We start from the raw sequence: 118,597 nt of genomic DNA on the forward strand, positions 1-118,597 counted from the left end.
GTGAAATTTCTGTAAGAAGTCCTTTTGAGCACCCTGTTACTGTTACACACCAGTCTTATAGGGTTTGCAATCATCCTTTTTTAAAATTTTTATTGAAATATAGTTGATGTATAATATTGTGTTAATTTCTCCTGTACAGCAAAGTGATTAAGTTATACATACATACTTTTTAATATTTTTTCCATTACAGTTTATTACAGGATATTGAATAGTTCCCTATGCTATACAGGAGGCCTTTGTTTATCTGCAATCCTTCTTAATAGAATTTATTTCACCCCAGTATGTTACTAGAGCTGTGACCTTATGGGTCCCTGACAAGACGGCACTGAAAAAAACCATGATTTAACTTCGCAGATAAGAATGAGTAACAAATGAGTTTCATGACAAAAACTGTAACAAAATAAGAAAATGGCCTGAGGATAAAGTAGCTGACCTTCCATTCACAGGATAAAACTGACTCATACTGGGACTTCCTGGTGGTACAGTGGCTAAGACTCCACGCTCTCAATGCAAGAGGCCCAGGTTCGATTCCTGGTCAGGGAACTACGAGATATGGCAACTACTAGTTCGCATACTGCAACCAAAGATCCAGCATGCCGCAACGAAGATCAAAGATCCTGCGTGCCTCAACTAAGACCCAGCACAGCAAAATATATAAATAAATATTGGGTTGGCCAAAAAGTTCCTTTGGTTTTTAAGTAAAAATGAAAGACACATTTTTCATTTTCACCAAAAACTTTATTGAACAGCATATTCACCATTTTGTTCCACTACCTTCTGCCATTTTTCTGGCAACTTCATAATTCCATCTTTCCAAAACTTTTTATCTTTTTGAGTAAAGAACTGTTCAAGGTGCCTTTCATACAGCCTTCCAGGGAATTGAAATTTTTTCCATTAAGAGAATTTTGTAAAGACCAAAATAAATGGAAATCCGAAGGTGCAATGTCTGGTGAATACAGCAGATGAATCAGAACTTCCCAGCCAAGCTGTAACAGTTTTTGCCTGGTCATCAAAGAAATATGCGGTCTTGCGTTATCCTGATGGAAGATTATGCGTTTTCTGTTGACTAATTCCGGATGCTTTATGTTGAGTGCTGCAGTCAGTTGGTCTAACTGCGAGCAGTACTTGTTGGAATTGATCGTTTGGTTTTCCAGAAGGAGCTCATAACAGAGGACTCCCTTCCAATCCCACCATATACACAACATCACCTTTTTTGGATGAAGACCAGCCTTTGGTGTGGTTGGTGGTGGCTTGTTTCACCTGCCCCACGATCTTTTCCGTTCCACATTATTGTACAGTATCCATTTTTCATCACCCATCACAATTTGTTTTAAAAATGGAACGTTTTCATTACATCTCAGTAGAGAATCACACGCAGAAGTACGATCAAGGTTTTTTTCACTTAACTTATGTGGAACTCAAACATCAAAGCGATTAACATAACCAAGCTGGTGCAAATGATTTTCAACACTTGATTTGGATATTTTGAGTATGTAGGCTATCTCCCACGTGGTATAACGTCGATTGCTCTCAATTAATGTCTCCATTTGATCGCTATCAACTTCAACTGGTCTACCCCAATGTGGAGCATCGTCCAGAGAGAAATCTCTAGCATGAAACTTGGTAAACGAATTTTGACAGGTTTGATCAGTCACAGCACCTTCTCCATACACTGCACAGATTTTTTTTTGCGTTTCAGTTGCGTTTTTGCCTTTCTTGAAATAATAAAGCATAACATGCCGAATATGTTACTTTTTTTCTTACATCACCAATATTAAAATGGCTACACAAAAATTCACCAATTTTGATTTTTTAAAAATGCTTATTGATATGAGAACTGCCACAATACAATCTAACAAAATTGTTTTGAATGAAGTTAAAGACAACTTAGTGCTACTAGACCATCACTTTTTTTTAATTTTTAAAAAAATTTATTTATTTTTGGCTGTGTTAGATATTTGTTGCTGCATGCAGGCTTTCTCTAGTTGCGGCGAGCAGGGGCTACTCTTCGTTGTGGTGCGCAGCCTTCTCATTGCAGTGGCTTCTCTTGTTGCAGAGCACAAGCTCTAGGCATGTGGGCTCAGTAGTTGTGGCTTGCGGGCTCTAGAGCACAGGCTCAGTAGTTGTGGCACATGGGCTTAGTTGCTCCACGGCATGTGAGATCTTCCCAGACCAGGGATCGAACCCATGTCCCCTGCATTGGCAGGCAGATTCTTATCCACCGTGCCACCAGGGAAGCCCTACTAGACCATCTTACGGAAAAAAATGAACAAACCTTTTGGCCAACCTAATAAATAAATATTTTTTAAAAACTTACTCATATTGCATAATGATTAAATGAAGAAAGTGGCAAGGTTTTTCTAAATATTCATACATAAAATGGGTACTTTAACATATTCTCTGAGGAAATGAAAAGTAACATTTGTTAGCTAATGAAAGCTTCAAAAAGAGTTGGTAAAATATTTGAAAAGACTACAAAAACTACTGTTTCACAAAAAATTCAAACAGCTTCAATCATGTAAAATAAAATACAATAAAAAACATGTTAGGGGACTATATTCAGCAACAAGTAACAGGAAACACCCATAGCCATCTTGACAGAAGGAGGTGCTTATTCTCACATGGAAACAATGGGTCACCGATGCCCCTGCACAATGCAGCAGAGAAACAAACTCCCATGTCATTCTTTTTGGCAGCACCATTGTGAATGTCGTGGTGAGTCAGGAACACATACTTACTAGTATTATTAACAACATAAAGTGTTTCCTACACATATTAGACACTATAAAGATATAATCCAGAGAGGAGTGGAATCAGAGACTATTACCAACCATAAAATACTGAAATAACTTTCGAAGTGGACACAAGAGGGCTTACAGAAAAAAGTCAAACTCTGATGGATCTTTGATGTGGAAGCTGTGAAGATATCAGGGGAAACTACATGTTTATTGGAAATCAAACATTTGTTGGGGGTGTTGAGGACACTCTTGACTACAAGGACACAGAGTCTTGAAAATAAGCTGGGAGATGGTGTCCTTGAAGCTCCTACGTATCTGCCTCTCTCCCAGTGTGGGGACTCCACTATCTGAAGAATGTCTTCTCTGCATCTGCTTTAAAATCACACACAGGTGAGCTGTTGGTGAATGCTAACATGGAACCACAAAGGGGATAGATTCTGGAAAGTCTAGGTTCTAATATCATGCACAGGCAAGATATCTCCAACTCCAGATTTTTTGTATTATCACAAGTCTCACAGTCTATTCAACAAATACCACTCAGAAGGAAACACAAAAAGCAAATAGGAAAAATCATAATTTACATAACAGTATACTCTTTGACATCCTAGTCATACATAAAATTTATTCCAAGTGTTTAATAGAATGGAAAATGGGAAAAGGCTCCTATAGGCACCACCACCAAAAAGGATCTTTCTCAGTAAAAAGGGTACAATATATACAATAGATTATAGACCTAGGAACTGCCACACAAAACTACTAGGAAATCCCAACAAATACCAAACTGCCATTTTTCAATGGCCCATTAACAGAGAATGAATAGAACATTATAAAAATTTAAGCCTCCCTGCATACTAGAAATACACTTAAATGCATCCATGAATCCAACAGGCTTCAGAAGTAAATAGAACAAAATAACTATCCGATTAAAGGAAAAATCACTACCTTTAAACGTTATGTACTATTGTTGAAAGACGAATTACAGAATGAATTCACATTAATATTCGTTTGTGAAATTAGTAGAAATCCACCATTGAAGGATACACTTGAAGAAGGATCCTGAGTAAACACAACATATTTATACTTTTTTTTTTTTTTTTTTGGCTGCATTGGGTCTTCGCTGCTGTACACGGGCTTTCTCTAGTTGTGGTGAGCGGGGGCTACTTTTCGTTGCAGTGTGCAGGCTTCTCATTGTGGCAGCTTCCCTTGTTGCGGAGCATGGGCTCTAGGCGCGTAGGCTTCAGTAGTTGTGGCACGTGGGCTCAGTAGTTGTGGCTCACGGGCTCTAGAGCGCAGGCTCAGTAGTTGTGGCACACAGGCTTAGTTGCTCTGCGGCATGTGGGATCTTCCAGGACTAGGGCTTGAACCCATGTACCCTGTATTGGCAGGCGGATTCTTAACCACTGCACCACCAGGGAAGTCCCATAAACTTTTAAAACAACTCTTTCTGGACTTCACTGGCAGTCCAGTGGTTAAGACTCTGCATTTCCACTGTACGGGGCACAGGTTTGATCCCTGGTTGGGGAACTAAGATCCCCCACATGCTGCACAGCCTGGCAAAAAATAAATAATAATAAACAAAAATTTAAAAAACTCTTTCATACTGAAGGTTTTCTGGAACATTAGGCATAGATTACTTTCCATCAAGTTATCTCATGTTACTTACATTTATACTTCTTTTCTATGGGAGTTTTTTTGTGTAATGATATCGACCAATTGAAGTGTTTCCCAGGCTGTTTACAAACAAGGTTTTATCTAGTAAATCCTTTTATGGTTTCATAAACTACTAAGATCAGAAAAGCCATTCCCACATTCGTCACATTTTATATGATTTCTGTCCAGTGTGCAGTCTCAGGTCTTTGAACGACTGAGAGGCAAATGAAGATTTCCCACATTCCTGTCATTGATAGGGTTTCTGTCCAGTGTGAATTCTTTCATGCACTTGAAAATATACGGAAGTGAAGGTTTTCCCTTCATTTTTACATTCATAGGGTTTTTCTCAAGTATGGGTCCTTCGATGTATTTTCAAAACCGCTGGATACCTATAACTTTTACCACATTGTTCACATTGATATGGTTTCTCTCCAGTGTGACTCCTTTCATGTGTTTTAAGAGAACTGGGATTAATGAATATTCTCTCACATTCTTTACATTTATAAGGTCCATCTCCAGTGTGTGTTATCATGTGTTTCTGAAGGGTTATTTTCCATGTGAAGGCTTTCCCACATTCCTTACATTCATAGGGTTTTTCTCCAGTGTGGATCCTTTCATGATTTCGAAGAGACCGGGCAGTATTCAATACTTTAGAACATGTTTTACACACATACGGTGTCTCTCCTGTGTGATGTCTTTTGTGTAGCTGTAAGGAACTGAAATGATTGAAGGCTTTACCACACTGCTTACATTCATAGAGTTTCTCTCCTCTGTGAATTCTTTCATGTATTTGAATAGTTTCAGGACTTTTAAAGGCTTTTCCACATTGTTTACATTGATAGGGTTTCTCTCCATTGTGACTGCTTTCATGCATTCGAAGACAACTGGGATAAATGAATGCTTTCTCACATTTCTGACATTTATAAGGTAAATCTCCAGTGTGAGTTACCATGTGTTTTCGAAAAGTTGTTTCCCACATGAAGGCTTTCCCACATTCCTTACATTCATAGGGTTTCTCCCCTGTGTGAGTTCTTTTGTGTAGTCGGAAGGATTTTTGATATCGAAAGACTTTTCCACATTGTCCACATGCATAGGGCTTCACTCCAGTGTGACTCCTTTCATGTGTTCTAAGAGAACTAGGAGAAATGAATGCTTTCCCACATTCTTTACATTTATACGCCTTCTCATGGTACTTTTGATACTCTCTTGGTTTGTCTTCAATGTGACATTTCATATGTCTATTAAAGGATGAATGATGCATGAAGACCTTTGCACATGCACTGCATTCCCATGGTTTTAAACCAGGAATTTTCTTCTTCAGATTGAGAGTTGGAATAAGGGTGAAGTTTTCTCCACAGAAACTATTGCCTTTACTTCCAGAGAGTCTCTCTACCATAGGACTTCTGTAAACGATGAGAAGAAGATTATTAACGATTTCTTTATTAAGAAATCATTTATTTATTGTATTTATTATGATTTATAGGAACAGTGAGGTTTTCTATCTTGTGTGAATTGTTAGAAGTTGAATAAACTGAATGCTCTGCAACAGGACTTCACCTTTTCTATTAAAAAGTGATATTCAAATATAGGGTTTATTGACTGCACATGAACTATATTGGAAACACAGAACATTTATATCACATTTAAGAAAATATTTTTGGGAGATATTTTCTGAGAATAACTAAATTTGAAGACCGGGCTATTTGTTTTTGTTTGCTTCTTTAAAATTTTCAGAATATACCATGATTCTCACAAGACAATGCTTTGAATTGTGGGTGTGACTTACCTTAATTTTCTCCCCTGGTTTTTGTACTGATCTTCAATGTCATGATCTTCCTGTTTTGTTTCTGAAATACAGACCCAGATAAATGATCCCAAAGTATTAGAAATGATAGAAAAATTATTGGATTTTAGGCCCATGATGAGCTCTGACCATGTCTAGTTTCCTTTCTTTCTTCTTCTCTTTTTTTGGTGGGGGCGGGTGCTGTGCAGTACGGCTTGCAGGATCTTAGTTTCCCGACTAGGGACTGAACTGGGGCCACAGCAGTGGTGAAAGCGCTGAGTCCTAACCACTGCACCGCCAGGGATTTCCCTTTGATCCCCACACCCGCTAGTTTCTTTACCAAAGTTTTCCCTTTCCACATTCCACATCTTTGAACAATATTGACAGGTAAGAAACACTTGTTCTCTAATTGACAAAGGGAGGAAATTTTTCATTCTTACCTACTGAGACCAGGTTCTGGAAGTTTTCCCACATCACATCTCTGTAGAGTTTCCTCTGTGAGGAATCCAGTAAAACCCACTCCTCCAGGGTGAAGTTCACAGCCACATCCTCAAAGGCCAATGAGTCCTAAAACACCCAAAATAGGGGCACACTGAGATGCATGAGACTGACAGAACTAGACACCCACACTCAATTTATAGGAAGGTTATGTACAATTCTGTTGTTTACAAAGAGTTATTCTATGACTTGATCATGAGAAACTTATTCTCCACACTTCCTCAATAATTTAACAGCATCATGAACAAATGGAAATTATTTACACATAACTTCTGTAGTCACAGTATCGCTTATATCACAATAATGGCAGAGCCCAGAGAATGAGAAATGCTTTATAAATGAAAGAAACATCATTTTAAGAACAACGATTTCTGCTGAAAAAATTCTTTCATCTTCTTCTTATGATCCACAAGTTACAGTACCCCATGAGGTAGAGGATCAAGATTGCATGAGGTTTTAATAAATAGACACACAGTGAAGAACTGGAAGCTTTTTTCTAGTCCTACCACCTAACATCAGAGGCCAGGTGACCTGCAGAAATCAAACTTTTAACAAAGCCCAGCTGGCCACACTGTCCCAAAGTCCTCCAGGACTTTAGAATAAATCACAATCACACACAGTTGCCTGAATATAGATATTCTTCTGCAGATGCACTGCCTTTAAGTTGTATAATGATTAGCACAGACTCTGTTTTTCCTTCCTCTCTACATATAATTTGATGCAGGTAGAAAGTTACTTCAAACTTAGAGCTCAGACATGGGGAAGAAGCATTAATATGTTAGAACACAAAATCCCTATACTCAAGTGCCTCAAGGCGCTTCCAGCCAAATTTTAGAACACACAGTGCAATTATATGCCCAAAAAACTCTTTCTCTTCACACCGTAACAGTATACTCTGGGTCTTACTGACCTCAAGGAACAGGTTAAGAGCTACAGTTTACAAGGGAGCTCACCAAAGTCCATAACACTTTGATGGTGAATTTTCCCATGATTATAAAATATGTAAGGGTTTCATCATTGGCTTCCTCCAAAAGAACATAAAGTCTCCATCCTGGAACTTCAGGAACAGGAGTTTTCCAAGCAGCCACTATTGCTACTGCTAAGTGAAAATCTAGCCTGGGATTTATGAAATTAGAAGTTGTGATTCTCCATCTCACAAGAAGAGAATGAAAAAGCTTGAAATAAACAAGTCCTCCCAGAGCCATGAGAGTACTGACTTCAAAGGGTAAACTGGTGTCCTAAAACTGGGAAAGAGAAAAGAAAGACATTTTTTAAATATGCCCCAAATATTCTGTTCTTAAGGCCTGTACCCAAAAAAACTGTTTCAATGTAGTCTAACACAAAGACAAAAAGGATCAAAAAAGATAGAACACAGTATCCATGAACCCTGGCATAACCTTCTTTAACAGAAGATTTAAGATACATATAATGAAAATAACAGAAGGAAAAGAGAGACAAATAATTAACAACCACTGAGATGTTCCTAATATTAATGATAGACAACACCCATAGATCCATGAGGCTCAGTGAGCAATAAAAATGAAAACACCTAAAATGGAGACCAAAGTATATTATATTTAAAGTAGAGAGAAAAACAAAGGTAAAGAAAATATATTGTAAGAAGCCAGAGGTATACCTTAGGTATAAAGAAATAAAGATTAGAATCAAACTGGACTTCTTTTCAGGAAAAAAAAAATTATTATTATATATATATATGTATATATGAAAGAACTAAGTGGATTGAAATATTTAAAGTTTTGAAATTAAAAAAAAAAAACCAGTGTCCTAGAATTCTGTTAGGAAGCACAATTATCCTTGAAAAATAAGAAAAAATAAGGCCATTTTGAGACAAAAATTGATGGAACTTGTCATTAGTATGCCAACTTTGAAAGACATTAAAATTCATCAGAAAGAATGTAAATTATGTAGGGGAATTAAAAGAGGAATAAATAAAGGTAAACATCTTTTATATTTCTTTTATAATAGATGACACTTTGTCTAAAATCATATTAGCAAGAATGACATTGATAATGATAACCTTGTGGATAAGTGAAATAAACGACAGCCATATCAATAGGAACAGAGGAGGGGAAATGGGAATAGTATGGTATGAGGTACCTGAACAACCACTGAAGGGGTACTGTGTTAAGTTGCAGACTGATATGGGTTAGTTCTAAATGTATACTGAAAACTCAAGGGCAACCACTAAAAAAGTTCTTTACAAAGGTATAGGCTAAGAATGGAAAAAAGGAAGAATCAGACAAAATGCTCAATTAAATCCAGAGAAGGTAGAAAAAAGAGAAAAGACAAATGAAAAAATAAGGGCAACAAATAGAAAGAGTAAAAAGTGTTAGATAGGGGCTTCCCTGGTGGCGCAGTGGTTGAGAATCTGCCTGCTAATGCAGGGGACACGGGTTCGAGCCCTAGTCTGGGAAGATCCCACATGCCACAGAGCAGCTGGGCCCGTGAGCCATAATTACTGAGCCTGCGCATCTGGAGCCTGTGCTCCGCAACAAGAGAGGCCGCGATAGTGAGAGGCCCACGCACCGCAATGAAGAGTGGCCCCCGCTTGCCACAACTAGAGAAAGCCCTTGCATGGAAACGAAGACCCAACACAGCCATAAATAAATAAATTTTTTTAAAAAAGTGTTAGATATTAATCCAACTGTATTAGTCACCATCTCAATCAACAATGGTCTCAATACAAATGAAAGAAAATTACAGTAATATCAGATTTACTTATTCATTTTTATTGAAGTATAGATGATTTACAAAGTTGTGTTAGGTTCTGGTGTACAGAAAAGTGATTCAGATATATATATATATATATATATATATATATATATATATACACACACACACACACACACACACACACACACACACACACACACACACATTCATATATATTCTTTTTCATATTCTTTTCCATTAAGGTTTTCTACAGGATTTTACAGTACCCTGTGCTATACAATAGGACCTTGTTGTTTATCTATTTTATATATAATAGCTTGTTTCTGCTAATTCCAAACTCCTAATTTATCTCCCTCCCATCCCCTTTCCCCTTTGGTAACCATAACTTTCATTTTGATGTCTGTGAGTCTGTTTTTGTTTTGAAAATAAGTTCATTTGTGACATATTTTAGATAACACATATAAGTGATATATGGTATTTCTCTTTCTCCATCTGACTTACTTCACATAGTATGATAATCTGTATGTCTATCCATGTTGCTGCAAATGGCATTATTTCACCTTTAATGGCTGAGTAGTATTCCACTGAATATATATACCACATCTTTTTTATCCATTCATCTGTTGATGGACATGTAGGTTGTTTCCATGTCTTGGCTGCTGTAAATAGTGCTGCTATGAACACTTGGGTGTCTGTATCATTTTGAATTAGAGTTTTCTCTGGATATATACCCAGGACTGGGATTGCTGGATGATATGGCAACTCTAGTGTTTTGGGGAACCTCAATACTGTTTTCCAAAGTAGATGCACCAATCTACATTCCTTCCAACAGTATAAAAGGGTTCCATTTTCTCCACACTCTCTCCAGCATTTGTTATTTGCAGACTTTTAATGATGGCCATTCTGACCAATGTGAGGTGGGTACCTCACTGCAGTTTTGATTTGCATTTCTCTAATAATTAGCAATGTTGAACATCTTTTCATGTGCCTATTGGCCATATGTATGTCTTCTTTGGAGATATGTCTATTTAGGTCTTCTGCCCATTTTTTATTGGGTTGTCTGTTTTCTGTTATTGGATAGTATGCGCTGTTTGTATATTTTAGAAATTAAGCCCCTGTTGGTCGCATCATTGACAAATATTTTCTCCTAGTACGTAGGTTGTCTTTTCATTTTGTTTATGGTTTCCTTTGCTGTGCAAAAGCTTATATGTTGATTAGGACCTGTTTGTTTATTTTTACTTTTATTTCTATTGCCTTGCCTTGGGAGACTGACCTGAGAAAAAATTGGTATAATTTATATCAGAGAATATTTTGTCTATGTTCTCTTCTATGAGTTTTATGATGTCATGTCTTACATTTAAGTCTTTAAGCCATTTCGAGTATATTTTTGTATATGGTGTGAGGGTGTGTTCTAACTTCATTGATTTACATGAGGCAGTCCAACTTTCCCAACACCACTTGCTGAAGAGACTGTCTTTCCCCATTGTATATTCTTGTCTCCTCTGTCAAAGATTAATTGACCACTGGTGTGTGGGTCTATTTCTGGCCTCTCTATTCTGTTCCATTGATTCTATATTTCTGTTTTTGTGGCAGTATCACACTGTTTTGACAACTGTAACTTTGTATTATTGTCTGAAATCTGGGAGGGTTATGCCTTTAGCTTTTTTCTTTTTCCTCAGAATTGCTTTGGCAATTCTGGGTCTTTTATAGTTCCATATACCTTTTTGGATTATTTGTTCTAGTTCTGTGAAAAATGTCATGAGTAATTTGATAGGGATCACATTAAATCTGTAGATTGCTTTGGGTACTATGGCCATTTTAACAAAAATAATTCCTCCAACCCAAGAGTATGGGTTAGCTTTCCATTTTTTTTAAAAAATAAATTTATTTATTTATTTATTTATTTATTTATTTTTGGCTGCATTGGGTCTTCGTTGCTGCACATGGGCTTTCTTTAGTTGTGTCGAGTGGGGGCTACTCTTTGTTGCAGTGTGCAGGCTTCTCATTGTGGCTGCTTCTCTTGTTGCGGAGCACAGGCTCTAGGCGCGCGGGCTCTAGAGTGCAGGCTCAGTAGTCGTGGTGCACTGGATAAGTTGTTCCATGGCATGTGGGATCTTCCTGGACCAGGGCTCGAACCCATGTCCCCTGCATTGGCAGGTGGATTCTTAACCATTGCACCACCAGGGAAGCCCAGCTTTCCATTTTTTGATTCAGTTCAATTTCCTTTATTGTTTTATGGTGCTCAACATATCTCTTTCACCTCCTTGGTCAGGTTTATTCCAAAGTATTTTATTTTTTTCGGTGCATACTGTTTTTTACTTTCCCTTTCTGATATCATAATATGTGATTTTTAAAATTACAATTATATGTTGTCTGCCAAAAACTCATTTTAAATATGAAGACACTGGTAGATGAGAAATAAAGCAATGGAGATAAATACACCATGCCAAAACTAACCAAAAGAATGCTGGCACTCGTATATGAATTTTAGACAATGCAGATTTCAGACCAAGGAAAACTCAGGGGTGGAAAGGACTTTACATAATGACAAAAAGGTCCATTCTGCAAGAAGGCATAACAATCCTTCAGTGTACATACATAGCAACCAAGCAGCAAAATACATAAGGCAAGACATGAAGAATGCAGGGAGGAATACATAAATCCATTATTATAGTCATACATCAACACCCCCTTATCATAAGCTGTATAGAACAGCAGGCAGAAAATCAGGAAGGATAGACTTGCTTTGAAGAGTACTATGAAATAACTAAATGTAATTGTAATCTAAAGAACAATTCATGCAACAGGAGCAGAATACACATTCTTCTCAAATTCATATGAAACATTTAACCAGACAGAACACTTTCTGGGACATAAAGCATACCTTAACAAATCTGAAAGAAGAAAAATCATACAAACTATGCTCCTAGAACTCAAAGGAATTCATCTAGCAATCAATACAAGCAAGAGATTTGGAAAAACCCCTAACACACAGAGATTCAACAACATATTTCTAAATAATACATGGGATCAAAGAAGAAATCTCAAGAGAAATTAAGATTTATTTTGAGCTAAATTGTGGCATGCAGCAAAAGCAGTGCCTACAGAGAAATTTATGCCATCATCAACTGGGAAAAAACAAAGGTCTGTAAACAACAATGCAAGCATCTACCTTAAGAAACAATAAAGAGAAGACCATATAATCACAAAATAAGCAAAATAAAATTATAAAAATCAGAAAGGAAATTAATGTAATTGTGGGTAATTGAAGGAGAAAAAAACTTTTAAGCTAGTTCTTTGACAAAATTAATAACACTGATAAACATCTAGTCAATATGCCTACAAGGGAAGACAGAGGGTAAAAGGAAACATGAGAAAAGAACAAAGGGGGAAATGAAAATTTCAAAGGATTTGGTAAAATCCAGCATCCATTTTTAATCACAAACAAGTAATAGAGGGAACTTCTACTTCCTGAAAAAGAACATATTCATGTATCCTGTAGGTAAATTCAAATATTTGGTCCCTAGGACATAATTATCTCTGTGAAACATCTTAAAGATTCTCCAACAACAGATAACTCTTGGAATTAAGAAGACATATCCTGGGCTTCCCTGGTGGCACAGTGGTTAAGAAGCTACCTGCCAATGCAGGGGACACAGGTTTGAGCCCTGGTCTGGGAAGATCCCACATGTCGTGGAGCAGCTAAGCCCGTGTGCCACAACTACTGAGCCTGTGCTCTAGAGCCCACGAGCCACAACTACTGAGCCAGCGTGCCACAACTACTGAAACCTGTACATCTAGAGCCCGTGCTCCACAACAAGAGAAGTCACCGCAATGAGAAGACCACACACCGCAACGAAGAGTAGCCCCCGCTCACCACAACTAGGGAGAAGCCCACGCACAGCAACGAAAACCCAAAGCAGCCAAATAAATAAATAAAATAAATAAATTTATTTTTTTTTTAAAAAGAAGACACATCTCAAGATTGAAAGATAATCAATAGTTTTCCTGTAGACCCACACTGAACTTGGACAAAGAAGGAAAGGCAATTCAAATGAAAAGAAAATCTTTTAAACAAATAGTGCTGTAAATAATGGATATTCACAAACACACACACAAACAAAGCAAATGTAAACATAGGACTTAACACGTTTTACAAAGAAAACCTCAAAACACATCACAGATCTAAATGTAAAATGCAAAAGTAATAAACTCCTCGAAAATATCATAGAAGGAAATCTAGGTCACTTTGGGTTTGGTGATGAATTTTCAAATATAACAACAAACACAAGGTCTGTAAAAGAAAAAAAGGATAATTTCACTTCATTAAAATAAAAAACGTCTCATCTCAGAAAGACAGTGTTAAGGGAATGAAAAGTCAAGTCACAGGATATGAAAAAATATTAATATTTGCAAAACACTTATGTGATAAATAACTGGTATTCAAAATATCCAGGAACTATTAAAACTCAACAGTAAGAAGACAAATAATCCAACTGAAAATGGGCAAAAGATCTGAACAAACAGCTCCCCAAAAAAGGTACATAGAAGGGAAATAGGAAATATGAAAACATGCTCAATGTCAAAGGTCAGTGGGAAATTGCAAATAAAACGAGCTATCACTACACACTTATTTAATGACTAAAATGCAAAACACCAAGTGGATGTGAAGATAATCCTCATTCATTGCTGGGGGGAATGGAACTTGGTACCCCTACAAAGGAAGACAGGAGCTTTCTTTCAAAACAAAATATACTCTTAGTATGTATATTAAGACCCAGCAATCACACTCCTTGTTATTTGTCCAAATGAGATCAACTCTTACAGTCACACAAAACTCATACACAAATACCTGTAGGGGTTTTATTCATAACTGGCATGAGTCAACAGGTAAGCAAGATATCTTGCAAGAGTCAAATAATCAGTGGTCTATCCGTATGATGAAACAGTGTTCACTAATAAAAAGGAATAAAGTATTAAGCTATGAAAACACATGAAGGAAAGCTCAAAAGTATATTGCTACCGGAAAGAAGCCAATCTGGCAAAGCTATATACTGTATGATTCCAAGTATAGGAGGTCCTTCAAGTACTTCCCCTTGCAGGCTCAATGGGGGCCTTAGCCTGACCTCAGGCTCTGCTTCCAACTACAGGTGCTCTCCACCACCACTGATACTTTAAATACACAAACCCTGTTTGCACAATTCAGCAAAATCACTCAAATCCAGTGTTTAGGTGGAAATGAGAGATTATAAGCCACTTCTACTAGTTCACCAGGAAACCCCAAATATCTATTCCTTTTCAGAAAAAAATGTCAATTACTTCCAAGGCAATTTCATTTACTACATAATTAATCATGCTTGAATACTTCTCCTCTACAAGTCTAAATCTTGAAACTTCATTTGAAATCCACCAAAAGTAAAGGAGAGGCCACAAAAACTTAACCACACTCCCTCAGGGATTGAAAAAAAAGCAAAAAATTCTTAACAAATGGAATGTAATACTGGAATTTTTTTTCCCCTGAAATTCACCTCTCTTACCTCTTTGGAAATATTTTATATGGCCTTTGAAGCTCTATTTTACACTATTGAAGAAAGAAACTTAAATAAGTTAGTAAATCTTTTGAAGGGGACTAACCTAGGGATGGGCAGGGTAGATCGTCCATAAAAGTTCAAAAAAAACCTCCACGAAAGGACTTCCTATAGGATATCTGTTCCCAGTAAAACATCGGGAAAAGAAAGGACTTCAAACAACCTACTTCCAAGTGGTCATTGTCGGCTTCTGCTCATGTAAAATATCCACAGACCACCCCCCGCCCCCCCAAAAAAATACCATCCACGTCGCTACATAAATAGGATAAAGAATTAAAATATTTGTTTGAAATGCACTGCGGAGACGAATAGATGATAGATGATTTGAATTGGAGAGGCGAAATTGACTTTGGGAATGAGAGGAGCGATCTGGAAATTTAATGATTTATTGCCAGCCCTACAAAGAGCTCCTCTGGGGGGCTAAGGTCTTTGAGATTCTGCTTCCCAAACATTTGGAAAACTCAGAGAAAAAAATGAAACCGTGTAAGTCAGATGGGACTTGAACCCCGCGTAAACCCAGATTGGGACTTGAACCTATGGTCTTTTAATTAGAATCACTCACCTGGTGTCTGGACTTACTGAGGCTCGGGTTCTTTGTGTCACAGCACAGTAGGAATTCAGCATGAGGCAAAGAGATAGGCAAGTTGTAGATTTATTAATATAGGACGCTTGCAAGAGACGCAAGCAGGCAGGGGGGTTCTGCCCTGAGGATTAAGTGGGCTATATTTTTATAGTCAAAGGAAAGTGGGGAAGGGGAAAAAGACTGCCTTCTTCCTCATTCTTCGAGTAGACGTCAGGCTTAGGTCACTAGCTCCTCCTTCGTATGGCACAGGAGAGTGTCTGACCCTATGAGGTCAAACTAGGACTGTCATAGAGCTTGTTCAAATCAGGAGAAGGGTGGTAACATACACTAAAGTATGCTGAATCATCTCAGGTCTCCATATAATAAGGGTCTCCTACTTTGGACTGTCACCTTTCCCTTAAATTCCTGTCCTTGGTGTTAAGGATCATTATCTTGCTGAACTCGACCAGCAGAATGCAGGCCTCATTTTTTCTTTCACTTAACGACCTGGGTCATCTCTCATGCTTTTATTTATGGCTTTATACTTAAGGAAGCCTGCTTGGTTCCACGACATTGCGACAGCTTTCTTGAGCGATCAATAAGTTACAGTGGTCTCCCAAAGTTCCCTAGATTTCCCTTTCTATTTACAATCCCCTACTGGGACTTCTACAACTACCAGTGTAACTATCCTATTCTATCCCTATCAAAACGGGTGCCCCCCGGGGCAGAAAGGAAAGGCTGAGACCCCTCAGACCACAGCTAATCCCACGACCGAACCCTGGAGAACGAGTCCCGATTGTCACCTGAAGACCGTGCCTGAGGTCACCACACAATCTGGGGGGAGAAGAGGGGCTGCGGACGCAGAGCAGCCGGGTGAGGCTCCGGGGCCAAAGTTCCTGCAGCGAAGTGACCGGACAGGACACCCGGGGTCCGAGCTGCCGGGCCAACCCCGCCGCTGAGGCCCGGAGGGGACTGAGGTCCGAGCAGCGCCCCAGACCCCCGCGTATCCGCAGACTCCGGAGTTGACTGAGAGGTGACCGGGTCAAAAGATGGCCGGTTTCGGCCGGTTGCGACCAGTCCCTTCGCAGCGTCCACAGCCCGGCTCAGCACACTCACCATTTCGAGGTTTCCTGGGTCTGTCTGAGTCCCTCCTAACGACTCCAAGGACTAGTGCAGAACACAGGGCAACAGAAGGTACGTGAGAGTTAACAGGTTAGTGACCCGGGAAAGACACGCGACCCCCTCCGCTGTAGGAGAGGGTAAGGAAGTCCACGCCTGAGCGGGGCACCGCCCCGCCCACCTGCCTCAGCGGCCGCCTGGTTGGACAGATCTCAATACCCCGCCCCCTAGTGCCTGAGTGACAACCTGTGGGAGGTGGGATGGGACCTGTCCCCGCCTGGCACGTTTGCTTGGTAAAAGAACATTTCCTCGCCTGGGATTGTCTCAGATGTCTTCCGCAGCTCCTCCTGCACTGGGATTCATGATTCTGTCTCAAGATGCAGCAAGTACAGATAAGAGGATGGCCCAGGCCAGTCCTGCCTGGAACAAGAGGGTCTTGTGTCCTCCAGGGGTCAAGGGCTTGGTGTAAGGCTGTGTGGCCAGGCACGGAACTGTGTTTCTTGTTAAGAAACGCAGACACTTAAATGTGATTTCACCGTCTGTAATAAAGGGGCTGACTCCATTTTCATCTTTCGTCCTTGACAGCGCTGGGCCTTCCACCAATCCCTGCCCCATTCCCACTTATTAGGTACTTAAGCTAAAGAATCCCAGAGCACTTGGCTCTGGTAGGAAATTTGAATCAGTCAGCCTAGCTGGGTGCCAGGACAAATCTCAGTTAAACCACAGGCTATGATGTGTGTTCATTAACTTCTCAGGTGTACATTTTACACTGGTAGGAAATTTTATAAATAAATTAATTAATTACTAATTTTTATTGGACTCTAGCTGATCCACAATGCTGTAGTAGCCTCAGGTGCACAGCAAGGTGAATCAGCCACACATATACATACACCAACTTTTTTCTTAGATTCCCCTCCTATGTAGGCCATGACAGAGTATTGAGTACAGTTCCCTGTGCTACACAGCAGGTCCCCATCAGTTATCCATTCTACATATAGTAGTGTGTACACGTCAATCCCAACCTCCCAATTTATCCCTCCCTATTTATCTCCTGGTAACCATAAGTTTGCTTTCTACATCCTCGACTCTACCTCTGTCCTGCAAACAAGTTCATTTGCACCCCTTTTCTAGACTCCGTATATAAACAACATCACATGACATCCAACCTTCTCTGTCTGATCCACAGCACTCAGCACAACAATCTCCAAGTCCATCCATGTCGCTGCAAATGACATTATTTTGTTCTTTTGTATGGCAGAGTAATATTCCACTGTATTTATGTACCATATCTTCTTTATCCATTCCTCTGTTGATGGACATTTAGGTTTCTTCCAAGTTCTGGCTATTGTAAATGTAAATAATGTTGCAATGAACATTGGGGTGCATATATCTTTTCGAATTATGGTTTTCTCTGGATATATGCCTAGGAGTGGAATTGCTGGGTCATATGGTAGTTCTATTTTTAGATATTTAAGGAACTTCCATACTGTTCTCCATAGTGGCTGTATCAATTTACATTCTCACCAACAGTGTAGGGGGTGTTCCCTTTTCTCCACACCCTCTCCAGCATTTACTGTTTGTAGATTTTTTGATGATGGACATTCTGACCCATGTGAGGTGATACCTCCTCGTAGTTTTAATTTGCATTTCTCTAATAATTAGTGATGTTGAGCATCTTTTCATGTGCTTTTTGGCCAACTCTATGTCTTCTTTGGAGAAATGTCTATTTAGATCTTCCTCCCATTTTTTGATTGAGTTGTTTGTTTTTTTGATATTGAGCTGTATGTGCTGTTTGTATATTTGGGAGATTAATCCCTTGTCGGTTGCTTCATTTGCAAATCTTTTCTCCCATTCTGAGGGTTATATTTTGTGTTTGTTTATGGTTTCCTTTGCTGTGCAAAACTTTAAGTTTAACTAGATCCCATTTGTTTATTTTTGTTTTTATTTTCATTACTCTAGGAGGTGGATCAAAAGAGATCTTGCTGGGATTTATGTCAAAAAGTGTTCTGCCTATGAGTTTTATAGTATCCGGCCTTACCTTTAGGTTTTTAATCCATTTTGAGTTTATTTTTATGTATGGTGCTAGGGAGTGTTCTAATTTCATTCTTATAGATAATTTGGACAATTAATAATTTTGTGCTTCAAAGGAAACTATCAAGAAAGTGGAAATATCCTTTGGAATCCTTGTGTGATATTGCTTGGAATATAAAATTGTATTGATGGTATAAAAAAAAATGGCAATTCCTCAAAAAATTGCAAACTGAGTCACTATCTGATCTAGCAATCCTACTTCTGTCAATTGAAGCAGAATTGAAAGCAGTGACTCAAACAGGTATGCCAAAACAGATATATATGTTCATTTCACATTATTCATAGTAGCCATAGGTGGAAGCAACTCAAGTGTCCATCAACAGTTGAATAGACAAAAAAAATACGGTGCATACATACATCAGAGTATTATTTAGCTTTAAAAAGAAAGCAAATTTGACTCTTGCTACAACATAGATGAACCTTAGGACATTATGCTAGCTGAAATTAGTCTGACAAAAAAGGTCAAACACTGTATGATTCCATTGGTATGAGGTACCTACAGTAGCTAAATTCCTAGAGACAAAAAGTAGAATGGTTTTCTCCATTGTATATATGTACCACATCTTCTGTATCCATTCACCTGTCGATGGACTTTTAGGTTGCTTCCATGTCATGGCTATTGTAAACAGCACTGCAGTGACCATTGGGGTGCATGTATCCTTTCAAACCATGGTTTTCTCTGGATATATGCCCAGGAGTGCAATTGCTGGACCATATCGTAGCTATGTTTTTAGTTTTTTAAGGAACCTCCATACATACTGTTTTCCATAACGGGTACCGCAATTTACATTCCCACCAACAACCCCTTTTCTCCCCACCCTCTCCATCATTTATTGTTTTTTTGTTTTTGTTTGTTTTCTCTAATGATGGAATACTCTCAAAAGGGAGAGCTTAAAGCACCTTGTGAATTATTTATTTTATTTTATTTTTTTCAAATTCTTTCCCCATTTAGGTTGTTACATAATATTGAGCAGAGTTCCCTGTGCTATACAGTAGGTCCTTGTTGGTCATCCATTTTATTTATTTATTTTTCAAATATTTATTTATTTATTTATTTGTCTGTGCCTGGTCTTAGTTGCAGCATGCGGGATCTTCAGTTCTGGCATGCAGAATTTTTAGGTGCGGCGTGTGAACTCTTAGTTGCGGCATGTGGGATCTAGTTCCCTGACCAGGGATCGAACCCAGGCTTCTTGCACTGGGAGTGTGGAGTCTTAGCCACTGGACCACCAGGGAAGGCCCTGGTTATCCATTTAAAATATAGTAGTGTGTACATGTAAATCCCAAACTCCCTAGGTATCCCTCCCCCTCTCCCCTCTGGTAACCATAAGTTTGTTCTCTAAGTTTGTGATTCTGTTTCTGTTTTGTAAATAAGTTCATTTGTATCTTTTTTTTTTTTTTGATTCCACATATAAGTGATATCATACGATATTTGTCTTTCTCTGACTTCACTCAGTATGATATCTAGGCCCATCCATGTTGCTACAAATGGCATTATTTCATTCTTTTTAATGGCTGAGTAATATTCCATTGTATATATGTACCACTTCTTTTTATCCATTCATCTGTCATCCATCATTTATTGTTTGTAGACTTTCTGATGGTGGCCATTCTGACTGGTGTGAGGTGATATCTCACTGTAGTTTTGATTTGCATTTCTCTAATAATTAGCGATGTTAAGCATTTTTTCACGTGTCTCTTGGCCATCTGTATGTCTTCTTTGGAGAATTGTCTATTTAGGTCTTCTGCCCATTTTTTGATTGGGTTGTTTGTTTTTTTAATATTGAGCTGCATGAGCTGTTTGTAGATTTTGGAGATTAATTCCTTTTCGGTCACATTATTTGCAAATATTTTTCCCATTCTGTGGATTGTCTTTTTGTTTTGTTTATGGTTTCTTTGCTGTGCAAAACTCTTGGCTTACTATAGCCCTCCCAACTTCCTTTTCCCTTCTTTAAAAGAATGCTCCTCTCCTTGCTGCAGGGGAACTTGCCTGCCAAGGTTGCTGACCGCAAATTACAATTCTTTGCTAATCTTGGATAAACACATATTTTTCTGGAGAAATAATTGGCATCCTATTTGTTTATGTCAACATGGGTATAGAGTTTGGTTTTGAAAGGTGAAAATAGTTCTGCAGATTGGTTTCCCAATGTCAATGTATTTCATACTACTGAACTACACACTTAAAATGGTGAAAATGTAAATTTTATGGTATGTGTATATTATCAAAATTAAAAGTAAACTTTTAAGGCAAGACAGTGAACACAACCCTTAGAATGGAAGAAAATTTTGCAAATCATATATTTAAAAAAGAACATATTGAAAATATCTAGAGACTTCTTATAAGTTAGTTATAAAAATTCAATTAACTCAATATTAAATGTGACAAGCATCTGAAGTCACATTTTTCCAAGTAAAATATACAAATGATCAAGGGCATATGAAAAGATTCTGGCCATTATTAATCATCAAGGAGATGCAAATCAAAACCACAATGAGATTCCATGTCACAAAAACTAGGATGGCTAAAATCAAAAAGTGAGGTAATAATTTTATCCAGGATAGATGGAGAAATTTGAACTCTCATACAGGTTGGAATGAAGACAAAATAGCGAAGCCTCTCTGGAAGAAGTTCTGGGAGTTCCTCCAATATTAAACCTAGAGTTATCATATGACCCATCAATCCCACTCCTAGGTATATGCCCAAGAATATGAAAATACATATTTGGCCAAAATTTATACATGAATTTTAGAGTAATGTGATTCATAGTAGCCAAAAGGTAGAAACATCTAAAGTTCCATTAACAGATGAATAGGTAAACAATGTGTTTTACCCAATCAACAAAATGTTATTCTGATGTAAAATGAAGGAAATATTGATTTATAATTTTCCCTTGAAAAAATCATGCTGAGTCAATCAAAAGACCATATACTATAGAATTCTTTTCATATGAAAGACCAGGATGGAGAAAAAGAAAGCAGATTAGTGGTTTTCTAAGGCCGGGGATTGGAGGAGGAAGATGGGAAGATTAGCGGTGACAGCTATAGAGTAGAAGAGTTTCTTTTTGAAGAGAGAAAATCTTCAAAAATTGACTGTGGTGATGAATGCATGTATCTACAAATATACTAAAAGCATGAAAATGTATACTTAATGGGTGCCTTCCACAGTATGTGCCATACATTTCAATAAAGTTGTTCAAATAAATCAATGCATGAAGTGTTTTGCAATGGAAGAGTTTTGCAATGCAGCCTCCTGGGAGTATAAGAATTTCCAGGTTAATTAATATCCATCACTTCACTTAGTTATCTTCTTTTTTTTTTTTTAATTTATTTATTTCGCTGTGCTGGGTCTTAGTTGCAGCATGCGGGATCGTCCATCTTCCTTGCAGCATGCGGGCTCTTTTAGTTCCGGCACGCAAACTCTTAGTTGCAGCATGTGGTATCTAGTTCCCTGACCAGGGATGAAAGCCGGGCCCCTGCTTTGGGAGTGCGGAGTTTTACCATTGGACCACCAGGGAAGTCCCAATTATCTTTATTTTTGTTTGTGTGGTCGGTATGCTTAAGATCCACTCTCTTAGCAGGCATGGCCACTGGCAGGCCCGGCTGTGGCAACTAATGGCTTGGCTGCCGCCGCCTTCTCCGGCTCCGCCACAGGGTCGCAGTGGCCGCGGTGCTGGCCTCGAGTTTCCAGCGTGAGGAGGTGGCCGGTGGAGAGAGGCCTCATGTTTGAGGCAGAGACCCTGAGGCAGCCCCACACGTGGCCTCCTTCACTGCTCTGGACAGTGCCATCACCCTGTGGCAGTTCCTCCTTCAGCTCCTAAAGGAGCCTCAGAACGATCACATGATCTGCTGGACCTCTAATGATGGGGAGTTCAAGCATTTGCGGGCAGAAGAGGTGGCTCGTCTCTGAAGGATTCAAAAGAACAAGCCTAATATGAATTATGACAAACACAGCCGATCCCTCAGATACTATTATATGAAGAATATCATTGAAAACGTGAGGGATCAGAAGTTTGTCTACAAGTTTGTCTCGCACCCAGAGATTTTCAACACGGTTCCTATGCCAGCGGGCAGGCTTGAGGGAGACTGAAGCTTTACGCATCAGTGAAGTCAGCAGCGAGAGATCCACAGATGAGGAGAATGGAGGGAAAAAGAAGCCACCGCAGCCTGGTGCCAAGACCCCTAGCTGCAGTGACTACAGATGCTCTGGCTTATATTCTTCATTTACCCTCAGATCTTTGAATTCCTCCAATAGGAAGCTTTTCAAATCTATAAAGGTTGAGAATCCAGCTGAGAAATTGGCAGAGAAAAAAATCCCCTCAGGAGCCAACACCATCTGTTACCAAATTTGTAACATCTTCCAAAAAGCCACCAGTTGAACTTCTTGCTGCCACCAGTTCAACTGACTCAAGTATTTCTCCATCTTCCAAAGAAACTACCCAAGCGCTGGAGACTTTGCCTTCTCCCAAACTGCCTTCGCTAGAAGCATCAACTTCTGCATCCAGTGCAACTGCCGCTTTTACCACCACACCTCCTATTTCGTCCATTTGCCCTTTTCAGGAACCTCCTAGAACACCTTCACTCCCACTGAGTTCCAGCCCAGACATGGACCCAGACATGGACGCAGACATGGAGCCTAAAGACCAGGATTCAGCTTTGCCAGAAAACAACAACACAAATAATTCATCAAGGTCCAAGAAACCCAAAGGGTTAGAGCTAGCACCGACCATCATGATCACAGGCAGCGATCCAAGTCCACTGATTATTACGCTAGCACTATTTTCACATACACCCTTCTTGACTCTGTGTCCCTTGGTCTCCAGTATCCACTTTTGGAGTACTCTCAGCCTTGTTGCTCCCCTAAGTCCAGCCAGACTGCAAGGTACTAACACACTTTTCCAGTTTCCTTCTGTGCTGAACAGTCATGGGCTGTTCACTCTGTCTAGCCTGTATGGACCTTCCACCCCTGGCCCACTTTCCACAGATCTACAGAAAACAACCTATGCACTTGTGGAATGGGAGAAACAAGGAACAAACAGAGAGACATTGAACATGAATATATTTAAAGTGTGCAATTGATACTTCCACAATGATGATAATAGTCTATTGTGATTTCTGCCATTCCCCATTAAAATGCTTTTTTTAGGGTTCCCTTAAAAAAAAAAGATCCACTCTCTTCGTAAATTGCAATTATACAATACAGTATAAGTGTATCAGATCATCATGTTTTAATCTTTAAATGCAGTTTTATTAGTTAGTTATACTTCAATAAACCTGAGAGGAGGCCGGAAGACTTGTAAGGTATTTTCCAATTTTCAGTACAACTTATTGTTTTTCTTCTATCAGTGGAAATAGGAATACAATTGCCTTGAATGCTGACATTTCAAGGTTTTCTAGGCACACCGGGAACACTGATCTAAAATAAATTTCCTTCCAGTGTAAAATGTACAGCTCAAAAGTTAATGCACACACCTCACAGCTTGTGGTTTGACTGAGATTTGTTCTGGCACCCAGCTAGGGCTGAGTGATTCAGACCTCCTACCAGAGCCAAGTGCTCTGGGATTCTTTAGCTTAAGTACCTAATGAGTGGGGATGGGGAGGGATGGGTGGAAGGTTCAGCGCTGTCAAGGCGCAAAGATGAAACTGGAGCCAGCCTCTTTATTACAAACGGTGAGTTCCCATCTAAGTGTCTGCCTTTCTTAACAAGAAGCACAGTTCCATGCCAGGCAATCCCAGGCCAGGGAAAAGTTCTGTTACAAACCTTAAGTGCCAGGGGGGGACGGATTCAATCCCAGCGGCGCTAAGTGATTCTGCTGAGTCAGGCTTCCTCTCGCAGGTTGTCACTCAGGTACGAGGGGGCGGGGTATTGGGAATCTGTCCAACCGGGAGGCCGCTGAGGCAGGTGGGTGGGGCGATGCTCCGCACAGGCGTGGATGTCCTTTTTATCTCCAATTGCGCCTAGACAGAACTTTTCCCTGGCCTGGGATTGCCTGTGATAAGAGGATGGCCTAGGCCAGTCCTGCCTGGAAGAAGAGGGTCTTATGTCCTCCAGGGATCAAGGGCTTGGTGGAAGGCTGTGTGGCCAGGCATGGAACTGACCCGCAGAATAGCTCTTAGCAGGGCTGGCAAGAATTCATGAAATTTCCAGGGCGCTCCCCGCCTTCGCAAAGTCAGTTTCCCTTCTCCGATTCACATCATTTATCAACTATTCGTCTCCCGTGGTGTATTTTAAACACACCCGGTATTTTAATTGTTTATCCTGTTTGCGCAGAGTCGTGGATTGCATTGGGGAGGGGGGCGGTCTGTGGATGTTTTACACGAGCGGAAAGCCGAGAATAACCACTTGCAAGTAGGTGTATGAAGTCCCTTCTCCTCCCAATTTTTTTTCTTGAAAGAGACATCCTATGGGAAGTCCTTTTGTGGAGGGTTGTTTTTTTTTTTGAAACTTTTCTGGACGAGCTAACCTGTGACCACTGCCCATCTCTGGGTTAGTCCCCTTCAAAAGGTTTACTCACTTATTTAAATTTCTTTTTTCAATAGTGTAAAATGTACTTAATTAATAGAGCTTGAAAGACCGTATAAAATATTTCCAAAGAGGCAAGAAGGGTAAATTTCAGGGGAAAAAAAAATCCAGTGTTACATTACAGTTGTTAAGAATTTTTATTTCACAGGCTTCCCTGGTGGCGCAGTGGTTAAGAATCCATCTGCCAATGCAGGGGACATGGGTTCAAGCCCTGGTCCAGGAAAATCCCACATGCCGCGGGGCAACTAAGCCCGTGTGCCACAACTACTGAGCCTGTGCTCTAGAGCCCACGAGCACAACTACTGAGCCCACGTGCCACAACTACTGAAGCCTGCGCGCCCTAGAGCCCATGCTCCGCAGCAAGAGAAGCCACCGCAATAAGAAGCCTGCGCACTGCAACGAGGAGTAGCCCCCGCTCGCCGCAACTAGAGAAAGCCCGTGCCCAGCCACGAAGACCCAACGCAGCCTAAATAAATAAATAAATAAAATAATAAAATAAATAAATTTATTTAAAAAAAGAATTTTTATTTCACTTTTTTTCATTCCCTAGTGAGTATGGTAAGTTCTTTTGGACTCTCCTTTACTTTTGGTTGATTTCAAATGAAATGCCAGGATTTAGACTTGGAGACAAAAAGTATTCAAGTGTGATTACTTATGTACTAATTAAACTTGCCTTGGAATTAATTGACTGACTTATTTTTTTCTGAAAGGAATAGATACTTGGGGTATTCTGGGTGAACTAGTAAAAGTGGCTGAGAATTTTCTTCTTTCATTTCCACGTACACATGGGGTTTGAGTGATTTTTTGCTGAACTGTCCAAACAGGGTTTGTGTATTTAAATGATCACTGGCGCTTACCGTAAAGACTTGTTCTACTATCACCACACTAATTTTAAGACATTTCCATCACTCCCAAAATGAACCTCATGTCCATTAGCAGTAACTCTCCCTTCTCATCCCGAGGCCTAGGAAATCACTAATCAATTTTCTGATTTTATATATTTGCCTTTCTGGGTATCTCACATAAAATATCAGTGGTGGTCAAGAGCGCCTGTAGTGCTCTTGAGAGCAGAGCCTGAAGTTTGTATCCTCAAACTAAGGCCCCCTTTGAGCCTGCACAGGGAAGTGGATCTTCCTGGACATCCTCCCCCTGCCCAGTCCTACCTGCTCACACCCACCAATGGTAGTCCTTATACTGTGAGAAGCTGCAGAGCCCTGAAATCTGGGGATGCAAGTGCACCAGGGTGTGGGGATGATGCCCTTTCAGGGTGGTACTTGTGATTTCCTTTAGCCTAGACATTTTAAATGTTGTATTTGAGCGTTGCCCCATGATATAGGTGCACTCAGAGTGTAATTTGTGCCCATTGAGAAGTCTGTGAGGATGAGTGTTCTGTCCTGTGGACAAAGGGTTTATGAATATGGGAGTCCATTTGGATCAGAACCTTACCCTGAATCAGGCTTGGAGTTTCCTGACTTGTGATCATGGAAGCCTGGGGTAGGGAGAGCTTCCCTGCCCACAGGACTGGGGAGGGTTTGTGGAGCTCCCAGAGTTTATTTTTGTGGGTGCTCAGGTATCCCTGCCCTCACTGAGGGACTGACCCTCTACAGGACTTTTATCTCAACGGGACTTATCTAGACTCTCAAGTCTGGAAAGATAGTCAACTTTCTGAATGTGGGCTTTTCTTCCAAACTGTAGGGAACACAGGCTGCTTACCTGTTTTGATTCTAATACTTGTGTTTCTTTTCTTAGATTCCTTTATCCATTGAGGATTACAGCCCTTTGATTCTAATTTCCATTAACACTTGGGCTTTTAAAATTTATGTTGATTGACAGATACCATCTAAGGCAAGAAAAATGTGCAGTCAAGTAGAATTTTTGTTTCATTTAGACAAGGGGACCTCAAGACGTGAGATGGGTGTACTTAAGTCTCAGGTGCTTTCCCATTTTTAGGTCAGCGTTTGTAAGTGCCTGTTGCCTAGATAATTTTGACAATTAAAAGGCCCCTACTCTTCCTAAAGGAAATGAATTTCTATTTTAATGGATGTGGGGAAAAATACAATTTAATTCTATTTTAATTGATAGGAAATCACCTCCAAGTTTATGTAAATCTTTCAAATTCCTAGTCCATTTAAAGGTTAAATTGCAAACCTCTAATGTAGTGTAATATGCTCCTTATTTCTGAAAATATTTCCAATGTTTACTATAAAGGAGGGAGAGAAAAGCAATAATGTCCCTTGTCCTTTTAGTTAGGAAGGGAGTTTTTATTTTTTTGGTTTGCAGTTTTATATCCATAACTGTTTAAAGGATCAAATCTTGCAGTGGTTTTCTATGTAGAATATTTAAAATTAAATTCCTGAGGGAAGAAATTAACTTAAGAAGACTCCCTGCCCACAGTTGTTGCTGCACTCCTCTGCTCTGAACTCCATTTACCCCCACATAACCAGTTTTGATTAAGCCTTCATCATCCTTTTAGTGTTTCTTAATATACAAACAATCCAGTGCGAATGCCTGTTTCTCTTACAGTTTTTATTCTCGTAATGATTATTTGGGATCCACTTATTTGATGTTTGAGTACTGAGAGTTAAGCCTCACGATTACCTAGTGCTTGTTACCTGGACAGGTTGATTAGAAAGCCTGAAGGCTCCTGCTCTTTGAGCTGCTGTTTGCTGGGGAGATTTTGCTGTGCCCTGTTCTGCCCTGTGTTGCATTGCTGACCCCACCAAGCCTGGGTTGTATATAAGGAGGACTCCAAGTTGGCAGTTTCTGTTAGTTCCTTGTACTTTGGGAGCAGGAGTATGAGAATGGGGCCCTCCTTCCAGTGGTCCTGGGTTGATGTCTGAGCTGGAACCTATCTGTGTTTAGATTAAAGGTGTGACTGAGGCTGGGTTTGCCCAGACATTGTTGGGTGTGGGAGGACTGGGGGCTAGGAGGATGATATACCCTGTGACTAAGATGAGCCCAAAAGATAGTCACTACTATAAAAAGAGCAGTTACTTCAGAGAAAGTGAAAGAGAAGAGACAGGGAAAGGCAGCCAGTAGGTGGTGAGCTTCCAGAAGGCTCACCAAGGGCGGGGGAGGAGGGGGGTAAGCTGGAAAAAAAAAAAGTAGGCTCACCAAAACTTTTAAGTAACTCTGAGGCGCTTGCCCCTTCATCTATTGCAACAAGGATCCGTACCCTCTGGGTTATGCTGGACAACACCCGCTGTCTCAGTTTGGCACAGCAAAGGGGTTAGTTCAAACCCAACTTAAACTCGGGTTTCTTAAGTTGTGTAAAGCTATCAGGGCCGTGGAGGGGGCCTCTAACCTTCTGGGCAGTGATTGGAGGCTCTCTGAGGAGGGATTTAAGTTGGCCATAGGCTTCTGATGCAAGGCACTGCCCAAGGTCCTACATTAATATGCCAGTAAATCTGCAATTATCCCCCTGGTACTGGGATCTCTTAAAACTAGAGGCTGCCACTGAGATGCCTGTTATGGCTTTGGTACTGGAAAGAGCACCCCAGCATGTCAGCTCGGCTACTGACAACTATTTGTGATATGATGTAGCCAAACCTCGGCTGGATTATGCCTTCCGTTGGAGAGATGACATTTCTTTCTTCAGTCCTTTGAAAGATGCTGTGGTGCTGGAGAAGCCACCCTTCTCCAACACCTTGGTTGCCTGGATAGTTTCTTGGGATTAACTGAATGCACAGATCTGGGGATTGCATAGACTAAGAATGACAATACACCCTGGTACATAATGGAGCTCAGTGGAGAACTGGTGCCCTTCATCCCTTAATTGGGACATCCTTGATGGAGAACCAAACACAGTGGTCCCTACATCTAACCAAACATCAGGCAGTCATCAGGATGAGTTGTAATGCGTCAGTCCTCTTTTTTTTTTTAAATAAACTTCATCTCTTTTGGAGCAGTTTTGAGTTTTAAATCTTGTATGACTGGTCCATTTGTTACAGTTGCTGAACCCATACTGATGCATTAAGGAGCAAAGATTACATTAGCATGGAGTTTTTGTGTTACACGATGTGTGGATTTGGCAAATGTTTAATAACACGTATTCATTTCTGCACTTCCTCTCTGCCACACTTATTGATTCATCTCTACCTCTAATCCCTAAATCCTTCAGAAGCAAAGATCATTTTACTGTCTCGTGATTTTGTCTTTTCCAGAACGTCATATACTTGGAATCAAACAGTATATAGCTTTGTCAGATTGGCTTCTTTCACTTAGCAATATACTTTTACTCTTCCTCTATGTGTTTTCATAGCTTGATACCTCATTTCTTTTCATCAGTGAACAGTACTTCATCCTAAGGATATACCACTGATTATTTATTTGACTCTTGAAAGATATCTTGCTTACCTCTAACTCATGCCTGTTATGAATAAAGCCCCTACAGGTATTTGTGTATGGGTTTTGTGTGAACATAAGAGTCTAACTCATTTGGACAAATAACGAGGAGTGTGATTGCTGGATCTTACTATACATAGTAAGAGTATATTTTGTTTTGAAAGAAAGCTCCTGTCTTTCATTGTAGAAGTACCAAATTCCATTCCCCCCAGCAGTGAATGTGGATTATCTTCACATCTTCACTAATATTTGGTGTTCTGAGTGTTTTGTGTTTTATGCATTAAATAAGTGTGTAGTGATATCTTGTTGTTTTATTTGCAATTTCCCATAGATATTTGAGGTTGAGCATGTTTTCATATTTCTTATTTCCTTTCTGTATTTTATTTTTTTTGGAGAGCTGTTTGTTTAGATCTTTTCCCCATTTTTAATTGGGTTGTTTGTCTTCTTACTGTTTTTGTTTTTTGTTTTGGGGGGGTTTTTTTGGCCTCACAGCATGTGGGATCTTCGTTCCCCGACCAGGGATCTAACCAGTGCTCCCAGCAGTGGAAGTGTGGAGACTTAACCAGTGGAAATCCCTTCCTGGAAATCCCTCTTCTTACTGTTGAGTTTTAATAGTTCTTTAGATATTTTGAATACCAGTCATTTATTACGTAGGTGTTTTGCAAGGATTTTCTGCTGTTCTGTGACTTGTCTTTTCATTCTCTTAACACTGTCTTTCTCAGAAGAGATGTTTTTCATTTTAATGAAGTGAAATTATACTTTTTTTCTTTTACAAACCTTGTGTTTGTTGTTATATTTGAAAATTCATCACCCAGCCCAAGAGGACCTATATATCCTTCTATGATATTTTCCAGGAGTTTATTACTTTTGCATTTTACGCTTAGATCTGTGATGTGTTTTGAGGTTCTTATGGTGAAATGTGTAAGTCCTGTGTCTACATTTGTGTGTGTGTGTGTGTTTGTATATGAATATCCGTAATTTCCAGCACTATTTGTTTAAAAGATTTTCTTTTCATTTGAATTGCTTTTCCTTCTTTGTCCAAGTTCAGTTTTGGTCTATAGGAAAACAATTAATTATCTTTCAATCTTGGGATATGTCTTCTTAACTCCAAGGGTTATCTGTTGTTGGAGAATCTTTCAGATGTTTCACAGAGATAACTATGTCCTAGAGAACAAATGTTTGAATTTACCTACAGGATTCATGAATGTGTTCTTGCTCAGGAAGTAGAAGTTCCCTCTGTACTTGTTTGTGATCATAAACGGGTGTTGGATTTTATCAAATCCTTTTTTATTTTCATATCCCCCACTGTTCCTTTCTGATATTAGTAATTTCTGTATTTTCTCCTAGTAATCTTGACTAGATGTTAATCAATGTTAATAATCTTCTCAGGGCTTCCCTGGTGGCGCAGTGGTTAAGAATCTGCCTGCCAATGCAGGGGACACAGGTTCAAGCCCTGGTCCGGGAAGATCCCACGTGCCGCGGAGCAACTAAGCCCATGCACCACAACTACTGAAGCCCGCGCACCTAGAGCTGGTGCTCTGCAACAAGAGAAGCCACCACAGTGAGAAGCCCGTGCACCACAACGAAGAGTAGCCTCCGCTCGCTGTAACTAGAGAAAGCCCATGTGCAGCAACAAAGACCCAACGCAGCCAAAAAAAAAAAAAAAATCTCATAGAACTAGCTTAAAATTTTTTTTCTCCTTCAATTCTTCACAATTACATTAATTTTGTTTCTGATTTTTATAATTTTATTCTGCTTACTTTGTGGTTATATCCTCTTCTTCTTCTTTTTTCCTAAGGTAGATGCTTGCATTATTGTTTACCCATCTATTTTTTTACCAGTGTATTTGGTTGATGGCATAAATTTCACGGTAGGCACTGCTTTTGCTACATCTCATAATTTAGCTCAAAATAAATTTAATTTCTCGAGTCTTCTTCTTTAATTCTATGTATTATTTAGACATGTGTTGTGGAATCTCTACATAGTAGGGCGTTTTCCAACTCTCTTGCTGTTATTGATTGCTAGAGTAATGCTTTTGAGATCTAAGAGCATAGTTTGTATGATTTTTGTTCTTTCCAATTTGTTAAGGTATGTTTTATGTCTGAGAAAGTGTTCTGTCCTGTTGAATGTTCTATGTGAATTTGAGAAGAATGTGTATTCTGCTCTTGTTGTATTCCATAGATTACAATTAAATTGATTTGTTTCACAGTGCTTTTCAATTCAACTCTGTCTTTCCTGATTTTTGGCCTGCTGGAATTTACAGCTTTTGATAAGGGGGTGTTGATGTATTACTATAATAATGGATTCATGTATTTCTCCTGGCATTCTTCAGGTCTTGCCTTATGTATTTTGCCCCTTTATTGCCATGTATGTACAGATGAAGGATTATTATGCCTTCTTGGAGAATGGACCTTTTTGTTATTCTGTAAAGTCCCTTTTTATCTCTGTGTTTTCCTTGGTCTGAAATCTGCCTTGTCTGAAATTCATATACCAATGCCAGCTTTCTTTTGATTAGTTTTGGCATGGTGCATTTTTCTCCATCCCTTTACTTTTCATTGACATGCATGTTTATATTTAAAACCAGCTTTTAGAGAAAACATATAATTGCAATTTTAAAATCTGCTGTTACTGTATTTCCCTTTCATTTGTATGCAGACCATTGATGATTGAAGTGATTAATATAGTTGGATTAATATCTACCACACCTTTTACTGCTTCTAATTGTTGCCCTTATTCTTTCGTTTGTTTTCTCTCTATTTTCTACCTTCTCTGGATTTAATTGAGCATTTTACCTGATTCTTCCTTTTTTCCTCTCTTAACCTATACCTTTTTAAAAACCTTTTTTAGTCATTGCCCTTGAGTTTTCAGTATACATTTAGAACTAACCCATGTCTTCTGCAACTTAACACTATACCTCTTCAATGGTTGTGCAGGTACATCATACCACACTATTCTCAATTCCCCTCCTCTGTCCCTTTTGACATGGCTGTCATTTATTTCATTTATTCACAAGGTTATCATTACCAGTGTCATTGTTGCTAATATTATTTTACACAAAGTGTCATCTGTTTTATAAGAAATATAAAAGATGTTTGAAGAAGAAAGCAGATGTGGTAGATTGCAAAATTAATAACAAAAGGTACTTCGTTGATCATACTTTTCTTAAAAACAGCAATTGCTTGAAAAACTGTGGGACTTCCCTGGCAGTCCGGTGGTTAATACTCCACGCTTCCACCGCAGGGGGCGCGGGTTTGATCCCTGGTGGGGGAACTAAGATCCCGTATGCTGCCTGGCATGGCTAAAAAACAAAACAAACAAACAAAAAACTATGTACATGTTCTAAGGGAACAACAGTCTGTAGACAATGCTGTGATACTGCATGTTCAGATGAACTTGCATTCATGCGAGCAACAAATTATAGAATTCCTTGTGGGATTCTTAAACCACAAGTAAACTACAGGTGGTCCCTGATTTACTGTGGTTCGACTCAACGATATTTCTACTTAATGATGGTGCAAGAGCAATATACATTCAGCAGAAACCGTACTTTGAATTTTGATATTTTCCCTGGCTAATGATGTGCAGTACAATCCATGAGCCTGGGCACCAACCCAGTCAGCCAGGAGGTCACATGGTAAACAGTCGATACACTTGCAACCATTCTGTTTTTTGCTTTCAATACAGTAGTTAATAAATTTAAAAAAAAAAAAAGATGTTTGCCTTTATTCCTTTTTGATTCCCCCTTCATCATTTCCATTTTTTTCTGATGAATTTTTAAATGTTTCTTTTCAAAGTAGGCATACTAATGACAAATTCCCTCAATTTTTGCCTCAGAATATTTTCATTTCTTCTTAATTTTTAAAAATAATTGCTGTTCATAACAATTCTAGGAGAGTGGTTTTTTAATTTTAAAACTTTAGATATTTCAATCTACTCTGGGGTTTTTTGTTGTTGTTGTTTTGGGTTTTTTTCCTGAAAAGAAGTCCAATTTTTTTCTAATCTTTTTTTCTCTATACCTAAAGTATGTCTTACCCTCTGGCTTCTTCCAATATATTCTCTTTGCCTTTGGCTTTTTTCTCTAGCTTGAATATGATATCCTTTGGTCTCCATTTTAGGTGGTTTCACGTTTAGTGTTCACTGAGCTTCATGGACCTACACTTGTTCTCTATCATTAATTTGGGGGAAAACTCAGTGATTGTTACTTATATCTTCTATTTATTTTACTTTATTTTTTTGGCTGCATTGGGTCTTCAATGCTGCGCATGGGCTTTCTCTAGTTGCGGCGAGCAGGGCCTACTCTTCGTTGTGGTGCACGGGCTTCTCATTGTGGTGGCTTCTCTTGTTGCAGAGCAGGGCTCTAGGTGCGCAGGCTTCAGTAGTTGTGGCACACAGGCTCTAGAGCGCAGGCTCAGTAGTTGTGGAGCACGGGGGCTTAGCTGCTCCATGGCATGTGGGATCTTCCCAGACCAGGGATGGAACCCGTGTCCCCTGCATTGGCAGGTTGATTCTTAACCACTGCACTACCAGGGAAGTCCAATCATATGTATTTTAATCTTATGTTAAAGAGTGTCATGCTATGGTTCATGGATATTGAGTTGTATCATTTTTCTTCTTTTTTGTCTTTGCGTTAGATTCTGCTGAAACAAATTTTATTGAGTACAGATTTAAGAACAGGTAATTTGGGGCATATTTTAAAAACGTCTTTTTTTTCTTTTTCTTTCCCAATTTTGGAGACATTGGTTTGCCTCTTGAAGTCAGTGTTCTCATGGCTCTGGGAAGACTTGTTTATTTCAGGTTTTTTCATTCTCTTCTTGTGAGATTGAATGTCGCAGCTTCTAAATTCATGAATCCCAGACTAGATTTTGGCCTGGCAGCAGCTAGAGTAGCTGCTTGGGAAACACTTGTTTCTGAAATTGCAGAATGGAGACTTTCTGTTGTTTTGGAGGAAACCACTGATGAAACATTTACATATTTTATAATCATGGGAAAATTCACCATCAAACCATTATGGACTTTGGTGAACTCCCTTGTAAACTGTAGTTTTTATTAACCTGTTCCTTGAGGGTAGTAAGGCCCAGGGTGTACTGTTAGGGTTTGATGAGAAAGAGTTCTTCTGGCATGTTATTGTACTGTGTGTTCTAAAATTTGCCTGAAAGCATCCCTGAGACACATGACTATAGGGATTTTGTGGTCTAACATACTGTTGTTTCTTCCTCATGAGTGAGCTCTAAGTTTCAAATTTTCTAGCTACATCAAATTATATATAGAGAAAGGAAAAACAGAGTCTTTGATAATTATTACACAAGTAGAAGGCAATGGTTCCCCAGAAGAATATTTATATACTCAGGCAGCTGCATCTGATTTCTTTAAAGGCCTGGAAGCCTTTGGGACAATGTGGTCAGCTGGGCTTTGTTTTTTGTTTTGTTTTGTTTTTAACAGCTCTTCTTAGCATTTTATTTTATTTTGTTATTTTCTTGGCTATGCCACATGGCATGTGGGATCTTTGTACCCCGACCAGGGGTTGAACCCCTGCCCCTTGCATTGGAAGCACAGAGTCTTAACCACTGGACCACGAGGGAGGTCCTGACCTTTGTTAAAAGTTTGATTTCTACAGGTCACCTGGACTCTGACATTAGGTGATATGACTAGAAAAAAGCTTCCAGTTCTTCACTGTGTTTTCAGTCATTGAAACCTCATGCAGACTTGATCCTCTGCTTCATGGAGTGCTGTAAATTGTGGATCTTAAGGAGGAAGATGAAAGGATTTTTTTTTTCTTTATCAGTGAATCACTACACTTCTTTACTTTGCAAAACATTATTTTCTTCTTAAGCGGACAAGTACTCCAAGAAATACAGATTCTTCCGTACTGTGGTACTTTAGAGGAACAATAGTATCACCCACACCATGAGGCGCAGGGACTCTCATCCCATCAAGGGCTAGCTGTGGGCCTCACCGCCCCCCCTTCCAGCTGCTCTGGGATGACAAATCTGCAGACATTTGAGTTGACCCAAGGTCCTGCGTGGGATCCTGATTTGGACACCAGGCAGTGGGGAATAGGTTTTTTCCTCTACCTTCAAGCATCAAGTCTTCCTCCATCAGAAGCATCAGGCATGAAATTTATGAGCAAGTATTTGCAAGGATGCAAATACAAATTCTGACCTCTGATGACCTAATCTCCTCAACTGATGTGTGCTGAGAATGCTTTATGGTGGCTCTGCATCAATATGAGGATCAAGTGCCGTCTGCCAGAGAAGGGATTTAAATCAGTTGCCTTTTGATTTACCTTCAGTGGTGCATTTGGAGAGCAGGGGGAGAAGATGCTGTTAAGGCCTATATCATGCAAACACTCCCACTTGTCCCATATCAGTTACAGGCCTCCAGGCTCAAAGGGATTGCCGAAATCATCTAGCAACTACACACCCCCATCTGATGCATCAATTCTGTCTCCATCAGTCTCTGTTGTAATAACTCCAAGGACAGGGAGCTCACTACATCATGAAGCTCAGGTGCTCAAAAATGGGAAAGGTCTGCCCTAATGAGAGAAAGGATTTTTTTTTCTAATATTTATTTATTTTGGCTGTGCCAGGTCTTAGTTGTGGCACGTGGAATCTTTAGTTGAGGCAGTTGGATCTTTTAGTTGCAGCATGCAGGATCTTTAGGTGCAGCATGTGGGATCTAGTTCCCTGACTAAGGATCGAACCCGGGTCCCCTGCATTGGGAGCATGGAGTCTTAGCCACTGGACTACAAGGGAAGTCTCTGAAAGGATTTTTTCACAAGGAATTGATTTCTTAAAATGATATTTGTTTCACTTGTATAAAATTTCCGTCATTTCCAAACACTCTCTGGGCTTTGCCATTAAAGAGGTATAAACTATTATGTGATCACAGAAATAATGTGCAAATAATTTTCATTTCTTCATGATGCTGTTAAATTACTGAGGAAGTATGGAGAGTAAGTTTCTCATGATCAAGTCATAGAATAACTCTTTGGAAATAACAGAATCATAACTATCCTTCCTGTAAATGGAGTATAGATGTCTAACTCTGTCAGTCTCATGCATCTTACTGTGCACATATTTTGGGTCTTTTAGGACTCAGTGGCCATTGAGGATGTGGCTGTGAACTTCATTCTGGAGGAGTGGGCTTTACTGGATCCTTCACAGAGGAAACTCTACAGAGATGTGATGCAGGAAACCTTGAGGAACCTGGCCTCAGTAGGTAAGAATGAGGAAATTCCCTCACTTTGTCAACTGGAAAACAAGTGTTTCTCACCCATCAATATTGTTCCAAAATCTGGAATGTGGATTGGAAGACATTGGTAAAGAAACTAGGCATGGTCAGAGCTCATCATGGACCTAGAATATAATAATTTTTATATAATTTCTGATACTTTGGGATCATTTTTCTGGGTCTTCATTTCAGGAACAAAACAAAAAGATCATGACATTGAAGATCAGTACAAAAATCAGGGGAGAGAATTAAGGTAAGTCACAGTCATAATAGCAAGCACTGTCTCATATGAGAATCATGGGATATTATGAAAATTTTAAAAGAAGCAAACAAAACAAATAGCCCCATCTTCAAATTTAGTTAATCTTAGAAAATTTCTACCAAAAATACTTTTTTAAATGGGATATAAATGTTCAGTGTTTGAAAAGTAGTTCACTTGCAGTCAGTATTAATAAACCCTATATTTGACTATAACTTTTTTTTTCTTTTTCTTGGCTGTGTTGGGTCTTTGTTGGTGCATGGGCTTTCTCTAGTTGCGGGGAGCGGGGGCTATTCTTTGTTGAGGTGCTCTGGCTTCTCATTGTGGTGGCTTCTCTTGCTGCAGAGCACGGGCTCTAGGTGCACAGGCTTCAGTAGTTGTGGTTCGTGGGCTCTAGAGCGCAGGCTCAGTAGTTGTAGCTCGTGGGCTCTAGAGCACGGGCTCAGTAGTTGTGGCACACAGGCTTAGTTGCCCTGCGGCATGTGGGATCTTCCTGGACCAGGGCTCAAATCCGAGTCCCCTGCACTGGCAGGTGGATTCTTCACCATTGCGCCACCAAGGAAGTCCCTGACTATCACTTTTTAATAGAAAGGGTGAAGTCACATTCCAGAGCATTCAGTATATTCCATTTCTAACAGTTCACACAAAATAGAAAACCACACTATTCTTATAATTCATGGTAAATACAATAAATGTAAAATGATTAATAAAGAAATCATTAATAATGTTCTCATTATTTACAGAAATTTTATGGTAGAGAGATTCTCTAAAAGTAAAGACACTAGTTCCTGTGGAGAACCCTTCAACCTTATTCAAACTCTCAATCTGGAAAAGAAAACTACTGGATTAAAACCATGTGAATGCAGTGCATGTGGAACAGTCTTCATGGATCATTCATCCCTTAATAGACACATGAGATGTCACATTGAACACAAAACACGAGAGTATCAAAAATACAGTGAAAAGCCATATAAATGTAAAAAATGTGGGAAAGCATTCATTTATCCCAGTTCTCTTCCAACACATGAAAGGACTCACACTGGAGAGAAACCCTATGAATGTAAACAGCGTGGAAAAACCTTTCTATATCAAAAAACCTTCCAAACACACAAAAGAAGTCACACAGGAGAGAAACCCTATAAATGCAAAGAATGTGGTAAGAGATGTGGTTCTCAAATAGGTTTGCAAATACATGAAAGAAGTCACACTGGAGAAAAACCCTATGAATGTAAAGAATGTGGGAAAGCATTCATTTATCCCAATTCTCTTTGAATACATGGAAGGAGCCACAGTGGAGAGAAACCCTATCAATGTAAAGAAGGTGGAAAAGCCTTTAAATGTCCTGAAACTATTCAAATATATGAAAGAATTCTTAGAGGAGAGAAACCCTATGAATGTAAAATATGTTCTAAAGTATTGTGTACTCCCAGTTCTCTTCAAAATCATGAAAGAATCCACACTGGAGAAAAACCCTATGAGTGTAAGGAATGTGGGAAAGCCTTCACATGGCATAAAACCTTTCAAAAACACATGATAACACACACTAGAGATGGAATTTGTAAATGTAAAGAATGTGAGAAAGTATTCATTAATCCCAATTCTCTTAAAATACATGAAAGGACTCACACTGGAGAGAAACCATATCAATGTAAAAAATGTGGTAAAAGTTTTAGTTCTCAAAAAGGTTTCCAAATGCATGAAAGAACCCATACTGGAGAAAAACCCTATGAATGTAAAATATGTGGGAAAACCTTCACTTCCCCTTAGGTTCAAGTGCATAAAAGAATTCACACTGGGGACTTCCCTGGTGGTCCAGTAGTAAAGAATTGCCTTATAATGCAGGGGACACAGGTTCGATCCCTGGTCAGGGAACTGAGATCTCACATGCCGCAGGGCAACTAAGCCTGCGTGCCACAACTACTGAGCTCATGTGCCTCAAACTAGAGAGCCTGCGTGCCACAAACTACACAGCCCATGCGCTCTGGAACCCATGTGCCACAACTACATAGCCCACGCACCCTGGAGCCTGCGTGCCACAATGAGAGAAGAGAAAAATTCACATGCCACAACTAGAGAGAAGCCTGCGTGCCACAATGAAAGATCCTGCATGCCTCAACGAAGATCCCATGCAGCCAAAAATAAATAAAATAAATAAATAAATAAAATAATAAGTAACTCTTAAAAAAAAAAAGAATTCACATTGCATAGAAACCCTATCAATGTCAGGAATATGGGAGATCCTTCATTTGTCTCTCAAGTATTCAAAGACACATGAGACTGCACACTGCATAGAAACCATATAACAGGAAGAATGTGGGGAAGGCTTCTCTGATCTCTGGACTTTGGGAAAGGATGAAAGGATTCACTAGATAAAACATCTTGTTTGTAAACAGTCTCAGAAAGACTTCAATTGGCCCACATCCTTAGATGTGAAAACTCCCATGGAGAAAAAATATAAACGTAAGTAACATTAGATAACTTGATGGAAAGTAATCCAAGCCTAATGTTCCAGAAAACATTCAGTATGAAAAAGTTGTTTTAAAAGTTCATAAATATGTTGTGTTTACTAGGGATCTTTCTTAAAGTGTATTCTTGGACAGTGGATTTCTGCTAATTTGAGAAATAAATATTAATGTGAGTTAATTCTGGAAGTTATCTTTAAACAGTAGTACATACGTTATAAAGGTAGTGATTTTTCATTTAATCAAATAATGATTTTTTGCTTCCATTTTGAAGTCTGTTGGATCCATGTGTGAGTTAAAGTGTATTTGTAATATGCAGTTAGGCTTAAATTTTTATATTTTATTCATTCTCTGTTAAATGACCATTGAAAATAGCAGCTTGGTATTTGTTGGGATTTTCCTAGTGACCTTGGGTGGCAGTTCCTGGATGTCCCTAATATATTATATATATTGTACCTTTTTTACTGAGAAATGTCCTTTTGGGGGGCTTGTGGATACAGGAGCTTTTTTCAGTTTTCCATTCTATTAAACACTTGGAATAAATTTTAATGCATGGCAAGGTTGTCAAAGACTACACTTTTATCTAAATTATGATTTTTCCTGTTTGCTTTTTGTCTTTCCTTCTGACTGGTGTTTGTTGAATAGAATTTGAATTAAGAAGAGAGACTTGCGATAGGACAAAAAAAGTCTAGAGTTGGAGATACCTTGCCTGTGAGTAATGTTAGGGCCTAGATTTTCCAGGATTGATCTTTGTGGCTCCATGTTAGAATTTACCAACAGCTCATCTGTGTGCGATTTTAAAGCAGATGCAGGGAAGGCATTCTTCCGATTTTGGAGCCACCACACTGGGAGAGAGACAGATACATAGAAGCTTCAAGAACACCACCTTCCAGCTTATTTTCCAGATTCAGTGCCCTTGTAGTCAAGAGCATCCCCCAAACCGCCATCAACTTTTTGATTTTCATTTTCATAGAAGTGATTTTCCTTTGATGTCCCACATGAAGATCCATGAGAGTCTGAATTTTTTCTGAAAGGCTTCGTGTCTCCACCAAGAAAGTATTTCAGAGTTTTACGATTGGGAGTATTTTCTGATTCCACTCTTCTCTAGATTACACCTTTATAATGTCTAATTTGTGTGGGAAACACTTGATGCTGTTCACAGTGCTGGTGAATATGTTTTCCTGATTCACCATGATATTCCCAATGGTGCAGCCAAAAAGAATTACATGGGAGTTTGATATTTGACTTTTAATTGGCTTTACATACCTAGTCACCCTTCCTGGCCCACAATGGATAAACAAGTTAGGAAGGTTTACTCATGTTCCTTTTTCTGTGCCAGTGTGTAAGAGTGTCAAACCTTTAAAACCTGTAGTCTCTACCCCTATACACCTTAAAGGGGCAGCACATTAACTTTTGACAAGCCAGCTTAACCCACTTAACCTTGCCCTACTCTCCTTCAAAAGTATTTTTGTGGAATAATACTACTTCTATTAACTTAATGCATGTGTCAACAACAGTCTTGACATCTGATCATATTTATTTTAGGTTGGGTGTTAATCCTGTCTTCAAAGGGCAGTGATGAAATGGAAGATAACCCATGGAAAATGCCTTTTGGGTATCGGACAGGTATTCAACATAGGAAATTTTTAGGCGATGAGGATAAGAAATTCAAAAGTAGAAATCCCAGTATGATGTATTTAAGCACATTGGTACAAAAGAAAAACTCTGAAACCAACTCCATGGGCACTAGCAGTAGAATCAATCATTGAAAGTGGTATAGTCTTAGAAAGGAAAAATAGCAACAAAAACGAATGGATGGTTTCTCTTCCAGTAAGTAAAGGGCTCTGAGTGATTATTCTCATCCTCACAATTGGAAAAAAACTGAACAACCAGAAGAGCAATATCTTTTCTTAGATCCATGAGAGATTGGAGATTACATGTGTTAACTGAAAGAAAAACACATGATGTGAGATCTGTGACTTTTTTTTATTTATGGACTTACTGAGGACTGTAGCCCAGGAGAGAGCCTCTCAGGTAGCTTTGAGGAACTGCTCCAAACAGTAAGTTTGAAGTTCCGTATACCAGTGATTTAGAGAAGGGGTATGTGCACTCAAGCACACATTTTTGTAATAGAAGATTACTTTTAGTCTTGAGGAAGGGATATCTTCATTGATGATTTTAGTGCTTTTCTAAGTATAGGAAAATGCAAAATTGGGGTTCATAAAGTTTTTACTGACAATGTCTAACTATCTAAAGTCCTGTTTTTCTACTTTTCCCAGAGCACAGGGTGCCTCCTTCCTGATCTCATCCCTGAATTCCTTTCATAGTGTGTTGGAAGTCAGCAACTGTATCAACTAATGGCTTACTTTTTGTAGAACTGGGTGGTGTTTGACATTATTTTTATTTATTTACTTGAAGTTTATTTTACTGAAGTATAGTTGATATATAGTATTATGTAAGTTACAGGTGTACAACATAGTGATTCACAATTTTACAGTCATAAAATACTGAATATATTCCCTATGTTGGACAATATATGCTTGTCGCTTATTTATTTTATACATAATAGTTTGTACCTCTTAATTCCCTACCCCTGTCTTGCCTCTCCCCCTTACCCTGTCCCTACAAGTATGCACTAGTTTGTTTTCTGTATCTATGAGTCTTTGTCTTTTTTGTTATATCCTCTTGTTTTTTTTATTTTTTAGATTCCACATATAAGTGATATCATACAGTATTTGTCTTTCTCTGTGTGACTTATTTCACTTAGCTTAATGCCCTCTAAGTCCATCTATGTTGTTTCAAACCGCAAAATACATTCTTTTTTATGGCTGAGTAGTATTTCATTGCATATATATACCCCATCTTCTTTGTCCATTCTCCTGTTAATGGACACTTAGGTTGCTTCCATATCTTGGCAGTTGTAAATAATGCTGCTGTGAACATTGGGGTGCATGTATGTTTTTGAATTAGTGTTTCCAGTTTTTTCTGGATATACATACCCAGGAGTGGAATTGCTGGGTCATATGGCAGTTCTATTCTTAGTTTTCTGAGAACTCTCCATACTGTTTTTCAGAGTGCCTGCAACACTTTACATTTCCACCAACAGTGTAGGAGGGTTCACTTTTCTCCACTTCCTCACCAACACTTGTTATTTGTTTTCTTTTTGGTGATAACCATCCTGACAGGTGTGAGGTGACATCTAATTGTGGTTTTAATTTGCATTTCTCTGATGATTAATGACATTGAGCAACTTCTCATGTGCCTGTTGGCCATCTGAATGCCCTCTTTGGAAAAATGTCTATTGGGGTCTTCTGTCTAGTTCTAAATCGATTGTCCAGTCGTGTGAACTTTTTACGTTTTTTGGACATTATTAACCCCTTATCAGTCACATGATTTGGAAATATTTTCTCCCATTCAGCAGGTGTTCTTTGTGTTTTGTCCATGGTTTCCTTTGCTGTGTAACAGCTTTTAAGTTTAATTTGGTTCAATTTGTTTATTTTTGCTTTTATTTCCTTTGCTTTCAAAGACATATCCAAAAAAATATTGCTATGATATAGGTGCAAGTGTGTTCTGCCTGTCTTTTCCTCTAGAAGATTTCTGGTCTTATATTTATTTATTTTTTAAATTAGTTAATTAATTAATTTTATTTTTGGCTGCTTTTGGGTCTTTGTTGCTGTGTGCCAGCTTTCTCTAGTTGCGGTAAGCGGGGGCTACTCTTCATTGCAGAGCACAGGCTTTTCATTGCGGTGGCTTCTCTTGTGGAGCATGGGCTCTAGGCATGCAGGCTTCAGTAGTTGTGGCACGTGGGCTCAGTAGTTGTGACTGGCGGGCTCTAGAGTGCAGGCTCAGTAGTTGTGGCGCATGGGCTTAGTTGCTCCGTGGCATGTGGGATCTTCCCAGACTAGGGCTTGATCCCGTGTCCCCTGCATTGGCGGGCAGATTCTTAACCACTGTGCCACCAGGGAAGTCCCTTGTCTTATATTTAGATTTTTTTAAAAATTTATGTTTGGCTGAGTTGGGTCTTTATTGCTGCGCAGGGGCTTTCTCTACCTGCGGCGAGCAGAGGCTACTCTTCATTGCGGTGCGCAGGCTTCTCATTGCAGTGGCTTCTCTTGTTGTGGAGCATGGGCTCTAGGCGTGCAGGCTTCAGTAGTTGTGGCTCACGGGCTCTAGAACTCAGGCTCAGTAGTTGTGGTGCACGGGCTTAGTTGCTCCACGGCATGTGGGATCTTCCCGGACCAGGGCTCAAACCCATGTCCCCTGCATTGGCAGGCAGATTCTTAACAACTGAACCACCAGGGAAGCACTATATTTAGATCTTTAATCCAGTTTGAGTTTATTTTTGTATATGGTGTTAGAGAATGTTCTAATTTCATTGTTTTACATGTAGCTGTCCAGTTTTCCCAGCACCACTTATTGAAGTGAGTTTCCTTTCTCCATAGTATATTCTTGTTCCTTTTTGTAGATTAACTGACCATAAGTGGGTGGATTTTTTTCTGGACTCTTATTCTCTTCTATTGATCTTTGTGGATGTTTTGGTGCCAGTGCTATAATGTTTCATTACAGTACATTTGTAGTTTGGTCTGAAGTCATGGAGCATGATTCCTCCAGCTCTGTTCTTCTTTCTCAAGATTGTTTTGGCTATTCAGGGTTTCCAAACAAATTTTAGAATTATTTGTTCCTGTTCTGTGATAAATGTCATTGATATTTTGAAAGGAATGGCATTGAATCTGTAGATTGCCTTGTGTGTTATGGTCATTTTAACAGTATTAATTCTTCCAGTCCATGAACACAATATATCTGAATATCTGTTTGTGTTGTCTTCAGTTTCTTTCATCAGTGTCTTACAGTTTTCCAAGTACAGGTCTTTTTACCTACAACATAGGTTTATTTCTAGGTATTTTATTCTTTTTCATGGGATGGTAAATTGGATTGTTTCCTACATTTCTCTTTCTCATAGTTTGTTTTTACTGTATAGAAACGCAACAGATTTCTGTATATTAATTTTATATACTGCAACTTTACTGAATTCATTGTTGAGCTCTGGTAGTGTTTAGGTGGCATCTTTAGATTTGGTATGTGTAGTATCATGTCATCTGAAAGAAGCAACATTTTTACTTCTCCCTTTTCTGTTTGGATTCTTTTTATTTCTTTTTTTGTGTCTGATTGCTGTGGCTATGACTCCCAATGCTATTTTGAATAAACGTGATGAGAGTGGGCATTCTTGTATTTTTCCTGGTCTTAGAGGATATGCTTTCAGCTTTTCACCATTGAGTATATTAGCTGTGAGTTTGTCATGTATGGTCTCTATTATGTTGATGTACGTTCCCTGTGCACACTCATTTTGAAAACTTTTTATCATAGATGGATGTTGAATGTTTTCAAAATCTTTTCCTACATCTATTGAGATGATCATGTGGTTTTTATTCTTCAATCTGTTAATCAGGGGAGCTCTAACCCAGATCCTCTCCACGTCAGTTACAGGAGGAATTGTCAGTTTAATTACACACCCCAGCAATAGAATCTGCATCACAAAAGAATGACCCATTATAGGCCACATAGAAAAAGAAAGTACATTATATCTCCTACAATAGATCGACCCCTTCAACTACTCACCCAGTGAGAAACTGTCATCACTCTGAACTCTTGTTTTTCTCCAATGGAGTTTCCATTAAAATAACCCTTCCCAACTTCCTTCTTTTTCTCAATGAAATAATGTTCCTCTGCTTTGTTTGTTGGTCTTGACTATGGCTTCTGTTGTAGCTTGCTTGCAACTCAGGAGCTGCAGTCCTTTGCTATTTCCCCATAAACCCATTTTTACTGGTAAAATAAATGACCATTTTATTTTTAAGGTCAATAACGGGGTGTGCCGCCTTATTCAGCAGGTCGTAATCTGCATATCCTTAATTCAGTATTGGAATCTGTCCAACCAGGAGGCCACTCGGGCAGGTGGGTGGGGCGACCCTCCAGACCAGCTTAGAAGTCCTTTCTCCCACCGCACGTAAGGTAGCAAGCTGTGTAACCTTCCCAGGCCCTGGAGACCCTCACGTATATGCACTAGTCGTTGGAGTCGTTAGGAGGGACTCTGACTCAGGAAACCTCGAAATGGTGAGTGTGGTGCCCTGGGGTGCCGAGACGCATAGAGGGGCTGGTCGGAACCGGACATCTTTTGAACTGGCCTCTTCTCGGTCACCGTTGGAATCAGCGGATACTCGTGGGTTTGAGATACCGCTCGGACCTCAGTCCCCTCCGGCTGGGGGAGGGGGGTTGGCCCCCGCAGCCCGGACCCCGGGCGTCCTGTCCTGTTGCTTCACACAGGAATTTCCGCCCCGGAGCCCCTCTTCTGCCCCACATTGTGCCAGGCAAGTGCAGGTTCAATCCCAGCGCCTAAGCGTGGTTTTGATGAGTCGGGCTTCCTCTCGCAGGTTGTCACTCAGGACGAGGGGGCGGGGTATTGCCATCTGTCCAACCTGGAGGCTCCTGAGGCAGGTGTGTGGGGCGTTGCTCTGCACCCGCGTGAATGTCCTTTTTTTCTCCCAAGGCCTGGCAGAGGTCGCACGCTGTGTATGGTTCACTTGCTCTGGAGACTGTCACATATCATCTGTCGCCCTGTGATCTGCGTTGGTCATGGAGTCGTTAGTAGGGACTCAGACCCAGGAAACCTTAACGATAAGAATCCAGGATAATCTGACTGAACTTCAAAATTGGGACAAATGTCACTTTACAGCTCTTTACCATATCATTGTAATAATAATATCACCCTCCCCCTGCACCATAGACCGTCAGAATAGAGGCGTGAATTGCATTCTGGGAAATCTCCATCCATTTCCATGAATCAGGAAGGCAAAAGACTCCTGCCTCATATAAGCACCTTCACCCATTTCCTTTTTTTTTTTTTTTTTTTTTGATGTGGACCATTTTTTACAGTCTTTATTGAATTTGTTACAGTATTGCTTCTGTTTTATGTTTTGGTTTTTTGGCTGTGAGGCATGTGGGATCTCAGCTCCTGGACCAGGGACTGAACCCACATCCCCTACCTTGGAAGGTGAAGTCTTAACCACTAGGCTGCCAGGGAAGTCACCACCCACTTCTATAAAAAGCTTGTCCTCACTTGTAGTCAGAGGGAAGGTGTCTTTAGAGCATTAGCTCCCCTTCTCTTTCTCTGGCCATTGAATAAAAGCCTGTCTTGCTTGCAACAAACTCAGTTTCCTTATTGGCAGCTCAAACCTGAGTGGGAAAGAACTCCCTTACCCAGTGAGGGTTCGGGGGCAGGGGGGTGTTGGTTCAGCTAGGGGCCCAGGAGGGGAGTCTCCAGTCCAATGCAGTAACAAATCTTCTTTAAAATTTTTGGAGAACTTAGTGTAGAAGCCATTTACACAAAGGTAGAGTCTAGATTTATTTTATGGGTGTTTTTTGTTTACCAACTCAACCACTTCACTTTATAGTTCTATTCTGATTTTGCTTTTTGTCTTGAGTTAGTCTCAGTTGCTTGTTTCTCCTGAGGAATTTATGCATTTCTTCTAAGTTATCTTATATTTTGGCATACAATTGCTCATTGAATTCCTGTATAATCCTTTTTATTTCTGTAATGTCCATAGTCATATCCCTCATTCTTTGTGATTCTATGAATGTTAATATACCCTCTTTCTCTCTAGATCTATCTAGCTAAAGATTTGTCAATTTGTAAGAACTTGTAAGAAGACAGGGTAAGGGGTCCCTAGAGAAAGAGAACCAGGCATGGCTTTCTTGACAGACAAGAAGCCATTTCTGGCCTAAGCCATTTTGTGATCTAAGCTTGGCCGGAATGCTTGCCCTTGAATAGATCTCAGTAATTAACCAAAATAAGGGAATGTAAGAACAAAAGAAAAGGATCAAGTAACCATAGGTCAGGGATAAAACAGAGTCCTAGTTCCTCCTCAAGGGTACACATAAAAATCTGATACATGTCTTTGAGTTCTGCAGGACCTAAGGCCCCCAAGTGGAGGATGGAATGATGATGTTGACCCTCCTGACTTCAGTCAACTAAAGCTTGGACTCTGTGAACCTTTGCCCAAATTCCTGGCTGAATTCTCTTCTCAAGCCCCTTCAGAATATGCATGTACCCTTAGCTTAAAAGTTCCCCAGTTTTGCTGTTCTGAGTGACACTGCTTTGGGAAAGATCCCTGTGTTCTCCTTACTTGCTGCAAATAAATCCTTTCCTCTCCACACCTTTGGCTTGGATGTGTCTTTTGCTGAACACCCACCAAGAGGCAAACCCAGCTTTTGGGTAACAAACTCACTTTTGGTTTCATTGGTTTTCTCTACAGTTTTACTATTCCCTGTTTCACTCATTTCTACTTTAATTTGTATTCATTCCTTTTCTCCTTGTGTTTAGGACCTCATCTTTACAGTCTCTTGAAGTACATACAGGGTACTGATTTGAGGTCTTCCTTCTTTGCTAGTAGAGGTATTAATGGCTATAATAATTTTTTCAAGGTTCTTTTAGATACAAGCCATAAAGTTCGACCCTGTTGGAATGATGTAATGTCCCTCAATATGTCTACTGATATCTCTTATATTCAAGTCAATTTTGCCTAATATTTGTATAATCTCTCCAGTCTTCATGTTGGTGTTGTTCACAGATATATCTATCACAGGCTTTTATTTTCAGTCTGTTGGTGTCTTTGAATCTAAAGTGTGCTTCTTCTACATAGCACATATTTAGATCATGGCTTCTTTGTTTAATCTGGGATGACAATCTCTTCCTCCTGTTTAGGCTATGTAAACCACTCACATTTAGTATTAATACATAGTGGCAATTATACCTGCCATTTTACTTTTTGTATTCTACAATTCTCATGTTGTTTTTAGTTCTTAAGGCCTCCTTTATAACTTTCTTTTACATTAAGTGAATATTTTCAAGTTTTCACTTTCATTTTTAAATGACATCTCCATTATACATTTAAAATTTTTTAGTTTGCTCATTTAACATATATGTATTAATTTAAAAAATGAGACTCAGATTTATGCTAGCATAATTCCAGTGATATATGGAAACATTACTCATATAAAGCTCTATTCCCTTTTGCCATTTTTGTTATTATTGTTATGCAGATTATATCAACTTATGATATAACCCGGAAATATTTTCTCACACTAATGTACAATCTGTGGTCATCTCCTTAGCCCAGTACAGTTACTCCCACCTCTGTGCTTTTTAATGGCAAACATACTACACAGATATTACACTGCTATATATAATGGCCTAGTAACACCTTACATACATAGGATTATACACAGTACCTTTGACATCCGCTAAAAGAGAAAATATGTATTGATTCTGCCTTTTCTAGTTACAGAATTACCTGTACAGGTGTTTTTGTTTCTTTATGTTGATATGAATTATATTCTGGAGTGCCTTGCTATCAGCCTGAAGAACTCCAGTAATTCCTGTGAGACAATTGGCTATCAATATATTCTTTCACTTTTTGTTGATCTGAGAGAGTCCTTATTTTGCCATCTTTTTTCAGAAGGTAGTTTTGAATATTGGATTGTTGGTTGACAGCCTTTTTTCCTAGTGCACTTTGAATGTTTCCCTCTGCCTTCTGGCTTCTGTTTTCTGCTGAGACATCACCTGGCAATTTTACTGTGGTTTCCTTGTAAGAGTTGGGTCACTTTTCAACTGCTCTTTATTCTCACTGTATGGTTCCTACCTTCCTGTTTGTTTGCATGTCTCATATTTTTGATATAAACTAGACAGTTTAGGAAATATAATGTAGCAACTCTGGGAACTGGACCCATTCCTTCTGGGGATTTTTATTGTTATGTGCTTATTCATTTGTTCAGTGAGTGCCTGCATTATTTTATTAGTTTTTTTTAATATTTATTTATTGGTTGTGCTGGCTCTTAGTTGCGGCAGGTGGGCTCCTTAGTTGCAGCTCACGGGCTCCTTAGTCGTGGCATGCGAACTCTTAGTTGCGGCATGCACGTGGGACCTAGTTCCCTGACCAGGGATTGGACTCAGGCCCCTTGCACTGGGAGAGCAGAGTCCCAATCATTGCACCACCAGGGAAATCTCAAGTGCTTGCATCAGTTTAATAAAACCTGTTCCCCCCTATATTGAGAAGCCAGAGCTGGTGTATTGAATTAAGAATATGTAGATGAGGGACTTCCCTGGTGGTGCAGTGGATAAAGACTCCATGCTCCCAATGCAGCAGGCCCAGGTTCGATCCCTGGTCAGGGAACTATATCCCACATGCATGCCACAACTAAGGAGTCTGTGAGCCACAACTAAGGAGCATGCCTGCCGCAACTAAGACCTGGCACAACCAAATAAATAAATAAATAAATAAATAAATATTTTTTTAAAAAAGAACATGCAGATTATATGATCCTGCAATCCCACTCCTAGGCTAGTATCTGGAGAAAACTACAATTCTAAAAGATACATCTGGGACTTCCCTCGTGGCACAGTGGTTAAGAATCCGCCTGCCAATGCAGGGGACATGGGTTCAAGCCCTGGTCTGGGAAGATCCCACATGCTGCGGAGCAACTAAGCTCATGAGCCACAACTACTGAGCCCACGTGCCACAACTACTGAAGCCTGCGCACCTAGAGCCTGTGCTCCGCAACAAGAGAAGCCACTGTGATGAGAAGCCTGTGCATCGCCACGAAGAGTAGCCCCCACTTGCCACAACTAGAGAAAGCCCGCACGCAGCAATGAAGACCCAATGCAGCCAAAAATAAATAGATAAATAAATAAATTTAAAAGATATGTCCATCCCTATGCTCACAGCAGCACTATTCACAATAGCCAAGAGATGGAAACAGCTTAAATGTCCATCGACAGGTGAATGGATAAAGAAGATGTGGTACATATATACAATGGAATACTACTCGGCCATAAAAAAGAATAATGCCATTTGCACAACATGGATGAACCTAGAGATTATCACACTAAGTGAAGTCAGGGAGAGAAAGACAAATACCAAATGCTATCACTTACATGTGGAATCTAAAATATGACACAAATGAACTTATCTATGGAACAGAAACAGACTCACAGACACAGAGAATAGAGTTATGGTTGCCAAGGGGGAGAAGAAATGGGGGAGGGATGAATTGGGAGTTTGGAATTAGCAGATGCAAAGTATTATACATAGAACAGATAAACAACAAGATCCTACTTTATAGCACAGGGTACTGTATTCAACATCCTATTATAAACTGTAATAAACTGAAAAAAATATAAAAAAGAATGTATATATAACTGAATCACTTTGCTGTACAGCAGAAGTTAATACAACATTGTAAATCAACTGTAGTTCAATAAAATTAATTTTAAAAAAAAAGAGTATAGTCCTTCAGGAAGGGTTCATCGGCATAGTCCTATCTTTCTCTCTTGCTAGCTTTTTATTGTCTCACAATTTGCCTAAGTTTATAGGCCTTGGTTATGTCACAAAGGAGATTATAAAAATATTACCTAGCATACTAAGAAGTGAATCTATGTATTTTATAACCTGTCTCTAATAGTGATAAAAGATAAAATAAAAAATCATAAAAATGACCAACAGCCCCCTCTTCTTACTAACATAATTGAATAAAGCTTCTTAGCAATTAAGTTGAACTCCACGAGAATGTTCTTGCTTTCAAGAAAATGATTTATGATCACCAATGATAAAATAAAGTTAACCACCTAAAATCATTCAATACTTCTTGCTACCTTGAACAGCAATCAAATCCTCTAACACAAGTAAAATTCCTATAAGAAGTCCTTTTGAACACCCTGTTACTGTTACACACCACAGTCTTATAGGATTTGTAATCATTCATTTTTATAATTTTTATTGTATAGTTGATTTACAATATTGTGTTAATTTCTGCTGTACAGCAAAGTGATTCAGTTGTACATGTACATATTCTTTTTTTTTTTTTTTAATTTATTTTTGGCTGCGTTGGGTCTTCCTTGCTGCGTGCAGGCTTTCTCTAGTTGCGGCAAGCGGGGCTACTCTGCGTTGCGGTGTGTGGGCTTCTCTTGTTGTGGAGCAGGGCTCTAGGTGCGCAGGCTCAGTAGTTGTGGCTCATGGGCTCTAGAGCACAGGCCCAGTAGTTGTGGTGCACAGGCTTAGTTGCTCCACAGGATGTGGGATCTTCCCAGACCAGGGCTCGAACCCATGTCCCCTGAATTGGCAGGCGGATTCTTAACCACTGCCCCACCAGGGAAGCCCGCCTGTAATAATTCTTAATTGAATTCATTTTGCCCCAGTATTTGACTAGAGGTATGATCTTGTGGTCACTGGCAAGACGGCACTGAAAAAAACCCAAGATTAAACTTTTGCAGATAAGTAAGAAATTAGATCCATGACAAAACTGTAACTAAAAATAAGAAAATGGCCTGAGGATAAAGTAGTTGACTTTCTAGTCACAGGATAAAACAGACTCATATTGTATAATGATTAAATGAACAAAACTGCAAGTTTTTCTGAATATTTATAAAATGGGTACTTCAATATATTCTTTGAGGAAATGAAAAACAACATGTGTTAGCTAACGAAAGCATCAAAGAGTTGGTAAAATATTTGAAACGACTACAAAAACTACCGTTTTACAAAAAAATTCAGTTTAAATTATATAAAATAAAATAAAATAAAAAACATATTGAGGGGTTATATTCAGCTACAATTAACAGGAAAAACCCACCGTCTTCCTGATGGAAGGTGCTTATTCTCACATGTAAACAATGGGTCAAGGAAGCCACTGTACAATGCAGCAGAGAAACAAACTCCCATGTCATTCTTTTTGGTGGCACCGTCGTGAATGCCGTAGTGAGTCAGGAACACATACTCACTAGCACTATTAACAGCATAAAGTGTTTCCTACACAAGTTAGAAATTATGAAGATATAATCCAGAGAAGAGTAGAATCAGAGAATATTCCCAAACATAAAACACTGGAATACTTTGACAGTGGACACAAGAGGCCTTACAGAAAAAAATTCAAACTCTGATGCATCTTTGATTTGGAAGGTATGAAGACAGCAGGGGAAACTACACATCCATAAAAATGGAAATCAAACATTTGTTGGTGGTGTTAATGATACTCTTGACTATAAGGACAGAGTCTGGAAAATAAGCTGGAAGATGGTGTCATTGAAGCTCCTATGTATCTGCCTCTCTCCCAGTGTGGGTATTCCAGTATGTGAAGAATATCTTCTTTGTACCTGCTTTTAAATCACACACAGGTGAGCTACTGGTGAATGCTGATATGGAACCAAAAAGAGGATGGATTATGGAAAGTCTAGGTCTTAATATTACTCACAGGCAAGATATCTCCAACTCTAGATTTTTTGTATTATCACAAGTCTCATAGTTTATTCACCAAATACCAGTCAGAAGGAAATACAAAGCATAATTTACATGAAACTATACTTTTTGACATCCTTCCCATACATAAAATTTATTCCAAGTGTTTAATAGAATGGAAAATGGAAAAAGGCTCCTATACTCACCACCACCAAAAAGTATCTTTCTCAGTGGAAAGGGTACTATATATAGTAGATTATGAATATACAGGAACTGCCACACAAAGCTACTAGGCATATCCCAACAAATAGCAAACTGCCATTTTGCAATGGCTCATTAACTGAGAATGAATAGAACATTATAAAAATTTAAGACCAACTGCATATTAGAAATGTACTTGGGGACTTCCCTGGCAGTCCAGTGGTTAAGGCTCTGTGCTCCCACTGCAGGGGGTGCGGGTTTGATCACTGGTGAGGGGACTAAGATCCCACATGCCGCATGGCACAGCCAAAAAAAAGAAAAGGAAAAAAAAAGAAATACACTTAAATTCACCCATGGATCCAACAGGGTTAAAATGGAAAGAAAAATAATCACTATCTGATTAAAGGAAAAATCACTACCTTTAAATCTTATGTACTATTGTTGAAAGACAACATACACAATTACCTCACATTAATATTCATTTCTAAAATTAGGAGAAATCCACTGTTCAAGGATACACTTGAAGAAAGATCCTTACTAAACACAACATATTTATAAAACTTTTAAAACAACTCTTTCATATTGAAGGTTTTCTGGAACATTAGGCACGGAGTACTTTCCATTAAGTTATCTCATGTTATTTACATTTATACTTCTTCTTCATGGGAATTTTCATACATGATGTTGGCCAACTGAAGTTGTTGCCCAGGCTGTTTACAAATGCGGTTTTATCTAGGGAATCCTTTCATCCTTTTAAACTACTGAGATCAGAGAACCCTTTCCCATTCTCCATATTTTATGTTTTCTATGCAGTGTGCAGTCTCATGTGTCTTCAAATGATTGAGAGATAAAGGCTTTCCCACATTCCCGACACTGATAGGGTTTCTATCCAGTGTGAATTCTTTCATGCAGTTGAACGTAAATGGAACGGAAGGTTTTCCCACATATTTTACATTCATAGAGTTTTTCTCCAGTATGGGTTCCTTCATGAACTTTGAATCCTTTTTGAGAACTAAAACATTTACCACATTGTTTACATTGATAAGGTTTCTCTCCAGTGTGACTCCTTTCATGGGTTCGAAGAGAACTGTGGTATCTGTAGGCTTTCTCACAGTGTTTACATTGATACGGTTTCTCTCCTGTGTGAATTCTTTCATGTGTTTGAAGGCTTTCATGACAACTAAAGGCTTTTCCACATTGTTTACATACATAGGGTTTCTCTCCAGTGTGAGTTCTTCTGTGTACTCGTAAGGAACAGTAGTAACTAAAGGCTTTGCCACATTGTTTACATTGATACGGTTTCTCTCCAGTGTGAATCCTTTCATGTATTTTAAGAGAACTGGGATTAATGAATACTCTCTCACATTTTTTACATTTATAAGGTCCATCTCTAGTGTGTGTTATCATATGTTTTCGAAAGGTTTTTTGCCATGTGAAGGCTTTCCCACATTCTTTACACTTATAGGGCTTTTCTCCAGTGTGGATTCTTTCATGATTTCGAAGAGAACTGGCAGTACTCAGTACTTTAGAACATGTTTTACATACATACAGTGTGTCTCCTGTGTGATTTCTTTTGTGTATTTGGAAGGAACTGAAATAATTAAAGGCTTTACCACACTGCTTACATTCATAGGGTTTCTCTCCTCTGTGAATTCTTTCATGTATTTGAATAGTTTCAGGACTTTTAAAGGCTTTTCCACATTGTTTACATTGATAGGGTTTCTCTCCGTTGTGACTCCTTTCATGCATTCGAAGACAACTGGGATAAATGAATGCTTTCTCACATTTCTTACATTTATAAAATCCATCTCCAGTGTGTGTTACCATGTGTTGTCGAAAGCTTGTTTCCCACGTGAAGGCCTTCCCACATTCCTTACATTCATAGGGTTTTTTCCCAGTGTGATTACTTTCATGTATTTGGAAACGTTTTTGAGCACTGAATCTTTTACCACATTGCTTACATTCATAGGGTTTCTCTCCACTGTGAATTCTTTTATGTGTTCGGAAGGATTTCTGATATGGAAATGCTTTTCCACATTGTTTACATTCATAGGGTTTCTCTCCAGTGTGACTCCTTTCATGTGTTCGAAGAGAACCAGGATAAATGAATGCTTTCCCACATTCTTTACATTTATATGGCTTTACACCATATTTTTGATACTCTCGTGTTTTGTGTTCAATGTGACATCTCATGTGTCTATTAAGGGATGAATGATCCGTGAAGACTGTTCCACATGCACTGTATTCACATGGTTTTAATCCAGGAGTTTTCTTGTTCAGATTGAGAGTTGGAATAAGGTTGAAATTTTCTCCACATAAACTAATGCCTTTACTTTTACAGAATCTCTCTACCATAAAAGTTCTGTAATAAATGAGAATATTATTAATGACTTCTTTATTAATCATTTTACATTTATTATATTTATTATGAATTATAGGAACTGGTTTTCTATCATGTGTGAACTGTTAGAAATTGAGTATACTGAATGTTCTCAATGGGACTTCACACTTTCTATTAAAAAGTGATATTCAGGGCTTCCCTGGTGGCGCAGTGGTTGAGAATCTGCCTGCTAATGCAGGGGACACGGGTTCGAGCCCTGGTCTGGGAAGATCCCACATGCCGCGGAGCAACTAGGCCCGTGAGCCACAACTGCTGAGGCTGCGCGTCTGGAGCCTGTGCTCCGCAACAAGAGAGGCCACGATAGTGAGAGGCCCGCGCACCGCGATGAAAAGTGGCCCCTGTTTGCCGCAACTAGAGAAAGCCCTAGCACAGAAATGAAGACCCAACATAGTAATCAATCAATCAATCAATCAATCTTTAAAAAAAAAAAAGTGATATTCAAGTATAAGTTTTATTACTAATGACTGCAAGTGAACTATTTTGCAAACACTAAATATTTATATCCCATTTAAGAAAATATTTTTGGGAAACATTTTCTAAGAATAACTCAACTTGGGGCTTCCCTGGTGGCGCAGTGGTTAACAATCCACCTCCCAATGCAGGGGACACAGGTTCAAGCCCTGGCCTGGGAAGATCCCACACGCCGTGGAGCAACTAAGCTCATGTGCCACAACTACTGAAGCCCGCGCACCTAGAGCCCGTGCTCTGCAACAAGAGAAGCCACCACAGTGAGAAGCCTGCACAGCGCAACCAAGAGCAGCCCTCGCTCGCTGCAACTAGAGAAAGACTGCACATAGCAATGAAGATCCAACACAGCCAAAAATAAATTAAAAAAAAAAAAAAGAATAACTCAATTTGAAGGCGGGGTTATTTATTATGTTGCTTCTTTTAAATTTTTCATAATATTACCACAATTCTCACGAGACAATGTTTTGTATTTTAAGTGTGACTCACCTTAATTTTCTCCCCTGGTTTTTGTGCTGATCTTCAATGTCATGATATTCCCGTTTTGCTCCTGAAATGCAGACCCAGAAAAATGATCCCAAAGTACTATAAATTATAGAAAAATTATTAGATTCTAGGTCCAGAATGAGCTCTGACCATTTCTAGTTTCTTTACCAATGTCTTCCCTTTCCACGTTCCACATCTTGGAACAATATTGACAGGTAAGAAATACTTCTCTAATTGACAAAGTTAGGGAATTTCTTCATTCTTACCGACTGCAGCCAGATTCCTTAAGGTTTCCTGCATCACATCTCTGTAGAGTTTCCTCTGTGAAGGATCCAATAAAGCCCACTCCTCCAGTGTGAAGTCCACAGCCACATCCTCAATGGTCACTGAATCCTAAAATACCGAAAATATGTGTACACCGAGATGCATGAGATTGACAGAACTAGACATCCACACTTCATTTATAGGAAGTTTACGTATGATTCTGTTATTTACAAAGTTATTCTATGACTTGATCATAAGAAACTTACTCTCCACACTTCCTCAATAATTTAGCAGCATCATGAAGAAATGAAAATTATTTACACATCATCACTTATATCACAATGGCAGAGCCCAGAGAATGCAGGGAAATGACAGAAATACTGTACAAATAAAACAAATATCATTTTAAGAACATCAATTTCTTGTGAAAAAAATTCTTTCATCTTCTTCCTATGATGCTCCATTTACAGCACTTCATAAGGTAGAGGATCAAGACTCATGAGGTTTCAATGAATAGAAACACTGTCAAGAACTGGAAGCTTTTTCCTAGTCCCATCATCTAACATCAGAGTCCAGGTGGCCTGGAGAAATCAAACTTTTAACAAATCCCAGCTGGCCACATTCTCCCAAAGTCCTCCAGGCCTTTAAAGAAATCAGATGCAGATGCCTGAATATATTCTTCTGAGGAACCACTGCCTTCTACTTGTGTAACAATTATCAAAGACTCTATTTTTCCTTTCTCTCTATATATAATTTGATGCAGCTAGAAAATTTGAAACTTAGAGCTCACTCACAAGGAAGAAGCAATATTGTATTAGACCAAAAAATCCCTATACTCATGTGCCTCGGGGCTGCTTCCAGCCAAATTTTAGAACACACAGTGCAATTACATGCCAGAAAAACTCTTCTCATCACACCCTAACAGTATACCCTGGGCCTTACTGTCCTTAAGGAACAGTTTAAGAGCTACAGTTTGCAAGGGAGTTCACTGAGGTCCATAATAGTGTGATGGTGAATTTTCCCATGACTAGAAAATATGTATAGTGGTTTTCTCCAACACAACATAAAGTCTCCATTCTGCAATTTCAGCTACAAGTGTTGGGCATGCAGCCACACTGGCTACTGCCAGGTGAAAATCTAGTTCTGGGATTTATGAATTTAGAAGCTGTGATTCTTAATCTCACAAGAAGAGAATGAAAAAGCTTGAAATAAACAAGTCCTCCCAGAGCCATAAGAGCACTGACTTCAAAGGGCAAACCGATGTCCTAAAACTGGAAAAAAGAAGAGAAAGACGTTTTTTAAATATGACCCAAATATTCAGTTCTTAACGCCTAAACCCAAAAGAGTCTTTTTCACCAGAGTCTAACAAAAAGACCAAAAAGAACTAAAAGATACAACACAATATTTATGAAGCCTGGCATGACCTTCTTTAACACAAGACTCAAGATACATATAATGAAATTAACTAAAGGAAAAGAAAGAAAGAAATAGAACATGTAAATAACAACTAAGAGTTTTCTAAAATTAATGATAGACAATACCTGTAGGTTCATGAAGCTCAGTGAACAGAAAATATGAAAACACAGAAATGGAGATCAAAGTATATCATATTCAAACTAGAGAAAAAACGAAGAGAATACATTATAAGAAGCTAGAGAGAAAAATGTAAAATGCAAAAGTAATAAACTCTTGGGAAGTATCAGAACGAAATCTAGGTCACCTTCGGTTTGGTAACAAATTATCAAATATAACAACAATCACAAGATTTATAAAAGAAAAAAAAAGTATAATTTCACTTCATTAAAATGAAAATGCCTTTATAATTTTTAATTTCATTTCATTAAAATGAAAAGTGCCTCTTTCAAGAAAGAGTGTAAAGCGAATGAAAATCACAGAATAGGAGAAAATCCTTACAAAACACATATATGATAAATGACTGGTATTCAAAATATCTAAAGAAGTATTATTGTCAAAGTAAGAAGACAAACCACCAGTGAAAAATTGGGCGAATATCTAACAAACAGCTTCCCAAAGACGACATACAGAAGGGAAACAGGAAATATGAAAACGTGCTCAACGTCAACTGTCAATGGGAAATTGCAAATGAAACAATGAGCTATCACTACACACTTATTTAATGGCTAAAATGCAAAACACTCAGAACAACAAATATTGGTGAAAAGGTGAAGAAAATCCTCATTCATTGCTGGGGGAAATGGAATTTGGTAGCCCTACAATGGAAGACAGGAGCTTTCTTTCAAAACACTACATACTGGGCTTCCCTGGTGGCGCAGTGGTTGAGAATCTGCCTGCCAATGCAGGGGACACGGGTTTGAGCCCTGGTCTGGGAAGATCCCACATGCCGCGGAGCAACTAGGCCCGTGAGCCACAATTACTGAGCCTGCGCGTTTGGAGCCTGTGCTCTGCAACAGGAGAGGCCGCGATGGTGAGAGGGCCCGCGCACCGCGATGAAGAGTGGCCCCCACTAGCCGCAATTAGAGAAAGCCCTCGCACAGAAACGAAGACCCAACACAGCCATAAATAAATAAATAAATAAATAAATAAATAAATAAATAAATAAAATTAAAAATTAAAAAAAAAAAACCACTACATACTAAGATCCAGCAATCACACTCCTTGCTATCTGCCCAAATGACTTCAACTCTTATAGTTCTTATGTTCACACAAAACCCATACATAAATACCTGTAGGGGCTTTATTCATAACTGGCATAAGTTAGAGGTAAGCAAGATATCCTTCAAGAGTCAAATAAATAATGAGTGGTATAGCCATACGATGAAATATTGTTCACTGATAAAAAGAAATGAGGTAGAGCTATGAAAACACATGGAGGAAGCATAAAAGTATATTGCTAAGTGAAAGAACCCAATCTGACAAAGCCATATACTATATGATTCCAAGTATATGACGTTCTGGAAAAGACAAAAGCACGAGACAGGAAAATGATCTTTGGTTCTGGAGGATTTCGGGATTAGAGGAAGAGATGAATCAATCTGTGGAGCACAGAGGAAGTTTAGGAAAGTAAAATTACACTATATGTGCAGAAATGATTAACACATGTTATTATACATTTGCAAAATCCATACATTATGCAACACAAAAAGTCAATGCTAATGTCACCTGCCCACTTTAATGCATCAGTATTGGTTCAGCAATTGTAACAAATGGACCAGTCATACAAGATTTAAAGAATAATGACTACTGTGTGGATGCCGAGGCGTTATTTGGGAACTCTCTGTAATTTCTGATCAGCTTCCTAGTAAACCTAAAAAAAGCTGCAGTCTATTTAAAAAAAAAGAGCACTGACTCATTACAACTCATCCTGATGACCGCCTGATGTTTGGTTAGGTGTGGCGACAGTTGGTTTTGGTTCTTCATCAAGGCTATCTCAGTTAAGGGATGAAGGGCAGCAACTCTCCACTGAGCTCCACCATGTTCCAGGGTGTACTGTCATCTCTAGTCTATTCACTCCCCAGAGCTGTGCATTCAGTGAATCCCAAGCAGCTACCCAGGGAACCAAGGTGTTGGAGAGGGTGGCTCCAACAGCACCACAGCATCTTTCAAAGGACTGAAGAAAGAAATGTCATCTCTCCAAGGAAGCATAAGCCCAACTGCCAAGGTTTGGCTCCATCATATCACAAGTAGGTGTCAGTGGCCGAGCTGAGCTCCTGGGGTGCTGTTTCCAGTACCAAAGCCATAATAGGCAACTAAGTGGAGTCCTCTGTTTTTAAGAGATCCCAGTATGGGGGATAATTGCAGCTTTAATGGCATATTAATGTGAGACCTAGGACAGTGCCTTGCATCAGAAGCCTATGGCCAACTTAAGGCACTCCTCAGAGAGCCTCCCATCACTGCTCGCAGGGCTAGAGGCCTCCTTATGACACTGATTGCCTTATAGAGCTTAAGAAATCCGAGTTCAAGTTGAGTTTGAACAAATCCCTTTGCTGTGCCAAGCTGAGACGGTGAGTGTCGTTGACCATAACCGAGAGGGTAAGGATCTTTGTTGCAACAGATGCAGGGGCAACAGCCTCAGAGTTACTTAAAAGTTTTGGTGAGCCTTCTGGAATCTCACCACTTACAGGCTGCCTTTCCCTGCCTCTTCTCTTTCACTTTCGCTGAAATAACTGCTCTTTTGAAAGTAGTGACTGTCTTTTGGGCTCACCTCATGCACAGGGTATAATCATCCTCCTACTCCCCCAGTCCTCCCCTCAACACTAATGTCTGGGCAAACCCAGCCTCAGTCACACCTTCACTCTAAACACAGATAGGTACCAGCTCAGACATCAACCCAGGACCACTGGAAGGAGGGCCCCATTCTCATACTCCTGCTCCCAAAGTACAAAAAATTGACAGAAACTTTCAACTCAGTATCCTCCCTGTATATAACCCAGGCTTGGTGGGGTCAGCAGTGCAACACAGGGCAGCACAGGGCACAGGAAAATCTCCCCAGCAAACAGCAGCTCACACAGCAGGAGCCTCCACATTTTCTTATCAGCCTGTCCAAGTAAGAGGCACTAGGGGAAAGGGAGGGGGTGAGGCTTAACTTTCAGTAGTGAAACAACAAATATGTGGGTCCCAAATAATCATTACTAGAATAAAAACTTTAAGAAAAATAGGCATTTGCACTGGGTTGTTTTATATAAAGCAACACTAAAAAGATGATGAAGGCTTAATCAAAACTGGTTATCTGAGGGTGGCTGGCGTTAAGAGCAGAGGAGTGGGGCAACATATGTGGGCAGGGAGTCTTCTTAATTTCTTCCCTTAGGAATTTAATTTTAACCATTCTATATAGAAAACCACTGCAAGATTTGATCCTTTAAACAGTAATGGATATAAAAGTGTAAACCACAAAAAAATGAAAACTCCCTTTCTAACTAAAGGCACACAGGATATTATAGGTTTTCTCTCCATTATAGTAAACGGAGATATTTTCAGAAATAAGTGGCATATTACACTGTATTTTAGGTTTGCAATTAAGCCTTAAATGGACTAGGAATTTGAAAGATTGACATAAACTTTGAGGTGTTTTTCTCATATCAATTGAAATAGAATTTGTTTCTTCTTTCCCTCCACATCCATTAAAATAGAAATTCATTTGCTTTAGGAATACTAGAGGACTTTTAATTGTTAAAGTTCTCTAGGGACAGGCACTTACAAACACTGACCTAAAAATGGAAAAGCACCTGAGAACTTAAATGCACCCATTTCACGTCTTGAGGTTCTCTTGTCTAAATGAAACAAAAATTCTACTTGACTTCCCAATTTTCTTGCCTTAGATGGTACCTGTTAATCAACATAGATTTTAAAAGCCCAAGTGTTACTGGAAACTAGAATCAAAGGGCTGTAATCTTTTTTTTTTTTTTTTTAATGTACATAAGTGTGTTTTGTGAATGGTAAGGCTCTATACACAAATTTAAGGACTTATTTTTTATTATTAACTTGGAACTATTTTTGATACCAGTTTTTTTTTTTCTTTTTTAAAATTTATTTATTTATTTATTTTTGGCTGTGTTGGGTCTTTGTTTCTGTGCGAGGGCTTTCTCTAGTTGCGGCGAGCGGGGGCCACTCTTCATCGCGGTGCGCGGGCCTCTCACTATCGCGGCCTCTCTTGTTGCAGAGCACAGACTCCAGACGCGCAGGCTCAGTAGTTGTGGCTCACGGGCCCAGTTGCTCTGTGGCATGTGGGACCTTCCCAGCCAGGGCTCGAACCCGTGTCCCCTGCATTGGCAGGCAGATTCTCAGCCACTGCGCTACCAGGGAAGCCCAAAGGGCTGTAATCTTGAACGGATAAAGGAATCCAAGAAAAGAAACACAAATATTGGAATCAAAACATATAAGCAGACTGTGTCCATACAATTCGGAAGAAAAGCCCATATTCAGAAAGTTGAACATCTTTACAGACTTGAGAGTCTAGATACGCCCGGTTGAGATAAAACTCTTGTAAACGGTCAGTCCCTCAATGAGGGCAGGGACACCTGGGCAGCCACAGGAATAAACTCTGGGAGCTCCACAAACCCTCCCCAGTCCTGTAAGCAGGGAAGCTCTCCCTACCCCAGGCTTCCATGATCACAAGTCAGGAAACTCTAAGCCTGATTCAGGGTAAGGTTCTGATCCAAATGGACTCCTATATTCATAAACCCTTTGTCCACAGGACAGAACACCTCATCCTCACAGACTTCTCAATGGGCACAAATTACACTCTGAGTGCACCTATATCATGGAGGGACCACTCAAATATAACATTTAAAATGCCTAGGCTAAAGGATATCACAAGTACCACCCTGAAAGGGCAACATGCCTACACCCTTGTGAACTCACACCCCCAGATTTCAGGGCTCTGCAGCTTCTCACAGTATAAGGACTACCATTGGTGGGTGTGAGCAGGTAGGACTGGGCAGGGGGAAGATGTCCAGGAAGATCCACTTCCCTCTGCAGGCTCAAAGGGGGCCTCAGTTTGAAGATACTGACTTCAGGCTCTGCTCCCCACTACAGGCGCTCTCAACCACCACTGATATTTTATGTGAGATACCCAGAAAGGCAAATATATAGAATCAGAAAATAGATTAGTGATTTCCTAGGCCTCGGGATGAGAAGGGAGAGTTACTGCTAATGGACATGAGGTTCATTTTGGGAGTGATGGAAATGTCTTAAAACTAGTGTGGTGATAGTAGAACAAGTCTAAATACGGTAAGCACCAGTGATCATTTAAATACACAAACCCTGTTTGGACAATTCAGCAAAATCACTCAAACCCAGTGTGTATGTGGAAATGAGAGAAGAAAATTCTCAGCCACTTTTATTAATTCACCCAGAAAACCCCAAGTATCTATTCCTTTCAGGAAAATATGTCAATCATTTATTATTTCCAAGGCAAGTTTAATTAGTACATAAGTAATCACACTTGAATACTTTTTGTCTCCAAGTCTAAATCCTGGCATTTCATTTGAAATCAACCAACAGTAAAGGAGAGTCCAAAAGAACTCACCTTACTCAGGGAATTTAAAAAGTGAAACAAAAATTCTTAACAACTGGAATGTAATACTGAAAAATTTTTCCCCCTGAAATTCAACTCTCTTACCTCTTCGGAAATATTTTACATGGTCTTTCAAGCTCTATTAATTAAATACATTTTACACTATTGAAAAGAAAAACTTAAATAAGTGAATAAATCTTTTGAAGGAGACTAACCCAGGGACGGGCAGTGGTCACAGCACAGATCGTCCAGAAAAGTTTCATAAAAAACCTCGAAAAAAGGACTTCCCATAGGATGTCTCTTCCCAGAAAAAAAACGGGGAGGAGAAAGAATTTCATACACCTACTTCCAAGTAGTTATTCTTGGCTTTCCGCTCCTGCAAAATATACACAGACCGCCCCCCTCCCCAATGTAATCCACGACTCTGCCCAAATAGGAAAAACAATTAAAATATTGGGTTTGTATGAAATGGACCATGGAAGATGAACAGTTGATAGACGATGTGAATCGGAGAGGGGAAACTGAGGTTGGGAAGACGGGGAATAACATGGAAATGTAATGATTTACTACAAGCCCTACAAAGAGCTACCTGCTGGGCCGGGGTCTTTGATTTGAGACTTTGCTTCCCAAACATTTGGAAAACTCAGAGGAAAACGGGTGCCCCCTGGGCAGCAAGGAGGGTCTGGGACCCGTCAGGGAAGGGGTAATCCCAGGACCGAATCCTGGAGAACGAGTCACGATTGTCACCTGAAGACGGCGCCCGAGTTCACCGCACAATCCGGGAGAGAAGAGGGGCTGCGGGCGCACACCCGCGCGGAGAGGCGCCGGGGCGGAAGTTCCTGCGCGAAGTGACGGAACAGGACGCCTAGGGTCCCGGCTGCCGGGCCAATCCCCACGCTGCGAGCCGGAGGGGACAGAGGTCCGAGCGGCGCCGCAGACCCGGCGTATCCGTAGACTCCGGGGTTTGGAGGCCGTGTCAAAAAGATGGCCGGCTTCGGCCGGTTTCGACCACTCCCTCCGCGGCGGCCCCAGCCTGGGGCACCACACTCACCATTTCGAGGTTTCCTGAGTCCTTCCTAACGACTCCAACGACCCGTGCAGATACGTGAGACTGACGGGTCTCCAGAGGCAGTGAACCGCACACAGCGAGTGGCTCTAGGCGCAATTGGAGAAAGAAAGGACGTCCAGGCCGGTGCAGAGCATCGCCCCACCCACCTGCCTCAGCGGCCTCCCGGTTGGACAGATTTCCAATACCCCGCCCCCTCGTGCCTGAGTGACAACCTGCGGGAGGAAGCCTGACTCAGCAGAATCACTTAGCGCCGCTGGGATTGAATCTGTCCCCGCCTGGCGCTTTAGGTTTGTAACAGAACATTTCCATGGCCTGGGCTTGCCTGGTATGGAACTGTGCTTCTTGTTAAGAAAGGCAGACACTTAGATGTGAACTCACCGTTTGTAATGAAGAGGCTGGCTCCAGTTTCATCTTTGGTCCTTGACAGCGCTGAGCCTTCCACCCATCCCTCCCCATCCCCACTCATTAGGTATAAGCTAAAGAATCCCAGAGCACTTGGCTCTGGTAGGAGGTCTGAATCACTCAGCCCTAGCTGGGTGCCAGAACAAATCTCAGTCAAACCACAAGCTGTGAGGTGTGTGCATTAACTTCTCAGCTGTACATTTTACACTAGAAGGAAATTTATTTTAGATTAGTGTTCCCTGTGTGCCTAGAAAACTTTGAAATGTCAACAGCTATAATATATATGAGGCAATTGTATTCCCATTTTCACTGATAGAAGAAAAACAGTAAGTTGTACTTAACATTGGAGTGCACCTGGAAACTCTTCCTGCCCCCCATCCCCAGCTCTACTGAGGGATAACTGACTAATAAAACTGCATTTAAAGATGACAACATGATGATCTGATACACTTATACTGTATAGCATAATGAGAAATTTAGGAAGATAGTGAATCTTTTTATTTTTATTTTTTTGAGGGACTCCTAAATAAGAATTTTAATGGGGAATGGCAAAAATCACAATAGACTATTATCATTGTGGGAGTATCAATTGCGCACTTCAAAAGTGTTCTTGTTCGATGTCTGTCTGTTTCATTATTCCTTGGTTCTCTCATTCCACAAGTGCATAGGTTATTTTTTCTGTAGATCTGGGGAAAATGGGCCAGGGGTGGAAGGTCCATCCAGGCTAGACAGTGAACAGCCCATGACTGTTCAGCACAGAAGGAAACTTGAAAAGTGTTTTAGCACCTTGAAGTCTGGCTGGACTTAGGGGAGCAACAGGGCTGAGAATACTCCAAAAGTAGATACTGGAGAGGAAGGGACTCCAAGACAGTAAGATGGGTGTCTGTGAAAATAGTGCTGGCATAAGAGAAGCTCTAGGGAGAGATGGGCTTAGTATTATCAGTGGGCTTGGATCACTACCTGTGATCATGAGGGTTGGTGCCAGCTGTAACCCTTTGGGTTTCTTGGACCTTGATGAATTATTTTGTCCTTTTCTGGCAAAGCTGAATCCTGGTCTTTAGGCTCCAGTGACAAGTTCTCTGGAAGTTCCATTGGCTGAGAAGCCACTAATTCCATGTCTGCGTCCATGTCTGGGTCCATGTCTGGGTTGGAACTCAGCGGTAGTGAAGGTGTTCTAGGAGGTTCCTGAAAAGGGCAAATGGATGAAATAGGAGGTGTGGTGGTAAAAGCGGCAGTTGCACTGGATGCAGAAGCTGGTGTTTCTAGGGAAGGCAGTTTGGGGGAATATAAACTATCCAACGCTTGGATAGTTTCCTTGGAAGATGGAGAAATACTTGGGTCAGTTGAATTGGTAGCAGCAAGAGTTTCTGCTGGTGGCTTTTTGGAAGGTGTTACAAATTTGATAACAGAGGGGATTTTTTTCTCTGCAAATTTCTCAGCTGGATTCTCAACCCTAGAGATCTGAAAAGCTTCCTACTGGAGGAGTTCAAAGATTTGAGGGTAAATGAAGAATATAAGCCAGAGTATCTGTAGTCACTGCAGCTAGGGGTCTTGGCACCAGGCTGCGGTGGCTTCTTTTTCCCTCCATTCTCCTCATTTATGGATCTGTCACTGCTGACTTCACTGATGCGTAAAGCTTCAGTCTCCCTCAAGCCTGCGCACTGGCATAGGAACCGTATTCAGAATCTCTGGGTGCGAGACAAACTTGTACACAAATTTCTGACCCCTCATGTTTTCAATGATATTCTTCATATAATAGTATCTGAGGGATCGGCTGTGTTTGGCATAATTCATATTAGGCTTGTTCTTTTGAATCCCTCAGAGACGAGCCACCTCTTCTGCCTGCAAATGCTTGAACTCCCCATCATTAGAGGTCCAGCAGATCATGTGATCGTTCTGAGGCTCCTTTAGGAGCTGAAGGAGGAACTGCCACAGGGTGATGGCATTGTCAAGAGCAGTGAAGGAGGCCACTTGTGGGGCTGCCTCAGGGTCTCTGCCTCAAACATGATGCTTCTCTCCACCGGCCACCTCCTAACATTGAGAACTCAAGGACAGTGAGGCAGCCACTGACACCCGCGGTGGAGCCAGATATAAGATTTTAATTTATTTAAGAAAATGAATATCCTCTTAAATGACATTAAACACACAAAAAAACAGCATCACAAATATTTGTAGGCCAAATCGGTTGGAAGTCTCAATCTCAGTTAACGATGTCAATACTCAAGCCCACATCATATATATATATATATATATATATATATATATATATATATATATATATATAATTTGTAATGGTTACAAAACTGAAAATGAACCATATCCATTTTTGTTTTTAAGAGGAGGAAATGAGGAGTCTTTTTTTTTTTTTTTAATTGATTGATTGATTGATTGATTGCTATGTTGGGTCTTCGTTTCTGTGCCAGGGCTTTCTCTAGTTGTGGCAAGCGGGGGCCACTCTTCATCGCGGTGCACGGGCCTCTCACTGTCGTGACCTCTCCCGTTGCGGAGCACAGGCTCCAGACGCGCAGGCTCAGTAGTTGTGGCTCACTGGCCTAGTTGCTCCGTGGCATGTGGGATCTTCCCAGACCAGGGCTCGAACCCGTGTCCCCTGCACTAGCAGGCAGATTCTCAACCACTGCGCCACCAGGGAAGCCCCATATCCATATTTTATCTTTATGGTGAGTCTTTACTGTTAATCAAGGAAAGCAGGACTTTCTATATTGCTACTCTCTATTTACTTACACAAGAAAGCAGATTCTGAAACAGTGTTTAAGGTGTATTATGTGGTGGAAATACAAGTGATCAATAGTGACATCTTCATTTACTGAGGCAGACTTTGATGTAAGAAGAGAGATGTGATAGGACCATAAAATGTAGAGTTGGAGATATCCTCCCTGAAGGTTAAATCAGGAACTAGATATTCCAGAATTCATCCCCTTTATGGTTCCATGGTAGAATTCACCAATAGCCTCTCTTGCATGAGATTTGGAAAGCTCATGTGAAGAAGGCATTAGTCAGATTTTTGAGCCATCATACAGATAGAGACAGATACATAGGAGTCAAGGACACCATCTTCCAGCTCATTTTTCAGATTCTTTGCTTTCCTAATTAAGAGTATTCTCAAACCCACCAATGATTTATTTGACTGCCATTTTCATAGAGGTGTAGCTTTCCACTGATGTCTTTATAAGATCCATATGAACAATCCATTGGGGTTTAGATTTTTCTGTAAGGCCTTTTGTGTCCAATAGGAAACTATTCAGACTTTACTGCTTGGGAATATTCTCTGATTCTCTTCTACTTTATATTCACATAAGTCTTAATTGCATAGGAAACACCTTATTCTGTCAATAGTGCTAATGAGCTTTTTTTTTAAATTTATTTATTTAATTTATTTATTTTTGGCTGCATTGGGTCTTCGTTGATGTGCACGGGCTTTCTCTAGTTGCAGTGAGCGGGGACTACCCTTGGTTGCGGGCTTCTTGTTGCTGTGGCTTCTCTTGTTGCTAGGCGCGCGGGCTTCAGTAGTTGTGGCACATGGGCTCTAGAGCACAGGCTCAGTAGTTGTGGCACATGGGCTTAGTTGCTTCACGGCATGTGGGATCTTCCTGGACCAGGGCTCGAACCCATGTGCCCTGCACTGTCAGACGGATTCTTAACCATTGTGCCACCAGGGAAGCCCGAGCATGTTTTCCTGATTCACCATAACATCTCTAAGGGTGCATTCAAAAACGACAACGTGGAAGTTTCTCTACTGCGTTGAACACTGGCTCATTTACCTGGTCCTTCCATATGAGAATAAGCACCTTCCTCAAGTCAAAAAAGACTGTGGGTGTGTCCTGTTCCTTGTAGCCGAATGTAATCCCTCAATCTGTTTTCAATTATTGTTGATTGTGTGTGATTAAAAGCATGTGCATTTTTTTGTTAAACGAACACGTCTGTAGCTGTTTCATAGAAAAATTTTATTAACTTTTCCAAGCCATTGTATTCTAACAAATACTGTGTTTTTTTTTTTTAAGAAATTCACGTTTATTTATTTATTTATTTATTTATGACTGTGTTGGGTCTTCGTTTCTGTGCGAGGGCTTTCTCTAGTTGCGGCAAGTGGGGACCACTCTTCATCGCGGTGCGCAGGCCTCTCACCATTGCGGCCTCTCTTGTTGCGGAGCACAGGCTCCAGACGCGCAGGCTCAGTAATTGTGGCTCACGGGCCCAGTTGCTCCGTGGCATGTGGGATCTTCCCAGACCAGGGCTCGAACCCGTGTCCCCTGCATTGGCAGGCAGATTCTCAACCACTGCGCCACCAGGGAAGCCCTAAATACTGTGTTTTTATCACCAGAGAGGATAAATGAAAATGCCCCATTATAGTTATGAATTTTTAGATAAATTTTGCAGTTTTCTTCATTTAATCATTCTACATTATGAGGCAATATTGTCATGTACTACAAGTTGAGCCTTTTTTTCATCAGGAAATTTTCCTTTTTTATTCTTTATTGTTATAATTTTAGTCGTGAAACTAATTTCTAATTTATCCTTAATAACAAAAACGTAATTCATGTTTTTCTTCAGTGCCTTCTTGCCAGTGACCCTCAGGATCATGCCAGTGGTCTACAAGAGGGGTGTAATGAATTCTAATAAGCATGATTACAAATCATAAAGGGACTAGGAGGTAGAACAGTAACAGGATGCTGAAATGGACTTCTTCCACGATTTTGGCTTGTGACAGAGGATTTGATTGCTATTCAAGGAGGCAAGACATTTTTCTTTATTGAGTGCTGTGAAGAGGTAAACTTTATTCCCCCTTCATAAGAAGCTCCAGTCAGTCATATTATTAAGAAAAGGAAAATATGAGTCATTTTTATGATTTGGAACTTTTTTACCATTTTCAGAGATAGCACTACAAAATATCCTTATGAATGCCTTGGCCCATTATGGTCACTGAGTACCTTTTTTTTTTTTTTTTTTTTTTTTTAATAGCTACTTTATTTATTTATTTATTTATTTAGTTGTGTTGGGTCTTTGTTTCGTGCGAGGGCTTTCTCTAGTTGCGGCAAGCGGGGGCCACTCCTCATCACGGTGCGCGGGCCTCTCGCTATCGCGGCCCCTCCCGCTGCGGGGCACACGCTCCAGACGCGCAGACTCAGCAGTTGTGGCTCACGGGCCCAGTTGCTCCGCGGCATGTGGGATCCTCCCAGACCAGGGCTCGAACCCGTGTCCCCTGCATTAGCAGGCAGATTCTCAACCACTGCGCCACCAGGGACGCCCCCACTGAGTACCTTTGATGAAGGACGTGTGTGACATTTTTCTCTTCAGCAGGAAAAGACTTGGCCTTGCAATGAATGCAGGCCAACTCTCGGGCCTCTGGGAAAGCTTTGGTGCTTCCTACTTGTTATCCAAACACCGATGCATTTCCTATGGTATATTAGACACCCTTTACCATGAAGTACCTCAGTGAAAATATATAAATTTAATTCTTAGCATACTATGTAATATTTGTAATATCTCCTTCATGATGAGACTATACTCTTGATGCTAAGGTTTCACAACTCTCATTGGCATGCACTTTAGGGTCAACATATCCCATTCAGCACTGATAATCAAGGCACAAATCAAGGATTTGTGTATTTGGGCAGGAGACAGGTTCTTGCAGTCCTGGTGCTTATATTTAGTAGGAAAAGTGAGATGGTTAACAAATGGTAAAGCTCTGGTTTATGAAATGCAAATAAGGGCATTGAACAAAAGTAAAAAATGTCATGTGATGTAATACAGAGACCGAGGTATGTATATGTCTTTTATTTGAGGGTGTGTGCCTCAGTAAGTGAAGATATCATTATTGATCACTTGTATTTCCACCACATAATACACTTTAAACACTGTTTCAGGATCTGCTGTCTTGTGTAAGTAAATAGAGGGCAGCAATATAGAAAGTCCTGCTTTCTTTGATTAACAGTAAAGATTCACCATAAAGATAAAATATGGATATGGTTCATGTGCAATTTTATAATTATTACAAACTATATATATATATATATATATATATATATATGATATGTGGTCTTGAGTTTGGACATTGTTATCTGAGACTTGAGACTTCCAACTTATTTGGCCAACAAATACTTGTGTTGTTTTTTTTGTGTTTAACATCATTTGAGAGGATATTCATTTTCTTTAAAAATTTAAAATATTATATTATTGAGCATTTTCATTTTGCTACTGTTCATATTGAGTGACACAATGTATACCCCATTAAGCCATGAATTCCTCCCAATTGGAAAGAGTTGGGTTTATCTGCACTGTTCTAACTCATCCCGAATTCGTGAGTAGGGTGATATCTATGCAAGACTACTTTGATTTCCCATTGGAAAGTCCAAAAAGATGTATGGATATTTAAAGGTAATAATCCAAAGAATAATTGAGATGACCTGTAGAAAGGGGATATCATTTTGAGTAATATCATTATTGAGTATAAAAGGAGAGATGGGAAATTTTTAATGTTTTTTTTTAGCAGGAGCTGGAAGCCTTTTGTTTCCATGATCCACAAAGCCCACAGTGCATTTTGCTCTTCACGGGTTTCATTTCCATATGCTTATACTTCCAGCACATTTTCTGCAAGACTGGAAAATAAAAGTAACAACTTCAATTTTTAGTAAAGAGCAGAGGAAATAAAATCTTTTCCATGTTTTTTAGTGTTAGATAAAAACCAGGGGAGAAATATACAAGGACAGTTGTATGCAGCATAAGGAGTAGTAAAAGGGAAGTTTATAGTGATATACACTTATGATATACACCGTGATTAAAACACTCAGAGTAACAGGAATAGTTAGCAATTTCTTAGCCTCATAGTGAACATCTATGGGAAACCTAAAGCTAATATTTTTTATAAATTTATTTATTTATTTATTTTTGGCTGCGTTGGGTCTTCGTTTCTGCTTGCGGGCTTTCTCTAGTTGCTGCAAGTGGGGGCTACTCTTCGTTGCGGTGCGCGAGCTTCTCATTGCGGTGGCTTCTCTTGTTGCAGAGCATGGGCTCTAGGCGCACGGGCTTCAGTAGCTGTGGCACGCGGGCTCAGTAGTTGTGGCTGGCAGGCTCTAGAGCGCAGTCTCCGTAGTTGTAGCACATGGGCTTAGTTGCTCCGTGGCATGTGGGATCTTCCTGGACCAGGGCTTGAACCCGTGCCCCTGCATTGGCAGGTGGATTCTTAACCACTGCACCACCAGGGAAATCCAACATCTTTCTTTTGATGCACTTGAGAACATCAGTGTTGACATCTGATCCCATTTTGGGTAAGGTGTTAATCCTGCCCCCAAAAGGGCAATGATAAAACAGAAGGTAACGCATGGAAAATGTCTTTAGGGTGACAAACATGTATTCAGGGTAAGATATTTTAGAACATAAGGAAAGAAATTCAAATACAGAGATCCACATATGATCACAGAAGAAAAACTTTGAAACCACCTACATGGTCACTAGCAGAGGAATGAATAAGTGAAAATGATAAACAGTCTTATAAAGGAAAAATACAGAGCAGCACAACAGAATGGATGGTTTCTGCTCGGATGTGTAAAGAGCTCTGAGAGATCATTGTTATCTTCACAACAAGAAAGAAAAACTAAACAACCTGAAAGGCAACACCTGTTCTTAGATTCATGAAAGATTTGACTACTTGGCAATCAATGCTCCCCAAATCAGAGACAGACAAATAGAACTGTCAGTTACCTGGAGGTGAAGCAACTGGAGCCAGTAACCTCTAGGAACATTTAAACTGGTAACTTGAATTTGCTGGAGACACAGATTGGACTAGCTTGAGATTTAAAACATTTAGGGAGTCCAGTCTCAGGGAACCCCCCAAATTTATGAATTTTTCCTTCAGGAGCCCAACAAGGTTCTCCTCATGAATGATCGAAAAACACTGCCTCATGCTTCATGCAGGAATCAGGAAAACCATTCTGATAAGCACACAAAGCCTTCTGTTCCCTGTAACTCAGGCTCTCAAAGAAAATTAACTTGCCAAAACCTTATCTGAAATGGGGCAGAGCAGTCAGACAACTCCCTGACCCTTCAGGTTTTCTGTGTCAAAAGGGAAGGAATGAATACTAAGAACCTGTTCTGAGGTTCATAGTCCAGGGATTCTGTCCTGCCAAAACATTACAGGTTTAATCATAAGAGAACATTTTTCCACACCAGTACCTTCCTACCGTACCAACAGGGCTCAGTATAAAAAGAGTGGATTAAAACAGAGTTTTAAGACACAGACTATTTAACATTGAGTTTCTAGGGATACCCAAACACAGCAGGGGAGATAAATACAAGGAGACTTATATACAGCGTAAGTATAGTAAAAGGGAAACTTATAAACACCTATATTAAGAAAGAAAGATATCAATTAACAACCTAAATTTACACATCAAAGAACGAGAAAAAGAACAAGCTAAACCTAAAGTATAAAGTGAATACTTTTCAAACTACAGAACATGGTGAAAAGAAATTAAGACAAGTGTAAATAGAAAACATCCCAATTTCATGGTTCAGAAGAGTTAACATTGCTGAACTGGCACTACTTCATAAAATGATCTGAAGATTCAATGTAATACTTATTATAATGCCAGCTATAATCTTTGTAAGAAATTGGCAAGTTGTTGCATAATTTTATGAGTGGGGAAGAGGCAGGGATGGATGGAAGGCTCAATCCTGTCAAAGTACAAATATTAAAATGGAGCCAGACTCTTTATTACAGATGGCGGGATCACCTTAAGTGTCTTTGTTTCTAAACAAGGGTCACTATTTAGAATGGTCTGACAGACTTAAGCCAAGACCCTGACCCATATAGGACGTAAGACCCTATTGTTTCAGTGTCGCCTGATCTGGGCCATCTTCGAGTGCTGTACTTACTTTATTCATTTGGGAATTCAATCGGCATTTCCCTGTACCTCCGCGTTCATAAAGAACTGGGCGAAAACAACACAGGCCGCCCCAAGCCGGAAAGAAGTTCCGCTTAAATGCAAACATCCTTTGCCGGGTCAGGTCGCCGCCCACCCGCAGAATCTGGTTACGCAGACATTCATCCTCCTGCCCCGCTGTCAGTCAAGCGTGGGGGGGCGAGGCCTCTCAAACTGTCCAATCAAGAACCCCGCTGGGGAAAGTGGGTGGGGAGACGCACTCCATTGGCGCAAACATCCCTACTCGTCCTTAATCTTCTCTGTGGCTTTGCCGTAGTGTCCCTTGCGCTGTGGTTTGCAGCGGTCGTGGGAGTCATAGGAGGGACTCAGGGAAACCTAGAAATGGTAAGTGCGCTGCCCAGCGATGTGGTGACGCGGTGGAGTGTCTGGTCGGAACCGGCCCTGGCAGGACCCGGGTCTGACCGCGGTCAACTCTGGGGTATGCGGACCCGAGCCGCGTGTGTCTCCGCTCGGACCTCAGTCCCCTCGGTCTGGCAGCGTGGGGGCGGGGCCGGCAGCCGGAACCCCGGGCGTCCTGTCCCGTCACTGCGCGCGGCGACTTGGGCCCTCACCCCGGAGCCTCTCTGGGCACCTCTGCGCCCACAGTCTGTCGTCTCCCCCAGACTGTGCGGTGACCACAGGGGGGGTCATCAGGGAACAGTCGTGACTGGGTCTCCGGGGATCCTGCGTTGGAGGAACTGTGCTCTGTGGAGTCCACGGTCTCTCCTTTCACGTCAGAGGGACTCGTTTTCTTCTGAGTGTTACGAGTGTTCCGGTTTTTAGAGCAGGGTTTCAAATTCACAGCTCTGTTTCCCCAGCCTAGCTCTGGCAATAAATACCTAAATTTCCAGATCCCTCCTCTCATTCCCAAAGCCATCTTCGCCTTTCCGAATCACAGCATCACTATCAACTGTTTGTCCTCTGTGGTGCATTTCAAAGGGACCCAATATTTTAACTGTTTATCCTTTTCCCACAGAGCCATGGATGGCTCTTAAAGATTTATTTATTTTTTTTATCTGTGGATGTTTTACATGAGAAGAAAGCCGAATAACCACACAGAACCATGTACATTGTATGAAAACCTTGTGCCTCTCCCCCAGAATCTTTACAGGACACATACATCCTATGGGAAGTCCTTTGGATGGAGTTTATTTTTGTGGAAACTGTCAGCACTGCCTATCCCTGGGTTTGTAACTTTAAAGAGATTTACCGACTTAGTCTGCAGTTTTCAATAAAGGAAAAACGTATTTAATCAATAGAGCTATAAGGACAGTATAAAATAGTTCCAAACAGGCAAGAAAGAGGTGACTCTGAGGGAAGATAAAATATTCTTGTATTACATTACATTTGTTAAGAATTTTGGTCCCACTCTTTCTTTCCCTGAACGTGTGTAGTAAGTTTCTGAGGTCTGTGCTTACTTTTGGATATTTTTAAATGAAATTGCAGGGCTTAGACCAAAAGTGTTCAAGTATAGTTAATTATTTACAAATGGATTTCTTGCCATGGAAATAATAATTAACTGACATCTTTTATTCTGGGTGGAATAGATATTTGGGATTTTCTGCTTGAACTACTAAAGTGCCTTACCATTTTCTTTCCTCCTTCCCACGTAAACACTGGATTTAAGTTATTCTGCTGTATTGTTCAAAAACTGGCTTTGTGTCATTTAAAATTTCAGGGATCCAAAGCAAGTCCAGGGAGAGTAGAGGCCTGTGGTCAGTGAGCCTCACTAAGACCCCCTTGAGGCTGGAAAGGGAAGTACTCCGAAACCTAGTTCGTTCTTCCTGGGAAGCCTTACCCTTGCAGGTGTCCTACCTGTTCGCATCCACCACAGAAGAAAACTTTATAGTGAGAGAAGATGCAGAGCTTTGGAAAGCTGGCGGTGCACCTGCACGTGGGGGTGGGGATGATGCCTTTTTTAGGTTGTAGTTGTAGTTCCGTAGGCCTAGACACTTTCAGACAGAGTGTTTGAGTTTTGCATCCACAGTGTACGTGCAGTTAGTGTAATTTGTACACACTGAGAGTCTGTGAAGATCAGGTGTTCTGTCTCATGGACAGAAGGTTTATGAATTGGGGAGTTCCTTTGGGTCAGAGCCCTAAACTGAATCAGGCTGACAGTTTCCTGACTTGTGACAAGAGAAGCCTGGGGAAGGGAGTGCTTCCATGCTTACAGGAGAGAGGAGGGCGTGTAGAGCTCCCAGAGATCATTCGTGTGGCTGCTAACCTGTCCCTACCCTCCTTCACCAGGGACTGACCCACTCTAGGGGTTCCATCTCAACCTGGAGTGTTAGACACCAAGTCTGGAATATGTTCAACTTTCTGAAAATGGGGTTTTCTTCTGAATTTGAGGGAAGCAGCCTGCTTATCTGTTTTGATTTCAGTATTTGGATTCTTTTATCCTAAATATTGCAGCCCTTTAACTCTAGTTTGCACTAGCACTTGGGATTTTAAAATGTAAGTTGATCGAGAGATACGATGTAAGGCAAGAAAACTGGAATCAAATAGAATTTTTATTCCATTTAGGCAAGAGAATCTCAAGATGTGAGATGGGTGTATTTAAGTTCTCAGGTGCTTTTTCCATTTTTAGGTCAGTGTACGTGCCTGTCCCTAGAGAAGTTTGACATTTAAAAGGCTATTATACTATTCCTAAGGTAAATGAGTTCCTATTTTAATGGATGTGAGGAAAAAAACAATTCAATTTCTATTTTCATCTGTAAGAGGAAAATCCTCAAAGCCTCTGTAAATATTTGAAATTCTTAGTTTACTTCAGCTCTTACTTTGCAAGTCCTAGTGTATTAGAGTATGCCATTCGTTCCTGAAAACATCACCAGTGTGAAATATAGTGGAAGGACAAACTGTAATGCCCCTAGTCCTTTTCGTTAGAAAGGGACTTGTAAATTATTTACAGTCTGCAGTCTTATACACCTTACTGTTTAAAGGATTAAGTCTTGGTGTGGTTTCCTATGTAGAAAAGTTAAAATTAAATTAATATTTAAATGTAAAAGTTAATTTAAAATAATTATTAAGCATAGCAAAATATGGCATATAAAATTTTTTCTCCTTCTTTTAAATAAATAATTCATGGGAAGGTTAAAAAAATCCCTAAGATAGGAAACTGACTTAAAACAACTCCCTGCCCACATATCCCACTCCCCTTCTGTGCTCTTACTGCAGCCGTCTTCAAAGAACCAGTTTTGATTACTTCCATCATCCTGCTAGTGTTTCTTTATATAAAACCAAGTCATGGTGAATGCACATTTTTCTTCTGTTTGTTCTTGGGTGGGTTGGTGGGGATCCACATATTTGATGTTTAACTACTGAAAACTTAAGCCTCACCCCTCCCTTTTCCCCTAGCGCTTCTTACCTGGACAGGCTGATAAGAAAGCCTGGAAGCTCCTGCTCCGTGAGCTGCTGTTTGTCGGGGTCTCCTCCTGTGCGCTCTCCTGCCCTATGTGGCATTGTTGATCCCAACAACCCTGGGTTCTATATACAGAGGCTTCTGAATTGGCAGTTTCTGTAATTCTTTGTCCTTTGGGAGCAGGAGTATGGGAATGGGGCCCTCCTTACAGTGTTTCTAGGTGGATGTCTTGGGTGTAACCCATCTATGTGTTTGGAGTGAAGATGTGTCTGAGGCTGGTGTCTCCCAACTTTAGGAGAGGTCTTAGTGTTACCAAGTTCAAGCTCATACTGCTCACTGTGGTACCCAAAAACTGGGTTCACCTTTTGGTGGGTGTTGAGCCAATAGACACAACCAAGCCAAAGATCGGGAGAAGGAAGGATTTATTGTTACTTGCAGCAAGTAAGGAGAACACTGGGGATCTTTCCCAAAGCATTGTCACCCTGAACAACAAAATTGGGGAAGTTTTAAGCTAAGGGTACATGCATATTCATGAAGGGGATTGAGCAGAGGAGAATTCAGCATAAAATTGGGGCAAAGGTCGACAGAGTCCAAGCTTTGGTTTATGAAGTCAGGAGGGTCAACATCATCATTCCGTCCTCCACCTGGGTGGGGGCCTTAGTTCCTGCAGAACTCAAAGATATATTATTTTGTATATATATCTATATCCCTTGAGGAGGAACTAGGACTCTGCTGTATCACTGCACTATCGTTTGACTACTTTTTCTCTGTTCTTTCATTCCTTTTTTCCTTAAGGTCATTGATTACTGAGACCTGTTCAAGGGCAAGCATTGTGGCCAGGCTTAGATCACAAAATGGCTTAGGCCAGAAATGGCTTCTCTTATGTCAAGAAAGCCAGGGTTCTCTTTCACTGGGGTTCCCCTAACTTATCTGCTTACAGCTGCATGACAGGCCAATAAAATGAGAGGTGAGGTGTTGGGGCAAGAAGTAGCGACTTTATTCTGAAAGTCAGCAAACCGAGAAGGTGGACTAACTAGGTTCCTAAAGAACCATCTTAATTCAGAAAAGAATTTAGGTTTCTTTTATGCTAGGAGGAGAAGTGAGAGGGCAGTTTTTCATCTTTTTGTGGCATTTTCCCAGAAGGCAGGAGGTCCCAGCTCCTAAGTCACCCTTATCTGTAGATACCATCTAGCCTTGGAAAACAGCTAGTCGAAAGCGCTGTTATTCTTAGGAATTAGGGTTTGGTTAATGATTATCATGCTGGGGGGGATGAAGTTTAGGAGGACAAAGTAAAATACTTTAATGCATTCTGTGAAGTTAGTACAGCTTAATCAGGTCAGTTAATAAAATATAGAAGGCCTGGGAATTCTCTGGTGGTCCAGTGGTTAGGACTCGGTGCTTTCACCGCTGTGGCCCAGGTTCAGTCCCTGGTTGGGAAGCTAAGATACCGCAAGCTGAGTGGCTTGGCAAAGAGGGGGGAAAAAAATCTATATATATATATATATATATATATATATACACACACACACACACACACACATATATGTGTGTGTAAAAGGACTTTTGTAACAAGGCAAGAGAGCAAATAGCCCCGTTACATTAGGGTGTTATGAATACGATTATACCCCGTGAATGAGGTGAGCCTAGGGGTTACTTCTTAAAGAGCAGTTATTTAAAAGAGAAAGAAAAAAAAGAGAGGGAAGGGAGCCAGTCGATGGTGGACTGAGTATACTCTCCAAATACCAGAGGGCTCATCAGCAGCACCTCTGCTGCAGCTGCTTCTCCCTCTACTGCAACAAAGATCCTGACCCTCTGAGTTATTAGGGACGACACAATAACCTCACTGTGACACAGCAAAGGAATTAGTTTTAACTGATTTAAGCTTGGGTTACTTAAATTATATGTCATGGAGGAAGAGACATGATACATCTTTACCTGGTTATCCTCAGGGAACCTCAGCAGCCTTGCCATTTCACAGTCTCTGCAGGTAGGATCTGCACTGCATGCACTTTGCTCCAGGAGCACAGGTATGACATCACACTAACGACGTCCTCCTCTGAGGATATTCATTTCACACTCATTCAGAACTAGTATTGGAATGGGAGCTCATACGAGGTGGATGGGCCATTGACCCACGCATAAGATAAGACCCTCATGCCTTGGTCAAGTTCCTGAAAATTCTTTTATAATCAGATGGCTGCTCCCTCTCTGACACTGTGAAGAAATAGTTACATAGTCTTTTTCAGTACCCACAAGATCTGCTGGGTCCTTTTGGTGTTGGGAGGCAACGTTTTCCTTGTTTACTAATTTTACTTGAGCCCATATTTGCTATTGCTTGGAAATTTGCCCACCTTGAGGTCACCCCTACCACAGAAGGCTCTAGACTGTGTTTAAATTGCCGTACAACAGCCATACATAACACTAACTCGGGGCTTCCCTGGTGGCGCAGTGGTTGAGAATCTGCCTGCCAATGCAGGGGACACGGGTTCGAGCCCTGGTCTGGGAAGATCCCACATGCCGCAGAGCAACTGGGCCCGTGAGCCACAACTACTGAGCCTGCGTGTCTGGAGCCTGTGCTCCGCAACAAGAGAGGCCGCGACAGTGAGAGGCCTGCGCACGGCGATGAAGAGTGGCCCCCGCCTGCCACAACTAGAGAAAGCCCTCGCACAGAAACGAAGACCCAACACAGCCATAAATAAATAAATAAAAAAAATAAAAAAAAAAAAAAGCTTCCCCTCCTCCTTTAAAAAAAAAAAAAAAAAAAAAACACTAACTCGTGTTAGAATCCTCTTAGCCTCCTTCACTGTAGAGTTTTCAGTGACCTTTCATACCTCCTGGAGTTACCTTAAATTGTGGCCTTAAATTGTCCATAGACTTCTGATGCAAGAAACTGCCCTGTGCCTCACACTGTTTGCCATTAGAGCTGCAGTGACTGTCACACACTGAGCTTTCTTGAAAATAAAGAGTCTCGGGGCTTCCCTGGTGGCGCAGTGGTTAAGAATCCGCCTGCCAATGCAAGGGACACAGGTTCGAGCCCTAGCCTGGGAAGATTCCACATGCCGTGGAGTAACTAAGCCCGTGTGCCACAACTACTGAGCCTGCGCTCTAGAGCCCGCGAGCCACAACTACTGAAGCCCGCGCGCCTAGAGCCCGTGCTCCGCAACAAGAGAAGCCACTGCAATGAGAAGCCCGTGCACCACAATGAAGAGTAGCCCCCGCTCGCCGTAACCAGAGAAAGCCCGCGCACAGCAACGAAGACCCAACGCAGCCAAAAAGAAAAAAAAAAGAAAAGAAAGGGTCTCATAAGCACTGAGCTTGTGACCCTCTGCTAAGCTGCCCATTGTGCCTTTGACCCTAGAACTAGCACCCCATCGGGTTGGCATACCTACCAGCACCACCGCGTGACATTATGGAGCAAAACCTGTCCTGGTTTATGCCTCCAGCAGGAGGGTGGCCTGTTCTCTCTTCAGTCCATTAAAGGATGCTGTGGTCTTGGAAGAGGTCACCACTCCCCCAGATGGAGACTTGCCTCGGGAGTTTCTTGGGATTAACTGAATGCATAGCTCTGGGGTGTGCATAGACTTTAAGGATGACAATATGCATTCGTGCATGATGAGCTCAGTGGAGAGTTGCTGCTCTCATCCCTTGTGATATCCCTGATAAATGACCAAACCACACAGCTAACCAAACATCAGAGAGTCATCTTGATACTGGCCAAAAATTGGCCCCATCTACATGTATTCACAGCCTTTTGGACGATGTCTAAGAATTGCCCCTTTATATTAAAAGAAATGTTGGGATCTCTTGATTTAGAGATATCCAAAATAGAAATCAAGGTTATTCTCATCTGTACATATACTAGGTCCACAATATAGGGACTCACCAGGACACTCTTATCCATGTTGGAGTCCCAAACATGACTGGTAGTAACCGTGGCACTTCTCAGAATATACAGTGCTGCTCTCCAACATGACATTCAGTTGAAGTTTCACTTCCGTAACAGGTCTCAGGCTCATGGAGCACCATACTGGCTTATTGAAATAGGTTCAGATCAGTTGTATGAAAGGTGTCCCGTTTTGGTCATCAGTCATCAGGGGTGAATTGCAATGAGTCTGTCTGCAACTTTTTTTTTTTTTTCTAATTTACTTCAGTGTTTTTTTTAGAGCAATTTTAGGTTTACAAAAAAAGAAAAATAGAGAGTACAGGGAGTTCCCACATAACCACTGTGCATCCACACAGTTTACACTAATTTTAAATCTTGTGTGTGGAACATTTGTTAAAATTGTTCAGTGAATGTTGATACATTAAAGTATACAGTTTACAGTAGCATTGACTCCTTGTGTTAAAAGATCTGTAGATCCTGGCAAATGTTTAATGACATAAATCCTTCATTTCATTTCTGTATCCTATAGCATAGTTTCATTTCCCTAAAAATCCTATATGCCCAACCTATTCATTCATTCTTCCCTTGAACCCTCAAATCCTTCACAATCAGAGATTTTTTTCTTGGCTCATAGTTTTGTTTTTTCCAGATTGTCACATACTTGGAATCATACAGTGTGTAGCTTTGTGAGATTGGCTTCTTTCACTTAGCAGTATACTTTTTTTTTTTTAATTTGGCCACATGGCATGGGGAATCATAGTTTCCCGACCAGGGATCAAACCCTGCATTGGGAGCATGGTGTCTTAACCACTGGACCACCAGGGAAGTCCCTTTTGGGTTCCTCCATGTGTTTTCATGGCTTGATACCTTATTTCCTTTGGTATCCTTCAACCTTACTCTGCTCTTATTAATTCCAAGAGTAATCTCTGTTGTAGATTCTTTCAGATATTTTACATAGACAATCATGTCATATAGAACAAAGACAGTTTTATTTCTTGCTTCCCAATCTGTATATCTTTTATTTCCTTTTCTTTTCTTACTGCATTGACTAGGGCTTCTAGTACAATGTGTTTTGTTTTTATTTTTTTCTTTGTGTGTGTGTGTTTGTCGTATAGTGTTGAATAGGAGTGGTGAGAGGAATCTTCTTGCTCTGTTCCATTCCTGTCTTACCAGTAAAGCATCTAGTTTCCCACTACTAAGTATGATGTTAGCTACAGGTGTCACGTAAATGTTCTTTCTCAAAAAGAGAGAGTTCCCCTCTATTATTAGTTTGTCATCATAAATGGATATTGGATGGTATCAAGTCCTTTTTCATGTTCATTTCCCCCTTCTTTCATTTCTGATATGAGTAATTTCTGTCTTCCCTCTTTTCTCTGTTATGTTGACTAGATACTTATCACTTTTACTAAATTGATCTCATCAAAGGACAGCTTTTGGTGTTGAAAACAGAAGAGTGTTTTTTCCCAATATATTTTAAGTAATTTCAGATTATTTGCTCCTTTAAATATTTCCACATTCTTTGATCTTCCAATCAAGCTTATCCTCAAAAGCACCACCAACTGTTTAATTTCTATTTTCTGAGAGATTTAGTTTTCCACTGATGGCTTCACAGATCCACATTAAAAATCCACCAGCTTTCCATTTTCCATTACCACCAGCTCTTTATCTTTGCCATTATTTGGTGTTCTGAAGGTTTGTAATTTTAGCCATTGTAGGAAGTGTTGGGTGATATCTCATTCTTTTATTTTCAGTTTCCTGGTAATAAGAATTTTTTCACGTGCTTATTTACCATCTGTATATCGTCAATAAAATGTGTGTTCAGATCTTTTGCTCATTTTTAATTAAGTTGTCTTCTTTTTGTTCAGTTTTAAGAGTCCTTTGGATGTTTTGGATACCAGTGCTTTATCATTTAAATGATTTCCAAGGATTTTCTGCCGGTCTGTGGCTTGTGTTTTCATTCTCTTAGCACTGTGTTTCACTGAGCAGGAGTTTTTCGTTTTAATGAAGTCAAAGTTATTTTTATCTTTTGGATCTTGCATTTGCTTTTGTATCTAAAAATTAATCACCAAAACCAAGGTCACCTAGATTTTCTCATATGTTATCTTTTTGGAGTGTTGTAGTTTTACATTTTACACTAAGTACTCTGATCCATTTTGGGTTAATTTTTATGAAAGGTTTTAAATCTCTGTCTAGATTCATTTCTTCATTCTGCATTTGGATATCCAATTTTTCCAGCATTATTTGTTGAAAAGACTAAATTCTTTCTATTTAATTGCCTTTGGTCCTTCGTCAAAGTTGAGTTCACTATTATGTGTGGATCTATAGGAAAGCAGTTGACTTTTGCATGTTAACATTTTAATCTTCAACCTTCCTCTACTTTCTTAGTAGTTCAAGGTCCTTTGTTGTTTTTTTTTTTTTTTTTGCTATTGGAATTCTTTGAGCTTTTCTCCAAAGATAGTCTTGTCGTATGCCAGCCAAGGCAGTTTTATTTCTTCTCATTTTTTGTCCTTTTTATTTACTTTTCCTGTCTGATTGCATTAGCTAAAAATTCCAGTATAAGATTGATAAAGGAATGGTGAGAGGGGACATCCTTGTCTTCTTCTTGATGTTACCAGAAAGCATCTAGGTTTTTCTGTATAGTCAATTTATATTAAACAAGAGGCCAGTTGATGTAGAAGTAGTTGTGGGCAGAGGGCAAGCATTCTCTAGAACACTGATTTGATCTCAATCTTTTAGTGATCCTGTATCTCTGGGTTTGACTTTCTGTGATATAATGAGAAAGATGTTTGGTCTTTGTCCTGCGTTCCTAGCAAAAACCTTTTGAAGTCCTTGGAATGACTTGAGTAATAAGGGTGATAGAGTGTCTTTTGTTTTAAGTAAATTACAAACCTGATGGTGTGTCAAGGAAATCTGTGATTTGTAGACAGCTGAGTAGAAATGTTGGTAACCAAGACACGCCATTTGTGTCTGGCATCTGAAGTAGAGACATTGTCTAGGACTGAGCGCTTAAATCTACAGAGTGTAACATATGTGAGTTAGTGTTTGAATTGAATTGAACCGTTGGACATCTATTTGGTGACAGAGAGTTGGAGAAGTGGCATTGGGACACCGCATATTTGTTGTTAGGAGGGGAAAAAACCACTATTATCCTCAGAGGTGCCCCCACCTTTGAGAGCAGAAAATGCTAAAAGAGACTCACATTGGCTATTTCCCTACACCCCCAGGTCAGTTAGGCTCTAGCAAAATCCCAATTAGTTGTGCGCTTGTGAAATAGATTGTTTTCAGGACAGGCCTTATTAGAAAGAAGAGACTATTCTGGGTATATATTTATTTATTTATTTATTTTTATTTGTTTATTTTTACAGTTGATTTACTGTATTATATTAGTTTCAGGTGTACAGCATTCAGTATTTTTATAAAAATATGGAACGCCTCATGAATTTGCATGTCATCCTGCTGATCTTCTCTGTATTGTTCCAATTTTATTTTAAAATTTTTATTGGAGTACAGTTGATTTACAATGTTGTTTTAGTTTCAGGTGTCTGGGTATACTTTTTTGTTTCTGTTTCTCATTTGGAGACAGCAATTTACCCTGTGACCTCAGCTCTCTGATGGAAGAGTTGTTGCTTTTAAGTTTCTTGGCTTTTTTTCTTCTGAGGACTAGAAGGTACCAGAAGCTGACTTCCAAGCTCCTTAGATACCAGACCATAGATAAGAAGTCTCTCACTCCTTTTTTTGATGTTTGACTGCTAACAACTTTAAACCTTACTTCCTCTTTCTTTCATCTACTTGTGCCCACATCTGTACATGGTGATAAGAAAGCCTCAGTGTCCCTTCCTTTGGTTCTGGCAAGTGATTGAATCCACAGAAGGCCTTGCTCGTGTACTTGAATTCTCACCCTAGCCCATCCCCTAAGCTCAATAAAAAACCCAGGCCAGGCTCCTTTCCTTCTTTCCTTGATGTCTCAAGGCATTTTTCACCTTCTTGAGAGGCTTCCTTTCCTTTTCCCAAACACTTCCATTATAGAAGTTAAGAAACCCCTTTCATGCTCTTTAGGTGTGTATATGTTATCATCAGTGCAGACATCTGAACTAAATCTCGGGCGAGGCTTCATCTGTCTGTGCAGGAGACCATAACAGTTATAGAATAGGTAACATGCTGCATTTTTTGCAGTACTCTTTGCTTTACTGTTTTATTGATAAAACCTTCAGATCTGTTGATATTAGTGTATGTCATCCTTGTATATCTCTCCAAGTGCAACTATGCAATAAATTCTGTGGACGTTGTTGGAAATTGCTGGGCTGTAAATAGCGATCAAGTTCATATTCACAGGAAAGAGCAATGGAGTATATCACTTGACCATTCCTCCATCTGTGCATAATTTAATGATTTTTTTTCCCCAATGCTCTTCAACACTTGGGGTTTTTTTTTCTTTTTCTTCTTCTTTTTTTTTTTTTTTTTTTTTTGGCTGCGTTGGGTCTTCGTTGCTGTGCGCGGGCTTTCTCTAGTTGTGGCAAGCGGGGGCTACTCTTCATTGCAGTGTGCAGGCTTCTCATTGTGGTGGCTTCTCTTGTTGCAAAGCATGGGCTCTAGGGTGCGCAGGCTTCAGTAGTTGTGGCATGCAGGCTCAGTAGTTGTGGCGCACAGGCTTAGTTGCTCCGTGGCGTATGGGATCTTCCCAGACCAGGGATTGAACCCGTTCCCCTGCACTGGCAGGCAGATTCTTAACCACTGCACCACCAGGGAAGTCCCAACGCTTGGGATTATTAAATTGACTAAGTTTTGTTCTAATCACTGTGAAATGGGATTTACTGGACATCTTAGTGTCCTATTACCCAGTTGCCAAGGTGATGGACATTTTTTCATATATTATCCTTTTCATATCTGTTAAATATGTTTTGCTTCTTTTTCCATTTTAAAATTATGTCTTCATTTTAACTCTACAAAGTAGCCCTTTTCTATTTTTATATCTGTGCACGTTGCAGATATTTTCCTTTTTATGTATCTTTTAACTACCTTAATTTTAATATATTTGAATTTGTCTCTGGCTTTATAGATCATTCTTTTACTTATATGAGATACTCTTTCTATTCTTCTATCAATAAAACATTTACCTGTGACTTCTAAAAGTGGCCTAGTTTTATCTTTCACATTTAAATCTACAATGAGTAGGCTATTGTCTATGGAATGGAGGGAAATACGCTGCATTTTTCCAAGTGGATAGTAGTTTGTCCCTTATGTAGTCAAGAGTTCATGATATTTGCCACTACTCTCCTGTTCTGTCCTTGAACAACTTTCCATATTAAATGCTGGTCTGTGGAAGACACTTTTCCTTTCCTTTGTTCTGTTTGTTTTCCTTTCTGCTAATACTTGTATTGTCTGAATTACCATAGAGGTATGTTAGGTAGACCGTCATGTTTTTCCATGGAAGACTTTGTCCATTTTTGGACATTCCTTCTTAGTATTAGGTTTGGAGGAGTAGTTTTTATCGAGTCCTAAAAACTGTTTTAGGTATTTGTGAAATTTAATAAATATATCATTTGGGAGAGATGACATCTGGGCGACGCTGAATTCTTTCCAAGAACACATGCCATCGTTTTACTTACTTCAGTCTACTTTGACATTACCCAATAATTAAAAAAAAATTTTTTACATGAGGATCATTAAATATTTTGTATTAGTCTTGTTTAGTATTGAATTAAATTTGGTGTGGAGGAAACCAGAAGCAAGCTCTCAAATGTTGTCTCTTGGTGTTACCACGTAGGATGGGCTGAGTTCTCCAAGTAACAAATTAGAGACTCAGTGCCCATAGTTGTTTAGGGAAGTGGGTGCTGATCAGGTAGGCACCTTCTGCTGAACATGAAACAAAATTACAGACTCTCCAAAGGAAAACAGGAGTTTACTATATACACTTTAGGAGCACTGAGGCACTTTTATCTGTAAGGTTGGTCGGCTTACTCCCAAAATTACAGATTCTAGATACTAGTGAAAGATGAAATTTGTGAGCAAGCATTTCTAAGGCTAAGCAGTCTTGGGCCTGCTAATGTTCACTGTCTTTTGCACACTAAGTGGTTGCACTTTGTTATGAGCAAGTGCTGTTGTTCCAGTGAAGAAAGAGTAATTAGGGCTGCCCTAGGGGGCTCCTCTTACTCCCTGGACCCACAAGAGAGGTGTTCCTTCGTTGATGTTGCTCTACCAAACAAGCTAATTCTAGCATCAGAATTGATGGATGGGAGCCTTTTTTCTGTTCCCTCCACATGGACATCAATGGGTAATTGGTCTCTTTCAGGGACCAGCATTTAGGAAATTATGCCACTGGGGAATTCCTATACCTAGGATGGGCTGTCATGCTGCTGTGCCCCACCTGGTAGCTCAGAAATGAGAGAAGGTGGGAGGACAGCCTCTAGAGTGGCTGGTCAGGTATCACTTGCTGATATTAGAGAAAAGGGGTTTTGTGTGTGTGTGTGTGTTTTTTTGAGGAAAACATTGTTGAACTCTTTATGTATTTTTATAATTTATGCAAATTCACCATGAAACCATTGAAGATTTTAATGAAGCCCTTGCAAACTTTAAGTCTTAACCTGTTCCTCAGGGTCATCAAGGCCCAGATTATAGTTGTATGATTCTGCCAAAAAAAGGTCTTCTGTGATCTTATCATCTCAGTATGGGTGTTCTAAAAATTGTTCAGAAGCCATCCTCAGGCACATGAATATAGGGATTTTGTGGAGGTGTGAGTTGTCCTGTTTTCCTCCTCATGCCTCGGCTCTAACTCTGAATAACTTCCTAGCCCCATGAAATGAGATAGAGAAAGGAAAGCAAAACTGAGTATGTGATCAATATTATATAAATTTTAATTTATACTCCTCCACAAGAATATTTTCATTCAGCCACCTGGATCTGACTACTTCTATTAGCCTGGAATACTTCAGGACAATATGACTATCTGGATCTTGTTACAGGTTGGATTTCCACAGGACTTTTGGCCTCGTGTTTGATGATGGGAATAGAAAGAAAACCTTCCAGTTCTTCACTGTGTTGGTATTTGTTAAAACCTCATGCAGGTGTGAACCTGTGCTCGTATAGTGCTGCACGATATTGTGGGTACTAAAGAGGGACTGAGAAAGTTTTTATCAGAATGAACCGGTGTGCTTAAAATGGATTATTTCTTTCATCTGTATAGCAAGTTTCTCTTATTTCTCCAAGGTGCTCTATGTCTTGACAAAGAGAGGAATAAAGACTTGAAGTGATCACAATACAAATGTAGCAGTAAATTCCTTGTGTTCATGATGCTCTTGAATTCATGAGGGAGTGTCACCATAGAGTGAGAGTTCTAATGACAAAGTTATAGAACAAATGTTAGGAGACCGCAGAGTCATATGTGAACTTCCTATGAATTGAGTATAGATTGCTGGTGCTCTTCATTCTATCCATTCTCTCACATACGTATTTGGGATGTTTTAGGATTCAGTGACCTTTGAGGATGTGAGTGTGAAGTTCACCACAGAGGAGTGGGCTCTGCTGGATCTATCCCAGAAGAAACTCTACAGAGATGTGATGGAGGAAACCTTTAAGAACTTGACCTCAATAGGTAGGGATGATGACATTCTTACTTAATTACTTAGTCAATTAGAGAACCAGTGTTGCTTGCTCATCAGCACTTTCAAGAGGTGAAATGTGGAAAGGGACTACATTAGTAAATAAACCAGGCATGGTCATAGTTCATCATGGACCTGTCATGTAACAACTTTTCTCTGATATTTTACAACTTACAATGATTTTTTTTGTTGTTGGTCTGCATTTTAGGAGAAAAATGGGAAGACCCTGTTACTGAAGATCAGTATGAAAATCATGGGACAAATCTAAGGTGAGTTATACTCACATGAGAAAGTAATGTCTCGTGACAGAATGTTAGTATGCCATGACATTTTTTTTTTTTATTCAAGTACAGTTGATTTACAATGTTGTGTTAGTTTCAGGTGTACAGCAAAGTGATTCAGTTATACGTATATATATATATCCATTCTTTTTCCAATTCTTTTCCATTATAGGGTATTCCAAGGTATTGAATATAGTTCCCTGTGCTATACAGCAGGTCTTTGTTGTTTATCTGTTTTATATAGAGTAGTGTGTATCTGTTAATCCCAAATTCCCAATTTATCCCTCCCCCACCCTTTCCCCTTTGGTAACCATAAATTTGTTTTCTATGTCTGTGAGTCTGTTTCTGTTTTATAAATAAGTTCATTTGTATCATTTTTTTGGATTCCACGTGTAAGTGATACCACATTTTCTTTATCCATTCATCTGTCAATGGACATTTAGGTTACTTCCATGTTTTGGGTGTTGTAAATAGTGCTTCTATGAATATTGGGGTGCATGTTTCTTTTCGAATTAGAGTTTTTGTCTTTTCCAGATATATGCCCAGGAGTGGGATTGCTGGATCATATGGTAATTCTATTTTTACTTTTTTATGGAACCTCCATACTGTTCTCCAGAGTGGCTGTACCAATTAACATTCCTACCAACAGTGTAGGAGGGTTCCCTTTTCTCCACACCCCCTCCAGCATTTATTGTTTGTAGACTTTTTGATGATGGCCATTCTAGCCGGTGTGAGGTGATACCTCGTAGTTTTGATTTGCATTTCTCTGATAATTAGTGGTGTGGAGCATCTTTTCACGTGCCTGTTGGCCATCTGTGTGTCTTCTTTGGAGAAATGTCTGTTTCAGTCTTCTGCCCATTTTCTGATTGGGTCCTTTGGTTTTTTGATATTGAGCTGTATGAGCTATTTGTATATTTTGAAAATTAATCCTTTGTCAGTTGCATCATTTGCAGATACTCTCTCCTATTCAGTAGGTTGTCTTTTCATTTTGTTTATGGTTTCCTTTGCTGTGCAAAAGCTTTTAAGTTTCATTAGGTTCCATTTGTTTATTTTTGCTTTTGTTTCCATTACTCTAGGAGACAGATCCAAAAAAAATATTACTGCAATTTATGTCAAAGAGTGTTCTGCCTATGTTTTCCTCTAGGAGTTTTATAGTATCCAGTCTTACATTTAGGTCTTTAATCCATTTTGAGTTTATTTTTGTATATGGTGTTAGAGAATATTCTAATTTTCTTTTACATGTGGCTGTCCAGTTTTCCCAGCACCACTTGTTGAAGAGACTGTCTTTTCTCTATTGTATATTCTTGCCTTTTTTGTCATAGATTAATTGACCATAAGTGCATGAGTTTATTTCTGGGCTTTCTATCCTTTTCCATTGATCTATGGTCTGTTTTTGTGCCAGTACCATACTGTTTTGATTACTGTGGCTTTGTAGTATAGTCTGAAGTCAGGGAGCCTGATTCCTCTAGCTTCTTTCTTCGTTCTCAGGATTGTTTATGCCATGACATTGTAAAACAAAGAAATAAAACAAATCAGCCCAGCCTTAAAATTAATGAACCTTAGAATTTTTGCATCAAACCTTTTTTCTCAAATGTGTCCTAAATGTTGAGTGTTTGAAAAATAGTACACTTGGAATCAGTATTCAGAATCACCATTTATGAATATTACTGTTTTGATAATTGCTATGATTATCTTGCAGAGCTTTAGTAAATTCACTTTCAATCAGAATGTGCAGAAAATGTGCACTTTCCTTTAAAATGGTAAAATTTTCATTGTCATAACTATTACTAAATATAATTAATAATTCATTAATAATATGCTTCTTATTTTTTACAGCAGTCATATGGTAGAGAGACTCTGTAAAAATAAAGAAGGTAGTCAGTATGGTGAAACACTTAGCCAAATTTCAAATCATAATCAGAAAAAGAAAACTGTGAATTCAGTGTATGTGGACGAGTCTTCATGCGTCATTCATCCTTTAATAGGCACATGACATCTCGCACTATACCCAAACCACGTGAGTATCAGGAATATGAGGAGAAGCCATATAAATGCAAGGAATGTGGGAAAGCCTTCAAGCATCGTCAATCCAGACATACCCATGAGAAGATTCACAATGGGGAGAAACCCTATGATTGTAAGAAATGTGGGAAGGCCTTCAAGCTTCGCCAGTCTATTCGAAGGCATGAAAGGATTCACACTGGAGAGAAACCCTATGAGTGTAAAAGATGTGGAAAAGCCTTCAGATATCACCACAACTTTCAAAAACATGAACGAACTCATACTGGAGAGAAACCCTACAGATGTAAGCACTGTGGTAAAGCCCTCAGTTCTCTCAGATACTGTCGAATTCATGAAATAATGCACACTGGAGAGAAACCTTATAAATGTAAGCAATGTGGTAAAGCTTTCAATTGTCCCAGTTACTTTATAAAACATGAGAGAACTCATAGTGGATTGAAACCATATGAATGCAAGCAGTGTGGTAAAGCCTTCAGTTGTGCCAGTTACATTCGAAGACATGAAAGGACACATACTGGAGAAAAGCCCTATGAATGTAAAAAATGTGGTAAAACCTTTAGTTGTTCAAGTTCCTTTCGAAAACATGAGAGAACTCATACTGGAGAGAAACCCTATGAATGTAAGCAATGTGGTAAAGCCTTCAGTTATTCCAGATCCTTTCGAAGTCATGAAAGGAGACACAGTGGAGAAAAGCCCTATAAGTGTAAAAATTGTGGTAAAGCTTTCAGTTGTCCAAATTCCTGTCGAAAACATGAGAGGACTCATTCTGGACAGAAACCTTATGTATGTAAAGAATGTGGAAAAGCCTTCAGTTCTCTTACCAAATTTCAAAGACACAGGATGAAGCATACTGGAGATGGACCTTATAAATGTAAAGACTGTGGGAAAGTCTTTGATTGTCCCAATTACTTTCATTGTCATGAAAGGACTCACAGCGGAGAAAAGCTGTATAAGTGTAAGGAATGTGGTAAGGCCTTCAGTTTTCTATGTTGTCGTCAAATACATGAAAAAAGTCATACTGGGGAGAGGCCCTATGAATGTAAGCAATGTGGTAAAGCCTTCACTTATCTCAGTTGCATTCGAAAACATGAAAGAACTCATACTGGAGAGAAACTCTATGAATGTGAGGAATGTGGAAAGGCCTTTATTTATCCCTCAAATGTTCAAAGACACATGATAATGCATACTGGTGATGGACCTTGCAAATGTAAGGATTGTGGGAAAGTCTTTGATTGTCCCAGTTCTTTACAAGCACATAAAAACACTCACACTGGAAAGAAACCCTATCAATGTAGAACTTGTAGGAAAGCCTTCAGTTGCCCCAGTTCTTTTCAAAACCATGAAAAAACTCATAATGGAGAATAGCGCTATGAATGTAAGGAATGTGTGAAAGCCTTTATTTGTCCCAGTTCATTACACATACATAAAAGAGCTCACACTGGAGAGAAACCCTATTTTTGCAAACAGTATGGCAAAGCTTTCAGCACTCTGTTATATTCAGATACATGAAAGAACTCATACTAGACAGAAACTGAATGTAAGGAAGGTGGGAAAGCCTTCATATATCACACAACGTTTCCAAGGACACATGAGAGTGCACACTGGAGAGAAACAGTATATATGTAAGGAATGTGGGAAAGCCTTCAGTCCCATTTCCTTGGAAAGCCACGGAAGAACTTGCAGTTGAGAGAATTGTGTTGAATGTAAACTATGTAGGAAAACCTTCACTTGCCCCACATCCTTACAAAACCATGTGAAAATGTGCATGCGATAGAAACCTTATAACTGAAAAATAAGGAAAACTTCAATTTTAGCAAATATTTTCAAAGTCATATGAAAACTTCACTGGAAAGAAATTATCTCCATGTAAGTACTATGTGTATACTGTCTGAAAATTCACAACATGAAAGAAATGTTATAAATTTTCTTTGTAATTGATTCATTCTTAAAGTGATTCTCTATGGTATGGATTTCTAATTAATTTTCAAAGTACACATTGAAGTGAGAAAATTTTGTAGGTACTCATTAAACAAGAGTTCCTAAAAAATTAATAGGTAGTTTTTTCTTTTAGTCATTTAGTAATGTTTTGTGTGTCTATGTTGAAGTCTATTGGAACCGTGAATTGAAGCTTATTTCTAGTATGCAAGTAGGTTTAATTTTTACCTAATTTTGTAAGTTATGTGTAAAGAAAGGGACATTGAAAAATGCCAGTTTGGTTTTTTTTTCCCACTGGCTTCCTATGGCAAGTACTGGATATGCCTTATTCATTTTATATATATATATATTCCACCTTATTTAGCAGAAAACTATCTTTTTATTGCCTAAAGATCCTTATTCTGTTTTCCGTGGAATATATAATTGCTATATACTTGTAAGTATGCAAAGTTTATCATAGTGTAGTCTCTTGTGAATTATCTTCATCTTTTGTCCTTTATACTTTGTCATTTCTTTTGGCTGGGATTTGGACTATGGAATTTACTTTAAGAAGAGAGGTGTGTGAAAGGACAATAAAATTTAGATTTGGCAATGTCCCTTCTTGATCCTGTTTTATTAATGTGAGTAATGTGAACTACATTTTCTAGAATGTGTTGCCTTATGATCCCATGTGAGAAGTCACCAAAGCCTAACTTACATGAAACTTGGAATGCAGAAATGAAGTATGAGTTAGTCAGGTTTTGAAGTCACCTGTATAGAAGGAAACAGAAGCATAGGGCCTTTGTAGACACTTGCTTCCAGCCTATTTTCCACATTATTTTCCCTATCAGTCAAGTATATCCTCAAAACCACCATAGACTGCTTGACTTCCACTTGATCTGAGCTGTAGGCTTCTACAGTTGTCCCCAAATTCAACATTAAAGATCCAGTACAGTTTGGATTTTCCTGCAAGCTCTCATGTGTCCACCTTGTAAGAAATTTAGACTGTCATGGTTAAGAATATTCTCTGAAGCACTGAGCGCCCTGTTCTCTAGATCTTATTTGTATAAGGTCTAATTTGTAAACACCTTGTTCTGTTTATACTGCTCCTGACTATGTGCTCCCCATTCCACTATGACAGTTACAGTGGTACAGTCCAAAATAACTACATGAGAGTTTGTTCCTCTACTGCACTGTGCAGTGACTGCTCTGATGCAGTCCTTCCGTGTAGCATCAGCACCTTCCTCACATCAGGCAGGTTCTGTGTGTTTCCTGTTATTCATAGCTGAGTGTAATCCCTAATATGTCTTCAGTCATGTTTCATTGTATTTAATTTAAAGTGTGTACATTTTCATGTCAGGACTCAGCCCACCCACCAGCAGTGTTGCCAGTCATCTCCACAAATTAAAATCTCATGGGGGCTTCCCTGGTGGTGCAGTGGTTGAGAGTCTGCCTGCCAATGCAGGGGACGTGGGTTCGAGCCCTGGTCTGGGAAGATCCCACGTGATGCGGAGCAACTGGGCCCGTGAGCCACAGTTGCTGAGCCTGCGCGTCTGGAGCCTGTGCTCCGCAACAGGAGAGGCCACGATAATGAGAGGCCCGCACACGGCGATGAAGAGTGGCCCCCACTTGCCACAACTAGAGAAAGCCCTCGCACAGAAACGAAGACCCAACACAGCCATAAATAAATAAATAAATAAACTCAAAAGTTAAAAAAAAAAAAAAATCTCATGGGTACAAATTAGATACTGATGTCAAGGAGAAAGGGTTCAGTTAAGAAGGTGGAGCCACCATGGGAGGAATCAATGAGGTCTAGGGGAGTATGATTCCACAACTGGAGAGATTATAAAAATATCTAGCAAAATAGACTTTATTATTTATTTATCTAATTTCTTTACTTTTGGCTGTGTTGGATCATGGTTGCTGCACACGGGCTTTCCCTAGTGGCAGCAAGCGGGGCTACTCTTGGTTGAGGTGCACAGGCTTCTCATTGCGGTGGCTTCTCTTGTTGTGGAGCACGGCTCTAGGCACGTGGGCTTCAGTAGTTGTGGCACGTGGGTTCAGTAGTTGTGGCTCGCGGGCTCTAGAGCGCAGGCTCAGTAGTTGTGGCACATGGGCTTAGTTGCTCCACAGCATGTGGGATCTTCTCAGACCAGGGCTTGAACCCGTGTCCCCTGCATTGGCAGGCGGATTCTTAACCACTGCACCACCAGGGAAGCCCCCAAAATCGACTTTAAAACAAAAAACTATAATTAGAGATAATGAGGAACATTATATCATACCTAAGGAGTCAAAGTTTATAGTTTGCATCTAAAATAGTACATAGAAATGTTTCTATTAGCAATTAATGCCTATGTTAACAAGAGATCGCAAATCAATAACCTAACCTTTTACCTTCTTGACCTGAAACAAATAGACTACAAGATACTTCTCTAGCAAAGGTGAGTTTATTCAGGATCAGCGGAGAACTGCAACTCGTGGTCTGCGACATGGCAAGTCACATTGCAAGTCCCCGCACAGCAAGGGAAGGTGAACACTTTTATAGAGCAGGAAAGGAAGTTGGAAGGGCTGTAGTAAACAGAGCGTCAGTGACTTTTCATTGGCTGAGTCCTTGCCAGGAAAGAAGAGGTATCTTTCTTCTTTCCTGTTGGGCTCTACTATCATTGCAGGATGTGAGAGCTTCCCCTTCTGGTCTGCCCACTCTATTTGAGGTTTCTGTTTATTCATTTTTTACATTTTCCCCTTTTGATGAAGATCTTTCTCTGAAAGCATCGCTGATCAAGAGTCAGGTTTTCTATGTAGTTTCAGCAGCTTTTTTCCCTCAGTGTCAGGGTTTCCTGTGTTTAGTATCTCATGTCAAAGGGAAAGTGCCCAGATAAGAAACCTACTAAGGTCACATTTGAGTAACAAGAAGAGGTAAGAGAGAGAACCTTCAGGCACTTTTTATCTAGTCCATATGTTATTAAGATAATAAGCATTGGCTATCATCTGAAGAGTTATGTCATCATCAAGGGTTTGGCAACAAACTTCCAGCAGACCTGGTCCTGATATCTTGGGAAAGCTGTCTCATCAAATCTTGTCTGCTTCAATTCTGAGAAATCTTTACTTTCAGGTCACCAGATGATGTACAGGTCCAGTCAGGGTTTGATGTTTTCTTTAGGTGTGTCACGTGAATCCAAGAGTCCATTCCTTGGAATTTGATGGCACAAGGGTTGGTTAGCAGTACTTGATAGGGGTGTTTCCAATGAGGTTGAAGAGAGTTCTTCTGGAGGTGTATTTTTGAATAAATGAAATCTCCAGGTTGCAAGATGTGATACTTAAAGGTCTTTGTTTCCCAAGGGTACACTGTGAAAAGACTCTTCTACCAAAACATAATTATTTTTCATAGAAACGATTAGGCCTTTGCAATGTTGGAGCATCTCCCCTTTTATCAGTTGTGGGTCAAAAGAAGCAGTAGATCAAGTGCGTTGGGTGTCCTGTGACTGTCTCAAAGGGTGAGAGTTCATGAGTTCCAAAAGGGGTGGGTCTGAGATTTAGAAGAACTAACGGCAGTGAGTTTGGTCAAGGTATTTGTAGGGCCTCAACAAATGCTGCCAATTGAGTCTTAATACCATTAGTGTGTTTGACTAAACCAGAAGATTGAGGGTGGTAAGCACAGTGATAGTGTTGCCCGTCAAACAGCAGAGACTTGTCAAAGCACCTAACCAGTAAAGTGGGTTCTTCAATCACTATGAAATTTGAGAGGAGTTCCCCTGGTAGGGATAATCTTTTCCAAAAGGATTTTAGCCACAGTAGAGGCAGTAGCATGTCTGTAAGGGAAGGCTTCAATCTAGTGTGAAAACATAACAGACCATGTCTTAAACTTATTTATATCCATTAGACAGAGGAAGTTGCATGAAATCCATTTGCTGGCCTCAAATGGTTCATTAGGCAGTTTGATTTATTTATTTATTTATTTTTGGCTGCATTGGGTCTTCATTGCTGCACGTGGGCTTTCTCTAGTTGCAGCGAGCAGGGGCTACTCTTTGTTGCAGTGCGTGGGCTTCTCATTGCAGTGGCTTCTCTTGTTGCAGAGCACGGGCTCTAGGCACGTGGGCTTCAGTAGTTGTGGCACTCGGGCTCAGTACTTGTGGCTCGTGGGCTCTAGAGTGCCGGCTCAGTAGTTGCGGCGCATGGGCTTAGTTGCTCCGCAGCATGTGGGATCTTCTCAGACCAGGGCTTGAACCCATGTCCCCTGCATTGGCAGGTGGATTCTTAACCACTGCGCCACCAGGGAAATCCCCATTACGCAGTTTTAAATGTTTAGGAGCAAAACAGACAGGCTTCACTGGGCTATGCTTTGGACAAGTGGGACAAGTGAGGTAGGCACTTTTTGTGGACTTGTTAATGTTTCTCCACCAATACTGAGTGATGAAGGATATAATTTTGTCAGGTGACCAATGGTTTAATGCATGGATAGTGGTAAGGAGTGGGAATTTTAGAATCTCTGGTAGGACTGGGTTGGTATTTTGTCCAAACAAGAGCTTTCTCTTTTTATCAAACGAAAAATTGTTGAATTTCCAATCTTTTTTTTCCCTTTTCTGAGGCCAATTGTTGGGCCTCTCTAGCCAGTTTTTCTAAATTATTTGGGCAAATATCCCTGTGGTCTATGACAGACATGTGGCTGCTCTAGCTCCCTTTAAGGGCAGCATTCCTTGCAGAAATATCAGCAAGGTGGTTTTCCCTAGCTTCAGAGAGTCAAATTTAAAATGCCTTTGGGGAATTCCCTGGCGGTGGTTAGGACTCGACGCTTCCACTGCTGGGGGGCATGGGTTCGATCCCTGGTCGGGGAACTAAGATCCCACAAGCCGTGTAGCGCAGCCAAAAAAAAAAAAAAGAAGCCTCAGAATCTTAATAGCTAATGCGGAAGGGGGATTATTGCATTCAGTAATTCCTGAACATAGAGGCCATTTTTAACTTTATTTCCATCAGAAGTAAGGAAGCCACGTTGCTTCCACAACATTGCAAAATCACGAGCTACTGTGAAAGCGTTATCTATTATCAGTACAAACACTGGCAGTTTTGTCCTTGGCTAATGTACAGGCCTGTGTAAGAGCATGTAATTCAGCCTGTTGGGTCAAAGCCATAGGTAAAGATGCTGCCTCAACAACATCAAAAGGAGTTGTAATAGCATACCCAGCACAATATTTGTCATTGTCACCTTTTAAATAAGAACCATCAATGAACCATGAGAAGTCAACATTACCCAATGGAATTTCCTGCACACCATTACAAGTCAGGAGGTGGTCCGTCAGCATTAAAACAGTTGTGAGTACTTCATCAGTGATAGAAGGGAGAAGAGTAGCAGAGTTAAAGTTATTACAGTGTAAAAGAGTTAGGTGAGGGGCAGTTAACAAGGGACTTCATAGGAGGTGAGGCGGCTGCCTGAGAAATGTTGAGTGTGATGAAAATTCAGGAGAGCTTCTAATGCATGAGGTACAAAAATGGCTAAAGGGGATCCCACAATGATTTTATCCATGGCCATAACCAAAAGGGCAGTAGCCATGATGGCTCTAAGCTGAGGCAGGGGCGTGTCCCCATACCACAGGGTCCAGTTGGCTGGCTATAAAACCCTATGCTATGGGTGGATGGTGGTACATTTTTTGGGGTGAGTTCCCCAAGGGCATTCCATTCCTTTTCATATACCAAGAGGATGAAGGGAATCTGATAATTGGAATGCCAAGGGTAGGTGGGTTCATTAAACACTTCTTTTCTTTGCAATTCCTTTCTTTTTTGTTCTTTTTAGCTGCACCGCGTGGCATGTGGGATCTTAGTTTCCCAACCAGGGATTGAACCTCTGCCCCCTGCATTGGAAGCACAGAGTCTTAACCACTGGACCGCCAGGGAAGTCCCCATCAAACCCTTCTTTAAGGCCTTGAAGTCTTTGTTGTCCGGTTCTTTCCATAAAGTTGGGTCAGGGTTGTTACTCTTGAGTAAAACATACAGAGATTTAGCCATAAGAGAGAAATTTGGAATCCATTTTTGGCAGTGACCGACTAGCCTGAGAAAACCTCACCATTGGTGCTTACTTTGGATACCATGAAACTTAGGAAACTATGAAGTCTATCTGGATCTATGTGTCACCCATGTTCTGATATCAGATGCCCTAAATATTGAACCTGGGTTCGGGCAAACTGCAATTTTTCTTTGGCGACCTTATGTTCCTTTAAGGCTAAAAGCTTTAGGAGGTGGCTGCTATCTTCCTGTGAGGAGGCTTGAGGAGGAGAGCAAAGAGGCAAATCATCCACATACTGCCTCTAGTGAAGGATTCTCTAAGGGCACTAACTGGAGTGCCACTTGTAATTGAAGAGAGTCTTTAGCCTTTTGTGGTAGGGTACCCATACAAGGTGGCAAATTTGCAAATAACAACAAAAATGGGCTCAAGTAAAATTTGTAAACACGGAATATGTTGCCTCCAGAACATCAGAAGAACCATGTAGATGTTGTAGGTGCTATGGGAAACAATAGCCGTTTCTTCATGGTGTCAGGGAGGGAGCTGGCCTCAGCTTATCAAATAATTTCCAGAAATTTAACAGAGTTATCAGGGACTCACATTATATGCATGGCCTTGTCCCATCTACTTTTTGTGAGCTTCTCTTTTCAATATTTGTTTGTCCTTAATGTCCTTAGAGGAGATGTCATTAATATAATGTTCTGCCTGTGTTCTTGGAGAAACCAGCATGCTGTTCAGATCTTGCCTGCAATGACTGTGTGGGAAGGCAAAGCTGTTAATGATCCGGGAGGATAACCCAGTAAAGGTGTATCACATCCCTTCAGCGGTGAAGGCCAAGTGCAGCTGAGAGGCTGTTGAACTAGGCACTGAACACAACAGACTTAGCCAAATCTGTGATATCAGAATATTTATCAATTGCTTATTAGATGGAGTCGGTAATTTCTATAATGTTGGGGACTAGGAATAGGGTTCTGTTTGGTACGACCACAGCCTTGAGGTTGCCTTAATTCACTGTAAGGTGTCATTCTTTCCTGGTTTAATAGGATAAACTGGGCTGTTAGAAGGAGGACGGAGAATAATTAACCCTTCACTAACTAGGTTTTGTATACAGTTTTCAGTCCATCAAGGCCCTGTGTAATTTATGTTGGGCCATATTAACTAACTTATTTGGGGAGTAAGGTCTGTGAGGTCCAGTTTTTCTTCTTTTTTTTTGGCCGTGCCACGCGGCATGCAGAACTTCCCCACCCAGGGATCCAACCCATGCACTGTAAGCGCAGAGTCTTAACCACTGGAGCACCAGGGAAATCCAAGGCAATTTTTAAGTGGCAAAAACTTTAATCTATGAATCATTGGTTCAGAGCTTCCCAGCTCGTTATGGGATATTTTAGGACAATGGGTGTTGTGACCATGGAGAATTTAGGCACAACCATGGTTCTGACGGTTAAGAAGAAACATTGTCCTATTTGTCCTCTATATTCATTAGTGCTCCTAAGATTATCAGAGGTATCTTGCTTAAATTTAGTGGGATCTCAGGTAGATCTGTACTTTGAGACCTAGTATTTATTAACTGCTTGAAGGTATCTGAATTAGTACTTTATATCAGATAGCAAAATTAATTCTGAACCTATGTTGTAGAGGCCCAAAAGCCAAGCAGTGTACTTTCATCTGTTTTGTTGTGTAAGTTATTTTAGTATATTTTGGATTTCCAATTGGGTCAAATTGTGGACCTTTGTTTTAGTATTGTATCTATTATTTCCTTCCTCCTGATCTACTCTGTTTTGTTTTCTTCTTCACTGGATATACTTCGGGGAAGGGGTGTCTCTCTACCCTGGTATTTATAATTTTTTTTCCTCTCGAGAGCCTCAAAACAGTGCCATCAAGGTTAGGAGTCTTCCCCATGACAATTGGTTGCATTATAGGGTTTAAGGAACCCAGGCTTAAGTCAGGTTTGAACCAATCCCTTGGCTGTGCCACAAGGATGCCATGGGTGTGCAGCAGCAGAAGTCTTTAAGGGTCCGGTGAGCCTTCTGGTATTAGGAATGTGGGCTCAGCCTGCAACCTAGTGGCTGCCTTTCCCCCTCTCCTCTTTTCTTTTCTTCTTCTTTTTTTTTTTTTTTTTTTTTTTGTGGCTGCATTGGGTCTTCGTTGCTGTGCGTGGGCTTTCTCCAGTTGTGGTGAGAGGGGGGGCTACTCTTCCTTGCAGTGCACGGGCTTCTCATTGCAGTGGCTTTTCTTGTTGCGGAGCACGGGCTCTAGGTGCGTGGGCTTCAGTACTTGTGGCACACAGGCTCAGCAGTTGTGGCTCGCAGGCTCTAGGAAGCAGGCTCAATAGTTCTGTCACACGGGCTTAGTTGCTCCGTCGCACGTGGGATCTTCCCGGACCAAGGCTCGAACCCATGTCCCCTGCGTTGTCAGGCGGATTCTTAACCACTGCGCCACCAGGGAAGCCCTCCCTTTCTTCTTAAATGACTGCTTTTTCAGGACTACCCCCTCACTCAATGAGGCTACCTCTTTCACAGGGTGTAGTCCCTTTCTCCCAACCCCATCCCCATGGCATTTTGGGGTCAACCCAGCCTCTGTCACAGTTTCTCTGTAACACACTGATAATTCCTGGCACAGACATCAACCCAGGACTACTTTAATCAGAGCCCCAATCCCACACCCCTGCTCTGAAAGGCTTAGAAATTCTTGAAACTTTCAATTCTGGTCAGCCAACCATAGAACTGAGGCCTGGTGGGGTCAACAGTGCAAGGGCAGCACAGCTCACGGCACAAGCTCTCCAGCGCCCAGCAGCCCACAGCGCTGGCAACCATCAGGCAGCAGAGCAGGTGAGCAAGAGAAGACAGAGCCACAGGTGGCGGTCATGTATGGATATGCTGCTCATGGTGACAGTTATTATTGTCACCTGCAGAGGTGTGGTTTCCTTGTTGAGGCTGATGCCAAAGTGCCCCCCCAACACACACACACCAAGAAGGTAGGAAAAAGCTTATGACTCAGGTCTTGGGGGAGGAGGGAGGGCTGGCCTCTCAAGCAGCTCTGAAATGGCTTCAGAAAGCAAGGCGAGGAGCCTGGCCTGGGTGTTCATTGTGGTTCGGCATGGGGCCCGGGCAAGAGTCCCTGCACACTGGCAGGGCTTATGGTTGGAATCTCTTGCCCGCTCTAGAGGAGAGACCACCCAGGCTTCCTCTTTAGCTTGTCCAAGTAGGGGCACAAGGGGAAGAGGGTGGGGTGAGGCTTAAGGGGTGAGCAGTCAAACATCTAAAAATGTGGAGTCTGACTGCTCAACTGCAAGGACAAACCTGGGTAAGATAAATATGCATTCACAATAGCTTGGTTTAAAAGAAACACAGAATGCTCAAGAAATTTTCAAAACTGTATTTCGGGGTGGCAGGAGGAACAGCACTGGAGGGGACCAGGATATGTGGGTAGTGAGTCTTCTTTTTTTTTTTTTTTTTTTTTTTTAATTTATTTATTTATTTTTGGGTGTGTTGGGTCTTCGTGTCTGTGCGAGGGCTTTCTCTAGTTGCGGCGAGCGGGGGCCACTCTTCATTGCGGTGCGCGGGCCTCTCTTGTTGCGGAGCACAGCCTCCAGACGCGCAGGCTCAGTAGTTGTGGCTCACGGGCCTAGTTGCTCCGCGGCACGTGGGATCTTCCCAGACCAGGGCTCGAACCCGTGTCCCCTGCATTGGCAGGCAGACTCTCAACCACTGCGCCACCAGGGAAGCCCGGTAGTGAGTCTTCTTAAGTTAGACCTTCCTATCTTACAGATTTATTTAAACTCTCTGTGTAGAACAGAGAAATTTATATAGACTATATTTTACTATTTACTAATCTTTTTTTTAAGGTTTTTGTTTGTTTTGTTTTTAATTTGGCTGCGTTGGGTCTTCGTGGCTGCGCACAGGCTTTCTCTAGTTGTGGCGAGGGGGGCTACTCTCTGTTGTGGTGTGCAGGCTTCTTATTGCGGTGGCTTTTCTTGTTGCGGAGCACGGGCTCTAGGTGCATGGGCTTCAGTAGTTGTGGCACACGGGCTTCAGTAGTTGTGGCATGCGGGCTCTAGAGCACAGGCTCAGTAGTTGTGGCGCACAGGCTTAGTTGCTCCGCGGCATGTGGGATTTTCCCGGACCAGGGCTTGAACCCGTGTCCCCTGCATTGGCAGGTGGACTCTCAACCACTGTGCCACCAGGGAAGCCCCCGTGACTTTCTTAACGTATACAAGTTACACTCTGAGTGCAGCTACACTGGATGCAAAACTCCATCCTTTTTCTACAAGAAGGCCCAAGGGAACTACAGCTAAAACCTCAGAAAGGGCATCACCTCCCTATCCACTCCTCTCTCGCCCCCTAGCCCCCATCCCCACAAGTGCATGTGCATCCCCAGTTTCCAGGGCTCTGTAGCTTCTCTCAGCCTAAAGGCTCCTTCCAGGGTGGGTGTGAGCAGGTAGGACACCTGCAGGGAGAGGCTCCCTGGGAAGAACCAACTAGGCCTTCAAGCAGTTCCCTTCGCAGGCTCAAGGGGGCCTTAGCTTAGAGTCACTGGCCTCAGGCCCTCTACTCCCACTGGAGTTGCTAGGACCACCACTGATATTTTAAATACACAAACCAAGTGAACAATCCAGCAAATTCACTCAAACCCAGTGTTTATGTGTAAAAGAGAAAAGAAAATTATAGGAATTTTGTTGGCTCAACAAGAAAACCCACAAGTATCTGTTGAATATTACATTCCATAAAAAGAAAAAAGTTGTTAATTATTATTTCCATGGCAAAAGAATTGTTTTGAAGATAATCATACTTGAACACTTCAGGAGTGCAAGTCTAAGCTCTGGAAATCGATTTGAACTCACCTAAAGTAAAAGAACACACCTCATGACTATTACTGCACACGATCTGGAAATGAAAAAAGGGAAACAATTTTTAATACATGCTGTATTATATTGGAATATTTTTATTTCTTTCTGATATTTATCTCTTTATTGTCTCTTAGATATAATTTCATACTGTGTTTCAAGTTTTATTGATTAAACAAAATGTATTAATTGAACACAGACTAACATCAAATGAATAAATCTTTTAAAGGTATTCCTTTGGATTTGAGTAAAGGTCATCTGCACAACTGTAGCTCATCATGCATTTTCCTATAAGTAGAGTGATATCTGTGCAAGTCCAATATGATTTCCTGGTTGAAACACCAAAAATAACTATGGATGTTTAGAGGGCAATTATCCAAGGAATAATTGAGGTGAGCTCCAGACAGAGGGTATCATTTTGAGTAATATCTGAATGTGGTGGCAAAGGAGGTATATTTCCTCAGAGCAGGAAATATTCTATGCCTTCTTTTTTTTTTTTTAACTTTATTCTATACATTTATTTATTTATTTATGGCTGTGTTGGGTCTTTGTTGCTGTGCGCAGGCTTTCTCTAGTTGTGGCGAGCGGGGGCTACTCTTTGTTGTGGTGCGCGGGCTTCTCAGTGCAGTGGCGTCTGTTGTTGCAGAGCACAGGCTCTAGGCACGAGGGCTTCAGTAGCTGTGGCTCGTGGGCTCTAGAGCGCAGGCTCGGTAGTTGTGGCACACGGGCTTAGTTGCTCCGCGGCATGTAGGATCTTCCTGGACCAGAGCTCGAACCCATGTCCCCTGCATTGGCAGGCGGATTCTTAACCACTGCACCATCAGGGAAGTCCCTATGCCTTCTTACAAGAGGAGCAGCTGGGAGGTTTATGCACAAAGCCCTCAAAGCTCATTTTTTCTGTTTTCAGGGATCATTTCCACGTTTACACTTTCAGCAGATGTTAGGGAAGATGGGATAAAAGGTGACAGTTTTGGTTTCATTAAACAGCAAAATAAGTCCAAACTTGCTCCCCCCTTTTTTTTCAGTACTAATTTATGCTTTCTTAGCAGTGTTGACATGTGACTTTACAATTATTAGTATCTCATTTGATCTCCTGCCCCCATCATTCCTCCCACATACAAATGAAGAAAGTTAAGCATTGGGTCTTACCTCAATTCCCATAGCTGATAACAGGAATCTCTCAGTTCTGAAGGCATAATGTGTGCCACTCTTCTGGGCAATGTCAAAAATTGCAAACTCAGAGGAACACTATAAGGTTTGTATAATTACACACTTTTACAAATGCAGAATCAGAGTTTCCAGCAGGGATCATAAGACAACATGGTGTTCCATGTATATGACATTGTGGAAGAGGCAAAGGTATAAGAAACTAAAACAGATCAGTGATTAAGGGTAGGGAGGGTTCACTACAACCAGGCACCACTACAGTGTTCCTTTGAGGTGATGAAGTGTCCTCTATCTTAATGGTAGTATAACTATACATTTGTAATATTTCACAACTACACTCCAAATAGTATGTGTATATACTAAAAAGTAATACAAAGCAACAAAGATGCTTTCACATGCTAGGAGAATGTTAAACTTTCCCAAACCTTGATTTTTACACGTGTAACACTTCTTTCTACCTTCTGTGATCCGTCATAAGAAGAAATGGAAGGACTAGAATGGAGGAAGGTCATGGGTCACAACAGGACTTTCTTGGTACCAAGTCTGACTTAGGAAAGAAACACCTTCTAGGGCTACACCTGCTCTCGTTGCCATTCACATAACTGGTGAGAAAGTGATAGGGCTCTTGGAGTCCACTTTTGTGTTGACTACAGTTTTTTGGGTCATATCTTGGCAATGCTGTGATCTGACACAAAGGTGCATGTCACAGACCTCCCCAATGGGATACAGCTGCGTGTGTCCTAATCTAATCCTTGTGCATCAACATCACGTGTTCCAAGAGAAGGTCTTGAGACCATTTCCAGCTTATAAATTTCCCATCTCTAGTGTACTCTGTGACCGCTTGTTAGGAAACATGTTTAAATCAAACACTATCCCACTCTGGAAATTTTCTGTTGTGACCTCAGGTGACTGTGAGGTGAAGCAGTGATGGAACCCAGAACCCATGTCATGAGTGCGAGGCTCAGGCCCCTCAGACACAGTATTACCCACTGTCTCATAAAGATCAGCTGTGTACCAACAAGCACAGTTTCACAATACTTTCAAAACCACCAATAATGTCGAAAAGAGACACCCTGCCTTGTCCTAGCTATAGAGTCCCTCTGACAGACCCCACTGTTACCAAATCATCCTCCCTTTGTTCTAAAACCCTGCACGCTGTGATTTCGGTGGTACATGTGCCGACTACCAGGGGGGGGCCCTCACCTCGGCATCCGCTTCCAGAGTTTGGCTCTCCTACCGAGGCTGGTGATAACTCTTTCCTGGTGCAGGAAAATCTCTGCAGATCTCCTGCCCTGTGGCCTGTGGGAAATGGTGATCTCAGCCAGACCCTCCGCCGCTGGGGCCCCTTTGCTTCCCAAAACTCTAGAATGCAACGCGACACCGTCTCCAAATAAGACACGCGAAACGCCCGGGATCCCTGAAGTGCGCAGGCTCAGGAAGTGGTGCCTCCTCCTTAATCGGAGGACAAGCTCCAGGTTTCTCGAGAGGCAGAAATGGGCCGAGCCATGTCCCCACCTGCTCTTGCAACAGCTTTCAGTGCTTTCCAGTGTCCCAGAAAGTGCTCTCTCTGTGGCTGGGAAACCTGGGGTCCGAGGTCTGGAGGCCGCCTCTCTCCCCATCAGTGGAAGTTCAAATAGGGGACAGCGATCAAGGGCTCGGTGGGGACGGCCTGTGAGACGGACCAGAGCGACCTCAGTGCGCAGGTGAGACCTGTGGGGTGATGGATACCGTACGAAGGAGACCTCCCAGAGGACATGGAGGCCGAGTGAGGACACACAAACCTTTGTCGCCCTCACTGAGCTTCCAATGGGAAAATAAAGTGAGGAAGGGTCACATCGTGAGGGGTGCTTTTCTGAAAGTGATTATAGCAGCGTGAGTGGTTGGAACAGGGTAACTCCTGGCATTGCAGACCCTGACCCTCACCTCTTCAGGCTCCTGAGAAGTTTTTCTTATATAAAATGGCGTAGGACTTCCCTGGTGGCGCAGTGGTTAAGAATCCACCTGCCAATGCAGGGGACACGGGTTCAAGCCCTGGTCTGGGACATGCCACAGAGCAAGTAAGCCCCTGCGCCACAACTACTGATCCCATGCGCCTAGAGCCCGTGATCCGCAACAAGAGAAGCCACTGCAGTGAGAAGCCCGCGCACTACAACGAAGAGTAGCCCCCGCTCGCCACAACTAGAGAAAGCCTGCGCGCAGCAGCAAAGACCCAGCACAGCCAAAAACTAATTAATTAATTTTTTTTAAATGGCTTAATATATTGGTCCGGCCCAGGACACGTGATGTCCCTTCGCCATTAGGAGGGCCAGATGGACCCTCCTTGGAGAATTGGTTTTGGGGCCTTGTGACTCTCATCTGTCACACGGGTAGGACTCAAAACAGTTCACTCTGTTAATATCAAGTGGATGTGGGCCTGTGATGAGGTTTGTGTAAAGCCGTGGTGTTTGTGTTTATGTGTGTGTGTGTCATTTCTGGCAGTGACTCTGCCATCCATAGTCTCCCATTTTGTGTTATTTTTGTAGAGGTGTGCTTTTTGTACTATAAGGTGTCAGGAAGGGTGAAATCCCTTCCCCATTAGGAGCTCTAACACCTTCTTCGGGGATTAGGTTGGGAGCCAGGAGACACCCCTCTACCACATGGGATAGGAGTAAGAACAATTCACTCTGTGAAGATCTGGGCCTATGATGAAATTTCTGTAAAACCTCTGTGTAAGTGTGTGTGTCTGTTTGTCTCTCTGTGAGCCCTGATATTCAATTAGTATCAAGCTCCTTTGGTGTGACAGGCTTTCTAGTAGGTGCTGTGGTGAACAAAGCCAAAGGAATATCCCTGTGTGCTTAAAAGCTGACATTCTAGTAGAGAAGAAAGAAGATATCTAAGTAAAATTATAACATATCTGATTGTGATTAGTCCTAAACAGAGAAAGAAAACTGGGGAGGAGTGCAGAGGTCTTGGGATCCATGTGTCTATGGGAGCATCTGTGTGTCTGAGCCATTGACTCTGAGGTTTATGTGTCTGTATCTGCGTGTGTCCTTCTATATGTGCCATGACAACATCTGTGTGATTTTGTGTGTCTGCCTGAGGAGTTGTATGTATATATCCTGGAATGCTTTTATTTCACGTGTCTGCCTAATTTCCCTGGTAGCACCTCCTTTACAATGTTAAATAGAACTGGTTAGAGCAGATATCTTTGTCTTGTTTCTGATCTTAGAGAGAAAGCCTTCAGACTCCATCAAGTATATTGTTAGCTCTGGGCTTTTTACTGATGCCTTATTTCAGGTTGAGGAAATTCCCTTCTAGTTGCTGTTTATTGAGAGTTTTCCTTGTCAAGGGGTGTTGCACTTTGTCAATAGTTTTTTTGTATCTATTGAGATGATCTTTTAGACTTTGATGTTTATTCTACTAATGGTTCATTATGCTGAATCATTTTCAGATGTAAAACCAACATGTTGTCCTGAGTTAAATCACACTTGGTCATGGTGTATATAGGTCATTTTGTGTATTGCTGAATTCAGTTTGCTGGTGTTTTGTTGAGGCTTTTTTGCTTGTATATAAAAATAGGTTTTCATGTACTCTATTACATAGTATATAGTATCAAATTGACTAATATTGCATAGAGTGTGTGTCTGCATATATATATAGAGAGAATATACTATATATATAAAGTGTATGTTGGAGCTTCCCTGGTGGTGCAGTGGTTAAGAATCCACCTGCCAATGCAGGGGACACGGGTTCAAGCCCTGGTCTGGGAAGATCCCACATGCCGCAGAGCAACTAAGCCTGTGCACCACAACTACTGAGCCTGCGCTCTAGAGCCCGCGAGCCACAACTACTGAAGCCCACGTGCCTAGAGCTCGTGCTCTGCAGCAAGAGAAGCCACTGCAATGAGAAGCCCACGCACCGCAAGAAAGAGTAACGCCTGCTCTCCGCAACTAGAGAAAGCCCGCGCTCAGCAATGAAGACCCAACACAGCCAAAATTAAATAAATAAAAATTAAAAAAAATTTTTAAAAGCTAAAAAAAATAAAGCGTATGTAGTATATTACCTGTACATAGCATAGGTAGTATGTAGTATAGCATTATATGTAATTAGCTTATACTATATGTAAGTAGATTATATTATATATAATTAGCATATATATAATTACTTTATAGTGTATAGTATTGTACTTTTACAGAATAGTACAGTTGACCCTCACAAAACATGAGTTTGAACTGCGAGGGTCCACTTACATGCGGATTTTTTCAACATATAAACAGTCGGTCCTCTCTAGTCCCGTGTTTAGCATTGGAGCATTCAGCCAAACTCAGACTGAAATTTCCATTGGACATTGGATGAATCTGTGGATGCAGAACCTAGGGATATAGAGGGCCTACTATGGGACTTGAGCAACGGTGGATTGTGGTATAGTCAGTGTCTCCTGGAACCAATCCCCCCTGGTTACCTAGGGATGACTGTATTACAGTCTTATCAGTCTGTAGTATAGTATCATTTCCATGTCTGTTCACAAAATCAATCAAATAAGTCACTCACATCCTCCCGTGGGAACACAGGGCACCTCACCCTCTTGACACTGCAGTCTGCCTCCCTCACCCAGGTTGTTCTCTGGGTTCCTGAGTGCAACTGAGGTGTCAGTATGTGTTTCAGAAATTTGAACTAATTTACCAGCCTGAGGATTGCAATGAAGCACTGAAGTTTGATTTTTAGTAAGTGCAGAGATACGTGACCTTTGTGTTTGTGTGATTATGAGGCAAGATCATCCCAGAGTGCTTTATCCCGAAGAGATGCCCTTGGATAAGGAGTTGTTGTTGATGACAAATTGAAATTATAATGGAGTAATCACAATTCAGGCATACGAAAACAGAGTCAGACGGCCATTGAGGATTTAATCTCAGACGTCTCTTTACCACTGAGAACTTGAACTTTCTTTGAACTGAACCAGACCCAGGGACCACCAGCCATATTCAGAACAACACCTGCCAGCTACAACCTTATTGTCTCAAGGTCTCCCCTGGTAACTGTGCAACCATTTCACATCCCAAACCAATCCTTGCATAACAAGCACCCTCACTTTCTGTCAGCTCCAATTATAATTCTTGACAAACAATTTATGTAACTGACCGTGGCCTTGCAGCTTTTTGCCTTTATAAATCGCCCCTATTCTGTAGTGTAGCAGAACACAATTCAAGCACTTCTTGAATCCGTGTCTCCCGGGCTGCAGTCCTAACAAACCCAAAAAAAACAGTTTTTAATTTCAATCAGATCTCCACTTCAAAATTTTGGTTAACATTATTCTTGGTACCAAGTACCTACACCGTGATAATGGCCTAAAAGTCTGTAAAAATGTGCAGATGAGGTCAACTGTTGCCCAGGGCATCCTCTAGCATGATTGCCTGGAGATTAACTAATCCTGCTGCCCATTGGGTGCCGTTGCAGACTAGGAGTGGCCTGGTTAGGGATAGTAGCAGCAGCTCTCCAGTGTTCTTGCTCACGTGTGCTGGTAGCACACCACCATTGATAGGAAAACAGGTACAGGATTTATTTTATTTATCTATTTATTTAGGATTTTATTTATCTATCTATCTATCCATTTATTTATTTATTTCTTGCTTGCTTGCTTGCCGAGCTGCTTGGCTTGAGGGATCTTAGTTCCCTGACCAGGGATTGAACCCGGGCTCTTGACAGTGAAAGCACAGAGTCCTAACTACTGGACCACCAGGGAATTCCCAGGATTTATTTTAAATGAACAAAAAAGCAAAGCATATTTCAAAATGTAAACCACATTACCTTTGCATTTCAAGAGGAAGAAACAAAAATATATATAATTTAAATAATTTAAAAGAAGCAATTTAAGCTTCTTTTTACATAAGTGCTGAAAAGACTTATAAGCAACAAATCACATCATTATCTACAGGAGCATGGGGAATTTAGTCGCCAATGGTAGAAGACATGCCAGGAGTGAGTCTTCAGGCACACCTCTATGTCTCAGGCTGAGGTTTTGAAAGTTGATATACAAAATAAACAACTCATGCTAAACGAAAAAAAGTACCCATATTTTATTTTTGATAGTTTATAATCAAATGACTAATTTATTATTTTATTTTTATTTTTGGTAGTCATGAATTACCTGCTTAATTAAACATTTAAAAACTAAGTGTAGGGACTTCCCTGGTGGCACAGTGGTTAAGAATCCGCCTGCCAATGCAGGGGACACAGATTTGATCCCTGGTCCGGGAAGACCCCACATGCCTCGGAGCAACTAAGCCCACGCGCCGCAACTACTGAAGCCCGCGCGCCATGACTACTGAAGCCCGTGCACCTAGAGCCCATGCTCCGCAACAAGAGAAGCCACCACAATGAGAAACCCACGCACCACAACGAAGAGTAGCCCCCGCTCGCCGCAACTAGAGAGAAAGCCCGTGTGCAGCAATGAAGACCAAATGCAGCCAAAAGATAAATAAACTAAAAAATTAAAATTAAAAAAATAATAAAAATTACGTGTAAAAAGTCATACATAATAAACATTTCAAAGTGTGGAGAAATTTAACCATTCTTTAGCACGCTCAGTCCTACTCAGTAGAGGTAACCATGATGGAAACATATATATATATATAACTGCAAATTGGAAATTTTCTTTTCCCTGACCAGTGATGGAACGCAGGACCTTGGCAGTGAAAGCGTGGAGTCCTAAACACTGGACCACCAGGAATTCCCAGCAAATTGGAAATTTTTAACTTAGCTACATCATTCTGCAGCACATATAGATCAGTGCTTATAGATTTACCCCATGCTTTTATTTTACTTTTTCAGATTCTTTTCCATTCTGGCTTATTACAAGATATTGAACATAGTTCCCTGTGCTATACAGTGGGACCTTCTTGTTTATCAATTTTACATATAGTAGTTTATATCTGCTAATCCCAAACTCCTAATTTATCCCTTCCCCCCTTCCCCTTTGGTAACCATAGGTTTGTTTTCTATGACAAATGACTAATTTATTTTCTTAATTTTTTAACTTTATTTATTTATTTTGCAGATTAAAATATATATGTATATTTTTAATTTATTTATTTTGTCTGTGCGGGGTCTTAGTTGCAGCACAAGGACTCTGTTGCAGCATGCGGACTTAGTTGTGACATGTGGACTTAGTTGCGGCATGCAGACTTAGTTGTGGCATGCAGACTTAGTTGCGGCATGCGGACTTAGTTGCGGCATGCATGCAGGATATAGTTCCCCGACCAGGGATCAAACCCCAGCCCCCTGCACTGGGAGCGCGGAGTCTTACCCATTGGCCCACCAGGGAAGTCCTGACTAATTTATTTTTAATGAGAAGCTGCATCTCTATGTGTTAATCCTCTAAACAATATTATTTTCAAGTGTGCAATACAATTTTACAAACCATACAAAATGTTCTCAAATTTGTTTTTCTGTAAAATGACAAGTGCCATCACAGCCTGTAGTTCCATTGTATATCAATCTGGAGACCATTTTCTAATATGGGCAGCATATTAAATGCATATGGTGGTATGATAATATGAGGAGCTCCACTGACCCACACCCCAGTGAAACTGGTGAAAATTATTTTTAAACCAATCATTTAAAGCCTCTGGAAATTGTCCTAAAGGCAAACAGCAAAGGAAGACATCCATTCAATTAAATCACTGGAAATTCTGTGAGAATATTTGAACCATGACCCCTCCCTTGCTACCCTATCTCAGCTCAGTGAGTGAACACTACTCCATTTTATAGTATGGCACCCAGAACCAGAATACAAGGTTCTCTCTCCCCGTCTAGTCTGAGGGCTTTGTTTTAGGAAGAGCAGGTGCATCTGTAAATAGGACACGTGTAAAAGCTGGAGAGATTATATAAATATCTGGCAAGTAGACTTTTTTTTTTAATATAAATTTATTTATTTATTTATTTATTTTGGCTGTGTTGGGTCTTTGTTTCTGTGCGAGGGCTTTCTCCAGTTGCGGCGAGTGGGGGCCACTCTTCATCGCGGTGCGCGGGCCTCTCACTGTCGCGGCCTCTCCCGTTGGGGAGCACAGGCTCCAGACGCGCAGGCTCAGTAGTTGTGGCTCACGGGCTTAGTTGCTCTGCGGCATGTGGGATCTTCCCAGACCAGGGCTCGAAGCCATGTCCCCTGCATTGGCAGGCAGATTCTTAACCACTGCACCACCAGGGAAGCCCCTGGCAAGTAGACTTTAAAACAAAAAAAAATATTGCTATAAATCTTGGGGGACATTATATCATGATAAAAGGGTCAAAGCTTATGGCTTGAATCTAAAACAATACAAAGAAATAAATTTATAGCCATCAATGCCTATACTAACAAAGAAGAAAGAAATCAATAACCTAACCTTTCATGTTAACACACTTGAAAAATGAGGTATCAAACCCAAAGCAAGGAGAAAACGAAATAATAAAAATTAGAGCAGAAATTAATGAAACAAGGAATAGAAAAACCATAAAGAAAATCAATGAAACCAGAAGTGGGTTCTATGGAAAAATTAACAAAATTGACAAATCTTTACATAGATTGATTTAGAGAAAAAGAAGATTCACATTCATAGAGTCAGGAAGAAAGAGGGATATTACTACTGACATTACAGAAGTAAAAAGTATTATAAAAGCATTCAATGAACAATTCAATTCAATTGAACAAAGTAGATAACTCGGATGAAATGGACAAATTCCTCAAAAGACACAAACTACTGAAACTAAATCAAGAATAAGTGGAAAATGTTAAAGAACTATAACAAGTGAAGGGGTTGAATTAGTAAACAAAAAACTACCCACAATGTAAGCTTGAGGCCAGAGTAATTCCCTTGTGGTCCAGCAGTTAGGACTCGCTTTCACTGCCAGGACCAGGGTTCGATCCCTGGTGGGAGAAGTAAGATCCTGCAAACCGTGTGGTGCGGCCAAAAAAAAAAAAAAAAGCCTGAGCCCAGATGGCTTCAACACAGAATTCTCCAGAACATTCAAAGAAAATTTAATATCAATTATTGACAAACTTTTCTGAAAATAGGGCACTTCACACTCATTTTATGAGGCCCATACAACAAATACTATTCTATTTTAGTATTTAAATACTGCAGTTTATAAAAGAATTATATACCATGACCAGTGAGATTTATCTCAGGGATGAAATGTTGGGTTAATCTCAAAACCCATTAATGTAATAAAGGATATCAATAGAGTAAAAAGTATAAGTAGCAAGATCATCTCAATAGCCTCAGGGAAATAACTAACAAAATCCAATATGCTTTCATGATAAAAGCACTCAGATTACCAGGATTAGAAGGAAATTTCTAATCTCTTCCTAACCTCATAATGAGCATCTATGGAAACCCATAGCTAATATTATCTTTAATGATGAAAGACTGGATGCTCTCCCCTGAAGACAAGACAAGGATGTCTGCTCTTGCCCCTTCTATTCAACAATGTACTGGAGATTTTAGCTAGAACTATTATGCAAGAAAAGGAAATAAAATGCTTGAAGACTGGTTAGGAAAATGTAAAACTATCTCTACTTTCAGATGAGGTATCTTGTTTTTAGAAAACTCTAAGGAATCCACTAAAAAAAACTGTATAAACTTACCGTTGAGCTCAGCAAAGTGGTAAGATAGAAGATCAAAATAGAAAAATCAATTGTATTTCTATATACTTGCAAGTAACAATATGATAAGGAAATTAAGAAATGCAAGAAGAAAAATTAATAATCAAAGGAATAAAATAAAATACTTTAGAATGAATACTTAAATAATACTTAAGAATGAATTTAGTAAAAGATTTACAAAATTAATACTCAGAAAACTACAAAATATGGTCGGAATAAAATAATGTACAAGTAAATGGGAAAACATCCCAATTCATGGATCAAAAGGCTTAACATTGTTAAAATGGCACTATTCCCCAAATGATCCAAAGACTCAGCACAATACCTATCACTATCTCAGCTTATTCCTTTATACAAACTGGCAAGCTGTTTCATAAAATTGTATGGAATTGCAAGGAAGCCAGAATAGCCAATGCAATCTTGAAAAAGAAAAACAAAGTGGTAGGACAAACGTTTCTCAATTTCAAAACTTTGTAATATGCAATGGTAATCAAGATACTGTGGTACTGACACCAGGATAAACATACAGATCTATGGAATAGATGACATTTTAGAAATAAACCCCTACATCTGTGGTCTGTTGACCACAGACCCCTACATCTGTGGTCAACTGATTTTTGAAAAAGGATCCAAGAATAGGGATAGAATAATCTTTTCATAAAATGGTGCTGAGCCAACTGGATAGCCTTATGCAAAAGAAAGAGGCTTTACCCTTCTATCACGCCACATACAACAATTTACCAAAAAAGATAAAGACCTAAACATAGGAGTAAATCTATCACAGTTAGTTAAACATAGGAAAAAGTTCTTGATCTTAGATTTGACAACAAATTGTTAGATATGACACCAAGAACAAAAAGGGGAAAAAGGTAATTTGGACTTCCACAGATTAATTATTTTCGTGCTTCAAAGGGTACCACCAAGGAAGTGAAAACACCCTTTGGAACCCTTGCACAGTATTGCTGGGAATATAAAATTGTGCTGATGGAATGAAAAACAATATGATAGTTCCTCAAAAAATTACAAACTTAGTTGCCATCTCTGGGTAAATACCTAAAAGAATTGAAAGCAGGGACTCAAATAGGTATATGTACACTTGTGTTCATTATTAGCATTATTCACAATAGCCAGAAGGCGGAAGTAACCCCAAGTGTCCGTCAATAGATGAACGGATGAAAAAAGTAGGTACGTACATACAGCAGAGTATTATTCAGCTATAGAAGAAAGCAAATTTGACACATGCTACAACATGAATGAACCTTAAGGACATATTTGAAGTGAAATCAGCCTGTCAAAAAAGGTCAAACAATGTATGATTCCACTTGTGTGAGGTATCTAGAGTAGTCAAATGCATAAAGATGAAAAGTGGAATGGTTGCGGCCAGGGACTGGGGTAGTGGGAGAAAGAGGAGGTTTTTGTCTAATGGGTTAGAGTTTCAGTTTTGCAAGATGAAAATAGTTCTGGAAATTGGCTACACAATGTCAATGTACTTCACACTACTGAACTGTACACTTTAAAATGGTAAAAAAAAAAAAAAAAAAAAAAGTGAATTTTATAATATGTGTATATTACCACAATTAAATGTAAAGTTTTTAAGGCAAGAGAGTGAAAGCACAACACATAGTATGGAAGAAAACTTTGCATATCATATATCTGATAGGGGACTTATATAGAAAAATATAAAGAACTATTATTACTTAATAATAAAATTCAAATAACTCAGTTTAAAAATGGCAAAGGATCTGCATACATATTTGTCCAAAAAAGATATACAAATGACCAGGAGCTGTGAAAAAATGCTGCATATCATTAGTCATCAAGGAATTGCAAATCAAAACACTAATGAGGGACTTCCCTGGCGGTCCAGCAGTTAAGACTCTGCACTTCCACTATAGGGAGCATGTTTAATCCCTGGATGGGGAACTAAGATCCCGCATGCTGCGTGGTATGGCCAAAAAAAAAAGGAAAAAAAAAAAAAGACACTAATGAAATATCACTTCATAGCCACTAGGATGGCTAGAATCAAAAAGCTGGAATCATAACAAATGTTGTTGAGGATATATGGAGAAACTGGAACCCTCATAACTGGGTGGTGCAAATAAAAAATGGTGCAGTCACTTTGGAAAACAGTCTGGCAGTTTCTCAAATATTAAACCTAGAATTACCATATAATCCATCAATTTCTCTCTACCTATATGCCCAAGTGAAATAACAACACATGTTCAAACAAAAACTTGTACATGAAATTTTTTTTAACATCTTTATTGGAGTATAATTGCTTTACAATGTTGTGTTACTTTCTGCTGTATAACAAAGTGAATCAGCTATACGTATACATATATCCCCATATCCCCTCCCTCTTGCGTCTCCCATGAATTTTATTTATTTTTATTTTTTTAATAAATTTATTTATTTATTTATTTTTGGCTGTGTTGTTGTGCACGGGCTTTCTCTAGTTGTGGCGAGCGGGAGGCTACTCTTCTTTGCGGTGCACAGGCTTCTCATTGCAGTGGCTTCTCTTGTTGCATAGCATGGGCTGTAGGCACACGGGCTTCAGTAGTTGTGGCTCGTGGGCTCTAGAGTGCAGGCTCAGTAGTTGTGGCACACGGGCTTAGTTGCTCTGTGGCATGTGGGATCTTCCTGGACCAGGGCTGGAACCCGTGTCCCCTGCATTGGCAGGCGGATTCTTAACCACTGCACCACCAGGGAAGTCCCTGTACATGAATTGTATAGCAGCATTATTCATAGTAGCCAAAGATAGAAAAATTCCAAATGTACATTAATGGATGAATAGATAAATGCAAGGGGTTTTATTCATCCAGTGGAATATTATTTGGCCGTAAACACAAATGAAGTGTTGATACATGCTACGACATGGGAGTACCTTGAAAAAATCATGCTAAGTGAGTGAAGTCAATCGCAAAGACCATATATTATATAATTCCATTCATTTGAAAGCCTTGAGTAGGGAAATCTATATAGATACAAAGATTAGTGGTTGTCTAGGCATGGGAACTGGAGGAAGAAATTGGCAACATTGGGAGTGATAGCTAAAGAGCAGAGGAGTTTTTTTTTTAATGTTTTTATTATCTTGTTTTTAATAACAAGGTGTTGGAGCTACAAGATTATATTTTGTCAACATAGGAATATTTTGTGCATCATTGAGAGTAAAGCATTCAGCTCTCTGTGTAAAGTCTGTGGGTACCACAGATGTTAGCAGGTGAATTTTTAATGGTTTTTTTGTTTTGTTTTGTTTGTTTGTTTGCTGAACAACTCCGCAAAAAAAATGAGTGCCTCATTAACATTTATTGTTTCTGCAAGGTCAAAAGGAGAACAGTCAACTCTAATTATAGCTATTGTGGACTAGAAGTAATGTGTTACCAAGGAACTAGTGTTCTCAATTATATTTTCATAGTTTTATTAGAAATTTTAAAAATACACATATCTCCAAAAGTATCAGATTTATAAAAATTTGAATGCAACCTTTAAAGAAAGATTCATTCATTTTAAAGAAAAGGTTTCATTCATTTTAAAGAAAAATAAGAATACTTTTGTTTGTCATCAAAATGATTTTACTGTGATTATTGTTCATGTTACTATTGAATTAGATTAAAATATTTTGTAGTAGGTTTCAGGGAACTCATTCTTTCTCTTGAGAGTTTTTTGTGTGTCAGGAACTGGAAATCCACTTTTTAAATGTTTGGGAAATATGTGGTTTAGTGTAGTTACGTATAGGGGTCTCTTAGAGAATTCCTTAGAGATCCAAGAAGATAAACAACCAATGATTATAAGGACAAGAACTAAAAGATCTCTAGAGATGAGTTAATCCTATACTCTTCTTTACTCTTTCCTCTCCTTTTCCTCATTCCCATCAATTCCTTTTTCCTTTTCTT

At 40.3% G+C, this 118,597-nt stretch overlaps 2 protein-coding genes and 5 pseudogenes across 2 annotated transcripts; 3 read left to right on the forward strand and 4 right to left on the reverse strand.

The window, feature by feature from the left end:
* Positions 1-716: 716 nt before the first annotated feature.
* On the reverse strand, positions 717-64,848 carry LOC132362970 (zinc finger protein 791-like). The gene is made up of 5 exons (XM_059918211.1): positions 64,678-64,848; positions 56,635-56,761; positions 56,372-56,432; positions 53,946-55,378; positions 717-5,540 (listed from the first exon to the last, which is right to left on the reverse strand). The coding sequence occupies exons 1-5, from the start codon at positions 64,678-64,680 to the stop codon at positions 4,735-4,737; spliced, it is 2,430 nt and encodes an 809-aa protein (XP_059774194.1). The 5' UTR covers positions 64,681-64,848; the 3' UTR covers positions 717-4,734.
* Positions 14,242-23,796, forward strand: LOC132362080 (ETS domain-containing protein Elk-4-like; annotated as a pseudogene).
* Positions 24,355-38,840, forward strand: LOC132362081 (zinc finger protein 791-like). The gene is given in 6 exon segments (XM_059916033.1): positions 24,355-24,387; positions 24,989-25,066; positions 36,676-36,802; positions 37,007-37,067; positions 38,084-38,581; positions 38,666-38,840. Coding segments are annotated over 6 exon segments (972 nt in total).
* Positions 64,849-65,766: 918 nt separating the features above from the next.
* Positions 65,767-74,350, reverse strand: LOC132363477 (ETS domain-containing protein Elk-4-like; annotated as a pseudogene).
* Positions 66,736-70,506, reverse strand: LOC132362082 (ETS domain-containing protein Elk-4-like; annotated as a pseudogene).
* On the forward strand, positions 74,295-93,703 carry LOC132362969 (zinc finger protein 709-like; annotated as a pseudogene).
* Positions 84,692-84,775, reverse strand: LOC132364188 (U6 spliceosomal RNA; annotated as a pseudogene).
* Positions 93,704-118,597: the final 24,894 nt, after the last annotated feature.

The sequence above is a fragment of the Balaenoptera ricei genome, chromosome 3 (assembly GCF_028023285.1).
Source record: "Balaenoptera ricei isolate mBalRic1 chromosome 3, mBalRic1.hap2, whole genome shotgun sequence".
NCBI classification, from domain to species: domain Eukaryota; kingdom Metazoa; phylum Chordata; class Mammalia; order Artiodactyla; family Balaenopteridae; genus Balaenoptera; species Balaenoptera ricei.

Coding starts and splice junctions, on each gene's coding strand:
- LOC132362970 (XM_059918211.1), bottom strand. Junction 55,379..56,371: donor AACCAGGGGAGAAAATTAAG/GTGAGTCACACT, acceptor CATTTATTACAG/AACTTTTATGGTAGAGAGAT. Junction 5,541..53,945: donor AATATGTGGGAAAACCTTCC/GTTCCATTTACG, acceptor AATGTGGGAAAG/CATTCATTTCTCCTAGTTCT.